The 144,179-nt window shown below is 36.3% G+C and overlaps 4 protein-coding genes and 2 long non-coding RNA genes across 9 annotated transcripts; 5 read left to right on the top strand and 1 right to left on the bottom strand.

The window, feature by feature from the left end:
* Nucleotides 1–97: 97 nt before the first annotated feature.
* Nucleotides 98–356, top strand: LOC141396492 (uncharacterized). The gene is made up of 2 exons (XR_012411172.1): nt 98–141; nt 202–356. It is a non-coding gene; the product is annotated as an uncharacterized lncRNA (long non-coding RNA).
* Nucleotides 357–19,478: 19,122 nt separating this feature from the next.
* LOC141399095 (Golgi-specific brefeldin A-resistance guanine nucleotide exchange factor 1 homolog) lies at nt 19,479–22,080 on the top strand. Its single transcript, XM_073977169.1, has 4 exons — nt 19,479–19,660; nt 19,821–20,086; nt 20,147–21,235; nt 21,295–22,080. The coding sequence occupies exon 3, from the start codon at nt 20,281–20,283 to the stop codon at nt 20,689–20,691; it is 411 nt and encodes a 136-aa protein (XP_073833270.1). The 5' UTR covers nt 19,479–19,660; nt 19,821–20,086; nt 20,147–20,280; the 3' UTR covers nt 20,692–21,235; nt 21,295–22,080.
* A 10,623-nt stretch (nt 22,081–32,703) lies between these two features.
* Nucleotides 32,704–120,761, top strand: LOC141396489 (diphthine methyltransferase). The gene is made up of 2 exons (XM_073971987.1): nt 32,704–32,864; nt 119,643–120,761. Exon 2 carries the CDS (start codon nt 119,646–119,648, stop codon nt 120,699–120,701), a length of 1,056 nt encoding a protein of 351 aa, XP_073828088.1. The 5' UTR covers nt 32,704–32,864; nt 119,643–119,645; the 3' UTR covers nt 120,702–120,761.
* LOC141396490 (uncharacterized) lies at nt 33,045–42,570 on the top strand. The gene has a single exon (XM_073971988.1). The coding sequence runs from the start codon at nt 33,635–33,637 to the stop codon at nt 34,523–34,525; it is 891 nt and encodes a 296-aa protein (XP_073828089.1). The 5' UTR covers nt 33,045–33,634; the 3' UTR covers nt 34,526–42,570.
* Nucleotides 55,210–70,974, top strand: LOC141396487 (uncharacterized). Of its 4 annotated transcripts, none has more exons than XM_073971984.1 (4): nt 55,214–57,446; nt 57,576–58,037; nt 64,129–64,525; nt 64,748–70,974. In XM_073971984.1, the coding sequence occupies exons 1-4, from the start codon at nt 56,460–56,462 to the stop codon at nt 65,911–65,913; spliced, it is 3,012 nt and encodes a 1,003-aa protein (XP_073828085.1). In that variant the 5' UTR covers nt 55,214–56,459; the 3' UTR covers nt 65,914–70,974. The 4 variants fall into 4 exon arrangements, with proteins under 4 accessions (XP_073828083.1, XP_073828085.1, XP_073828082.1 ...); XM_073971983.1 differs by having other exon boundaries at nt 55,220–57,446; nt 57,576–58,166; XM_073971982.1 differs by having other exon boundaries at nt 55,210–58,037.
* A 15,112-nt stretch (nt 120,762–135,873) lies between the features above and the next one.
* On the bottom strand, nt 135,874–136,287 carry LOC141397697 (uncharacterized). The gene is made up of 3 exons (XR_012411482.1): nt 136,183–136,287; nt 136,078–136,121; nt 135,874–135,999 (listed from the first exon to the last, which is right to left on the bottom strand). It is a non-coding gene; the product is annotated as an uncharacterized lncRNA (long non-coding RNA).
* Nucleotides 136,288–144,179: the final 7,892 nt, after the last annotated feature.

Genomic DNA, 144,179 nt, shown 5'->3' on the forward strand with positions numbered 1-144,179 from the left:
TGAATTATAAAACCGATACCGACCACTGTGCACAAATATATAGACATTTAGTACACAAGCACTCTCGACGAAAAGAAAACACTTAGTTGCAATTAGTCTAGCTCAAAACGGCATCTGAAGCTGTTGCTTTTCTCATTAAATGTAAATTTTGTGTTATAATTGTTTTTGTTTTTCAAATGTTAATTTGCGTTTTTATTGTAGTTTATCCCTGAAGATGGTTGACGATGTCAACCGAAATATTGGAATAAAAATTTGAAAACAAAAATAAACAACGTTTTTTACTGACCTTAAGCCGAAAAAACATCAAACAAAAATTAACCACCAACAGGTCAACAATAAACACCAAGAAAACACAATTTTGCTTTTTTAAGTATTTAGTGGTGAAATTGCCGCAGAACACCTAATTGTATGAACTTTTTTCAATGAAATCGCTCTAGTGTTGACCGAGACTTTATTACAATATTCGTAAAAAACAAACAGTGTTCTATTTTACAGTTCCTTTTACTTTCATGTCAAAATTTCACTGAAATTACTCTTATAGGCCATTTAGATATGACATAATTAGCCGGATTTAGCGCATTATCAGGTTTTATTTGCCAAATCCGGCCAAAATCTACCAGATTTCCCATACAAAAATAATAGCCATTTTAGATATTACTTCATTATTTGCTAAATCCAGCCAAACTCTACCAGATTTCCCATACAAAAATAAATCCTCGTATTGAGTGGATTCGTTTCAAATCTGGCATAAAATCATCCAAGGCTAATATTTACGATGTCCAAACGATAAAATAATTCATTTATTTATTTTAGATGGGCAAACTGCAATAAAAAATGGGTGACGTAGGGGATAGAAGATACCAAGCAACGGTCCTGACCGGTTTTAACATGGCAAAGCCCAGGATTTATCTTGGTCCCTCTTTCATCCCAAGTGGACACTGACCTCCCCGTGGTGCCACCTGGGAAACTGCTTTTAACACTCGTTAAAGGTATTGAGCTAACATGTGCCGCGCGTTCACCCATAAGAACGTTAAAAACTTGTTTGGGCGTCGGGTTAGTAACCCTCCTCTAGAAAAAACAGACTACTATGAAAATACGAAAGAAAAGAAAAACAAACCCCTCTAAAGTTGACGAACCCCGCAAACGTTTTAAGGACCATGATCTGCGAATCTGCACCTGGAATGTTCGCACTCTTTATAGAGAAGGTGCAGTCTTCGCATTGGCAGACCTACTTGAAAAGTACAAAGCCGATGTTAATGCCATACAGGAAATACGATGGATTGGGAAAGGCGTAACAACAACACCTAAAGGTGACGCACTGTATTATAGCTGCCATGACGTAAAGCATGAGTTTGGTTGCGGATTCGTAGTTAGTCGGATACTAGAACATGTGGTATCCAGCTTCACCCCAGTGAATGAAAGACTTGCTGCAATTCGAATAAAAGCTAAATTCTTCAACATCAGCTTTATTTGCGCTCATGCTCCCACTGAAGAAAAGGACGAACAGACCAAAGATATATTTTACGAGCGCTTAGAAGAAACATGTGACCGTTGCCCTGCCCATGACATTAAAATCATTCTAGGCGATTTTAATGCCAAAATTGGAAAGGAGAATATCTTTGGCCCAACAGTTGGGAAATTCAGTCTCCACAGTGAAACATCTGACAATGGTATGAGGCTGATGGACTTTGCAGCTGCAAAAAACTTGGTAGTTAGCAGTACCAGATTTAATCATCTCGATATTCATAAGGGCACCTGGCTGTCTTCAGATCAGAAAACAAGAAATCAAATTGATCACGTTGTGATAGATGGAAGACATTCATCGAGCGTGTTGGATGTACGATCGTTCCGAGGCGCAAACATTGATTCGGACCACTACCTTGTTGCAGCAAAGGTACGACCCGCTTAAACGTAGCAAACAAAGTACGAACAGACACAACACGAAAGATAGACATCGGTAAGCTGCAATCACAACAGATAGCCACAGCATACTCCACTCAACTAGCCCAATTGCTTAATCAAAGCACTCCTCATCCCGATAACATATCAGCGTGTAGCGCACGAGAGAGATACAGGGAGAAAAGGAGAGAGGAGAAACGTCTTTTCCGCAGGAAAAAGAGAGAGATGGAAAAGCGGGAGTGTGAAAAAATCGATATGTACAGGAGCCAGAATGAAGTCCGAAAATTCTACCAAAGAGTCAAGCATCAAACTGATGGCTTTGGTACAGGCACATCCTCCTGTAGAGACCAGCAAGGTAATTTGGTAACTGATACAGATAGTGTACTCAGGGTATGGAAAGAACATTTTCAAATCTGTTGGTATCCAATAGCAGCGAAGACGACGAAGATACCGCAGTCCCAATCCCAGAAGATGGTATTGAATGTATACGCCCAGCCAAGATGAGGTAAGGACAGCAATAAATCGGCTGAAGGATAATAAGGCAGCAGGGGCCGATGGCTTACCAGCCGAGCTGTTCAAAACCGGAGGCGACACGCTGATAAGGTGTATTCATCAGCTAGTTAGCACCATCTGGCAGGAAGAACGAGTACCCGACGATTGGAACCTGAGTATCCTGTGCCCCGTCCACAAGAAGGGAGATAAGACTGTATGCTGTAACTATAGGGGCATAAGTCTACTCCCTATTGCCTACAAGATCGTGTCAGGGATATTGTGCGAACGACTAAAGCCTATGGTCAACGAGATAATTGGATACCAATGCGGCTTTAGACCTGGCAAGTCGGAAAAGGTTATACGAGAGGCAAACGTCAAAAGAAGTGGCACAATCTACACCAATAGCGCATGTTACTTGCTTATGCTGATGATATAGACATCATGGGCCGATCAGTAAAAGAAGTAACTGATACCTTTATAAAGGTCGAAGGAGAATCTGCTAAAGTGGGTCTGGCGGTAAACGGTGAGAAGACCAAGTTGATGGCGTTGACGCGCAATGCGTCCATTGAGCTCGGACCGACTGTGGAAGTTGGTTCCTATAATATTGAGGTAGTAAAAGACTTCGTCTACCTCGGCACCTCCGTAATCACAACAAACGACATCAGTTGTGAAATAAAAAGAAGAATTGTATTGGCCAACAGATGCTACTTTGGTCTAAGTAAGCAGTTTAAAAACAAAGCCACATCTCGTCAAACAACAATAACGCTCTAAAAACACTGATACTACCCGTGCTGATGTATGGCTCCGAAGCCTGGGTACTTGCGCAAGCACACATGGCAGTGCTTGGTGTGTTTGAGAGAAAAATTCTTCGAAAGATCTACGGACCAATCTGCATTGAAGGTGAATATCGACGTCGCATGAACCACGAGCTGTATCTACTATACAACGACATCAATATTGTTAAACGTATCGAGATGCAGCGATTGCGTTGGCCATATCATAAGAATGAGCGATGATGAACCCGCTAAAAAGGCGTATATATACGGACCGTTCGGCGGTGCACGCAGAATTGGCAGACCAAGGAATAGATGGCGCAAACAAGTGGATGATGAGATGAAAAGGCGCGGTATTCCAGAGTGCGAAGCAACAAATAGAGAGGAATGGAGATATTTTCTTACTTCGGCCTATAGAACAAATGTTCTGTAATGGGCCAGCTAAGTAAGTAAGTAAACTGCAATAAAATACAGTCGAACATCGATTATCCGGGATAGAAAATAAATGTTGTTCTTTCAAATACCTCTATTATCCGTTATAAACTCCATTATCCGGGAGAAAACCTACCTTCCAATTAGTTTGATTAATCAAAGAAAATGGAAACAAAACAAAAATGGAGTAACTAAAAGGACGAAATGCATAATATGAGACAATTGGAACCAAAATAATATTTTTAAATAGTACTTACATATGTAAGTAATAATAGGGAGTAATAAATGGCTTTATTTTTTCCGAATATTTTTCTGCATATGTAAATTCTTGAATTCTTAATTTTATTTCATTTCTTTCCTTTAACAAATATAACAAAAATAGCACAGACAAATATATTTGTACAAATCTGTACAATGCTATGCTTTTCAATAAGAATATTTTCAAAAACTGCATAAAAATATTGACACCATTATCCGGTAAAATAGATTATCCGTAATGCTTCCGGTTCCGACTATAGAGGTCCAACTGTAATTCTTTATTTGCTCTTCAGTTAGCATTAGTAGCATAATGTGCCAACATTTTCAGTATTAAACAATAAATTTGTAATTTGACGTATCGTCGGTGTCATGCTTAAGTGTTCCATACGCCATTTGCCCGTTTTGAGATAATCGCATTTTAATGTTTTGCGTCACAACTGTGTGGAGCTGACTAAAGCAAATATTTATCATTTTGACTTGAAATATTAATAATAGTATATAGAAAATATTTGCAAAAATTTAGAGAAATATGTATTGGAATATAAAAGTTATAGGAATTTTTTTAAAAAAAGAATTTTTGTCGATTTGTTCCATATCCGCACTTATGACACAAATGTGAAATATTGTAAATCACATCGAACAAAGTGACAAACAAATGTTCCATTTTTGCCTTAATTAACTAAATACTTCTAAATCGATCGAATTAAAAGTTCTGGTTTTTGAAATGTGTTTTTAAAAGTATAAGTTTTTAAAATATTAATTTCATAACTGAAAGAAGTTTATGCTTTCCTGTCGAAGCGTGGATATCTCGCAAACTAGAGCAGATAGGAGAAAGCCGACTAGAAATTCAGAAAGAGCATACCGGAAAACACTAGAAACCATCTGTATCTCAGAAAGTCAAAAATGGCGTATGGAACACTTAAGCATGACACCGACGGTATGGTATTTGAGACAAATTCAATTTACAAAAAATTCTTTTGACGTTTCAAATTCGATCAGATGGGCTGATGCATCTACCTTGGTAATTGTGCTATGAACAAAAATCAGCTGATTGCCATTTAAATCCTCCAAAGGTATATCTAAATGCCATGAGATTTGTACTGGATTTATTAAATCCAGTTGAGGATTTATGGGTAGTCTAAATGAGCTATTAAGTCCACACTAAGTACATCTATAAAATGGGAAAGTTTTTAGTACAAGTTTTACCGTGTGGCATTTGCCTTAGTCCCTGTCAACGCTAGAGCGATTTGGTTAAAATTTTATGAAATTTGGCGTTCTTAGATCGATCTCCCCTCTACAGGAATTGCATGATATCAATCTACTATGAAGCTCGATCCAGGGACGCATAATTTCATGAAATTGTTTCAAAGAAACCTCTCTAGTGTGGACCAGGGCTATATGAAATTCCAGCACTCAACTGTAATGTATAGTCAGTCAGTAGCAATACAAAACTTTCGCCTTTTTACTTGCAATTGGTGTTTCGTTTCAAAAATAACAGGGAAATAAACGAAACATTCGCCGGATACTACGTACATACTAACATACCTGCATTGTTATAGAGAAATACCATAGAAAACTTAATAAATTCAACAATAATAAACACCATCGCCTTAACAGTAATGAGTGAATAAATAAAAACATATTAATGAAGCTAATAAATACATACATATGTACATATATACATAGTATATATAGCGAGCGCCAAAATAAAGTTTACACCTCTCAACATTTTTTTGATTACATTATTACATCGACATAGAGATATTACACGTATCTATATATGTATATAAAATTGAAATTTGTTTGTACGTTTGTTGGTTTGTTTGTTTGTGCCTTATAGACTCGAAAACCGCTGAACAGATCTTACTGAAATTTTTAGGGTACATTGCTACATGGCCTGGAATGAAAATAGGCTATATCATTTTTTGAAATTTCGCGTTGATCTGGAGATATAGCATCAAAACCGGAGGTATCTCCAAAAAATTTAGATTTTGTATGCAAATATCTTTAGAACTGTTACAGATACAATCTCTAAATTTTGTATGCGTGACGGAATTTGATGTAGAAATAAATTTACCAAATTATATTCAAATCGGTTCAGATTTGGATATAGCTCCCATACATATATATTTTCGGCCGACTTTCTTATTTTATGCACCAAACACGCTATATATGTCAAATTTCGCTGAAATTTTGAATTTCTCAGGGAATTTGTTCTAGAAATAAATGTGCCAAATTATATTGAGATTGGTTCAGATTTGGATATAGCTCCCATACATATATATTTTCGGCCGATTTCCTTATTTTATGCACCAAACACTCTATATATGTCCAATTTCGCTGAAATTTGGAGGGTCTGACGGAATTTGTTCTAGAAATAGATGTGCTAAATTATATCGAAATCGGTTCAGATTTGGATATAGCTCCCATATATATTTTCGGTCGATTTTCCGCATTTGATGCACCAAACACTGTATATATGTTCACTTTCGCTGAAATTTGGAATGTGTAACGGAATTTGGTCTAGACATAAATGTGCCGAATTATATCGAAATCGGTTCAGATTAGGATATAGCTCCCATATATAATTTCGGCCGATTTTCCGCATTTGATGCACCAAACACACTATATATGTCCAATTTCGCTGAAATTTGGAGGGTCTGACGGAATTTGTTCTGGAAATAAATGTGCTAAATTATATAGAGATCGGTTCAGATTTGAATATAGCTCCCATATATATTTTCGGCCGACTTCCTGTATTTTATGCACCAAGCACGCTATATATGTCAAATTTCTCTGAAATTTGGAATGTGTTACAGAACTTGGTCTAGAAATAAATGTGCCAAATTATATCGAAATCGGTTCAGATTTGGATATAGCTCCTGTATATATTTTCGGTCGCTTTCCTGTATTTTATGCACCAAACTTGCTATTTATGTCCAATTTTGGTGAAATGTGGAATGCGTAACGGGATTTGGTCTATGCATAAATGTGCCGAATTATATCGAAAACGGTTCAGATTTGGATATAGCTCCACTATATATTTTCGGCCGTTTTCCTGTAATTTATGCACCAAACTCGCTATTTATGTCCAATTCACTTTTCACTTTCGCTGAAATTTGGAATGTGTAACGGAATTTGGTCTAGACATAAATGTGCCAAATTATATCGAAATCGGTTTAGATTAGGATATAGCTCCCATATATATTTTCGGCCGATTTTCCGCATTTGATGCACCAAACACACTATATATGTCCAATTTCGCTGAAATTTGGAGGGTCTGACGGTATTTGTTCTGGAAATAAATGTGCTAAATTATATAGAGATCGGTTCAGATTTGAATATAGCTCCCATATATATTTTCGGCCGACTTCCTGTATTTTATGCACCAAGCACGCTATATATGTCCAATTTCTCTGAAATTTGGAATGTGTTACAGAACTTGGTCTAGAAATAAATGTGCCAAATCATATCGAAATCGGTTCAGATTTAGATATTGCCCCTATCTATATTTTAGGCCGATTTTCAGTATTTGATGCTCTAAACACGATATATGTGTCCAATGTCGCTGAAATTTGGTATGTCTTACGGAATTTGTTCCAAAAATAAATGTGCCAAATTATATCGAGACCGGTTCAGACTTGGACACACTACATACATACCCAGCAAAAAAGTTTGGAAGTAGTGCAATGCAGAGTTATGATTTCAATACATCTTTCGATGCAGTCTACACGGAGTTATGAAAAATGCTCTCCGCTCGATACATTTTAGAAGCACTCGCTTATAGATCCCTAGCCAAGCAAGCCAATTTTTTGATCCCTACAGTCGCAGTCTTTTTTTTCTGAACACAAAAAAGAGTGTCTAAAATTATAAGAATTTGTTTAAAACAAATTAAATACAAACTAAAGATACGAACATTGCTGTAATTCACGAGACGCAAATTATTTTTGAATTGGAGTTAGTCTTTGTGGAAAACTGATCTGGAGTCGGAGGAAAAATGAAAAACCATTTGGATGATGAAGCAATATCAGTTGCGGTGTCACAAAAAGCAGAGCAGAGGAAGTAAACTCAGTTATGATCAATATTAATGGAGAGTTTTTATAATTTGTATTAGAGTAATAAAGTTAATATTCTTGTTTACACGAATAAGCAATGTATTTTATTTATTTTGGGATATATGCAATGGCTTGCATTTTATAGCATCTTTAGACTACATTTTAATTCAATCCAAAACACTACATCAAAGGCTGTGCTTTGGATCGAAAATGGAGTGCATCCTAGTTGTGTGCCGTGGAAGCAAAATGGAGTGCATCCTAGCCGCGCGCTCTCTTGTAAAATTCATAGGTGAATTCATAAGAAAAGATGTACTCCAGCGGCAATTGTTCTAGTGATTTAACTGCATCCGCGGATGCAAACTTTTTGGTGGGTATGTCCAATTTCACTGAAATTTGGAAAGCGTGACGCAATTCATTCTAGAAATAAATGGGACAAATTATATCGAAATCGGTTTAGATTTGAATATAGCTCCCATATATATTTTCGGCTGATTTTCTGTATTTTATGCACAAAATGTAAATGTGAGACGGGATTTAATCTAAAAATAAATTTGACGAATTATATCGATAGCGGTTCATATAGGAATATAGCTACCCATATATATTTTCGGTCGATTTCATGTTTTTGTTACGTATGTTCAATTTCAATGAAATTTTGAAGACTTAGCAGTCAGTAAAAGTCATCATTATTTACAGAAGTACTTATAGTCGGGAAGGAATTGACCAAGGCTACAGCTATTAAGTATCATGTCTTTGAGAGACTTCTTAAGATTTATATTTTATTATGATATATATTAGGAATACTTATAAGCTGAAAGGCTTTCGGAGGAGTGTTACCTCCTGAAACATACAAAAATACCATAGTAGCTCCATAACAACCCTGAATAGGTATATAACGCCTTCATATCTCCTATATTTATTCGTTAAAATATTAAAAACGTTAAAATAATTATGGCATTCCATTATATTTTATCGTAGTCGGGGCAGCAAAGCGCACCGGGTTCAGCTAGTAGCATATAAATGTAACGTTTTTAAGTATTTAGTGGTGAATTAAAATCCAGAAAATATTAGGCCCTTCCAACATTTCATTAGGGAATAAATGAAGATTACCAAAATAACCCAAAATTTGACGGGTCAAAATAAAGTTTACACTTCTGCCAAACGCAAGAATTTTTAATTTCTTTAACAAAATGAAGGGATATTGTGTCTTTTGAATTACTTTTTATTATATTCGAGCTTCCAAACAATAAATCAACGAGTGTTTTGGTGTAATCCGGTGATTTTTCCCCCCATTGGACCCGTGGTACCACTTTCGTGTAATATTGGAATAAAATAGACTTCTATTAAGGTTTTTTTCGAATTTTTTTCGGCAAGTACTCTATGGATTTTTAGTCTAGAAACTTCAATAAGTGATCCTAGATACATAGGAGTCAAATATAGCAACATGTTATTCATAAATATAGGCGAACGCTTCAGCACTGCCCACATATTGCGTAGACCTTTGGTATTATGTAGTTCAATATGAGTGGAAGATATTGTTCTCATATCCCGGAACCCATAAAAACCATTTATTCCCACCCCGTTACGGTCATGTACCCCTTGAACATATAGGATATTTCCTAGATTTTAATTCACTACTAAATATTTAAAAAGTTACATTCATATCTTATATATGTATGTATAATACCTCTATATCAGTGAAATAGTGATATTAAAAAATTATTGAGAGGTGTACAGTTTATTTTGACCCTCACTGTATGCATATATTAACAAATATACCAACATGGAACATCATTCCGCACAACTCAAACGAAAAAAAATGAGCGTAATTCAAGTGTATTGTAAATGTAAATTGAACTGAATGGATATGAAAATGACGACAGTCGAAGGAGCACAGAGACAAAGAACGCAAAATAAGTGAATGAAAAACAACAATAGAATATTAAATACACACAATGAAACCATAAAAAATTGTTTATCATTATTATTAATATTTATTGCATGGTGTAATAATATAAGGTGTAAGTGACAATCATACGGCTTTGAACTTTTTTTATAAACTGAATTGTCAGAATATATTAGGATCTACCCCGAATATTCCAAAATGTAATAAATAGATGTCCAATCTGTTCTATTCAGGGCTGCACAATAAATATATGAAGTGTAGAATGTATCAAAGCAAACACCTTATATTATTACACCATGATTTATTGCAAGTTTTATTTTACAATCAATAGCTCTGTTCCTTTACGTGTAAGAATCTTCAAGTTTTAGCACTTTTTACTCGAAAGGCGTTCAATTTACCTTCTTTAACCGGGTTAACCTTCTTTATGAGGATTTATGTCGCTGAATGACGCTCTCTTTAAAATCTTTTTACTCGACAAACTTGAGCGTGTAAAAAATAGTAACATGGTTGTTGGCGTTTTTTCAATTTTTGAGTTCCCGAACTTTTTGAAAAAACTTTTCTGTGAGCACACTTCTTCTCTCTTTTACAAGTTTTACTATTAAAAAGTACGGGAACAAAGCTATTTAAAGTAAGGCAACACTTTAGCTTCGTTCCTTACTTTTCTAATGATAAAAGTGTCAAAAGAGCAAACTGTCGAAAATGAGCCCAACATACACATTTTTCCAAAATGTACGGGAACGGAAAAATGGCAGAAACGTCAACAAATCTGGAACAAATGTCAAAGCCGACATGACATGTAAGCCAATCAAAACCCGGCAAACATGTTGCACATTTTTGCTCGCCCAAATTTGTCGTGTAAAAAGTTTCTAAAGAGAAAGCTACTCAGCGCCATTTTTGTTCGAAGAGAAATGAACATTTTGCAACTTTTTTGGTGTACGGGAACGCATTTTGGGAAAAATTTGCAAAATGTGTAAAAACTTTTTAGTTCGGGAACGAAGCTTTTGCGGGTAAAAAGTTGTAAAAACTAGTAAATTCAGGCACGCAAAAGAACACGAGTAACACCCTGCTTTGTAAAAAGTTTGCCCATTCGTTTGTCGATTTCATGAACGAAAGCACAATTTGGTTTTCATAGCAATTGACGTTTGTATTCGTGTGACAAACAAATGAAAGCTTTTCATTTTCGTAATTTGTTGGTTCCCGTAACAAAATCTGAAGAAAGAATACGTCAGAAATAAACGAATGGAAAAGACCCATGGTTTTGAATGAAAACTGAATTATTTGAGTAATAAATGGCACAAAAAAACTGAAAACTGGTGGGGAATGTCATTTTATTTATTTTCACAGATGCACAGAAAAAAAGTACCGATACTTCATATTAGGTGTGTCTTTTTACGTGATAATTTGTAATAATTATTACGAAATCTTACTAAATGCTGTCTTTTTACACAAATGTTCAGTAAAAGAGAGCGAGGTGAGAAAACAATTTTGACAGTTGTTTGCTGAGAAATTGCTATAAGTTGCTGAAAGAATTTTTCCCAGCAACATTTAGCAAGATCGATCAGCTGTTTTTTAACCATCTGTTAATGGTCAGCTGCTCAATGTTTATCTTATTTTTTTGGAAAAATACTATAAATATTACGATTCAGCTATATTTATTGATTATTTTATTAATATACTAATTATTTTTTATTTATTTTGCTTAAAATTGAAGAACTTTTTCATTGCTTTGGAGTTAGTTTTTCTTACATTTTGTTTTTGTTTTGGTTATCAACTGTTATCTTGCTAAAGTTTACTAAATGCTGTATTTTTTTACTTTTTTCTCTATTTTCGTATCAAAGAGTAAAATCTCTCTTACTCTCTGAAAATAAGTTACTGAATAATTATTACTGAAAAAGTAAAAAGACACAACTATTGTGTGAATTATTTTTTGACAAATTTGTTTGCATTTTTGTGTTCTTTGTTGTTTGTCATCTGTTTATCGGGGTTGCCATCAAGCAACACATATTACGTACAGATGCAGATGCAAAATTCACAAAATAAGCATTACGGAAACCCTGAAAATTAAAAGCTTTTCCGAAATTGACGGAAGCTTCTAGATTAGGGGTGAGCACGCCTTTGTGCTAGCACACAGGCAAATTGTGAAAACGTACTCTTAGTTTTTTGTTTACCATTAACAATTAAAAGATTTTGCAATTTTTTATTTATATTCTTTAATAATTTGCTTTGTGGACGATTTTAGACAACATTAATGTTTAAAAAATATTAAAATAAGTAATGAAACATCAAGAAAAATTAAATATTAATTCTCCCTTAAATTTGCCTCTCTCTCGATTTTGCTCAGCTCTGTTCTAGATAAAGACGAATGGTTCGTAAAATTTTACAAGAACCAAATTTTGAATTTAATTTTTTTTACGAACAAGCATTTTTACAAAAACTGGCTGTAAGGAGAGCGACATTCAGCGCCATTTTTGTTTAAAGAGAAGTGAACATTTTACAAATTGTTTGTGTACGGGAACGGTTTACGGGTAAAATGTGTAAAAGTGGTAAAAAACAAATGTTGTACATACTTTTGGGTGAGATTTGGCCTCTGGAAAATCCACTTTTTAAAAACACATTTTGTAAATTATCAGCTCTCCAGCAGGCAAAGAAAGTATTGAACTATTCAGTGTGCCTACGACTGTGTATCACAATAAAGGTCATGATGACCAAACATAAACGCATACATGTCGTTGCGCTCAAAGGGTAGAAAAGACCACTTGCGTCTTTTCTTTTTTACAGGTGTCTTGCTGGTGGAACTCAGTACGCTATAAATCAATCTCCAGCAGATTATAGCCCATTTAGATATGACTTCATTAGCCGGATTTAGCACATTATCAGATTTTATTTGCTTAATCCAGCCAAAATCTACCAGATTTCCCATACAAAAATAAATCCTCCTATTGAGTGGATTTGTTTTAAATCCGGCATAAATCCTCGCATACAACTCTGTTTTTTGCAACATGTTGCTAGAAAATACAAAACTTGGCAAGCTGGCACAAGAAACAAGGTAGATGCATCGGTGAATTGCTACACCAAAAATCGTGTAAAATGTAAAACAAGGCGGAAAAATTAAATTTGTTTTGATGCACAAAGTTGATTTTAATCAACCAAGGCTAATATTTACGATGTATAAACGATAAAATAATTAGTTTATTTATTTTAGATGGGCAAACTGCGATAAAATAATTCTTTATTTGCTCTTCAGTTAGCATTAGTAGCATAATGTGCTAACATTTTCAGTATTAAACAATAAATTTGTAATTTGACGTATGTTTTTTGAGACGAATTCAATTTGCAAAAAAATTCTTTTGATGTTTCAAATTCGATCAGATGGGCTGATGCATCTACCTCGGTAATTTTGTTATGAACAAAAATCAGCTGACTGCCATTTAAATCCTCCAAAATGTATATCTAAATGCAATGAGATTTGTACTGGATCTAAATGAGCTATTAGACAAGATGCAAAGAACAGCACTACTTGTAACAACCGGAGCTTATAGAAGTACTCCATATGTCCCGGTCCACACTAGCGTTAATTTCATTAAAAATTTCATGAAATTAGGCGTTCTTAGGTCGAATTCCCCACTACAGTAATTTCATGATTTTACCCTACTATGGAACTCGATCTAGAAACGCCTAATTTCATGAAACTTTTTAATGAAATTCACGCTAGTGTGGACCGAGACTAAGAAGATCTGAGTGTAATGCTGAATTTCGGGCATATTGAACTCAACATTAAATGTCAGCCAGCGCGCAGTGATCTAATAGCTCATGTAGACTAGCCATAAATCCTCAACTTGATTTAATAAATCCAGTAGAAATCTCATTGCATTTATAGTACGTTTAGGGCCATTATTATATGTGTTCTTTTACTATTGTATGGATTTTAAAACGCAAAATAAACCAGTTTGAAAATATAATTTTAACGTTAAAAGTTAATACCAAGAAGATCCTCCATGAAATTTAATGATCACTTTTAACTTTAAGTTAACCGGAATGCTATAAATCTGTTCGGTAAATCCAAACTATAACAAAAGAAGACTTATAATAATGGGGGTTAGACTTATAAATCCACTCGATTTCAAATGTCAATTCCATAGTATATTTATTTTATTTGACGTATATTGCATGGGATTGACAGTTTAAATCATAGTATAAGTTCATAGTCTAACAGGCGTTTTAGATATACATTTGGAGGATGTAAATGGCAGTTATCTGATTTTCGTTCATAGCACAATTACCAAGGTAGATGCATTAGCTGCATTATGCTTAGTTTACATTTACGAAATCCACTCGATTCCAACTGTCAATTCCTTTGTGTATACGTCAAATGAAAACTCATCTGAAATCCATTAGATTTCATTTGACGTTTAAGCAATGGAATTGACGGTTGAAATCGAGTGGATTTCGTAAATGTAAACCAAGCATTAACCCATCTGATCGAATTTGAAACTACCATGGTACAATTTCCTAGGTAGATGCATCGTCGAATTGCTACAGCAAAACAACTTTTTTGTAAAGTAAAATTTCAACATTTGTAAACAAGGCGAAAAACAAAACATTTCGCCTACTTTTGATTTTTCATGCCGATTTCCGACAATAATTTCTTTTGACGTTTTAAATTCAATCAGCTGGGCTGATTCATCTACCTAGGTAATTGTGCCATGGAAACTACAAAATAAGTTGTTGTAAATTGAATTGGTCTAAAAAAACATACGGCAAATTACAAATTTATTGTTTAATATTGAAAATTTTAGCACATTATTCTACTAATGCTAATCAATGAGCACATAAAGAATTATTTTATCGTTTAGACATCGTAAACGTTAGTCTTGGTTGATTAAAATTAACTTTGTATATCAAAGCAAATTTATTTTTTTTCGCCTTGTTTACAAATTTTGACATTTTAAATTATTTTAGTGTAGCAATTCACCGATGCATCTACCATGTTTCTTGTGCCAGCTTGCAACTTTTTGTATTTTCTAGCAACATGTTGCAAAAAACGGAGTTGTATACGAGAATTTATGCCAGATTTAAAACAAATCCATTCAATAGGAGGATTTATTTTTGTATGGGAAATCTGGCAGATTTTGGCTGGATTTAGCAAATACAACCTGATAATGCGCTTAATCCGGCTAATGAATTCATATCTAAATGGGCTATAAGACTGCAGGAATTAAATCTTTGACGCGACAGCACCTATGGATAGGAGTATATCCTAATCAGTTTTGACTGTCTATTTTTCGGAAATATCGATAAATGTCATACTGTCCAGCTACCACAAAATATTTTGTGGTTGTCTGATGACTGACAAAAATTAGCGGCCACACTGGCAAGCAACCGATTATATGAGCAAAACTGATCGTGTGTACTTAAGGGAGTTATAGCTCATTTAGACTAGCCATAAATCCTCAACTGGATTTAATAAATCCAGTACAAATCTCATTACATTTAGATATACATTTTGGAGGATTTAAATGGCAGTCAGCTGATTTTTGTGTATAGCACAATTACCAAGGTAGATGCATCAGCCCATCTGATCAAATGTGAAACGTCAAAAGATTTTTTTGAAAATTGAATTTGTCTCAAATACATACGTCACGTTACAAATTTATTGTTTAATACTGAAAATGTTAGCACATTATGCTACTAATGCTAACTAAAGAGCAAATAAAGAATTATTTTATCGCATTTTTATTGCCCATCTAAAGTATATAAACGAATTATTTTATCGTTCAGACGTTCAGAAATATTAGTCTTGGTTGATTGAAATCAACTTTGTACATCAAAACAAATTTAATTTTTCTGCCTTGTTTACAAATTTTTACATTTTAAATTATTTTTAGTGTAGCAATTCACCGATACATCTACCTTGTTTCTTGTGCCAGCTTGCAACTTTTTGAATTTTCTAGCAACATGTTGCAAAAAGCAGAGTTGTATACGAGGATTTATGTCAGATTTAAAAAAAAATCCACTCAATACGAGGATTTATTTTTGTATGGGAAATCTGGTAGATTTTGGCTGGATTTAGCAAATAAAACCTGATAATGTGCTAAATCCGGCTAATGAAGTCATATCTAAATGGGCTATTAGAAGCAAACATTGAAATGGATCTTCGTGGCAAATCTGGCGACTATTGTGTAATCCAAGCTGAGATCAGGGGCTCTATTATTGTTCTATGAAAATTTGAAATGAAAAATTTTAATGGATCTTCCTTGAAAAGTTTTCGAGATAAAATAGGAATTATATCTATGTCGTTGTTAAATGCCCTCTTTATGCGGTCAGTCAGTTTTGAATGACAGTTTTTGACGATTTCCGACTACCCAACAACCAAAATGTACCGACAAACATGAACGGTCACACTATCAAGCAATATATATTTGAGCTAAGCTGTCATTCAAAACTGGCAATGTGCACCCAGCTTTACCTTGCTGTATTATTGCAAACTCGATAACCATAGGAAAAACTATCATCTTGTGAAAACTGTTTTATAGCGGTATTTAAGTAAGATTGGGTTAGGTTTTTTTGCTGTGGGTTGTATATTAGGGCTATAACCAAAAAATACCCCCACATAGCCGTGTTGAGCATGGAAAACTATTATGAAATACGGTGTAAATTTTTCTCTATCGCGAAAAAAGTTTCCGCACCAAATGCATTGAAATTCAGTAATGCATTTTTTAATTTTATCTGTTATAACAACATATTTGCTTTTCATTAAAATTTTTATTTTTTTGTAATCTACACGCAGAGAAAAAAATATGATTGATCCAACAATATTCGAAGAGCAAAATATGTATTGTAAAGATATTGTTAAATTCCAAATGTAGTATTGTGATTCCAACAATTGGGTTTTGTTAAATCCAAAAATAGTTTTTGTCAACTGGACAATAGTTCTCTCCTTTCCTCGACAATTTTTTATTTTCTCTCGTTATTCGATGCCGTGTTGAAAAACAATTACGGTGAGTTTTGTTTGTATGACATGATGCCTTTATCTTTGTTTTTGTGTGTATGTATACCAACAATGAGACTCTTGTTTTTATTTGTTTCATTCTTCTATCTTCATTGTGCTTTGAGGTTTGGTGTTATACCGGAGAGTTTGTTATGGTGTTTAAATATTCCTTATGTTGTGGTGGGTCTCCTGTGGCTTTTTGTTTGTCTTTGTTGTCAGCCAATGCAGCAAACCATGTATTGTGTTCATCAATGATTGCAATATTATACGCGACATTTATATCCAAGTTATGTGAAAAGTGTATATGAGAAGTATATACACTCAAATCAACAATTTCTGGGCTGGTTTTCTGGGTTGACAATACTTTTTGTAAACAAAATTAGATTATGATAGTTCCTACAATCGGTATTGTTAACGATTTTTACAATATTGCGGAAATTCGAAAGTTGTTTTTGTTTTTTATGTTTGGAACAAAAGATGATATTTTTGGATTTGGATTACAATGTTTGAACAAAACAAATACATTTTTTGAACCAAAACAGATATTTTTGTTCCAACAAAAGCGAAAAATATTTTTTCTCTGCGTGTAATTTAAAATCATTATCAAACCGTTCTGGACCAATTTGTTCTCAAATCGCGCCATTTCGGAGCATATTCGGAAATTTTTACACTATTGCAATTTTTAGTTTTTCTTTATAAACTCGTGAATTTTATGTTTATATTTTTTGTACCTATCGGACAAGAGAATATGGGGTCATTTGCAACGAATTCGCGAAAGTTACAGGCTGTTTTTGTTGACTTTGCCTGTGAGAATCGTATTTGTTTTCTATAATTATTTTTTCAGACAAAGCAAATTTAAATTTTTAAATAGAAAAAATATGAAAAGGGCTTTAGTAATCGCAGTCCTTGCGGAAACTTTTTTCACCGAATCGATTTTAGAAACTCGTTTGCGTTATCAGGACAAAATACCCCACACGGTACTGGTGTTGTACTTTTTTAGTTATTGCCCTATGTAGAAGCACTCTTTAGTTTAGCTCCACTTTGGATTAAATAAATAAATAATAAATAAAATTAATAAGAAAACGTTCAAAAAAAATTCAAGGAACTTGAAATTGGGTCGAACAATTGCATGGGGGCTATACCAAAACGTGGACTGATATAGCCCATCTTCGAACTTGACCTGCCTATGCTAAAAAGACACTCGGGTGCAAAATTTTAGCGCTCTATCTCAATTATTGCGGACGCTAGAGTGATTACAACAGACGGACAGACAGACGGATATCGTATTAGAATTTTATCCTGATCAAGAATGTATATAATTTATAGGGTCGCAAATGATTAGTTCGATGTGTTGCAAACAGAAAAACAAACTTAATATACCCTCCATACTATGGTGTAGGGTATAAAAAAGAACAAATATTCGCACGACCAGTACCATGTGGGGAATTTTGTCCTAATAATGAAAACGCGTTTCTAAGATGGAGTCGGTGAAAAAAGTTTCCGCACCGACTGTGATTACTAAAACCCTTTTGATATTTTTTCTACTTAAAATTTGAAATTTGCTTTGTTTGAATAAATATTTATAGAAAATAAATACAATTCTCACAGGCAAAGTCATTAAAAACGGTCTGTAACTTTCGCGAATTTGTTGTAAATGACACCATATTCTCTTGTCCGATAGGTACAATAAATATAAACATAAAATTCGCGAGTTTATAAAGAAAAACCAAAAGTTCCTAATATGCTCCGAAATGGCGCGAATTGAGAACAAATTGGTCCAGAACGGTTTGATAATGATTTTAAATTAGATTACAAAAAAATAAAAATTTTAATGAAAAGCTAATATGTTGTTATAACAGATAAAATTAAAAAATGCATTACTGAACTTCAATGCATTTGGTGCGGAAATTTTTTTTGCGATAGAGAAAAAATTACACCTTATTTCATAATAGTTTTTCATGCTCTACATGGCTATGTGGTGGTATTTTTGATATTTGCAAAAAAGTGCAAAAAGTTATATCCCTATTGTATATCTTATGTTGTCAGACCCACTGACAAAACTATCAGCTATATACTATATCGTATTAAACGGTAACCAAACCTAGTTTTGGACCACGTTGACGATTTTCCAAATTTTGTTGACGATTTGACGATTTCTGATCAAAAACTGTCGGCAACGCTGGTTGGAGTCCATGTCGAAAGCTGAACTAGTGATCGAAAGGCAACATAAAAAAACTTTAGGATGATGAAGCAAAATCAGATGCGCTTGGATTAATTGGAGAACGGAGAAAGTAAGCTCAAATGTGATTAAATTTAATAGAAACTAGGAGGGTTGGCGTTTTTTTGTTTGGGATGACGACTTCTATTTTGTTTTTCAAAATAGTCAGGCTTAATCCCATAGTCGTTGTTTTAATATTTTATTAAAACAACTTTAATTTATTAGTGGGGAAAAATTGGTGTTTACCAAGGGGTAAGGCAGGGAATACTATAGTTTCAGATCTCGCCACAGATCTTCATCAGTTCCCTTATTTCTTGTTTTTCAACAAGAAACTTGTTATACCCAAGTGTCAATTGCTAGCTCAAATAGATACGTGCGCAAAGAAACACTCTGATCGAGAATTTCTTTGGCACTACCCATGATACAATGATACAAGGTAATCTCATTTCAAAAAACCGTCCTTGAGCTGTCACATACAACCATGCATGAAACGATATGAAAGTTGTTTTTGTTATTGTATGTTAATGACAACAATAACAAAATCTCTTTGTGTACGTTTTCAAGAAATTGATTTTTGATTTCAATTTTATTGAAGTAGGATAAAATATTCTTTATTTTGAGAAAAAGACAAGAAAAACGGTAAGCAAAAATTAGGCCGACAACGCGGTCTATGTGGATATATAAAAATTCAGTGAAAACCCGAAAAAATAACTGTGAAAAGACAGACATAAATTTTGATTTTCTGCAATGTGAAATACCTATAACTTCAATGTTTTTATTGTTATTCGTGTTATTGCAGAGTTTAGCCAACGCAAGACCACTGGAAAATAATGGCAAATCATGAATGCTGTTTTGTTTTTCTTTTAGTATGAGGAAAAAATTTGGTTTGATGAAATTGTTTATGGATCTGAAAAGTTCTCAATCGCATTGAAGATTTGGGAATAATAGATCCAAATGTGTTCCTGGCACTATTTTTGGAGGTTATAGGTACCGAAGAGACCACGGGAGCTGTGACCAGTTTGGCATTGTCAGCCATAAACAAAGTTTTATCTTATGGTTTGATAGGTAAGCATTGAAAAATACCTCTTCTCCAAACAACTTAAATACCAATGAACATTCTTGCAGATCCCACCTGTCCAAATTTGGCTGTGACCATCGAAAATATTGCCGATGCTGTTACTCACGCCCGTTTCATTGGCACTGGCCAATCTTCAGATGTTGTTACCTTGTTTCGTGTTGTAGAAGTCTTACATACCTTAATGCGCAGCCCCGAGGGTTCCATGCTCACCAATGAGTCGGTGTGTGAAGTAATGTTGAGTTGTTTTAAAATATGCTTCGAACCTCGCCTCAATGAATTACTGCGCCGTTCCGCCGAACAGGCATTAAAAGATATGGTGCTTTTGTTGTTTATGCGTTTGCCACAGTTTGCAGATGATCGCACTGAATCGGGCATGTTGAAAAAATTCCAAATTATGGCGGCTGCCATTGGGAAGGACGAGAAGCAACGAAAACGCTCTTCCAAGATGGCGGTCAGTCAAGAAAATTTACTACGCAGCCAAGGTTATAAAGGATCCGATTTATCCAATGTCGGTGTGGAAGAACAAAGGAAAATTTCCACACAATCAGCTCCAGGTGATGAGGTGCAGCAACTAAATTCTTGCATCAATTGAAAGCACCACCACTGGCTACGACTCCGGCCACACCAGCTGGTAATATTGTTGATTTGCAGGGTAAAATAACCCAAACCCCAACATCGGCCATAAACACTGCTAGTGTTGTGGATAGCGAGGTCCAGGAAACCACTCCAACAACGAACGCAGTGACAAATGCTCCTTCGATATCGGTGGAACCAGCTTCACCACCCACAAACACCAATCTAGATGAAAATCCAGACAACAGACCCCAATCTCCGCTTTCTCAGGGTGGTAGTAGTGAATACATTAATTCTGTGGGTGTACGTTTTACCTAACAAAATTCCGTTGACGTGTCCGAAGGTATGGCACCATTGGTACCATACGGTTTGCCCTGCATTCAAGAACTGTTTCGTTTCTTTATATTGGTTCGCAATCCCTTGGACAAACAAAACACCGATACCATGATGCATATGGGTTTGAGTCTGCTGACCGTTGCCTTTGAAGTGGTAGCCGACAAATGGTGAAATATGACTCATTATTGCAATTGGTCAAGTATGATTTATGTCGCAACCTATTTGCGGTAGGTTTATAGCTTGTCAGTTACAATTTTCTTTATTAATGTGACATTTTTCTTTAAAGCTCGTGAACTCGGAACGGTTGACCATGTTTTACAAGTCTGTTTCCTCATGTTTGATCAATGAGAGGCCATTTAAAATTCCAGTTAGAAAGCTACCTCAAAAAACTATTGCCAGTGACAATCGCGTGAATCGGCTTTGGACAAATTGCTACAGCTATGGCGCATTCCAAACTTTGTAACAGAGCTTTATATCAACTATGACTGTGGTTTGTATTGTATTTGAGAGTCTAACAAATCTGTTGTCCAAGTATACCTTGTCGGCCACAAATGCCATTTATAAGACTCACATATTGGCAATGGATACATTGATATCGGTGGTGGAATAAAAATGGAAATTAATTGTGTGGCTGCCAAAAATTGTTCTGTCGAATCCATTGTCCAATGTTTGTCAATTCATCACGTTGAATTCTGATATTTTTGTAGCAGTATAGGTTTGTTGGTGCGTTAGCAGCTGCTGGGCGAAACTCTTTTCTCGCTGCCGTGGTATTTGTTGATTCCTAATGCTGAAGTTCTCTGACGACGTGCTGCTGACAAGCGTACCATTGCCAAGCTATCGTCAAGAAAAACAACGTTGAATTGGGTAAGCCACCAAAGCTACTGCCTATAATGTTACAAAAGGCCTTTGAAGCCAGAAAGAAGAATACCACAGCTGCCCCCAGAAGATGTAAACTTTTGAAATCCTTTTAACTTTGTGAGAACATTGTGTCCTTTTACATTTACAAAATGTATGATTTATTATAATATAAAAGAATATATAAACTTAAGTTTTGCAGCCGTATCGCTTACAGTATATATATATATATATATATATATCATGGGGAAAAAAATACATATAAAATGTTGTAGTCATGATTGTGTAGTCCTCGTAATCATGACTATCTAATTTGGGGGAGACATTTCGACAGTTGTCCTGCCAAACAAGCATTTTAGTTTGTCTCCGTTGCATTTTTTGAGATTTGGGTCATTTTGTCAGGAATCAAGGACTTGCCCATGTTTGAAAGGAATATTCCGATGTGCAAAAGTTGGACCAATGTCTCTCACTCTTTCAATTATTCAATTATTGTGACCACCAGCCATTTATACCGGGCACTGTAACATCTTTGAAGCTTTTGGACAAATATAAGTCTGTCTGGTTACTTTCCCAGCAAGAATTGTCCAGCAAGAACTTTCTCAGAGAGTAAGGGGTTTTTATTCTCTTTTGCTAGAAAATTTTAAAAAGTAAACAGACACCTTCCCAGCAAAAACCAGCAAGCAATCAGCTGACTTGCCAAAACAGAACAATTTGTCCGCCAACAAAGGAAGCAAACACGTTGTATTGTATTAAAAATAAAAAAGAAAATGAAACAAAAAAGTATTTTTCCACTTTACAAATTTGTTCAATACAATTAAACTATGTTATTTCCACAATAAAATTGTTTTTAATGTTCACAAACATAAATCAACAAAAAACTAAAAACAGCTGATTGATTGTTTTCAGGAAGAAGAAGAGCTTGCAAGTGCTTGCTAGAAGAAATTTGTCCAGCAAGAATTTGCAAGCTCTCAGTGAAAGAACTGTCAAAATGTCTCTCTCGAATCGCTCTCTTTTGCTGGTTTTTTGTGTTAACAGACGACTTCCAGCAACAATTGGTACAAATTGTTACAAATTTTAGGGTAATCAGACACAGCTTATGTCTGCAAGATTGCACTTGATCACGAAACACATAATTTCTGCTGCCAAGGAATTTAAAAACGATTCCCTAACAGTCCTTAAACGAAATTTTTGTGTGGAGGCACTCAAAGGACTGGATCTACATATGTCTGGAAAAAATGACGAATATTTTTTAGACAAAGTCAGTAATTCCTCTCGTGAGTTATCATACACACCATTTTATTGATTAAATTGATTAAATTTTTGAATAATATGACGGGGACCAATTTTTGAACTACATCAGGTGATCCGTCCGAGTGTTATCCTTTAGACGGACGGACAGACAGTGCAAAATCGACTCCAAATTGTCTGAAAAATTTAAGTTTAAAAAATTAGAAATTAAATTTGTTTGGAATTGGAAATATAAATAAACCTGACATTTGTGTGTTTTAACATATACATACAAAGTTTGTCAAAATCATTTTGTCAATGAAGGGACGGCATAGCGAATACAACTCTGTGAGTTGTGAGCGTAAGACTACCTTGTATCATTGTATCATGGGCACTACCTAAACTCTAGCAACTTCACTTGCAAACAAATCCAAATTTTTCCCACTGTTATGCGTTCGTCGATTCTCGATAGTTTTCCATGCTCTACACGGCTATGTGGTGGTATTTTTTTGGTTATAGCCCTAGCGCACATACATAGCTTACCCCAGACCGGCATATTGCTTTATAAGAGGTCAATAAAGTTTCTTTGTAAGCTCCCAAAGTCTGCCTGCCAGTGACTTGAGGGCCTCCTAATGTGTCTTTTGTAATAAAGGCTTCTTTGAAGTTTTTCTTTTAAAAGAATGGGCATTTTGCTGGAAAAGGTACGCCCAATTGGACAATTCACACATATCGTCGGTGTCATGCTTAAGTGTTCCATACGCCATTTGCCCGTTTTGAGATAATCGCATTTTAATGTTTTGCGTCACAACTGTGTGGAACTGACTAAAGTCCAATTTACATATGCACATTAAATGATTTCATTTTACGAAATCCTAGAAACAAATGAAGTGTATTTACATATGTTTTTTTGCGTCATTTGCTTACGCACACAATCGCACATACACACGGATACAATAACACATACACACGCACACAATAATTTTAATTCCGAAAAATAAGCATTTCGCAATACTAATGTTTACCAAATAACTTGACTTAATTCAAAATTGAAAAAAAAATAAATAATTTTTGCAAGTTTTTTAAACATTTATAGTATGCAAAGTTCATATTCGTACACACCTAAAAAATTGATAAAATCGTTATGAATTCCATATTTTATGTGCAAAATATGAAATAATTGATAGAAATTACCATAGCGAAGACAGATTTAAGAATAACAAAACAAATTTTTAATTTATTCCGTCATTTAGGTATAGATGGCGCCTGTGTGAGTGGCAAAGTTCGTATTCGTACACCTATAAGCACAATATATTTGGAGTTTTTAAGGATTTTCAAAACAAAATTCCGCAAATTTTTGTTCTTTTCTTGTTTTAGAATGCCTCTGCTATAGAAATATGTAAAAATAATGGTAATTTTATTAAAAATTTTGTTTGGGTAAAAAGTCGGACGAATATTTGAAATACTTAAGAAAAATGTGCTAGATATGATTAACTATTGCAATTTATTCCCGAATTTTGGACGAAAATAGCTAATAGCAGTCCTTCTGTAACAATATTCGAGGTCTAATATGAAAATAAATGTTGTCAGCTTTTGGAAATGCAAAGAAACGTAATCCGGGCTTAGGTAAAGTAAACACATTTTTGGTTTTTACTTGGTGAAAATCTCAAGTTTCGTTTTATATTTGACATTAAATGTATTGAAGTTTAAGAATACGGTTTCGAAAATCATTTTATTTCAAGACATTTCGGAAATTACGAGGAATAATAAATTTTTAAGAAAGAAAATTTGCCCGAAAATAATGCTTTTCTTCAAAAGGTTACCCCACGTTCTTTCCTGGACAATTCACTTCATTCTTTTGACATTTTTGTACTCATTTTGGATCCTTCGATAAAGAAATATAATTTTCAAGAAGTAAAAACCATTATTTTAGCTATTTTGGCAGCCATAACCATCGTTCATAGTAAGCGTAGAATTTCAGTCGTACGCAGACAGTATGAAAACTTGTACAGTTTCATTTTTCTTCATAATTTCTCACAGTTTTCCACATAAAATGATTTTCGAAACCGTATTCTAAAACTTCAATACATTTTATGTCAAATATAAAACGAAACTTGCGATTTTTAACAAGTAAAACTCAAAAATGTGTTTACTTTACCTAAGCCCGGATTACGTTTCTTTGCATTTCCAAACGCTGACAACATTTATTTTCATACTAGACCTCGAATATTGTTACAGAAGGACTGCTATTAGCTATTTTCGTCCAAAATTCGGGAATAAATTGCAATAGTTAATCATATCTAGCACATTTTTCTTAAGTATTTCAAATATTCGTCCGACTTTTTACTCATACAAAATTTTTAATAAAATTACCATTATTTTTACATATTTCTATAGCAGAGGCATTCTAAAAGAAGAAAAGAACAAAAATTTGCGGAATTTTGTTTTGAAAATCTTTTTTTTTTTTTTTTTTTTGGATTAAAAATAAGCTTGGTCCCTCCTTTAAACTAAGTAAAGGTTTGAGGCCCACGGAGAATAGTACAGACTTGGTCTGTATGCCTTAGAAATTTAAATTTTTATTTTGTTTTCATGAATAAATTTGGTTAGATCTTGCAAGTGCTCCCATTTGTGTTTGCTAATGTAATCCTCAACAGTGAGGATTCCATTGAATGTAGGATATTTAGTTCTGATAGAGTTAAACTTTGTGCATTCGAAAAGGATGTGTGAAACAGTATCACTTTTGTTACATACCTGACAATCCCCAGAAGGCAGGACTTTCATCTTAGCCAACGTGCTATTACTAAAACTGTGATTACTTAGTATACGATTCATAATTTTCTGATCGTCAGGAATTTTGAAAATCTTAAAAACTCCAAATATATTGTGCTTATAGGTGTATTTACACTTTTGTCATCGTTTGAGTATTTTTGTTTTTATACAACACACACAAACAAACAAAGACATCATAAAACAGTTGCATTTTTTGTTAGTTTATGACGAAAAAGCAGGGTTGCGTATAATAGTATGGTGTTTTCGTGCGTTGTTTAGAATAAATGACGCAGCTATCGTCATTTAATTTTTTATGGTAAATGACGCAAAATGTTGCCTGTTTTAGCAAATAAATGACGAAACAGCTCTAAATGACGAAAAAGTTGCCAATGTAAATTGGACATAAAGCAAATATTTATATTTTTGACTTGAAATCATGGTAGAACAAATATAAGGTAAAGTTAATACTACAACAAATACAACTCGAACAACAACCACAAAGGAATCAATCCCACGGCAGCGGGTTCTTACGTACCGGATTGACCCGAAACCAAAAGTGTTTCGGCCAGCGGCTGCCAACCCAGCATTATATGCTGCTACAACAACAACAACCACAAAGGAATTTGTTTTTGTTTGTAACGTTACCCCTAAAGCCTGGCAGGAGGCGAGGGTAGTATTTATCCCCAAACCTGGGAAGGCAAGTCACGCAATTCCTAAGTCTTATCGTCCGATAAGCCTAACATCCTTCCTGCTTAAAACCATGGAACGAATAGTCGACACCATGATTAAGAGCAAGATTCCAAACGATATGCTTAAATACAAACAACATGCATACGTTAAAGGTAGATCAGTGGAAACCGCATTACATGAGGTTGTACACCACATCGAGAGAACCTTCGACAGGAAGATGTATACACTAGCGGTATGCATTGATATCGAGGGTGCTTTCAACAACGTCAGCACCGAAACCCTTATCCAATCCTTAGATAAGTTTCAGGCGAATCTGGCCCTTAGGGACTGGATAAGCCACATGCTAAGGAATAGATGGATAAGCTGCGGGCTACTTGACGTAAAAATAAAGGAAGGAAAGTTGGTCAGGGTACGCCACTGGGGGGGATTTTATCCCCACTCCTATGGGTTACTACCATAAATAGCCTATTAAGGACTTTAACCGATGAGGGATTTGACCCAGTCTGTTATGCAGACGACGTTATAATACTTCTGAGGGGTAAGAATCCAAACTTGCTATGCAGAAGAGCTGAATCAGCCCTTAAACTAGCGTACAACTGGGCTAGACCAAGAGGTCTTAATGTAAACCCGGAAAAAACGGAAATATGTCTGTTTACTGGGAAAACAAAACTGGGACACTTTGAAGAACCAGTTTTCCTAAACAAGACGATCAATATTTCCAATAAAGTCAAATATCTGGGAGTAATTCTGGATAGGAAACTTAAATGGAAAGACCATATTCAAGAAAGAGCCAATAAAGCTCATAGATGTTGGTCAACCTGTAGAAGGGCTATAGGCGCCAAGTGGGGTCTTAATCCTAAGATGACACACTGGCTATACAAAAGCGTAGTTAGACCTATTCTAACATACGCTTCAGTAGTCTGGTGGACAGCTATGGATAAAAAGTGTAATATTAAAATACTACAGAAAGTCCAACGAATGTGCTGTCTAAGTGTAAGCGGCGCAATGAGGACAACATCAACGAGGGCATTAGAAACTATTCTATATATACACCCAATAGAAATCCAGATAAGGTATGAAGCGTCTGTCGCAGCTATTCGACTTAAAGCGATGGACGAGTGGATCACTAAGGACCACGTAACATACCATCAAAACATTCTACAGGTAACAACGGGAGAGTCAATGGATAACATTGTATCGGACCGAATACCTGAAACATTTGTAGCTGCCTCATGCGAGACATTAATTCCAGACAGAGACTCGTGGATCGGCGGAAATCTAGCACAAATGCCGACTGGAAACTGTTGTTATACAGACGGCTCAATGCTAGGTGGGAGAACGGGACTGGGTCTCTTTATTGAAGAACCAGAGACCGAAATATCTCTTCGTTTGCCGGATCACAATACGGTCCATCAAGCGGAGATCCGAGCGATCACACAGTGTCTGAACTGGCTTAATGCCAACACGAGGCCAACTACTGTAAACGTCCTTACGGACAGTAAAACTGCAATCAAAGCAATAACATCCAAGACAGTAAAATCACAAACAGTCTTGGATTGTATAAATTCGATCAACAGCTATACTCAGCATGGCACGGTGCGTATAATATGGGTACCGGGACGTGCGGGGAATAGAGGTAATGAGATAGCAAATTCTCTGGCTAAAAAGGGAAGGGAATTAGCAACCGTAAACTTGGCGAACGCTAAGCCACTAAATGCGTCTCGGCTAGAGTTAAAAAATTGGGCAAAAAATGCCCACTTATCCCTATGGAATAGAGGAATTAGGGAAAACCACAAAAATCCTATGGGGAGACCCAAATGAGGAAAAAACTAAAAACCTATTACTGCTAGGTAAAGCAGAGTTGAGTAGACTTACAGGTGTTCTTACAGGTCACCTGGGTTTACAAGCTCACCTGCAAAAAATTAATTGTGCAGACAACAGCGTATGCAGGGCATGCGGAGAGGATGATGAAACATTGGAGCATTTTCTCTGCCAATGCCCCGCTTTCGCAAACATCAGATCCCAGTTTTTAGGGAACGACACAATACCAGATCTTAATCAGGTAATTGTAGACGACGTAAAACAACTACGGGATTTTGTTAAGGGAACAGAGTTCCTTAATTAATTTATAGTAGAGTCCCCTTATTCAAAAAACTTAGACTAGAGCGCACAACAGGCCTACTTCATGGCTTATGTGTATGTCCACCAGGACATGTGGCGAGTACTCGCCCCTCTTTTCAACCTAACCTAACCTAACGTTACTGCCAGTTGTATTTGTAAACAAAACAAGGAAATGTCTATAAATTATTGGAATTTAAAAAACTAATAATTTTTCACATTTGGTTCAATATTTTGGAAAACATGAATGAAAATTCGTTACATTTTCAATTTTTATGGTTCCACATCATTCCACTAAATGCATAAATTCTCGCAGAAAGTAGAATTCTTGCAGAAAAGTTTGGGGTCGCTGGAAATTCATAGAAAAAGGAGAAGCTGTTTCAATGTTTTGTTTTAGAAATCAAAGAAGCACAAGTTTATTAGGGATTTATTTTTTTAAATTTTAACAAAATACCTCACATATTAACAAACGTTGTATCGCCTCTACAAGCGGTGATTTACTGCGCGGCTTATCGTTCGAACTTGGAGGAGGTTACATATCATTGATATGAAGAAGTCTTTCTGGGAAATGGTTTTTTCCGAATGATATATTTTTTTTTTTCTCAAAAAATATATGTCCCTAATGTACATCGAAATAGAAATAAATGTATAAAATGTCATATGAAATTTGACACTAACACTACAACCCAGTTCAGTCAGCTGGGTATTGCTGCTACCTTTTCTTGTTCTACCATGACTTGAAATAATGATAACACTGCTCAACAAAATTGAAAAAGTTGAATGTTTCAGACGAAGTTGCAGTTGTTTCTAGATGAAATCGGCGAGTTATTTTCAAATCCGGTCTCGGGTTTTCTCCATCAGCTCTTGTTTTTGAGATATAGCTCAAAATCGGTTTTTACGAGTTTTACCCAGACTTTCGTTATTTTCGGATACAAACAAATATTTTTTGTGGGGTTTTCGACATATATGTATTAAGGAGATGTTGTACGCTCGATACAAATAGTTTTTGAAATAATTATGGTGAGTATATATCAAAAAATATAGAAAATATACGACGGACCTTGTAAAAATTGTATATTTTGAGTACTTTAAGCTGTAATTACGTCATCAGGGGAAGTCATAGGATCTTCATATGGTACTCCGGATATGCTTAGGGTGTTTACTATATAATCCAGTATTCAAATGTATAATATAAAGTTCATTGCGCCCATGATTCCGCCATAACCTAAAAACCATCATGAAGACTGCCATTGAAAAGTAAATGGTTTATGTGGTAATGATATCACTGGTAAATGATTTCCCTTTAGCAGTCTTCATGGCGATTTTTAGGTTATGGCCGAATCATGGGCGCTATGAACTTTATATTATATATTTGAATACTGGACTATATAGTAGACACCCTAAGCATATCCGCATGGCGTATGGAACACTTAAGCATGACACCGACGATATAATGACCACAACAATATAGTTTTTTCCTTTACTTTTTTAATGGTAAGGGTGGTAAAAGAGAAAAGTGTCAAAATTTCTCAAAATTGCTCTCTCATGAACATTTTTACCACAAAAGTAAAGGAACGGAAAAATGGTAGGTCTGGCAGCAATGTCAAAAAAAAAACACAAAAAATCAGTTTTCTTCTTTTATTTCACAGTTTTTAATTTAGTTTTGTCAGCGTTCGACTTTTTCTTCCATTTTCTTTTTCATTGTGAAAAAATCGTCAAAAAAAAGTCGAAAAATCAGTTCTGCCATTTTTTACCTGCAGAAATTTTGCTGGTAGCCTGTGGTAGAAGAGAAAGCCATTTTCGCTCTCTCTCCACTCTCACTCTCTTAAAAATTGCTTCCAGTTTTGCCACTTTTCGGGGTTAAGGAACGCTTTGCAGGTTAAAAATGGTAACAAATGGTAAAAGTGGTAACCTCAGGTAAGTAAAGGGCTGTGTTCCTTATTTTAACTAATTTAATAGGCCGTTTACATATAACTGGGTTAACCCAGTGGGTCTGGGTTTCAAATGTCATTTCCATTGTGTATACTTCAAATAAATCCTCATAAAGGAGGTTAACCCTGCAAAAAACTATAATATAAACGCCGTATAATGCACAAATCATACGTTAGTCCCAATTTACATTAGGCGAGTTTACTTGCGGCAATTGTCAGTTTGTAGGTGAGAGAGGGTGCTGAGAGGCAAAGGGTTACCATATGCCTCACCTCTCTCTCCTACAAAATGACAATTGCCGCAAGTAAACTCGCCCAATGTAAATTGGGACTAACCACAACAACATTAGCTCTGTTCCAGAACTAAAAAGTTTTTACAATTTTTACGACTTTTACACATTTTACCCGAAAACCCGTTCCCGTACACAAAAAAGTTGTAAAATGTTCACTTCTCTTTAAACAAAAATGGCGCTGAATGACGCTCTCTTTAAAAACTTTTTACTCGACAAATTTGAGCGTGTAAAAAATAGTAACATGGATGCCGGCGTCTGATTGGCTGGTACACCGACTTTGACATTTGTTCCAGCTTTTTTGACGTTTTTTTCCATTTTTGCGTTCCCGAACTTTTTGAAAAACTTTTGTGTGACAAAAATTTTTCTCTCTTTTTCTCTTTTACAAGTTTTACTATTAAAAAGTACGGGAACAAAGCTATTATTGGTACTAGTGGACATAATTTTATTTCCTTAGTACCGGTCCACACTAGAGCGATTTCAATGAAAGTTCATGAAATTAGGGGTTATTAGATCGAGTTCTTCACTACAGCAATTTCATAAAATCACTTTAGTATGGAGCTCGATCTAAGAACGCCTAATTTAAGTCCCGGTCCATACTAGCGTGAATTTCATTTAAAAATTTCTTAAATCTTAAATCGAATTCCTCACTACAGCAATTTTATGATTTCACTCTACTATGGAAGTCGATCTAGAGACGCATAATTTCATGCAATTTTTTCAATGAAAACACTCTAGTGTGGACCGGGACTAAGGCCGCTGCAGCGTTGAGCGTTGCGTTACAAAAACCACATGAAAACTTCAAGAACAAACTTGGCATCACTTACACTTTTTTCATGTGGTTGTTGTTTTTGACGCGACGCACAACGGACCGCATGTGCCGGGGGTTTTAGTGTGGACCGAGACTTACCGATTTTTATCGGTAACTCCAAAAATGAGTTAGAAAGTCGCACTACAGATCTACCATTTTTTCATTCCTTAACTTTTCTGTAAAACTTGCCGAGAGCGAAGAATTTTCGTAGTTTCCTTCCTCTATTGCCACTTTTAAACGCATTTTGCAGTTGCATTTAAAACATGTGTTTTAGGAATTTATGTATATTTTATAAAACATTTTAGATGAAAAATCCGCTCAAATACATAAATACAACAAGATAAGACATTTTTTTGCTATCATTCTTCAGTGAATGGCTTTTGAATTTAACATAATGTTATGTTACGATATGGTGAAATAACATTTTTTTCTTTTATACATGTTTACGTATTTAACCGACATGGAATTATTCTTGAATAGATCCTTGAATTAATAAATTTCGTTTCTGATACCATTACATGAAATGTTCCTCCTTGGTTGCGATTTTGAATTAACTGCAACCTGTTAAGGGTAATGTTTCTATACATAGTTTCGTACACATTTTTTTGTTTCTTTGATCCGCTTTACCATTAAAAAGGTAATGAAACAGACCTTAAGCTGAAAACAGATACAACGTTTGATTAAAGTTTTGCGTTGGGCGTCGAGAAAAAAACAACAACAACAGGGCGACGACGATACCAAAGTCCAGTGTTTGCCGGCATATATTTCAAATGAATTTGAATTTTTCGGCATCATGCCCAACAGTGTAAAAACGGCCAAAACGACACAAAACTTTACCCAAACGTTGTATCTGTTTACAGCTTTAAGTACAATAATTTCATAGATCAGTATATCACGGTAAAATGAGATAATGTAAATGCCGTTTTATTTTTCTGCCATCTATCTATCTTTCGAATACAACTCTTCATATCTACAAATACCTCGATGGCTGGCAACTCTCTTAACAAATCAACAATCAAAAAATTTCTTGACATTTTATAGACTGAACATACCCAACGTAAATACCAAAACATACAAAACAACAAATTTGTATATTTTCTATGGAATAAAGTGACAGAGAAGTCTTTAAGCGGGAATTCTAATTAATTTCACTTGAATATTTAACAAAAAGGTAAGTTCCAATAAGAATCAAACAAATGCTGAAATAAAAAAACGTGAAATTTCTTATTTGATGTGCGTGGTGGTAGTAAACAAAACAACTGGAAAGAAATACATACATGTTACATGTGAGAGATTTGCACGCACAGTTGAATCACTGAGTAGTAGAATTTTACAACTGTCAATGGAAATGTTAACAAAAATATACAATAATATTACATTGCATAATATTTAGAGCAATTGTTTAATATTTTATTAATTGTTTTATTGGTGTTTTTATTAATTGAACATCTTGAAGCCACTACTTTATTTTCACAAACACGCCGTTGTCAATGCAACCCTGCATCTGTCGCTGGCGATTTTCATTGGAAATGACGTTTGCGCACTTTTTTCTTTGCCTTCCAATCAGATTTTGGAAATATTTTTTCCATATTGATTAGTTATGTCGCTTTTATTGTTTACTCAAAGTTTTTTTTGTTAAATTTTGTGTAAAATCTTTTGGGAGAAATTACTTTTCAAAACAAGAAAACAAACGAAAACAAGTGCTTTGAGAAAATCGCATTAAATGTGAGATGAATAATGTGCTTTGCGAGCGCGAATCCAAAGTGTAAAGTAGTAGTGAGTGTTGTATAGAGTGAGCAAGAAGAAAAAAAATAAAATAAAAGTAAAGTAACAAGACGAAGAAGACAAACGGCGACGAACTAAAAGGCAAGCAACAAAGCCTAAAAATAATAAAACACAAACAGCAGCGATTGATACAACATCGCCAAACCACCACTACAGATGTCCACAGGAGTGGGAGGTGGAGGGAGCATAACGACAGATCATCATAGCCGCCTGTATTTCCTCAACTCACCCACGGCACCACTGTCCGCACGCGACCCCTTCTTAATAAAACCCGAATACCTCAATTATGATAATCCCATGCATCATCTGTACCCAAGTAATAGGGGGCTTATAGACTACAACAATTATACGGTCACAGCAGCGGCAGCAGCAGCAAATGCAGTGGCAGCCGCCTCCTCTGCAAACAACAGCACTAACAATAACGCCAACAACAGTAATACAACATCTGCCTCCGCCTCCAATACCAATAACAATTCCACCTCCGCTGCTGCCGCCGCTGTCGCCAATCCCACTGTAGTAGCAGCTGTAGCCCTTAATCTAGAGAATACCTTCCAACATCAGGCCCTGGGCCAGCAACAACAGTTGCCACAACAGACTAACGCCCACAACGCCAACAACAGCCAGAACACCACAACCACAGCACATCCGCTGCATCATACCCTCAGCACACCCACAACACAGTCAACACGAGCCCAAAAAGCCGCCCGTCGCCGCAGTAACGAATCACCGGAGGCCCGCCAACGAAGACTGGAGCGTAACGCCGCCAGGATGCGCGAGAAACGCGCCAAGGAATCGGAAGCTGAGTATCGCTTGCGTCTGGCCAAGAATGCCGAGGCGAATCGTATACGACGTCAGAATGAAAATGAAGTACAAAGAACCTTAAGACTGATGAAAAATGCTGCTCGTCAACGATTACGACGGGCCAGTGAAACGCCCGAAGAGAGAAAAAAGCGTTTGGCCAAAGCAGCTGAGCGTATGCGTGTAGCGCGTGCCAAACAACCCAAAATACCTAAGCCGCCTCTGGAGGATCGTCTTAAGGGTTACTAAAAAAGAGCATCAAAGAGGAATACGACGACGAGAAACAAAAACGAAACAAAAAGAGCCGCCATCAAAGTCGCGCTTAGAAAGAAAAAGAGCGCCAACGCACTGAAGCCTAAAAACAACAACAACAAAAACGCCCAACAGTAATTTGAACTTTTCTGCCCCCACCATCCTCAAGCAAGCTATGCACAAAATTCAAGACCCAGGGAAATAGGCGGCACATATATTACGGTGTGACGCAAAATCAGAGAGTTAGTACGAAAGCTTAAGGAAGAAAGGAAATGAGGGGGCGGGAAAGTTTAAAGGACTGTTAGACGACAACTACGAAGACGACGACGATGACAGCCACAGGCAGGCAGCACAGCAAACATTACATATATAAATATAAATATTATTAACAAAAAAAAAAAGAGAAATGAACAACATTTAAGAAGAACATACACTCACACACCAAGACACAAAAATCAACACTCAGAGAACAAGAAACAAAACACCAGCACATTAGAAATAATAGGCACCTCCACCACCCCAAACAACCCACACTTCTACTACTACTTACTACCCATATATACTTAAGTTTGGTTTAAAGTTTAGTTTGATGTTGTGATCAAGAAGGGACGCCCTCAAGACATTTTAAACTTTATCCCATGTAGTTTTTACGAGTTTTTACTTCTCAATTAGAGATGGAGCAAAACGATGGGGATTTGATATCCATGAAATCGCTTCCTTAAAAACCTCTCTTTTTCATTTAGAGGATTACAACATAACTGTAATCTCACATATTCTCCCTCTTTTTCTAAAACGAGAAAAGGGTTGTCATTTTAGAATTTTACACAATATTTTGTAAATGATGTGTTTGTGGTTTGAAGTTAAGAGAAGGCAATGCAATTTTTGTGTGTAACTTTTCAAAACTGTAGGAATAGTTTTCGAAATGCTTCTTTTTCATTCTAATATTCTAATGGGAGTACTTAAAATGGCTAGCTATTGCATTTTGGCAACAACATATAAATGAGAGATGTGGGTGATGTGGGGGGTCCGGTCCGGTTCGTCCATTGAGTATGATGTTTATGGATGACAACAAAACGCCGATTGGAGCCAAAAAAAACAAATGCGAAGAAAATATTGTTTTATTGTCGTTTTCGTTGACGAGCTGCATCTTTCATCAACCTTAAGGTTCAGAGTTTTTTCAACATTTCAAGAGATTAACGCAAGCCGCTTTCTATCCTGTACCAAGCCAAAACAAATCTGAAAGAACACTAATAGTGACAGGAATTCCCAAAACGTAAATTTATTGTCAAAATAAGTAAAACAAAGAGATTACAACACCAACAACAAAAAAGATCAATAATAATATTAATTTTTAATGTTTACCCACAAAATTCTTTAACAAATAATTAAAAACAAAATGATTTCTTTTGATGTTCTTCTTCTTAGCTTTGAATGATGTAAAAAGGCTTCGAAAGTTTTCTATAAGTAAAATATTTTTTTTTTTTTTTTTTTTTTGGATATTATTAACATCTTTAGTAGTTAGCTGTAAGGCATCATTAGAATGAACTTGTATCTCAAAATTTGTTTTTTTTTTTTGTTACTGGGACCGCCTCCCTCTAAGGCGAAGTCAATTTGTCAGTTTTTTATTTAATTTATTCACTTCTCTAAGTCTTGTTTTCTTTAGCAACCAGTGTCCTTTATACATATATCTATATCTCAGTTTATTAATAAAGAATATTTAATTTAATAAGATAATTTGAAAAATACTTTTTTTTGTAACTTTCAAATATGCCCCACACATTGTTATTTATTCAAATCTTCAAAGCAAAAAACATTTAAATTTGAATTGTAGATGTTTTTCAAACAATTCTCGTGGATGTTTCTATTATCTATTTATGGCCCTATTTGAAAATAAATTGAATTGAAAAAACATACAAACCTTTATAGGTCTTCCACTTGTTTAAAATGTTATGAGTTTCGCCTCAATGAAGACCCTAAAATGTACCTTGCACACTTCCACATCTGGCCTAGGCCCAGTAGAAACAAAAATAGTGAACTCAAGAGAGAAAAGACCCAACAAAATCATATATCTACTTTCTAGATTCTTAGCCTTAGGCTAACATGGGTATATACACTTACACTTTAATACGATAATAATGTGTCTAATCGAAATAATGGTTTTAGACCAAAGTATGGTTGGACGAAATCCGTTTCTAACAATTTGGATCGATTTAGCCGTGTCGGTCCGTCCTTCTGTCTAGCTGGCTGGCTGGGGCGTACAAAAACCGATTTGGTCCCCGTAATTTCTTGTTCAAACTTAGAGTAGCTTTGAATATGGATTATATCGAACCACTTCGATTACTTTCCCTATATATTTTCAACATTGTTAGCACAAGTGCAGTTTAGGAACTCTTGTCGGATCGTCATACAATTTTTGCACTAGGTTGTGCTCGCGGCCTCTTTCACGACGGTAGAGTTTTTTCTGAAGCAAATCCATACTTCCTGAGTTAATGGGCCAAAAGCTCTAAATTACCCTGCCGGCACCAACTCCAAATGACTGTTGAGCTCCAAAACTTACCGATTGAGAATCCGATTTGGCCAAAACTTTATTAAATTTCTTTCAACAACAACAATGGTGTAATTTTTTCTGAAGCAAGTCCATACTTCCTGAGTTAATGGTCCAAAAGCTCTAAATTACCCTGCCGGCACCAACTCCAAATGACTGTTGAGCTCCAAAACTTACCGATTTAGTAACCGATTTGGCCGAAACTTTGTAAAATTTCTTGTAACATAGACCATATTGCAAAACATCTTCGGGTACTTCCAAAACTGTTCACTTTAGGGACATGCCTAGGATCGCTTTGACATTTTTACAGCAAGTAGTCTTCGCAGTTGTAAAAAAACCTACGGCACCACACTATGGCTATTAATGGGAGTCCTCGATTTGGTTCAATCCTTACACATCATAATCGTTCTTCCAAACATACGCCATATTCGAAGATAGACTATATCGCTCACTGTTTTCAGAACTTTGGAGTTTATATTTCGTGAAGTATGGACTTCCCAGACACAATATTAATGTTTTGTGATAAGAACTTCTTGACCTACCATGGAGATTTGAGCTTAGTCCGTAAACGTACTAATATTTCCATACCCCACAAATGAGTCGCAACAAAGCTTTATATCATTAAACCTCAGGAAGATTGGATCTCGTATGTTTATCCATGATTTGCAATCTTTTGGTTGTGATCATTGGACATCAACATAATAAGAGCTCGATTGTCTCTGTTTTTTTTTCATCATCTTCGTATCACCTGTAGTAGTCTGTTGACCCTCATCTCTTTCATTTAGAAGCCACAGATATCAGTGATCTGTAATTATTCCCAAAATTAGTTTCAGGTCGGATTTCTTCATGAAAAGTAAAGTTGTGTTTTTTCGCTTTAAGAGGATTGGGATCAGATTTCCTTTGATACCTTCAGCTGAGTTCATTAAACCAAATCTGGCTAGCCTCATTCATATATTTTTGTTATAGATGCCACATAAAGTTACACAGAGGTGGCTTAATTGAGTTGTCGATTTCAATAACGGTTGGCAATGATCCGTAAGGCGCTAGTCCCTAATCATTGGCTACCACTCCTCGATATACATACACAATCGATTATGAATATCTCGAAGGTAGTAAAAATTTCTAAATATCAAATTCAACATTGCTGAAAGTTTTTCCCATATTTGAAAAGTCATATTAAGGCTTCTATTAAAATATTGTGGACAATGTTTTGTTCTATAGAAAACGTTTGGGATAATATATTCTATAGAAAATGTTTTGGATAAAAATATTTTCTGTTAAAAAAAAACTTGTGGATAATATATTCTATAAAAATGATGTGGATAATAATTTTTTCTAAAGAAAATAGTGTGGATAATAGTGTTTCCTTAGAAAAAGTGGAAAATAATCTTTCTATAGGAAATGTTGTGGATAATAATAGCTTGAATTGAAAATGTTTCGGATTATTTTCTATAGAAAATTTTGTGCAGAATAATATTTTTTGTTAAAAGAGTTGTGTATAAAAATATTTTCTATAAAAAATGTTGTTTATAATAACATTTTTATTACAAGTATTATGGATTTGTTATCCATTAAAATTGTGGAAAATATTTTTAATAATAATACAAAAATTTGTGGATAACAATATTTAATAGAACATTTTGCGAGTAACAATTTTTTATATAGAACATGTTGCCTATAACAATGTTTTCTATAAAAAATGTTATAAATGACTACGGTTCTATAAAAAGGGTTTCCTAACGAAAATTAACCACAAATTGTGATAATGTCATTCTCAAAAAAACTTGTTCAAAAATTGTTAAAAATCTTTTTTCTTTAATACTTTTGAACAGAAGAGCAACCCTCGACAAAATATCGAATATCTATTGTTCTTTTCAAAATTAATTGCCATTATATAACAAAATGTTCTATAGGAAATGTTAAAAATATCTTCAAAATAAGGAGTTTGGGTAAGTTTTCAGACAATATTCTCTAAAAATATAGGCGAGTTGTCACTCTTAATTGATCGATTCAAAACAATGAAAAACATACAAACGTTTATAGGTCTTCCACTTGTTTAAAATGTTATGAGTTTCGCCTCATTGAAGACCCTAAAATGTACCTTGCACACTTCCACATCTGGCCTAGGCCGAGTAGAAACAAAAAATAGTGAACTCAAGAGAGAAAAGAAAAGGGTATATATATATACACTTACACTTTAATACGATAATAATGTGTCTCATCGAAAGAGGAATGTTAAAGAAGCATTTGATTCTAATGGTACACATATTTTATCTCTTTTCCCCTAAGCAATCACCAATTTAGAACATTGCCATCTCTACTTCTTGATTAAAAACAAACTAAAAATACCATAATTTTCTATTAATTTTTAACTTTTTTTTTAAGAAACACACACACAAAGAAAGGTATATATTACAAAAAACAGCATAATAATAATAGAAATAATGACACATATAAAATGAACTGTAGTTCGTAGCAGTAGTTAAAAGGCAAAAAAATATAATGAGAAAAAAATACAAAAAAATCAATTAAAAAATCAATCACCAAATTTGGTGGTAGTAAAAAGTGGACAACCAAAATAAGTCCAAAACCAACCAACCATTTAAAAATCAGAAATAGAAATTAAAAAAAAAAGAAATGAACATATTCATATATAATAATAATACAAATTAATGCAAGAAGAGAAGTAATCATGTAGTTGAGTATGGAGAAAATAAGTAAATATTTTGTAGAAGAAGTAGTAAAAACAAAAAATATATAATAATAAAAAGGAAACCATATATATACATAAATACTAATATATATACATACATAACATAATAATAGAAATAATAAATTAAAGGAAAAAATAACGCGCAAAGCTAGAACTTAAAGTAATACTTTGCCTCAAATAAGAAATCTTTATAATAACAAATCAAATATATGAAAAATAAAAATAAAATACTATTAACAACAAAGGAAGCATTAACATATTATAACAACAACAAGAAAAAAGAAAATAAATCGTTTTAAGATTAACAACAAATAAATAAAAAGTATTTTTATAACACATGCATTATACATGTATGGCTTACAATTATATTTAAACAAATAAGGAAAAATATCACAATAATAATAAACAAAAAATCAGCAACAACAAAACAAACAATATGTAGAACCTACTACAATTACAATTTGCATATGTAAATTTTTTACAAGAAAATCAACAAAAAAACGACACCAAACATTAAAACACATACATACCTACATACCCAAAGTCATTCACACTTCTTTTACACACGGCTAAAACACATTTTCAGCCATCATTACCACCAGCGCATATCCTAACGCTCCTTATACTCATTCAAATCACTTCCTTCGTATTAACAACAGCAACAACACCTTTGGGTATCAAAATTTTAAGGCATTAACCATACATTTCTCACCCCCCTTACTCCCTATTCCTTTTTACATGGAACACAAACCAAAACAAAACCTTTTTGCACAAGTTTTTCTTTAAGTTTTTTTTTTATTGTGACAAACATACATATTTTTGCAACAACAAACAAGGACTGGTTAACTTGGAGAATGAAAACAACAACAATTGGGAATCTAACAGACTATAACAAAAACAAAACTAATAATAACAATTTTTATACTTTTTTGAAAGAGTTATAAAAGAGAAGAAGAATAAGAGACAGAAGAAATTAATAACTTATATATACAGATATACATTCATACATACATATATAAGAAAAACAAATGAATGATAGATAATACATTTAGATAATAATAATATCACACTAAACAACATCCTTAGAAATATTTTTCTTCATTTGTCGTATAACTTCCAGTTTAGTTATATTTTTTCCAAGACAAGGATTAGATAAAGAAAATTGTTAATTAATTTCTCGTTAGAATCGAGTTTTATGATCAATAATGCATCTGAAAAAGGAAAATTGTTGTTAAAGCACAAAATAACAAAAAAAAAAAAGAATCGGATAAGGATGAAGGCTCAAAGCATGATTCCAATTCTGAACGGCAGGATTTGCAACGTTTTCTATAGAACATGATGTGGATAACAATGTTTTCTATAGAAAATGCATCGGACAACAAAGCTTTCTATAAAAAATATCGTGGATAAAAATGATTTCTATAGAAAATGACGTGGATAAGAATATTTTCATTAAAAAATGTTCCGGATAACAAAGTTTTCTATAGAAAAAGTTGTGTATAACAATGTTTTCTTTAGAAAATGTATCGGATAATGTTTCCTATAAAAACATCGAGGATAATAATGATTTCTATAGAAAATAACGTGGATTATAATATTTTTAATGGAAAATGTTCCGGATTACAATGTTTTCTATAGCAGCTGACGTGGATAACAATATTTTCAATCGAAAAAGTTGTGGATTACACTGTTTTCTATAGAAAATGCCTCGGATAACAGTGCTTCCTATAAAAACCATCGTGGATAACAATGATTTCTATAGAAAATAACGTGGATAACAATATTTTCATTAGAATATGTTCCGCATAACAACGTTTTCTATAGAAAAAGTTGTGTATAACAATGTCTTCTTTAGAAAATGTATCGGATAAAAATGATTTCTATAGGAAATAACGTAGATTATAATATTTTTAATAGAAAATGTTGCGGATAACAATGAAACTGACGTGAATAACTATATTTTCAACAGAAAAAGTTGTGGATCACAATGTTTTCTATTGAAAGTACCTCGGATAACGAATTTTTCTATAAATAATATCGTGGATAACAATAATTTCTATAGAAAATGGGGCAGATAATAATATTTTCAATAGATAATGTTCCGGATAACAATATTATCTACAGAAAAAGTTGTGGATAACAATGATTTGTATAGAAAACGTCTCTTATAACAAAGTTTTCTATAAAAAAGTCGTGGATAACAATATTTGCAATAAAAAAGTTGTGCACAAGAATGTTTTCTATAGAAAATGGGGTAGATAATAATATTTTCAAAAGAAAATTTTCCGGATAACAACGTTTTCTAAGGAAAAAGTTGTGAATAACAATGTTTTCTATATAAAATATATCGGATAATGAAGTTTTCTATAAAAATTTTCGTGGGTAACAATCTTTTCAATAGAAAGAGTTGTGGATAACATGTTTTCTATAGAAAACTATATTTTCTATAAAAAATGTCTCGGATAACAATGTTTTCCATTGAAAGTGGATAACAATGTTTTCCATAGAAAATATTGTGGACAACAATATTTTCAATAGGAAATATTGTGGATAACAATTTTATATAGAACGACACTGAATGAATAGGTTTTTCTTAAAAATGTTGTTGAAAGCAACGTTTCCTAAAGAAAATTAGCAACAATTTTGTTCTTTTCGTACATTTAATACTATTCCCAAATGAAACCACGTTCAGGAATTTTTACAAATCTTTCTAATCCTTTTAAACAGGAGAGCTTCCCTTACCAAAATGCTACATGAAATGGAAACTTTATTGTAATTTTTTTTTACAAAATAAGGTTCCATAATTATTTGCAGAAACTGTTTCTAAAATCGTAAAACTTCATGCAAATGCAATTTTACCAACAATCGTAGTACATACATTAGGTGCGCGGCAATATCATCACCAATGCTTTAGTATTAACACACTGATCCTCGATCATTTTTTCTATAATTTTTTTATTTATCATTATGTTTGTCATACTGCATAAGAACTTTTGATATTTTTTATTTAAGTGTTAATTTTATATAATATATTGTCTTCTTAGATAACTGCTAAAATGTAATTTGAAAAATCATTTAATTTATTTGGAAAATCTCTAGCCTTTGTCCTCCTTCATTTCACAAAGCTCCATACAAAATAAAAAAGAAACCATGATCAGCCTAAAAATTAACAACAAAAAATATATATTCTTGTAGAAAATCAAAGTAAAATAATTAAAAGAAAACAACATAAAAGTAAAACAAGCAATGCATATATACAAGCAAAAGAAAAAAAAAATAAATAAAAAACAACCACACACACATGCATATATACATTAAAAATAATTACATTATATTGTTTAGTTTTAAAACAAAATAAAAAGAAATTGATTTAATTTGTATTTTCATAATGTTTAACATTTATATTTTATTTTTTCTTTCTTTTAATTTCACTTGTATAATTTAGTTCTAGTCAAAATTAATTAAAAGAATATATGGAAATTTTTAATTAAAATAAAACAAATGCTGAAAATGTAGCAAGAGAAAATTATCATATTATAAACTTAAAATTTAAAATAAAAATTGTTTTATTTATATAATTATAATGTAATCATTAATTTCAAAAATTAAATACATATGTAATTGTATTTGAAGTAAACAAATAATTATTAATAATAATTATTATTATAAATAATAATAACTGTACACTTTCTAAACAACAACAAAAATTATGAATAAAGTTGCATTCACATTTTTAAAAAAACTTTGGTGTGTACGTATTTTATTGAAAGATTGCGCTGGGGGGAGAATCTTGGATCAGAGGGCGTAGTAATGAAAAAAATTTCAAAACTAAGTTGAAAGTTTGGCAAAGTGTAATCCAAATTTTTTTTTCATTGAAAATGCTGTTATCCACCACATTTTCTATTGAAAATTCTGTTATCCACAACATTTTCTATTGAAAATGCTGTTATCCACAACATTTTCTATTGAAAATGCTGTTATCCACAACATTTTCCATTGAAAATGCTGTTATTCACAACATTTTCCATTGAAAATGCTGTCATTCACAACATTTTCCATTGAAAATGCTGTTATCCACAACATTTTCCATAGAAAATGCTGTTATCCACAACATTTTCCATTGAAAATGCTGTTATCCACAACATTTTCCATTGAAAATGCTGTTATTCACAACATTTTCCATTGAAAATGCTTTTAAATAAATAGATGAGTATGTATTTTTTGAGCTTGAGGTCATCATTCGGGGATTTTTATTTATTTATTTATTTATTTATTTATTTTTATCAATACAGTTGAACCTCGATTATCCGGGAACCTCCATTATCCGTGATAGAAAATAAATTTTGGACTTTTTTCCATTTCTTCTATTTTTTGTTATAAACTTCATTGCCCGGGAGTAAAAACACACTTTCTAATTAATCTGATTAAGCAAACAAAAGGTAAACAAACGAAAACTGCACGCATTACACAATTTGTGTATTTATGGTATCACAAAAACCATGGGACAAAGTCAATTTAGATGAATCTGATGATGATGATATTATGTATCCTTTTAAAATTAGGTGGATTACCGTAACAAATTTAATAAAAATTGCAGATTTTCATATTATTGTACAATATTATGTCATTTTTACTTAAAAATATCCTCAAAAACTGCATAAAAGCATTGCCTCCATTATCCGGGAAAATCGATTATCCGTAATGCCTCCGGTCCCGACCATCACGGACAATCGAGGTCCGACTGTATTTCGCAATAGTATACATTGCATCTTCAGAGTATATCAAATAACAAAGCAGAATTGGAACAACAAACACCAATTTTTAATTTTGGTAATAATACCAAGGCATATGGAATCTTTGGAACGGAACAAGTCGGGCAGAATATAGTCTCGTGAAACGCTTCATTAAAAAATGCTTTTATCCACAAAATTTTCTATTGAAAATGCTGTTATCCACAACATTTTCTATTGATAATGCTGTTATCCACAACATTTTCCATTGAAAATGCAGTTATTCACAACATTTTCCATTGAAAATGGTGTTATCCACAACATTTTCCATTGAAAAGGGTGTTATACACAACATTTTCTATTGAAAATGCTGTTATCCACAACCTTTTCTATTGAAAATGCTGTTATCCACATAGCAAATGTTGTGGATATTATCTATTGAGAATGCAATTTTTCACAACAGTTCCAATTCAAAATCCTGTAATGGCTAAAAACGCGCGTAAATTTTTATTTCCAAATAATTCCCATCGAAACAATTATTTTCAAATAAAATCTTGTCATTTTAACATCCTTCAAATCAAACAAAAATTAAGTGTCAAGTAGTTTAACTACATACAGACAGGACATGTGTGTACATACAAACATACACATTGATTATAGTATGTATCATAAATCTATGCTATATGGCCTTAAAAAATATATTTGTATGTATACGACATTTCTAGTTTTTCGAAAGGACAAAGTAAATCATTTCGATTTTTCTAGCAAAAATGCCATCAGTTGTGGTGTTAGAAACAGGAAATGGTATACACATATTCACATGCATACGTGTTTATGTATGTATGAGTGTAGGGAAAATGTCCTCACATGAACACACACCCATAACATAATACAATAAACGCGCGTTTCGCATATACATATGTATGAAACATACACATCCATATCTACTGGTATATAATCCTGTAATGTGTTAACACCCCTGCCAATGTGATTCCACTCCACTCATTACTATTTATTCTACACACAACGCTCAGACACACTCACACATGACGTATTTTCTCAGAAGAGAAACTTTCGTTGGAATGAGTGTGTCTGGCAGCACTGGAAGTTAATCCTTTTTTGTGATATACACACAACCCCTTTTTTGTTTTGTTCAGCAGTCATTGCCATCCATTACTCCACATTACTGCGTCATGGCTATTACTTTGGTTGCGTGTATGTGAGTTTGTCTGGTATTTTAGCCGTTATTGATAGTGATGTCAATTTGGCGTTTTTTTCTTGTAATTGGAAATTGCTAAGTGGGCTTTAATGTTATAATTTAATGGGTTTGATTATATTATATCTACAAATAAAGAATATTGTAGACGGCTTTTATAAATATACGAGAATGGTAAATTAGGATATTAATTAAAAAAATATGTTCGCCAGAAAGAGTTTTTAGTTACAGCGAGGGCATTATCTTTCTATATGAAGTATACGGGTATGTTCTGAGACACACTTCACCTCTCACTTCACGCCTCAAACATTTTGTTCACCCTATTTACTCATAGTTTTGCGAATTTCTTGGGGCTAAGATATATTAGGGTATTTAAAAAGAAGAGTAAAGGGGTGAGTACATAATCTGCCTTGCCTGCTTACCCTGCTTGCTTCTGATAAAAGAATAAAAAAGAAAAGGGCAACCCAGTTCGAAATTTGCTCGGCCTTTATTCTTTTATTTTTATTATGTCAGAAAAGAAGCAGGAAAGCAAGGCAATCAGGCAAGGCAGCTTATGTACGCAGGCCTTAAATGCTTTCCTGCTTCATTTTTTACATAATAAAAATAAAAGAATAAAGAAAGCCGAGGAAATTTCGAACTGGGTTGCCCTTTTCTTTTTTATTCTTTTATCAGAAGTAAGCAAGGTAGCTTATGTACCCAGCCCTTAAAGGCTTCGACACATAAGAAGCATGGCATCCTTGCCATGCTGGTAAATGACTAAAGACCAAGTTCGACCTAATTCAAATGTGATTCTGAACTCTTTTTATTAGGTCGAACATGGTCTTTAGTCTTTTATCAGATATGTCTTAAGCAATGCTGCCATGCTTCTTATGTGCCGAGGCCTTAAATGGGGTGAACAAAATGCTTGAGGTGTGAAGTGTGTCTCAGAACATACCCGATAGATTAGGTTTGGTTTAAGGACGCGCAGCCGTCTAAAGCCCAAAACACATCCAACGTTTGAGCAAAGTTTTGTGTCGTTTCTGGTAGAAGAATAAAGATAAATTGAAACTTGGCAGCACTTTGTCCTTCATTCATTTATCAGAAATGGCATAAAACTTTACTCAAACGTTGGATGTGTTTAAGGCTTAATGGTGTGTGTGACTGCTTCACTCGGTGACCGTTGATCCATTGTATTCATCCTGGATAAGTTGAAGATTATGATGATAAGGTTATCATGATGATAGGGTATTAAGAGCTACACATTGATGTTGAAAACGGTGATGAGGTTAGCTATGATGAATGTTTTGTGTTGGGTGAAAGATGAAGACGAAGAGATTTCCAAAATCCGATCCAATCTTCACAATTTTTTAGGATTCGTTTTATCTCGTTTTTTTAACGAGAACAATGAAAGTTTTTTCATCGATTGGACCATAATTGCGGCCTTTAGAAAACGTTTGTGAAAATTCACCTTTGGCCCCTCGGGTTAACGTTAACCGATCTCGCCATAATATGTTATATACATATAAGGTTTTTGGATAAAATGAACATAATAGGGGTAAGGAGTTCCAAAAAATTTTTCTTTTTTTGGTCTCTAACTCATTTTTTGAGTTACCGACTATTATCGGTAAAATTAAAATGCTTATAATTTCAGTAATTACCGATGTTTTTCGGTAAGTTAGCGACGAATAAAAAGCAGTCGTAAAGTTCTACTGATAGCAACAGTGTTGCCAACTTTTATTTGAACTTTTCATTAATAATTTTGCGTTTAAATTTTACCGATTTTTGTCGGTAACTCAAAAAATGTGTTAGGAATCGCACTACTGATGTACATGGGTGAATATTGCGAAAAGGCTTGTTTTTTTGGGTCAAAACGGCGAAGTGCGAAAATTGGTTAAAATAAATATTTTTGGTTTATACTGTTTTATAAGAAAATTTTATGCATTAATTAGCGATGGACATTTTTTTGTCATTACCGTAGTTAGAAAATACGCACGGTAATGACGACACGGCAATGATGGAAACGTGAGTATTCTTGGCAAAGACGTATAGCAATAAAGACCCGAACAAATGCATTTTCCAAAAACATATGCTAATAGTTCCACATTTTGGTTACAGATGGCTACACAACTCACTGGAATTTATAACAGCAATGCCAATCGTTTTTGCTTCCCATTTCTCGCGGCAGAAAACATTAACGTCGTGTTTTGTGGCTGAAATTTATTTCTTTTCTTTTTTTATTGTTCATTTAATGAAAAAATCAAAAGCGAATGCCGTCAAACTTGAGTTTTAATGTTTTTCTTGTCAATATTCCAATGAGTAACAGTTTTCGTTTAACAGAATGTTGCTATGATCAAAGACGTAAAGCAATAAAGACCCGAACAAATGCATTTTCCAAAAACATATGCTAATAGTTCCACATTTTGGTTACAGATGGCTACACAACTCACTGGAATAGATAACAGCAATGTCAATCGTTTTTGATACCCATTTCTCGCGGCAGAAAACATTAACGTCGTGTTTTGTGGCTGAAATTTATTTCTTCACTATTTATTATTTTTTATTTAATAAAAAAACAAAAGTCAACGCCGTAAAATTTGAGTTTTAATGTTTTTCTTGTCAATATTCCAATGAGTAACAGTTTTCGTTTAACAGAATGTTGCTATGATGTCGTAGCAACAGAGGTTAACTCCCTCTACAGTTAATTTTTCACAATTGACTTTTCCTATCTTGTAATATTGACATCTTTGCTATGATATCGTAGCAACAGAGGTTAACTCCCTCTACAGTTAATTTTTCACAATTGACTTTTCCTATCTTATAATATATTAGGGCCTAAAAGCCAGCAGTTAAAAACATTTGCATTAGCTACACAAAATTGACTCACACATTTAGCCGTTTAGCATACGAACGCATATTTACTTTTTGTGCATCTTTGGTTATTTCGTATTTTACGCCTAAACTTTTTTCGTTAGGCATAATCGACAACCACGCTACATTTTTACCACTCGGCTAACCAATCGTTGAAGCCGATAGACAACGAGGGATGTTTTTGTGAGTAGTGTTGACAACGCAGTAATAAAAAATGTGACATTTAATGTCAAAATACCTCCATCATATAGTGTAACATAAAAAATACAAATTATTATGTTTAAAATTAAAAAAATATTAAAAGGCTTCACCAAAAATTCATATGTCCTTTGAATGAAAAAGTGGAATTAATAATATGGTGATTTTTAATGCATTACACTGGTAACCCTGATCTCAAAAACAATTGTTTGCTGAAAACCTGGCTAAGACGTTAAACTACATATGTTGCTTATTCTCTTTTCGAATATGTGTTGATCATGTGTGCTGCAAAATATGAGTATGCGTGTATGATGCTTTTTTATTATAGCAACAATATCGAATAGCATTAGCTTCGCTAGCAATATTTTTGTGAAATGTGCTGCTACATGTTGCCGTTGTTCATTGTTGCTAAACATACATATTTCGAAGAAATTTTAGCAGGCAAAGCTGCAAATGTTCGATGCTTTTGCTTATATGGAGTTTGCATTTTAAACCCAGTTATCTACGTCTTCACATAGCATAAAGCATGGTAAGCGACCGCCTTTAATTTAAATTACAATTCACCGTACGAATGCTCTCTTCCTTAGTAAGATAGTATGCACGCAAGGAACAAAACAAAAACAAATCAAACCATTTGCTCTCTCTTGCACGCTCGTTCTTTGCGTTCGGATCGTATGTGTGTGAATTGCAGAAAATCTTCGTAACCAGCGACAAATGGCTGTTCGGCTCTGGTCTACAAAAGTTGTCAGCGAGAGTGAATTTACGCTCACGAAAGACCCATTGCCTTATTCTGGCCTAAAGTAGTCAATGTCACTGTCATCCAATTTTGAAGTTGGAGATCTCACTCTGCTCTCACTCTCACTCATCCCTAACTTGTCGAGTGATAGGAGATAGATTGTTCTGCGTCGAGAGACCACATGCCACATTGCTTTAGATATTCATCTACGATGTACTTTCTCGATATAGATGTGTACATCGTACAGAACTTTCCTGCCAGCAGGTATAGCACGAGAATTTATGGTCCGGGACTTGCGAGTCGCTTGACTATCGACATATATAGTCAACGGCCCTGTTAGGTTGCTATCAAGTCTTTTTCTATTTCTGCTGCTTTCCTGATAACTAGAATCTCTGCCTGAAAGACGTTGCAGCTATCAATAAACATTGTCCCACAACATCCCATACGGGACAAGGGAGACTTCTCTCATATCAATGAGTGCACCCCGATTCATATTTAGCTCAATGATATGGGACCTACTGTTTATCGCCGAGTCCGAATAGAGTGTCTTAAGACACCACTTGTGGAGAAGTTTTTCAAGGCTGAAATACTCAAGAAATGTCGCCAACATTACTGAGGGGTATTTTGCCACCGTTGTAAAAATGTTTGATGTTGCCTGGCCGGAGAATCGAACCCCCGTCCTTCTGCGCGCAGCTATCATTAATCTAAAATTAATGTTTAATCCATCCACCTCCAACTTGGAACCATCTGTGTATATTGCCAAACTGCCCATAGGAGAATTGCCTTCAGTCCATTTGTCCCTACTAGAAAATTTTAGGAACAAACCTGAATCCCTGGAAACTGTGACAGTAAAAAAGAAAAGGGGGACGATGAGGTAGACGAGACCAAAAAAAGGGGGAAATTTGGCTAACCCAATTAAAGACAGTAGTGGGGGTGTACATCGCGACGAAAACAACACTTGACGTTAATTTCAAGGTGATTGTCTATTAAGTATAAGAATTTAGCATGTCCGAAGTGAGAGGTTCGCCAAGATCCTGACTCTCGGAGCCTAAAAGCCGTCCTCCCAGGACGTCCTAAGAAGTGCTTTTGAAAGGTAACGCTTTATTCCAAATCGCTTGCCACCAAATAAGTCCACCATAGGTTAAGATGGGCAGGACAACGGTTTCATACAGCCAGTATATGACTTGTGAGCCTGGCGGAATAACAAGGTGTTCAGTTGCTCAAAATCAGTCTAAACATCAAAATTTGTTCACAATAACGCTGTACTATGAATTGCTTGTTTCGTTTTGTATTCACAATAATTAATTTCTACAACTAGAATGATAATCATCTGTTTTTGGGGTGGTACCTGTATAATTGTGAATTGCTAGTTTACGTTTTGTATTCACAATAATGAATTTTGACAACTAGAATGGTAATCACCTGGGACCATGATGAAATTATAAGGTGGCGTAAAACGGCCAGCTGATTGGTTTCAATATGTCAAATATTTTGTTATTGTGAATAAATTGTATGAAAACGTAAACAAACATTTTGACATATTGAAGAGTTTTCGGCCAAAATAGAGTTGTTGTTGTGCTACTTACGTGACCTGTTAAATAGATCTTGCCTGGGGCTCAATTCTGTTTCTATGAAAAAGTGAAATGAAAACTTTTATAAAGGAATAAACTGTCAAATGAAAAAAATTATAAAGGAAATATTTTTCATTTCAAATTTTCATAGAACAAGAAAAAAACCCCTGGTTTTGGTGTGGTACATGTCAAGGCACATTTATGTAAGGTAGATGCATGAATTACAAAATAAAAAATAAAATGTCCCAAAAAAGGCATTTTTCATTTTGCAACACTGTTTTCCAAAAAATCAAAACAATTACGCTTGCTATTTTCACAATAAAATTGTTTTCAATTTGCACAAACGCAAATCACCAAACAAAAACAGATGCTTTATTGTTTTCAGGAAGAAGAAGAGTTGCAAGTGGCTGCATGAAGAAATTTTGTCCAGCAACAACTTGCAAACTCTCAGTAATAGAACTGTCAAAATGTCTCTCTCGAATCGCTCTTTTTTGCTGGATTTTTGTGTTAACAGACGACTTCCAGCAACAATTTGTACAAATTTAGGGTAACCAGACAGGCCTAATGTGCCTTGCATGTATTAGGCCATGTTTATATTATAGCCTTTTGTAGGTTTAACCTTCTTTATGAAGATTTATTTGAAATATAAGCAATGGAATTGACATTTGAAACTCAGTGGGTTGGTTAAATCCGGATAATTGTGCCATGTTTGTGAGTAAATAACACCTTAGCTGTGTTCCAGAACTAAAAAGTTTTTACAATGTTTACGACTTTTACACATTTTACCCGAAAACCCGTTCCCGTACACAAAAAAGTTGTAAAATGTTCACATCTCTTTGAACAAAAATGACGCTGAATGGCACTGTCTTTAAAAACTTTTTACTCGACAAATTTGAGCGTGTAAAAAATAGTAACAGGGTTGCCGGATTCTGATTGGCTGATACGCCGACTTTGACATTTGTTCCAGTTTTTTTTGACGTATTTTCCATTTTTCCGTTCCCGAACTATTTCAAAAAAACTTTTGTGTGAGACAATTTTTTACAGTTCTCTCTTTTACGAGTTTTACTATTAAAAAGTACGGGAACGAAGCTCTTTTTTACATTAGAGCATACTGCCGAGTTACACCATGTTTACATTGTAGCTTTTTTACGGGTTAATGTTATATCTTTTTTCTTCTTTATAAAGGTTTATTTGACGTATACGCAATGAAACTGACATTTGAAACCCAGTGGGTTTATTAAATCTGGTTATACATATGTAAAAAAAAACAATTTATGAGGATTTATTTAATGTATACGAAATAGAATTGATAATTGTATATTCTATAATGTTCTATAATAGTATATTCTTTCGACGTATACGCAATGGAATCAAAACCAGTTATATATATACGTACCATCAGTTAACGTTAGCTCTGTTCCTTTACGAGCAAGAATCTTCAAGTTTTGCCACTTTTTACTCGAAAAGCGTTCCTTTACTTCTGACACCATCCAATTCATATTGGAGCATTTTACAACTTTTTCTACTTTCTACTTTAAATCTGGTTAGATGTAACAAAACAATTTATGAGAATTTATTTAATGTATACGAAATAGAATTGATATTTGAAATACAGTGCGCTGATAAATCCTGTTATATGTAAGCGCACTATAATAGTATATTCTTTCGACGTATACGCAATGGAATCAAAACCAGTTATATATAAACGTACCATCAGTTAACGTTAGCTCTGTTCCTTTACGTGCAAGAATCTTCAAGTTTTGACACTTTTTACTCGAAAAGCGTTCCTTTACTTCTGACACCATACAATTCATATTGGAGCATTTTACAACTTTTTCTACTTTTGCCGGTTTTACAATTTCCAAAAGTAAAGGAGCAGACCAGTTGTTTAAATGGAATTGACAATTGAAACAAATGCAAACATGCTTTTATATTTTATGGAATTGGCTAAAGGGAGATTTTTTCTAAATCCCGTTTGATGTAAACATTACCTCAACATTATTAAAACACTTGTTTTAAACTTAATAGGCCATTCATTTCACAGACACATTAAAATTGAGAACTTAAGCTCAGGGTTTAAAAGCCAGCATCTAAAAAAATTAGCATTAGCTGTACACTTCAACTTCTACACAATATTCACACACACGACTAAATAAGCAACCGAATTTGCTAAATAAGCATATTTATTTTTGTACATGTTTGCTTATTTCGTTTTTTACGCCTAATCTTTTTTTCGTTAGGCATAATCGACAACCACGCTACATATTTAGCAGTCGGCTGACCATTCGTCGCAGCGAATTAGCCACACAGGGTGTTTTTAGTGATTAGGGTTGCCAACGCAGTAATAAAAAAGGTGTCATTTAATGTCAAAATGCCCCCATAATATGGTAGAACCTAAAGAATACTAATTATTATTGTTTAAAAAAAAAAAATATATATATATATATTTTGAACGGCTTCACCAAAAATTCACATGTCCTTTGAATGAAAAAGTGGAATTAATTATTTCGTGATTTTTAATGCATTACACTGGTAACCCTGATCTCAAAAACAATTGCTTGCTGAAAACATGGTAAGCCGTTGAAACTTTGTTGCTTATTCTCTTCTCTGATATGTGTTGATCATGTGTGCTGCAAAATATGAGTATGCGTGTATGATGCTTTTTTATTATAGCAACAATATCAAATAGCATCAGCATCGCTAGCAATATTTTTGTGAAATTTGTCGCTACGTGTTGCCGTTGTTCTTTGTTGCTAAAGGGTTGTTTACACCATCTATCAATGTCGTATGAGATGCCAAATTTTCTACCTGCGAATGTTGTACACATAGTGTAACCACTATGAAAATTTTCATCTATCAAAATGATTTGGCAACTCATATGTAAATTTTTCATTTAGGGAGCGCTCTATTTGATACGGCATTCTCGTATGTAAACATAAATTTATCAGTTGTTTTCTGACATTCTCAAACAAAAAATGAAAAACAAAATCTTTTAAAAAAGAAAATAGAAAGGTATGTATATTTAAATATTCAGTAAAGTAAATAAATGGCGTTTATAATGTTATTTTCAGATCGATTGGTCGAAAGAAGCAGTCTTTGAAATGATTGTTTGCTGGCAAAAACATGAATGCCTCTATAACTCCAAACACCAATTCTACCAATTCAGTTTCCTTTAACCAAAATTAAAATTTGCGCAAAATTGCAACTCAACAATAAATGTAAATAATGACAAAAACAGCTGTTTTTATATTTTTAGGTTATGTCATACGAAAATAACTCTTGCAGGTATGAACGCACAAATTGAAAGTTGTATGGATGACGTCAATTTTGACAAACATAGAGAATGTCGAATGGGTGAAAGAAATATGACATTGATAGATGGTGTAAACAGCCCTTAAACATACATATTTCGGAGAAATTTTAGCAGGCAAAGCTGCAAATATTCGGTACTTTTGCTAATATGGCGTTAGCATTTTAAACCCTGCTTAAGCTTTGTTCATTTACTTCATTAAATGGTTAATAATAATAATAATGGTTAATAATACCTATAGTGGAATTCTGTGACTCATTTTTTGGGTTAGATTTGGTGTAAACATAGCCTTAGGCCATGTTTATGTTATAGCTTTTTGCAGGGTTAACCTTCTTTATGAGAATTTATTTGAAATATAAGCAATGGAATTGACATTTGAAACCCAGTGGGTTAGTTAAATCCGGTTATATATAAACGTACCATTATGCTTGGTTTACATTTTTGAAATCCACTCGATTTCAACTGTCAATTCCATTGCTTAAACTTCAAATGAAATCCAATGGATTTCAGATGAGATTTCAATTAACGTATACACAAAGGAATTGACAGTTGATATCCACTCGATTTCGTAAATGTAACATTACACACTACATCCAACCAACAGGTGTTCAGTGAATTCGTGTTTTATTTTGTGGCAAATACTTTTATAAAACGAATCACGTTTGATAAGAAAAAACTTCTCATAAAAAAGTACCAAAAAATATTCATTGAATGAATTCTCGAACAAAATATCGTTCATTCATTCAAATTGGACTAACATATTTCTTTCGGTGTCAGATTACTCTTTCCAATATACGTACCGCTTTCCAATAAGAATTTATTTACATTTTTTTCAACGACGGACAACTTCGTATTGGTGATTGTGCGGAAAAAATATTTTTTATTAGTGGAAAAAGCAAAATAACGACTCAAGTTTTTTACTAAAAACGCGTATAAAGTGATCAACTATAAGAACACCAAATAAAAATCAAGAAAATATTCAAGTAATTGCTAAAAAAGGGCAAATAAAAAGCAAAGTTAAAAGTAATACACCACCACCATCAATAATAGAAGGAACTACTTTATTACTGTGAAGCAGCAATCAAGAAGAAGAAGCAAACGTTAGCAGACCAAACAAAAATAAGCCCCCCAAAACTAGAAAATAATTCGCAATATTTACATTTCATTATTAAATGTGACAAATAGTGTCTTGTCAAAAGTGTACTTGCAAAAGATCCATATTTTCCTAAAAGAAAACTGCAATATTATACCAGCAATATCATGTGAAAATCGAAAAAAAATCGATTGGAAATTCGCCTATACATACATACCCAAAAAGTAGAGTGAGAGAACTAGCGCGCCAATAAGAGACAATAGAAAAAAGAGAACGAGTCTGTCTCTCCCTTCCAATGCCATGTAGATATGTAGATGACATTGGAATACAACGCACACACAACAGGCACACGCGTAATTTGTTCGTATTGCAAACGAGAATGAAGAAGAAGCAGCTTCAGTTGTCAACACTCACTGTGAAATGATAACAAATTCTGACCAGAAAGCGCAATTTATTCATTGATGGATGTTTTGTCTTGTTGATGGTGCTCTTGTTGTTGTAAAATTAACAAAGTGACATCAGTCGTTGTGAATGGATAGCTGGAAATAAAAACATTTTAAGGAAAATACGAAAATAAAACAGTGAAAAAGAAGTAGTAATAAATACATTGATGAAAGTAAATTGGAAACTACTAATTTATGCAATGAAAATTCCTATTAGCCTAAAGTTAAAGTGTTGAATTTCAATGTGGAATAAAAGAAAACATATTGTGCTACCACCATCAACTATTTCAACAATAGCAGCAAGAATCAGTCGGACATTTTGGTCTACATAACGCTAGCGTCATTTTGTTGCCGATTGTTGTTCTTATACTTTTGTAATATTGCATTACAACGCGCAACAGGGCGCAAAATAAAAGTCATTTAAAACACACACATTGTCGTCCACTCCAGGGCGACTAAACAAACGACTGCAACAATTGTTCCTTTTTTGTAAATCTGTCCTTGATTGGCGGTGCTTTTGTACAAAGCAATGGAAGCTGGCCCTAATGGGATAAAAGTTGAACCCACACTTGAACAACAACATCTGCAACAGCAGCATCAGCAACAACAACAGCAGCATCATCATCATCAGCAGTATGCTACTAATTTGTTAGCTCTCAATGGCTCGAATGCACGCTTACTCATTGATCATCCGCTGTTGGTACCTTTGTCGCATCACGAGCAACAATTGCAACAGCAACTGCAGTTACAACAGCAGCATCAGCATCAACAACAGTTGCAGCAACATCATTTGCAACAACAACAGCTGCAACAGCACTTAGCTTCCCAGCAGCAACAACAGCAACAGCAGCAGCAACAACAGCAGCAGCAACAAGCCGATCAACAACAGCTACAGCAGTTACAACAACATCAACAATTACAACAATTAACAGCCGTTTATCCACAGCCTTTATCGCTAAAGCAACAACCCCTTCCTACACCAATTGTTACCAATAATGCCGTTACCAGTGGTGCCCCTGTGGGTGCTGGCCCAGGTGGTGTTGTAAATACCACTGCCCTCGGTCCAGCCTCAGTAACTTCATCAACCTCATCAGCTGTTAGACATCGTTGGAATGAAAGTCCAGAAGCTAGAGCTCGACGCCTAGCACGTAATGCTGAACGTATGCGGGAACGACGTAATCGAGAAACCGAAGAAGAATATCGCAAGCGGCTGGCCCGCAATGCCGAAGCCAATCGCCTGCGTAGACAAAACGAATCAGAAATGGAGCGGGCCATGCGTCTAGTACGTAACGCCGCCAGACAGCGTCTGCGTCGCGCCATGGAATCTCCAGACCAGCGGTCCAAACGACTGATCAAACTAGCCGAACGTATGCGTATGTATCGAGCCAATGAGACACCCGAACAGAGAAAAATACGTTTGGCCGAAATGGCATCGCGGGCCCGCCAACGTATCGCCAATGAATCACCAGAGTCTCGTAAGGAACGACTGAAAAAACTCAATGAATATGCACGAAAGGTCAGAGAAAAGAAAAAAATTTTAAAATCTGGCGCGGCGCAGACTCCGAATTCGACACAGAATTCGAATACGACGACGCAAAGCGCTACAAATAATTGTAATAATGACTCTTTAAATCTAAACCATCAGGCACCAGCAGGATCTGCATCGACATCATCGGGTACAACCACAACTCCAGGCAGTGGTGGCGGAGGAGGAACAAATGGAAGCGGTAATTCTGTAACGCCAACCGGCAGCGATGAGATATCACGTCAAGCAAATGCTGGAACCACCAATGGAGGAGGAGATCAACAACATCAATTAACTGCATCATATCAACAGGCTGCCGCCTTGGCTGCTAATCCCATTGAATACTATCAAAACATGTTCATCAATCCGACAACGTTACGCACAGGTAGTGCCATCTTGAAGCAAGAACCACAAACAACAACCCAACAATCTACTACTACTAGCCTACAACAAAATCGCTTTGGCACACCACACCAACAGCAAACGGGGGGTGGAGGAGCAGTAGGTGCTGCCAGTCTTCTGGTCGATTCGGAGGCATCAAATCTCTTTTCACAGCATCTATACGATGAGGCATCACAAAAGGTATCCCTTAAACTGCCACAAACAGCAGCTAATGTTCCTCATTTCAGCACAATCGCTAGTTCATTAGATTTATATCAACAACAGAATAAGTATGCTACTACTAAGAAGCAACAGCAGGAGCTTCAACAGGTGGGTATGGTGTCGAACTGAACATGTTGTGTTTTAGTTTCTTCACATTTACACACCAAAGCTTAGTTAGAATGAAAAGGGAAATAGATAAAGAAGATTGAGAAAAGGGGAAACATTTGAATGTAAAGGAAATGAAAATTCCCCCTTTACACTTCTCTATGAAACTGTACTTAACGTATTGTGTGAAGTTGCCTTGCAATTGGCCAATTTTTTTTTCTTTTTGAATATAAATTTTATTGTGGTCATTGTTCGTTCAAAGATAGGTAGGTTCAATGGTGGAGGTGTGCAAAAGTGACCAGAGTAGGCTAAAGGTAAGAGTGAAAAGGATAACAAACGTATAGAAAATATTAATTAAACCAAAGATTTATAGATTCGAAAGATGTTTAAGGTTAGTTTTTTGAATATGCGAGATATTTTAAGGAATACATATTTGAAGAAGATTTTACCGTGTTTGCACTTGCTCAGATACTGTTTGGACCGTTTCGGTCGGTGGAATTGTATTATTTGTCCTGTAATTGAGATAAACATCTACTCGATTTTGCTTTTGAAATGTAATTCAAAACATTTAAATTGTAATTAGAGAATTACTTTTTTTGAAATTGAAAAATTTTGAAAAATATTTTGAATTACAAATGGAATAAATTAAATTTGAAATTGAAAAATTCAAATTTGAATTACAAAGGAAATAATTTAAACTAATAAAGTAAAAAAGTTAGAGATGAAATAATTAAAATTTACAGTGGAATGTAATGAATTATAATTGAAATGTTTTAAATTGCAAATGAAACGCTCGAATTACAAATGATACGTCACAAACTACAAATGAAATATTTCGAATAACATAATTTGTTTTACACAGGTGTGTAAAGATTGAGAGAGAAAGGACAAAATAATGTTATAAATTGTTTCCTACAGACTTTTAAAAGGTGGTATAGAATGAATCAAAAGTGGGGATCTGAGGGCATCTGGTAAGGATCGCAACCGAGATACCATGTAGAGCAATATATTCTGGCATGGTAATGCAAGCGAGAGCCATTTCCTGCATTATACACTAAATCGTTGGAACCATTCTTGGGCCAAATGGCAAGATTCCCATTTATGAAAATGAATCTATTGCCTGATTTCGACTTGAGCATGGCAACATCGCGTTTTCAAGCATGGCATCAATCTTTCAGAGTAATTATTGTTTCATTTTCAGAGTATTTTCGCAAATGTTAAACTTCTGTACAAAGGACGTTGTACTTTGATGGCAACATCGCGTTTTCAAGCATGGCATCAATCTTTCAGAGTAATTATTGTTTCATTTTCAGAGTATTTTCGCAAATGTTAAACTTCTGTACAAAGGACGTTGTACTTTGATCTTTGGCATGTCGCACGGACTCAGTGATAAAATGAGATCCAATATTTTTATTTAGCTTAACTGGAACTGGCCCTCTTTGGAAACCGGCCCTTTTGTTAGTGCTGCTGAATTGGAGAATCTGTAGGTTTTATGGACCGATATGCCAATTTCATCTCCTCAAAGAAAGCAGTATCCCAGTTAAAATTTTTTCCGAGGGCACTGATTTCCTACTTTTTTTCCCGAGATTTTCTAATTTTTTTTTAGAAATTTGCCGATTTCTCTTAGAAAATGGACCGATTTTCTGAAAGTTGTTTTACGAATTTCTGCACAGTTTCTGAAGAATCTTCGTTCCGAATTCGTTCTCCTCAAACTTCTACTAACTTCGAAATTTTCCAGAAGATTTACCGAATCCGCACCGACTTTTTTTTAATCTGAAATTTCCCACCAATTTTTTTGAATTCGAACAGATTTTTTTCAGAAAATTTGAATTTTCCAGAATTTTTTTCGCAATTTGGACTGATTTATTCAGGAAATCTAAATTTTTCTCCGAATTTTCCAAGAATTTTCTTCTGAATTAGGACCGAAATCGCCTGGAAACTCCAACATTTTTTACAGTGTTTTATTTAACTTGCTTTTGTGTCCGTTTAGTTCAAATCTAGTAACTAATTTTAAACACAGTTGCAGTTAACCAATCGAACTGAAACTTTGCACACTTATAATATTTGGATGACAATACATGAATTTGAAACCAAAATCAATATGGGTCCATTTTTTCTTATAGCCCCCATATAGGGTATCATCCGATTTAAAGTATTTTAAGGATTCTATCTCCATTTTTAGGCCGAATTGTCTGTAATTTGGCATTTGGGGTTCCCAATGGTACAGAAACTTAACATAAGTGTTGGACATAGGCTTGGTATAGCCTCCATATAGCGGTACCACCCGATTTCAGGTATTTTAATGATTTTATCTTCATTTTCAACCCGAATTAAGTTACAGTGTTTTATTTTTAAATGCACTTAAAACAAGAAAATAATTTTTCATGATGGAATTTCTCAAATAAAACGCTTGCATTTGAATTAAAAATTGTGACAATATTAAACGGCAAGCGTTTTATTTGAGAGATTCCATAATGAAAAATTATTTTCTAGTTCTCAGTGCATTTATAAATAAAACACTGTTACTTAATTTTTCAAATTGTTTTTTATTTAGAATTTTCTTAGGAACACTTTCCGAATTCGGCGACCACGTCCATATAACTTAACTAACTTATAACTTAGGCATCAGAGACCGAAATCGGAATAAAATGATAGGTATGCCATTCCCCCGTTTTTATGTTATCTTAGCTTAAATTTGATTGACTATTATGACATTTTCAAAGACCGAAAAAAGGTGAGCTGGTACACCTTGAAGTTGAAGTCTTACCATCCGCTTTCCGATAGAGGTTGATATGCCAATAAAGCCGCTGCCTTAGTTGAACGTTATAGACTATTTGATGAATTTTACCCCAAATTACTAGGAGTGATTTTCCTGACATAACTTGTCCTGCCGATCACATGTTGGCATAATAATCGGAGGGTTTTATAGTTGGGCTTGTGAATATAGTATCCAAATAAACGGGTTTCCTGCATTAACCCGTTTAATCTAGTTCTAACCGAGTTTTAAAATTGCTATTAATTCTCCCGTGACCCTTCGGGAAAGTGTATGGGAATAGTCATACAGAGTCAGATCTACATACATCACCTAATAAGATTGCAGTATACACTTCTATGTTGGACCACGAGAGCGATGTCCATAAAAGTAAGGCAGAATCAGAAAATCCTTCGAGGGTCTCTGGTCACTAATGGCAATATTGTTAGACAATATTGGTACAAATAATATTTATAAATCTAGTTACAGCTGAACATTGCCCTACTTCACGAAATTGTCGATTTTACCGAAACAAGGATTCGTTTATTGATATACAGTTGCGTTCAAAATAATAGGAGCGCCCATACAAAAAAAGACAATTGTCAAAAAATATGGTTAAACTTACCCATTTTGGTTTATTTTGAATTTGTTTAACATTGTTGACATCCCAGCAGTTAATTCATCAGCAGAAATGTAACAATCTGTTTTAAATTATTTACTGTTTACACCAACATTATAAATCGTATTTAAAGTTTTTGTTCAAAAAAATAGGAGTGTGGAAGAAAAAGGGCGATAAAAATAGTTTTAGTTGAGTTTAGGATTAAAATTGCCAATATTTTAGTTAACAGTAGTAAATCCAATAGATTTTATGAGATTTGATTGCTGTTTGAAAACAAAAGTCCTTTGGAGTTAGCCCAAAAACAGGCGATTGTCCTTGCAGAATTTTTTTCCATAAATTGAGCACTTATTGGGCAACCCAATGGATTTTGTAGACAAAAGCTTTAACGATTAGATTTTTTTGATGCTATCGATGTTATCTCTAACAATATATAATGATTGGTATTCAATAAATGTGTGTATTTTGATCCTTGAGCCAAGTTTAAGGCAGTTTACATTAGCCCTTAAGGTAAGGATCGGCCAAAAAAACGTATCTATAAGGAATTTGTTACCCAACCAAATAATATTTGGAAGTCCTTAGGATGCTAACCTTGTGTATACAATCAATTTCGCTTCTATTCAAAAAATGTTTAAAACGTGAACGGTTGAAATGTACTTTGAACCACTTAGTGATAGGCAGGCTGGAATTGCACTATGGTTGGTATACGCCGTAATATATTTTTCAATATAAACTTACGTTTTTCATTCAAAAATACTTCATTTAGGTTAGTTTCATTAGAAAACTGTTTATTATACGATGCAAAACCTAATAAAAATAATCTTAGGCCAACTTCAAAAGTTTGTCTTTAAAGTTTCCTTCTCAACAAAGCGTTTTGAACAATATCTCATATGTGCCAATCATCCAATTATTCAAAAATGAACCATATATTGAATTCTGCGTGCAGTTAAGATACTAAGGACCTTAAAACATCACTTGATCGAGAAATTAATGCCTTATAGATTCGCTTTTTTAACCGATCCTTACGTAAAGAGTTAATGGAAACCGGCTTTAACTCGGCTCAAGGATCAAAATACACGAATTTCCGGGATACCGCTCATTATATATTGTTCGAGATAACAGCCAGAGCATCAAAAAACTCTAATCACTAAAGTTCTGTCTATAAAATCCATTGAGTTACCCAATAAGTGCTCAATTTATGGAAGAAATCGCTGCAAGGACAATCACCTGGTTTTAGGCTACCCCCAAAGGACTTTTGTTTTCAAACAGCCATCAAATCTCATAAAATATATTGAATTCACTACTGTCAACTAAAATATAGACAATTTTGATCTTAAACTCAACTAAACATTTTTTATTGTCCTTTTTTTCCGCACTCCTATTTTTTTGAACAACAAATTTAAAGGAGATTTATAATGTTGGTGTAAACAGTAAATAATTTAAAACATATTGCCGCATTTCTGCTGATCAATTATCTGTTGGGATGTCAACAATGTTAAACAAATTCAAAATAAACCAAAATGGGTAAGTTTAACCATGTTTATTCGACCATTCCCTTGGTGTGAATGAGCACTCCTATTACTTTGAACACAGCTGTAAATAGGGTTAAATGGTTTTGGTTATGGACACCACCCTACTTCGACTGTGCCTTTTACAAAGAACATAGCCGCTTTACAATCTGTTTTGTGTTAATATAGTAACAGCTTGGCTATGTTCAGCTGGTTGTGGTTTGTTTGAACCCCACAGTCTTTGGTGTAGGCCACGTTTTAACAACCTCAGTTTTTAATCTCTGTACCTCTTTCGTTTTAATTTAAATATTAAGTATACTCAAATTATGACTTTAAATCGAATTGCGTCCGCGAAAGCGTTAAGGATTCCCGGTTTCCCCAGAATATTTCGTATAGTATATCAATACATTTTATAATAATCTTTGTTTTAAACTTTTTGACAGACGGGCTTAGTATCCATTCAAGATATTGCTTGAATTTGCTTTTTCCATATATACCAGTCCTCATCAGCCATCTTGGACATGATTCCGTTCTATACCTTTGGTAAACTCCAATGAATTAATGTAGAATCACAGATTTATTAGAATTACAAACACCTTTACAAGAGGTATTGATATAACAACCATGAATGTCGTCCCTATGATCTGCAGAATAAAAGTTCTCTCAGACGACAATGTCTACAACAATTCCTTACAATATCTCAAAATATTCAATAACTAGAGTTATGATCTCAAAATAAACGTTGCAATATAAAGTTAGGTAGATACATGTTCAGTTTTGGTATAGAAATTTTGAGAAAATCTTGCCAAACACATACACATACCCACCGCCTGTGTCATAATTATAGATATCGATCTGATGCCATATTACCCAATATTGATATCAGTCCTTATTTTATTATTAGCTTTTATTGTTATTGTTATCTTTTTCGTGTTGTTTCTATAAGACGTTTTTTTGGTTCATTTTTTATTCAAAACAAAATATTATTCTATATATCATTCCTTTTAAATATGTACCGTACCCCCACCCCAAAATCCAAATAGCACCACTTAATACTTAAGCAAGAGTTACATGCGTGCATTATTTTAGACAAACAACAACAACTCACCAAGCAGTAATATCAACAACAGCGGGTCTGTTGGTGGAGTCTCCAATAATGCTGAGAAAAACGAGGGACAAAAACTGAAGACAACACATCCACAAATTCAAAATCCTCCCACACCACTCTACAATCAATTCCCCTATTTGGCCACATTTCCAGCAGCAGCTGCAGTTGCAACAGCCAATACCACTGTTGCAGTGACAACACCGCCGAATACACCAACACAAACAGCCGCTTACTATCCCATGTATCATAATGGCTTTCAGCTGGGTATAGCGCCTAATACCGTACCGCCACCATTCACCCCCGTACATTTTACAACATCAACGAATAGCGTGGGGGGATCGAACACCACCAACACAGGATCATCGCCAACTAATTCGGGTACGCGTAAAATGTTGAAGGAGAGCGGCGGCCGCTCCTCTTCGCCATAGAACTCTAGCCATTGTTTGTTATTGTTACTAACGTGAATTCTTTTTGTTTTTGCTTTGTTTCTTCTTTGTTTTTCTTCTTTTTTTCTTCTGTGTCATTTGTGTTCCTTCATCTGTTGTCTTTTTTGTCACAAAATTCTGGGTAATTCGGTTGGTTGTGGTAACAACAACGCAGCAGCAAATCAACAACAACAACAGCAGCAGCAAAACGTTTTACAGGATTTTCCAAAAGCGGTCCGCGGTCGTCCTAGAAAGCTGATATTTAACAACAACAATAGTAAAGATTCACTGAATACGTCGCAGGACGATGTACTGCAACAGCATCAACAGAAAATGAGTGCACTGCTGGAGCAAGAGATCAATCAAATGTTGGCATCCCCGAATTTGGGACAGCGACGCGGACGTGGTCAATCATATCAGCAGTTGGCACAGTTGCAACAACAACAACAGCAGCAGCAACAACAACCACAGCAAATACAATTGCAGCAACAACAGTTACAGCAACATCAGGATCAACAACAACAACAGCAGCAACAGCCAGAACAACAGCAACAACATTCCCAACTTTCTCCCACGCCACGTAAACTGAAATACGAAAACGATGATGAAAAACGTAAACGTTTGGAAAAAATGGCAGCCCATCAGCGAGCTTTAAGGGCTAATGAAACACCCGAACAGCGGGCGGTACGTTTGCAAAAGCTTAGTGAACGTGCTCGTCAGAAACGTGCCGAAATACGTGCCACCGAAACACCCGAGGAACGAAAGGTACGCCTTGCCAAACAGGCAGAATATGCACGAATGCGTCGTTTACGAACCCACACTCCCCACTATAATCGAGTTAAGTCTGAAAATGATGCTGCCGGTGGTGGTAATGGGAGTGGTGGTGTAACATCACCATCCACAGACCTCTATAATTCAGCCGGTGGTGCCTCAACAAATGGCTATGATACCAAAAACAATCTAAATGCTGATCTTCATAGCGGTGGCAGTTTAAGTGGCGGCAGCTTATCGCAGGAGAGCAGTCCATCAAATAGTCAGGATCATCAACTACAACAACAGCAACAACAACAGCAGCAACAACAGCAGCAGCAACAGCAACAACAACAACATCAAATATTATTGCAACAACGTATGCTCCAAACACCAAATCTACTCAACCACATCAATAATAATAACAACAACAATAATAACACTAATAACAATAATAATTTTTTAAAACAACAACAGCAAGGCAAGGACTTTAACAATCAAACAAATCCAACACAGCAACAACAACAGCCAGAAAATAACAATGATATGTTGAAAATTCTCGAACCAATAATTGTAATGAAAACCAAGTAAGAAAAACAAAACAAAAGAAAACGAATGATGAGAGAGAATTGGAAAAGAGAATGAATAATGGTGGCCATATAAAAAATTCAAAATTTTGTAAAAAATTTAGTCTTTGTGAGATTGAAACGAATATCTTGCTATGGCAACGGTACAGAATATTTGTAAAATTGCGTTTTAACCCCACTTTTTCGATATGATCGATACTGTTTTAAACATCTTTGAAGCCATTTCTAAGCCTCCGCTATACGATTTAATCGAGATGTACCTCTAATACACAGACACATAAATTGATGTGAATCATGAAGATTTTGAGTTTGGAATGAATTTGTCTCTAATACTTATTGGTGGCTATGTTTCAAATCTCATATGAGTTTAAACAACATCAAGTTTCCATTCAGCAAGTGCATACAACATCATAAATTTTCGGCTTTGAAGGGATACACACTTATAATTTTTAAGGTTATGTTTCAAAATTAAATTGAATATTCTAAAAAAAAATATTTCGACTAAGATGGCTGGCCATCTTTTTTTTTGCTTCATTTAATTATCGTTAAAAAATTGGTAAATTCTTTTCATAATTAGTATTCATTCATTTTTTGGAGTTGAGCTGAATGATTGATAGATTTAAACATTAATGGTCTGTTTCTCTAAGACGATTCAAATTCGTTCGAATTATTACCAAACTCCTTTTGTTGAAGAAAATGTTTGTATGATTGAAAAAAAAATGAATCAAATATTAAAAAAAACGGAAGTTTGGTAGTAGTTCAGACAAATTTGTTTTCGAATAGTCATAGTGGAGCAGACCATGAAAAAGAAAGTCAGTGAAATTCAATACCAAACTCTTTTGCTACTCTTCAATGTTGGTTAAGCAGCTCAGCAAGTGTATTAGTTGTGGATGTTGAATAATAATATTTTGTACTATTTAATTCCGAATCATACTGGAAATATTTTTTTGAACATTCATCCCAAATCCTCGAAGAAATATATTTCCTTTAATTTGCCCCTAATATTGCAAAATTTGTTGTCAACTTTCTTTTTAAAGTCCTCTTCGTAAAATTAAATACTGTAACTTGATTCTCCAAAACCTTTTTTGAGTTACCGATAAAAATCGTTAAAATAAAATGCTTATAAATTCGGTAATTAACATCATTTTTCGGTAAGTTAGCCACCAAAAGAAAGTAGACTTGGGGAATGTTTCACTATGTCGAAAGAAAATTATTGCGAAACGAAAAACACCTAAACTTTGGTTTTCATGGCAATATTGACTTTGTGTTTGCTTCAAAACAACTACAAAATTTGGGCATAATTATTTAGTATGATAAGCTATTTTTTTTATATTGGGCTGGGGAGCCACTATTATATTTTGAGCATGCGCAATGTTTTTAATTATAATTATTGAATTTAATTATCGATGAATTGTTTGTATTTTTAACTAGCTATTTATATTTTTCTATTGTAATATAGTATCATCGGCCTTAGTAGGCTTATATATATTACATCGAAAAAAAAAAAATTTAAAATCATATACCTAGGAGTTAGTTGTTTTTCTTTCGTTTTCATTTGCGTTCGACATAGTGAAACGGGCTGTTAAAGTTCTACCGACAGCAAGAGTGTTGTTAACTTTTGTTTGAAATTTTCATTCATAATTTTGCGTTTTAATTTTACCGATATTTGTCGATAACTCAAAAAATGAGTTAGAGATGGTGACCATATTGTCAAGTTATTTGCCAAAGAATCAGTTCGTTTCAGTCTTAACATTGTCTTTGAAAAATGATGAAACATACATAGATCACCATAACCAAAACACATATACCATAAAATAATGATTATAGATCCATAGACAAACATTTATATATATATAAATATTTATGCAAAATTGTAGGCAGCAATCAATCACTAGACTATGTGGCCACTAATTTATATATTTTGAAAACTGATGATATACATTTTTTTACTCACACATTGAATAACTTTTCTTGTAAAATAAATATGTTTCGTTGTTATTTTTTGTTTATCAAAAAGATATGCTAAAAATATTCTTATAATTTAGAAGATCATGGGACCTTTGTTCAAGTGTTCCACTCTCACAGTTTGAGACATGGTTTAAATAACTTGGGTTGGCTGATTTGCAACAATAACCTTTTTAACCTTCATTGGAAAATGGTTTTCTGATTTTAATTATTTCCCCTTCCTTGTGGTCGACTTCCCTTGTGGTCCTTGATTTTTTTCTTGGCAGCCAATAGAGTACATTATTTCTTCTTCTTGCTTTGTGATCGCTTTTGTCTTCAATTCTGCGAAAATTTTGATGTAAAATGGTTGGATAGAGTTTTCTTCACTCTTTTCAGCATCATCAGCCGTAGCCTTAATAGCATATTACATAGAACGCTTCTTTTTATCAACCTTTTCCAATGTCCCTGTCTCTGCTCGTTAAGTTAGTTAGCTCGTCCTCGCTAAAGGGGGTATTCAATGGGTGTTAAAGCTGTGTTTTTGTTTGTTTACGTGTAGCGTGAATATAGTCCCCTACTCCGATCCTGTCGGCCACTGAATGGTTCTTATAGATTTGAAGGTTCAGGCTCAGACATACTATCAGTCAGATCATGAATATCAACTCCCCGTGAGTTTTCTCACTCTCACCATTAAGATGCAACGGCAGAGTGGCGAGGGGGTTTACATTCATGATTGGGCTGTATGCGAAATATTGTTTTGTGTACCGTATCCTGCTAAGTTGATTCTCGTCACGGTGATATCCAATGTGAACCTGTGGTTTTTCGAATTTGGTCTAAGACTTTTCGAATTTCTAGTTTTATACCCCCGTCTTTAGACTAACGAGGGTATACGAACTTTTATTCGGGCGAAATAATGTTTTTAGACCCCAGAGTATGTTTGGACGAAATCCGTTTCAGACAATTTGGAGTGGATTTAACCATGTCCGCCCATCAGTATTTTTGTCTGGCTGGCTGGAGCTCACGGGTAGCTCCCCCACAAAATTGTAAAACTTTTCGCTAAGAAGATGCGCCCGAAAACTCTAGAAGGTAGTAACCGATTTGGCCCATACTTTGCACATTTTAATATTTTTACGAGGCATTGATCGGTTGCAATATGCATTATATATATCAACTCCTTCGTGTACCTCCCACACAACATTTCGGAAACTTGTATTTATTCGCTATGTCCATTTCGAAAATACAAGTTTTTTTCAGGGGCAAGTCCATACTTCATGGGAAAATGACCTAAAAAACTCTTATGTCACCATGTGTAGTGGCTGGAACGCACAATATCTCTCCAACGGATGAACCGATTTGGCCCAAAATTTGGCCTTCGTAATATTTTTTCGAAATTTAGTTTAACTTTGAAAATGGTCCACATCGATATTTTCTTTAGTATACACACACCCTGTAAAAGGTGAACATTTTTGTTTAAGTGTAGTTTAGGATCTGTTCGAAAATCGTTTGGAAAATTGTACCGATGTTATTTCTTGTGGTCCTGTTTACAGTGATATGTTTTTCGTGGGCAAGTCCATGCTTCTTGACATAGTAGTCCAAAAGCTCTAAGATATACGGTGACCATCTGAAAAGAGTGGAAGGTGCGCTATCGAAAAAAAGAACGACTTCCACAATAAGACCCACTTCCAAAAACGACTTTGTCGATTCATACCTTCAGGTACCTCCCACGCAACACTTTTGAGCTGCAATCTTAATATATTTTTGTCCGCAAGTTCATACGTCCAAAAAGGTCTACAAAATTTGAAAACCTCATAAATATATGGTTGGCTGCGTAGCCGGTATTGCATTCTATATTTTCTCTTGATGAAAGTTTTAACTCACAAGAGCTGAGGGTATATCTTTGTCGGCAAGGCCGACTGATACTTTTTACTATGTTGATCCATACCATCAGGTACCTCCTCCGCAACTCTGTTGCGGCCAGTTCATACGTCCAAAAAGGTCCACAAAAACCCTCTAAATATATAATTATTGGGGAAAAGGGCTTTGGTTGCGTAACTGGTATTCGAATCTATATTGTCCATAAATGGAAGTTTCAATTTACACTGGATGATGAGGGTATATCTTTGTCGGCTAGGCCGACTGATACTTTTTTACTTGTTCTTTTCATAATTGCTTCCTGTAATTGTTCGTCTTGTATTAAAACTCCCATTGGAATTTGATCCTGGAAATCATGCAGATTTAATTAAATCTGAAAAATAACTATCGTAACCATATTTATTACAAGAAGGTTAAATACATACAACAAACAAACCTACATGCGTATGTATAAGTATAATGTAGTTGAACAAAGTAAAAGTAGTGGTATATTATTAAACTTAGAAACAAACTTCTATATATAAATCAATATATATGAAAATGTGATGAGACGAGAGCATACATACAACATAAATATCTAACAGCAATAAAATAAACATTTGTAAATCCGAAAAATTAATATTGAAAAATTCTAATATAACAATAATGAAAGTAACAAAAGCCCATTTAACTATGTATGTAAAACATGCATACAACTCCCACACCAACCAACCAACACACACATCTATATATAATAATATATAACTAATACAATATGCAATAAATAAAATAATGTATTTATAGAAAGGAGAAAACAAACACACATTAAAGTTTAACAAACAACCAGAATCAAGCAACAAATAAAACAATAGCATTAACAAAAAAATCTATTTTATAGATCAGAATAAGAATAGAGTCCCATAACAGACTATTTGTGCAGTAGTTGAAACTCCTCACATCTATAGCTTTTATGTTTTGAAATGTTGTTTTTTATTTACTTTTTTTATTAATTCATAAGTTTAATCATATTTTATAAAATTGTTTTTTTTTATTTAACTTTATGTAGAAATAAAAAAAGATGTATACAGACATATATACAAATAGGAAACAAACAACATCAATTTACTATATACATACATATATACACCTAAATATTATATACATATTATCCTAAGATTGTAAAACTATAATAACATAAGTCTAATATTAATTACTGTGTAATAAAAATAATAACAACAAATAAATTTAAAACGCAAACTTTAAATACAAAAAAGCCCCGTCATATATACTTTTATGAGCAAAATAAAAAATATGCAATAACAAAATTGCAAACAAAAAAAATGAACAAGTAACCATAACTATTATATATGAATGCTATATACATATATATATATATTTATATATACAATAACATATATAAAACACAATAATATTCATATACATACATATAATATTATTACTTGTATACATGAGCAAAAGAGGAATAAACACAAAGAAAAACAACAATATGTATGATTGATTATTATGATGATAAAACTAAAAAACAAAAATTAGAACATAATAAAGTCAATAATTTTTTAAAGTAGAAAAATTTGTGTGCCTTATGTTCTTTATAAAAGCCCAACTTAAGTTATGACGTTCTGAACAAAAATACAGGATGATGTTTTACTGCCATATAAGCAAAATTTTCAGACTTCCGATAGGTACAAACACATTGCGATTTTCAGATTTCGTCAAAATATTTCAAATGCACACTCATGCGTTGTTCTTACCCTGCGAATGCATCAGAAATAAAAGTGATGTATGTTTGCTCTTTGACTGCGTTAAAAATGCACAACTGCGACGTTTTGAAATACATAGCTTCGAAGTTGTTAAGTATTACGGGGTTATGAAACAAAGTACTCCATACATTTGCAAAACAACCGACGTTTCGAAAGTCAACCAGAGATGCAGGCGATGGACTAGCTTTCCTAATCCATGATTTCCTATCCTACAGACCACTTCCGTAACCAAACCACCACACCCTTATATCGAAATCCAGGGGCCTAATTATGTGATTCGATATCGAGTTTTTTCGAACCGAGTACTCAAAGTTGGGATGAAAAAATTCGTTATCGGGTAAAATTATTGAGTTTTTGGACATAAATTTGCGAGTAATTACTCGTAGCTAAATTGCCTATCAGAAACAAACAAAATAAAAGACTTCTTATTGTTTAAAATGAGGAGGGTTGGCGTTTTTTATTTGGGATGACGACTTCTATTTTGTTTTTCAAAATAGTCAGGCTTAATCCCATAGTCGTTGTTTTAATATTTTATTAAAACAACTTTAATTTATTAGTGGGAAAAAATTGGCGATGTTTACCAAGGGATAAGGCAGGGAAGACTATAGTTTCAGATCTCGCCACAGATCTTCATCAGTTCCCTTGTTTCATGTTTTTCAACAAGAAACTTTTTATACCCAAGTGTCAATTGCTCGATCAAATAGATACGTGCGCAAAGAAACACTCTGATCGAGAATTTCTTTGGCACTACCTAAACTCGAGCAACTTCACTTGCAAACAAAACCAAATCTTTCGCACTGTGTTATGTTCTTACGGAGGTGGTCGATTGAATGAAAGACGATGTTTAAACATAACAATCAATTCATTTATTGAATAAAACTTTAAGTTGTTTTATGAGTTGAAATAAAGTATTAATTATGAGGAACAATGAAATATGACGAAATATGTACAGATGAGATGTCTATTAATTGGTGGTTGCAAAGTAACTGACTGACTGTGTACTGACAATGAGTAGAGAGAGATAATAACTTAAAACTACTGATGCATGCAACACTGCTATGATGCTGCCAGATTGTTGCATTTTATGTGGTAGTACTAGGGTTACCCTAATATCTCCCCTTTTAAGTTTGAACCTGGGTTCTGGATATTACTTCAACTGGTTGTCTTCTGCGGATGATTCAGGTTGATATGCTGTAGAATCTGTATACGGCAATTTAATGTTGAATTCTCGAAGTAATATGTCCAAAGGTGATAATTTGTTTGATGAAGCAGAGGTATCGCCTGTTTTTGTTTGAAGTTGATCTGCATGTACCTTGATGCGACTTCCGTGTTTGAAATTATACTGACTTTCCTTTTTCTGATTTCTGGCCATGACTGATGAACATAGATTTTTATGAACGTTGAATACGTTGTGAGTTTTTCTTCTTGAAGATGCTTTTGCGGTCGCTCCTTCCTCTTCCCTTTTTTTGAGTGCTGTTTTGACTTGTCTATTTGGGCTGGGATGAAAGTAAGCATTGAGTACTTGATAAACATTGTTCAATGACTTAGTTCCTGTGAACTTGATCTGATGACACCATTTCGCTATTGGAATATCCCATAGATTAAATTTCTCAATCCAATCTATGCCTAGGACATTTAATGATTCCAAATTTGAAATGTAACAATCCACAATTTTTGATTTTCCTGCAACTGACACTTCTATTGGAAAAAGTTTTGCAAAAAATGTGAGTTTATTGCCACCTGCATCTTCGGCGGTGTCTGTGGTTTCAAATGCATCCGGCTTTCCGATTCTTTTCCACGTTGATTTGGAAATTATGGTAATGTCTGATGCCGTGTCCAACTGTAGTTTCACTTGCTTTGAATTAATACTCACTGCAGCATATTTTCTTGCCTGCTTGATTTTGACTGGATCTGTTGTAGATACTGTTTTTGTGCTGAATTTTGTTTTGTTGTTGTTAAAATTCTGATGACTCACATTGTTCTGTTCTGAGTTTTGATCATGATTGGTTTTGCTTTGTTGATGTTTGTCGTTGTTGTGTTTTGATTTGCTCTGCCTGTGCATGCTGTTGCAAAATCCTTCTTTGTGACCAATCTGTTGACACTTGGTACAAATGTGCTTGGAGTAGGGGCAATGTATTGCATAATGCATATCTCCACAATACCAACATGCTGTTTTTGGTATCTTTTGTTTTTGTTGAGGCTTACCAATTTTGTTGCACTGTTTTTGGCTTCCCTCAATTAGTGCTGTGTCACTTTTCAAATCCAAAATGCTTTGTGTTTCATCAACTAGCTTTTCTAAGTTGACTACTTCCTTACTTTCATTAAGATGCCTTAATAAACGGATTCTGATGTCACTGTCTTGTGATGATTTAAGACCAAGTATGAAAATTAAACACTTGAACTGGTCTGTAGATAAGTCATCCTGTTTAAAAAGTTCACACTGAAGATTGACACGACTGGCGTATTCTTTAAAATCTTCATTTTCCATCTTTGTAATTTGGAGACACTTATAACGTAGACTTACTTGTGTTTCTGTTCGGCCAAATAACTTTGTAAGATGTTTGATTGTGTCTGCCAATGAAAGTTCTTGGGGTTGTTTTGGTAGAACAAAATTCTTGAAACGCTCATGAATGTGGTTGGACATTTTTCTCCACAAAAGTCCTACTTTGTCTGCATCGTCCAGTGCACTTGCTTCCCTTTCGAAGATGTGTTTGAAACGATTGTACCACGATTCAAATAATAAACCACTGTCAGGCTCATAGTGAAAATCCATCATGGAATTAGCTAAAGATTCCATGAGGTGGGCTTTTGCCACTGATGATTCACCTGGAATTGATGATGAAACTGTATTTGCACCTTGTTGTCCAGCAATGATTTGTGTGAGTTTTTTTAGTAATTCCTGTTGTTGCGCAAATTGTTCCTGTTGGTGCGCAAATTGTTCCTGCTGCTTAGCTATTTGCTATTGCTGCTGTGCAAGTAATTTTACAATATTCGCTTGTTCCGACATGTCTAGATTTTTCTAGTGTCTGTGTTTTCAGCCGTTACAATTTTGTTAGAGACGCTGCCGTCGTATGTCTGTATGTGTGCGCTGCAAAAATGATGAAATTTCCCACGTTGCTATGGTGTGTGTGTTGAGCTGAAAGAAAATTGTTGTATATGTGAGACTGCAAACTGTTGTGAGTGTGAGTGTTGATCGCTGAAGATTTCTTGAAAATTCTTGTTAGAATGTTCCTGATGAACTTGCGCCTGTGCGTTTTGATGTTTTCCTTGAAAATCTTCCTGCCACAACTTTTATTGTGTGCGATGTCTTGATGTTATTACGCAGCCTTGTTGAAAGTTCTGATGAAATTGTGAAATTCCTTTTGTTACTGAGTGCTGTTTTCAATTCACAATCCTCGTCGCCAAATTGTTAGCGAGAATGATTCATCTTTGTTCCAAAATCCTCGTCGCCAAATTGTTATGTTCTTACGGAGGTGGTCGATTGAATGAAAGACGATGTTTAAACATAACAATCAATTCATTTATTGAATAAAACTTTAAGTTGTTTTATGAGTTGAAATAAAGTATTAATTATGAGGAACAATGAAATATGACGAAATATGTACAGATGAGATGTCTATTAATTGGTGGTTGCAAAGTAACTGACTGACTGTGTACTGACAATGAGTAGAGAGAGATAATAACTTAAAACTACTGATGCATGCAACACTGCTATGATGCTGCCAGATTGTTGCATTTTATGTGGTAGTACTAGGGTTACCCTAATATCTCCCCTTTTAAGTTTGAACCTGGGTTCTGGATATTACTTCAACTGGTTGTCTTCTGCGGATGATTCAGGTTGATATGCTGTAGAATCTGTATACGGCAATTTAATGTTGAATTCTCGAAGTAATATGTCCAAAGGTGATAATTTGTTTGATGAAGCAGAGGTATCGCCTGTTTTTGTTTGAAGTTGATCTGCATGTACCTTGATGCGACTTCCGTGTTTGAAATTATACTGACTTTCCTTTTTCTGATTTCTGGCCATGACTGATGAACATAGATTTTTATGAACGTTGAATACGTTGTGAGTTTTTCTTCTTGAAGATGCTTTTGCGGTCGCTCCTTCCTCTTCCCTTTTTTTGAGTGCTGTTTTGACTTGTCTATTTGGGCTGGGATGAAAGTAAGCATTGAGTACTTGATAAACATTGTTCAATGACTTAGTTCCTGTGAACTTGATCTGATGACACCATTTCGCTATTGGAATATCCCATAGATTAAATTTCTCAATCCAATCTATGCCTAGGACATTTAATGATTCCAAATTTGAAATGTAACAATCCACAATTTTTGATTTTCCTGCAACTGACACTTCTATTGGAAAAAGTTTTGCAAAAAATGTGAGTTTATTGCCACCTGCATCTTCGGCGGTGTCTGTGGTTTCAAATGCATCCGGCTTTCCGATTCTTTTCCACGTTGATTTGGAAATTATGGTAATGTCTGATGCCGTGTCCAACTGTAGTTTCACTTGCTTTGAATTAATACTCACTGCAGCATATTTTCTTGCCTGCTTGATTTTGACTGGATCTGTTGTAGATACTGTTTTTGTGCTGAATTTTGTTTTGTTGTTGTTAAAATTCTGATGACTCACATTGTTCTGTTCTGAGTTTTGATCATGATTGGTTTTGCTTTGTTGATGTTTGTCGTTGTTGTGTTTTGATTTGCTCTGCCTGTGCATGCTGTTGCAAAATCCTTCTTTGTGACCAATCTGTTGACACTTGGTACAAATGTGCTTGGAGTAGGGGCAATGTTTTGCATAATGCATATCTCCACAATACCAACATGCTGTTTTTGGTATCTTTTGTTTTTGTTGAGGCTTACCAATTTTGTTGCACTGTTTTTGGCTTCCCTCAATTAGTGCTGTGTCACTTTTCAAATCCAAAATGCTTTGTGTTTCATCAACTAGCTTTTCTAAGTTGACTACTTCCTTACTTTCATTAAGATGCCTTAATAAACGGATTCTGATGTCACTGTCTTGTGATGATTTAAGACCAAGTATGAAAATTAAACACTTGAACTGGTCTGTAGATAAGTCATCCTGTTTAAAAAGTTCACACTGAAGATTGACACGACTGGCGTATTCTTTAAAATCTTCATTTTCCATCTTTGTAATTTGGAGACACTTATAACGTAGACTTACTTGTGTTTCTGTTCGGCCAAATAACTTTGTAAGATGTTTGATTGTGTCTGCCAATGAAAGTTCTTGGGGTTGTTTTGGTAGAACAAAATTCTTGAAACGCTCATGAATGTGGTTGGACATTTTTCTCCACAAAAGTCCTACTTTGTCTGCATCGTCCAGTGCACTTGCTTCCCTTTCGAAGATGTGTTTGAAACGATTGTACCACGATTCAAATAATAAACCACTGTCAGGCTCATAGTGAAAATCCATCATGGAATTAGCTAAAGATTCCATGAGGTGGGCTTTTGCCACTGATGATTCACCTGGAATTGATGATGAAACTGTATTTGCACCTTGTTGTCCAGCAATGATTTGTGTGAGTTTTTTTAGTAATTCCTGTTGTTGCGCAAATTGTTCCTGTTGGTGCGCAAATTGTTCCTGCTGCTTAGCTATTTGCTATTGCTGCTGTGCAAGTAATTTTACAATATTCGCTTGTTCCGACATGTCTAGATTTTTCTAGTGTCTGTGTTTTCAGCCGTTACAATTTTGTTAGAGACGCTGCCGTCGTATGTCTGTATGTGTGCGCTGCAAAAATGATGAAATTTCCCACGTTGCTATGGTGTGTGTGTTGAGCTGAAAGAAAATTGTTGTATATGTGAGACTGCAAACTGTTGTGAGTGTGAGTGTTGATCGCTGAAGATTTCTTGAAAATTCTTGTTAGAATGTTCCTGATGAACTTGCGCCTGTGCGTTTTGATGTTTTCCTTGAAAATCTTCCTGCCACAACTTTTATTGTGTGCGATGTCTTGATGTTATTACGCAGCCTTGTTGAAAGTTCTGATGAAATTGTGAAATTCCTTTTGTTACTGAGTGCTGTTTTCAATTCACAATCCTCGTCGCCAAATTGTTAGCGAGAATGATTCATCTTTGTTCCAAAATCCTCGTCGCCAAATTGTTATGTTCTTACGGAGGTGGTCGATTGAATGAAAGACGATGTTTAAACATAACAATCAATTCATTTATTGAATAAAACTTAAAGTTGTTTTATGAGTTGAAATAAAGTATTAATTATGAGGAACAATGAAATATGACGAAATATGTACAGATGAGATGTCTATTAATTGGTGGTTGCAAAGTAACTGACTGACTGTGTACTGACAATGAGTAGAGAGAGATAATAACTTAAAACTACTGATGCATGCAACACTGCTATGATGCTGCCAGATTGTTGCATTTTATGTGGTAGTACTAGGGTTACCCTAATACACTGATATGCGTTCGTCGATCCTCAACGAAAAAAACACATAACTAATTTGTTGGTATTGCATACTACAGCAATAAACAACATTTCGACGGTGCCCGGTCTCACAATTAGGAGGGTTGGCGTTTTTTATTTGAGATGACGACTTCAATTTTGTTTCCCTGCCTTACCCCTTGGTAAACATCGCCATTTTTTTTTTGTACTAATAAATTAAAGTTGTTTTAATAAAATATTAAAACAACGACTATGGGATTAAGCCTGACTATTTTGAAAAACAAAATAGAAGTCGTCATCAAAAATAAGAAACGCCAACCCTCCTAATTGTGAGACCGGGCGCCGTCGAAATGTTGTTTATTGCTGTAGTATGCAATACCAACAAATAAGTTATGTGTTTTTTCGTTGAGAATCGACGAACGCATAGCAGTGGGAAAGATTTGGTTTTGTTTGCAAGTGAAGTTGCTCGAGGTAAGGTAGTGCCAAAGAAATTCTCGATCAGAGTGTTTCTTTGCGCACGTGTGTATCTATTTGAGCGAGCAATTGAGACTTGGGTATAGGTTAGGTTTAAGGATGCGCAGCCCTCTATTTTAATAGGTGGTTGCTTCACTCGGAGACCGTTGGTCCATTGTGTTCATCCTGTATAGGCTATTTTGAGATGCTGCAAATGATGATTTAAAGATGATGGTGTATTGCTTAGATGTTTGAAGATGAAGGAGATGATAGAGTGTTGATGCAGCTTGATGAAATGAGGATGATGAATAGTGGTGAAGAGATGATGGTGAGTGTAGGAGGCGTATCTGGAAAAGTGAAAAAGAATTTTTTTTATTAAGTGTTGCTAGTGATCTTTGCCAAGCCATGCTAGATGTCTGGCAAAGTTGAGTAGGACGATGGGATCTATGTTAGACAGGAAGGTCAGAGTGTCTATCTCATATCTGCCTAGTGTACGGTGTCTCCTTGTTTGCAACATGGGGTACCTACAAAGCAGATGTTCGACAGTCTCTATCTCCTCCGCATCTTCACATAGTCTGTAGTAGTCAATGCCACTGTCGTCCCATTTTGAAGTTAGGGATCGCCGCGATTTTCATCCCTAATGGAAGCCGAGAAACCACAGGCCAGATTGCCCATGACTTTAGAGCCTTGAGGGCCGCTTGACTATCGACATATATAGTCACCGTTCCTGTAAGACTGCCTTCACGCCCTTTAACCAATTTAGTTGCTTTCCTGATAGCAAGAATCTCCGCCTGAAAAACACTACAATTGTCGTCCAGCTTATGAGTTTTTAATTAGTGGATTTTCGCAGTAGACGCCAGCGCCAGTACCTTCTTCCATCTTGGAGTCGTCTGTATAAATCGCCAGACCGTTCACAGGAGATATGCACTCAGCCCATGCGTCTCTGCTTGGGAATATAACGGTTAAGGAGTCAAACTTGAATGAGGTGGCATATAATCGCTTACGCAACCATTGTCACCTAACTCAAGTCGACTATCAGTTAGTTTTAGGACATTCGAGTGTCCCAAGTGTGAACCACGCTAACACCCTGACTCCCGGAGTCTAAGAGCAGTCCTCGCCGCCTGAAAATGGATTAGGATATCCAATGGTTGGAGATCCAAGATGACGTTTACAGCGGCTTGAGGAGTGCTCTTAATCGATCCGGTAATCAGCAGTGACGCGGTTCTTTGTACACTTGATAATTTGGAAAGTAGCGCTTTGTTTCCAAGAGCTTGCCACCAGACCAGTCCACCATAGGTAAGTATGGACAGGACCACTGTTACATACAGCCAGTGTATGATCTGTGGTCTCAGTCCCCAGCTTTTCCCAATGATGGGACTCACTCCTACTTTGGTGGCATTTACGCATTAAACCTTAGAAATTGACATAAATGACTATATCCTAACTGGGTTCGTTATGGTCATTCATGATACAGCTATTTATGTCAATTGCTAGGGTTAATTCCGTAAATGCCACCAAAGTAGGAGTGAGTCCCATCATTGTAGTTTTTTTTTGGAGCACACCAAATTGTGCATGTGAGAGCCCATATGACACCTATATTTTCACTGAACCATAGCGGTAGACCTCTAATGTATTTTCGCATGTAATATAAGTAACCAATCGCTTATCCTAGCTACGGAATTTAAGTTGAAAGTATTAAAAATACGCAATTTTGGCAGGTCCGATCTGGTTTTTTTTTATATTTTTCAAATATATATTCACCACAAATGTTTTTAAAGCTGTTTAAATTGAACGCACAACATCTTCTGTATGAATTTATAACGAAAAACCATCAATAAGATATTTATATTTTTCAATCACAACGACAATCTGTATGAAAATATATATCGAAAACAAGTGCTGCTAATTATGGTTACAGATTTCTTTTATGTTATGGTTACAGATTTCTTTTATCCAGAGACTCATAATGAAATTTCATTTGGAACATTTCTTTCTTTAACAATATTCCCAAAAAGTAAAGGATTTTGCTAGATTTTGATCCAGTATGGAATTATGTAAAATTAACAGTCCAAAATTAAAACATATAATTTTTTTATCCTAATATATACAAATTTGTAATCTAATTTTTTTAAGGAAATAGTGTACATAGATTTATGGTTTATTTTGAAACTCATTTGTGTAGAATTTTTCATCCTTTGACACTTTTCACCTATAACCAAGTTTTATATTACTTCCATGTATCAACTAGAAAAAAGAAGGAACAAATTTTCATCAAAAAAATTGGGAAATATTTTCATGTTTTTTAGCAAAATTGATACTGATATTTTAATGCTATAGAATGTAAATAGACATTTCATTTCTTTGGTGACCTATGGTGAAATTTGACGAAGAATATTTTTGTCTCTGGCATCATCTCTCTAAAATTATGTTTTGTGGGACAATTTTGAATAAACTCAGATGAAGTCCAACTTTAACCCTAAAACGTGTTTTTCATTTTTAGAGATTCCTGGCGATTAGACAAGAGTTACAGATTTAGTGTATTCTGAGACCTATAGTAAAATTTTGTGGCGAACAATTTTGTAGAATATTCGGATTTGATACGATCAAATTTTTAATGAGTTTTTGAAAGATTTTCGAAAAATGGACAAAAAATATACCCCTTTGTTGAACCGCATGAGGGTTAACATTTTTAACAAAAATATTTCCCACACCCTCCTTAGTAAAGTTGCCAAAGACACTATATACCTGAAATGGAAGGATTCCAAGATATCTAAACTCGAATATTTCGAAAAATTTTAAAAATGGGCGGAACTTGCCCCGTCTATTTTGGTTACTTTCCGACGTAAACTTTGAAAACGCCGATATACGTGTCTCATATTTTTAGCTCTACTTTCATAATGTACTCGGTTTTTCCCATCATTTTGAAAAAAAAAATTGAATTTTGTTGCACAGTGTTATCAGCACAACGACATCATCGGCGTAGGCGACTACCTTGATCTTCAGCCGATCGAAGCACACAAGTATCTCATTTATTACCAGAAGCCATAGCAGAGGTGAGAGAACTCCTCCCTGCGGAGTGCGCCTCTGTTTACAGATTTCCTCACGGAACTCTCTCCTATGCATGAGCTGATGATTCTACTTTTCAGCATCTCATCAATCCATTCCACAAGGATGGAGGAAACACCTGCGTTGCTGAGAGCATTGTGGATTGATTCAAGCTTCACGTTATTGAAAGCCCCCTCTATATCAAGGAAGGCCGCCAGCGTGAAGCCTGAATTTTCCATATGCTTCTCAACATGCCCGACCACCGCCTGCAGGGCAGTCTCCACTGATTTGCCCTTAGTGTAGGCATGTTGTGATTTGCTGATGTTATATGGGTTTAATTGTGTTCTAATTTCAAGATCCAGTAACCATTCTAATGTTTTCAAAAGAAAGAAAGAAAGACTAATTTTGGCAAAGTACGACTTGGCTTCCCCGCTTTGGTGATGCAAGTCACCATAACCTCCTTTCACAGACCAGGTATGTACGATAACAATAAACAAGCCTTGACAATTTATACCAGGATTGATAGCGCCGGCCCAGCCACCTTCTGTAGCATTGCCGGTATTATACCATCCGGTCCCGGTGATTTATAAGGCTGGAAACTGTTGATCGCTCACCGAATTCTTGTGTGATTAGTTATTCTGTCAATCAGCTGTTCATCCTCGACGGTTCGGACTCGACTGAGATTTGCTCTTGGCAAGGCTCCGTCAAAGTCAACACAACCGGGAAAATGAACCCCTGACATCAGATCCAAGGTCTATAGACCGGAGTTAGTCCAGGAACCATCGCTCCGTTTAATACTACCAATGGGTTTTGGGTCCTTAGATAGTATCTTACGGAACCTGACAGCTTCACTAACTCCTTCTATCGACTCACTGAAACTAACCCAAGAATTTCGTTTAGGTTTCTTGATTTCATTCTTAAACTTATTGAAATTGAACTTGTAGGCAACCCAATCCGTACCGAGTTTAGTCTTACTGGCTTTATTGTCGTGTGATCCGAAAAGGAGCACTTTTCTGATACTTTCCAGTTCTCTACATCGGAGTCGTCAATGTTGGTCAGGGTTATGTCAATGACTTCCCCCCTTAATCTATTTTGAAACGTGGGAGTGTTACCCCTATTACAAATTCTTAAATAATTATACCCTATACCACAATGTGGAAAAGGGTATTATAAGTTTGTTTTGGTAAAAATTCATGTAACACCGCGAAATATTCGTCGGAGACCCCCAATGTGGTATACCAATCTTCATATCTCGACGAGATAAAGCGATTTTGAGATGTGTGTCTGTCCGTCCGTCCGTCTGTCCATTATAAATTGTAAACACGCTCCAGGCCGCAATTATGGACCGATCGTCACGAAATTTTGTATGGAGGTCGGGTTCAGATCAGAATAGATCCCTATTCTTATTGGTGATGATCGTGAAATATTTAGCGGGTGAAATGGACCAAAAACATAATATTTATCCAATTTTCTAGCGGCTCTGTAGGTCTCAATAATAGTCCGATCAACGCGTAATTTTAAATAAGGTAAGAGTATATCACAAAGGAGAAGCTTGCAATTTGAGATGGCGATCGGATAATATTTAGAGGGTTAAATGGACCAAAACTTTTGTTTGAAAATTATGAAAAATTTTAATATACAGCTTATATCTTAATTCCTGGAAGTGACATTCCGGACAAGTGAGACATACTTGAAAGTGGAACGCTTGACCTTTCAATTGATACCAATTTTGTTGGTGTGCATGATCAGATAACAGAGTTACAGCCTAATATATTGCGTTATTTGTTTGTAGTGTAATAATAAACTAGCTAGAAGTCGCAATTACACATCAATAGTCACGAAATTTTGCACCGGGTAAGAGTATAGGTCGAAAAAGATGCCTACAATTTTGAATGATGATCTGATATTCTTTAGCGGGTGAAATGGACCGTTACTTTTGTATAAAATATACAAATTTTATTTTTGGTCGATATTTTAATTCCTTGAGGACATGTATATTTCGCAAAGTAGCCTACATATGGGAAAAACTACTGACCTTTCCTCTGATGTAAATTGCAATAAAGTGTTTGCTAGATAACGGGCCTACTGCCTAATATATAATGGGTTCTGTGTATAGAACCACATTTTTATCCCATGCTACATATTGTCTCTCCAAAAGTTTATGTAACACCACGAAATATTCGTCCTAGACCCCTTATTTGGTATGCCAAAATTCATATCTCGACGAGATAAAGCGATTTAGCGATGTGTGTCCGTCCATTAAAAATTGTAAACACGCTTAAGGCCGCAATTATGGATCGATTGTAACGAATTTTTTAAGGAGGTTGGGTTCGGGCCAGTATAGAAATGATTAGTTTTTAGTGATGATCGTGAAATGTTCAGGGGATGAAATGGACCAAAAACAAAATTTTAACCAATTTTGTAGCGGCTCTGTAGGTCAAAATAATAACCCGCAAAGTTTGAGTTTATGATGAAGATAGGGCGTACAAACCAACGTGAAGATCAGATAATACTTAGCGGGTTAAATGGACTGACATTTTGTGTGAAATTGGTAAAAATTTCAATAACGTAGCGGTTAAACAACGGAAGTAGTAGTACTACATAAGTGGGTTTCATTACATTTTAGTTTGTGTGAACTAAATTTTCTTTGTCTTTGTCATGCTAGATAACTTTTTGGTTTTGGTCATAAGTATTATACATTACATCTCTGATATTTGATAATTAAATTTTCACAATCATTGAAAAGAAGTTCCGTGGAGAGCGATTGTCCAGGGATAGTGGTATAGGGTATCCCATGGTCGGCTCCGTCCGACTATAGACTTTTCTTACTTGTTTTTTAAAATAAAATTGAAAATGTACTCACCTCTGCCATTTGTGTCACTGCTTCCCCAGTAAAAGTGGTGGGCATTGGCATCACATCCAAGGACGACCCTGCCTATGCTCCCTAGTTCATCCACTAGATCCTTAGTGACCTTGCCTGGTGGTTCGGGGTCTTCATAAGGCAGGTAAATCGAAGACAAAACGTAAGGGTTTGCACCGACCTTCTTCGATCTGTACCGTGGTTATATCACCTCTACTGTAATTGGACAGAAGGATTAGGTTAAGATTCATTTTAGCAACTATACATGTCCTCACCTTGTCCCCATTCGAGGCCGTGAAAACAGTATAGTTCTTACCACTAAGCCCACTCACCTTATTTTTATATAAATAAAGTTCCTGGACTAGGGCTATATCGATGTCTTGAGTCGAGAGGTTTTTCAGTAGTTCAGCAGCAGCAGCTTTGCAATGATGCAGGTTTATCTGCACAAAGCTAAGCTTTTGCCGCTTCCTACCTACTGGTGCTTTGGTGGGATTCGGAAACATAATCGTCCTAATCCAAAGTTCAGCACCCCTCCTCGACTCTTTAGATATTCCTCCCCTGACCTGTCAGTGGCGAATTTTATGACCAGTCCGTCGTTCTTCCTAAAGGAACCGATAATCCTCCAATTTCCCATATGAAGACCGACGTTCTGCTTCTCAACCAACTTCAGTATTCGTCCTAACTCCATTGAAGGAGGAGGGACCCACACTGAGGTCATCATCCCACATGGTATCTCAGATAAAGGTACAACCGCCAAATGGCTACCTACCCAAAGAGAGCCAATGTCATTAACTGTTTTGACAAGTAAATCTGCCGATTCCTTGTTCTCATAGCTAATTACCTTGACTCCCTTGTAAAGAGCAGACTGGTCTAGCCGCACATTTGCCTGTTCTACCACGTCCGAGAGGAGGATGTCCCGAAGACGACCCTCAACTAGCAACCAATGACAGTCACTGATACGCCCATTGGGGTCAGCCCTGTCTATGATTGCCAGCCAGATCTCACCCGGGACAATCCGTAGAGCAGCGATTTTATCCTGCTTCGGGTTTGACAAGCAAGGAGTCTGCAGAGCTGTAGGCTTCGCGTTGTCCTTGCTCACCTTCGTGGACGAGCAGGGAATCTCCAGACCGCTAGGTCCGGAACTTTCCTTCCTCGTGTTCACAGACGAGCTTGGATTCTGCAAAACACTAGTTTCCGCGTTGTCCCTACTCGCCTTTGTGGGCGAGCAGGAAGTCTGCAGAGCACTAGGTTTCGCCTTATCCTCACTCGCCTTTACAGATGACCATGGAGTCTGCAGAGCATTTAGTTCCGCGGTATCCTTACTCGCCTTTTTAGACGTACAAGGCTTCAGAGAGGAAGCACTTGATGAAGAGGCTTTAACCTCTTCAATAGTGATCCCCTCACTAGCCTTCCTCGTCACCGAAGCGAAGACTTCTTCGCTGAAAGAGGTTGTTTCTCGGAAGTCCTCATCCTCTTCACAACTACTGGTTGTGATTTTGGATCGGTCGACCGAGGTCCATTTTCCTTGGAGGAAGCCAATGCCGTCACTTACCCCTCACTTTTTCTCCCGCTCGTGTTACCACTTGTGTCGGATGGTATCTTCTGTTTCATCAGCCGACTCACCTCTATCACCCTTTGTTTGGGTTTAGAAGTTGAGCCAGCTACAGAATCAGTCGATACCTTCCCAGAGGATTTGGACCCCTTCTTCTTCCTTTGTGGCTTCTTCTCAACTTTCTTTGCGACGTTGCCGCATTGGAAGAAGGGATGTCCTTATCAGAGCTGAAGTCTCCTCCCATCGTCACCTCTTTGGAGGTTTCGATGGGGGTTACTCCCTCTCTTGACGTAGGGATTTCACTGACACGCACTTCCCTTTGTGGTACGTGAGGATATTCTCTTTCAAATTTCCTCACGAACTTGAGGTTAGACCGTATCATTTGAAATTCCCTTACGCTGATGGTATTGGGGTCCTTATTGGCATACCGATTGCAATAATTAGTTGCCCTTCGGTATGATTTCCTGTCTCTTGTTTCCTTGGCTTTTGGAGAAGTGGAGGTCTGTGGATTCAGCAAATCGTCCATCTTTTCGACAGGTTCTTTGCTCGCGCCACTCTCCTCCTCTACTGCTTTTTGCCTAGAAGCAGAGGTTTGTCGGAATTGTCCGACACCAAAGCATCACCGGATGGGGGGTCATTAGCTAGACTAGAGGTAGGGACATGGATCACTGTCGCGTCCATATCTTCCTCCTCCTCAGTCAGCGATAATTTTTCCTAAATTTCTTCCGGGATACTTTCCTCCTTGAGTGTCAAGACGACGCTTTCCTCAATTAAATTGAGGAGTAAAAGGCTCTGTCTGTTCAAACTGTCGTTAATATGGTCCAGTTCCGGAGCGCCGTCCCCGCCCGTATTTCCAGTCCGATTTGTAGCAGAGTTAGAGCTGCTGGCCGTAACGTTAGGGGAATCGTTGTCAATGTCCATATTCGTAATTGTCAGGGATAATGAGGAGATTGCACTTGCGAGTGTAAGAACTGAGGTTGCCAAGGCATCCACACCTACATCAGTCGAAGGTTCATTTTGAGGTTTTTGTTTTTTTTGTTTAAATTTCGAATGTCCATGAGATATTGGGTTGTGGAGGAGCTGAGGTCTACCGCGGCATAGCCTCCTTACCACGGCAAGGGCATGACAATTACTCGTTGAGACGCCCAGGTATCAACGAGGCTCCGTTCAAATACAGTTGGTACCCTAACTGCAAACCTTGAGAACACCGATGGGCACCTGGTCGCTTAACACCCCGGTGTTAGGGGATCTCAGCAATTTTTTATTTGGTAGGGGATCAAATATGTGTCACACATTCCAGAGATACACTGTGGGTGTTCAGTGCACTGTATTGGTTTGTGACAGTAGAGGTGGATAACCTTTGGTCGGTCACAAACACCAAATCAACACTATAAGAAGCTGAGTGGAACATTGTGACGTCTAGCCCCCGCAAGATCGTTATCCCCGGCGGGGGACACTTGGGTATAAAAAGTTTCTAGTTGAAAAACAAGAAACAAGGGAACTGATGAAGATCTGTGGCGAGATCTGAAACTATAGTCTTCCCTGCCTTACCCCTTGGTAAACATCGCCAATTTTTCCCACTAATAAATTAAAGTTGTTTTAATAAAATATTAAAACAACGACTATGGTATTAAGCCTGACTATTTTGAAAAACAAAATTGTTTAAAATGTAAAAATTGTTTGTTGTCGGTTTATAGAAGAAAAATATATGTATGTATATATCATATCTCCAAAAAAGTCAAAATTAGTTTTTTGATTGAATCTAATACATAAGACTAAAATACATGCTCTTGCAAAATTTCAAGCTTCTACGTTAAAAATAACGATCATATTCAAGAAAAGGTATTTCGGAAAATGAGATAACATTGCAGATTTTGTTGTAATGACGAATCCCAAATCCAAGCGTCTCTGTGGTTTTGGTTTCATTACTTACTCCCATTCGTATATAAGATTAATATTCCATGAAACAGTTTTTCATTTCATTTTTTGCTTCTCCTGTAATATTATTATTTTGTTAGTTACAACTTTTGGTATTTATGGTGACGATATGTTCTGTTCCAGAACCTGCAAGAAGCTGCTATTTTTACTACGATAACATTTTTTCCTTTATGTTATCTTGCAGTTCTGAAACAGACCAATTATTAGTAAATAAATGTCTGCACTTTTTACACAAAATAACAAGAGAAATCGGGGAAAAAACCCTTTGCAGTCGTGGAAAAAAAAGAAAAAAGTGGCTTTAAGTGGGTTAAATGTTGTTCACCTGTAAAATAAAGGCTATTAATTGGTCTGTTCCAGTACTGCAAGAATCTACTATTTTTTACTATTTTTTCCGATAACATAAAGGAAAAAATGTTATCGTAGTAAAAAATAGTAGCTTCTTGCAGGTACTGGAACAGAGCAAATATTAAATAACTTTTCAAGAATGCTTAGTCTATATTTACAATAGGCAATTTTCCTTGCGGCAATTGTAAGCTTGATGGAGAGAGAGGGGAGGCATATGGTAACCATTTGCCTCTCAACACTCTCTCTCACCCACAAACTGACAGTTGCCGCAAGGAAAATTGCCTATTGTAAATATAGACTAAGCATTCTTGAAAAGTTATTTAATATTAATAGGCTTTATTTTACAGGTGAACAACATTTAACCCACTGGTCGTTTAAACGCCTCAAAAAATGGTTGCAAAAATTTACGCAAAACTCGGGTATTTTCGCATATTTTTGTTTGGCTTTTTGTATTTTGTTATAGTTGCTCTGTTCCAGAAACTGCAAGAAGCTGCTATTTTTTACTGCGATAACACTTCTTCCTTTATGTTATCGAAAAAAATAGTAAAAATTAGTAGCAGTACGGGAACAGACCAAGTATTGTCTGTTATCTATCATTCCACGCTTTTATTCGGTCCATGCATTTCCTAAAACGCAAGCAATTCAGAAAAATTTACATTTTTGTAATTTTCGACTTTCGATGAAAAATTGAAATATGCGTTAAAAATTTAATCATAAATGCTACATTCATATAATGTGATTTGTTAGGAATATAGTATGAGTATTTTCTTCATCAAAAACCAAGGGTTTGTCATGTAAGAATACACAGATATTACCCTTCCAAGGCGTTTTTAAATCTTTAAATTCGCTCTTATATATTTTGAGAGAGAATTATGAAGGTAGATGTATTAGCAATCTGTTACAACTAGTCAACCTTCATAATGATGGGCTGACTTCCGTATCGTCAATTGCTTTGTGTTGTTTAAACTTCGTCAAAATATTTCAGTTGCACACTCATACATTGTTCCTCGAAAATGCAACTAATGCTGTGTTCCAGAACCTGCAAGAAGTTACTATTTTTTACTACGATAGCATTTTTTCCTTTATGTTATCGGAAAAAATAGTAAAAATTATTAGATTCTTGCAGTTCTGGAACGGACCATTAATGTATCAGAAATAAAAATGATACATGTTTGCGTTTTACCTGCGTTAAAAATGTGTATTTTTGACGTTTTGAAACACGTAGCCTTGCAGTTGTTAAATACAACGGAGTTAAGAAACATAATACTTCGCAGATTTTCAGTCATTTGTAAAACAACTGACGGTATGGAAGTCAGCCATTCTTCAAGATCACATAAGCTTTGTTCCTTTACGTTAAAGTTTCTTCAAGTTTTAGCACTTTTACCATTTTTAACTCCGAAAGCGTTCCTTAACCCCAAGAAGTAGTAAAACTTGAAGCAAAATTTAAGAGAGAGCATGCCAAAATGGCTTTCTCTTTTACTACTTTCTGCTCGACAAATTTCGTGGTGTAAAAAGTGGAAAATCTGTCAAACTGCTGACTTGACATTTATTTGACAATTAGGGCAAAAGAAAACAACGCGCATTGTCAACGCGGTTCAACAGGATGACAGAAACTGGATTTTCACAAGCCTCCTCACCTGCCTCGGCACCTACAGGCGTATACTCATAGAGGCATGCCAAAAATGCATACCAACTGGTCGAATAAATAAGATAAGACCAAACTTCCTGACCAAAGAGACACCAGAATAGAAGATAAAAATAAAGAGATAAACACGTTGGTAGCTAATATCAAAAGAGATATATGGCAAAAACACCTACAACCGGATCTTGGTACCAAAAGACTTTGGAAAGTGATCCAAATCTTCTGAAACCACAGGCGTACTGAGAGCATAAAGATAACCTTCGGCCATACAACACCAAAAACCCTATCCAAGACAGCATTGGCATTCTTCAGGCAATTCGGCGAGCAACCAACAACACCAGATCGTGATAGTAGAAGACTACGCCGGGATCTCCGTGTCCTCAGATCAATCATAAACCAAGCCATCGTCACAACGGATAATGTGCTTACAAGTATAAAAGACGCCAAGAGCTCCACAGCAAAGCAATTGTTTGGAGATACAGGTGTTTAAACATATAGGGAAACATGGTGCAAACTATCTTGCCAACACCTGTATCTCAGCACCTTTAAAATTCCCGACAAGTGGAAGGTCGGAAAAATAGTCGCGGTACCCTTCGACATAGTAAACCATACCACTCTCCTGAGAGGCGTTATGGAAACCCTAACCAGGAGGCGTACTATCCCCGCTACTCTCCAATTTCTATATATCAAAGTCCCCCAATCCACCTGATAACATGCACTTAATATCGTACGCTGACGACTGCACAGTAATGTCTATTGACAGAAACATCAAAGACTTACCTCCATTATTATAAGTCTTCTTTTGTTATAGTTTGGATTTTTCGATCAGATTTATAGGGTTCCGGCTACCTTAAAGGTAAAAGTGATCATTAAATTTAAAGCAGAATCTTCTTGATATTACTTTTAATTAGAGTTGGGTAATCTAGTTCCTAATTCCTTGTACTAGTTCCAAAACGTATGAGTAACATCATGCAATATAACGTGTGCTGTTAAGTATACGCAGTTTCTTCAAAAAAAAATGTGGGCCATTGGAACTGCGAAGTGAACTAGATAGTTCCATATAGTTCCTTTGGCACAACTCTACTTTTAATGTGAAAATTATATTTGTAATGCCTCCAAATTGATTTATTTTGCGTTTTCAAATCCTTCCAATAGTAAAAGAAAACATATAATAATGGTCCATAGAGTCAAATATAAATAGCTACCTCCCTACCCTTAATGCCTTCTCCGAAGATCGAAACCTGCAGCTATCTGCCACTAAGTCATCAGCTACCATCTTGACATCGTGGACAAAGAGGTCAAGGCACAAACAGACATTCATATCCGCGAACAGTTCATCCCGCTGACCAAAATATTGGGCGTCACTTTCGGCAACCTATACGTCGTTTGTAAACACGCTGAGGTGGTGCCTGGGAACGTAGGGAAACGGAACAAAATAATCAAAGCGTTTACTGGTAGCACCTGGGGGGAAGAAAAGGAGACCACCCTGCCCACATACAAAGCAATAGCAATATTAATAGTTACCTTTCCCTCCTGAATCATGAGATAACAGACCCGTGCCAAAATGTGGCGTGCAAATCCAACAGACCTGACGCTGGAGTCAGTCGTAACGACCCGATTTCTAGGACTGGATGTGGTGGAAGACCAAAAGAGAAATAAAGTGCTGGCCATCTCAAGCACGTCTTGGGGTAAAGACAAAGAGGTGCTGCTGACTACGTATAAAGCAATCAGTAAACAATTTTTGCCGAGATCGTACCGAATTCGGACGAAATCTCTGCACAAATTTCCATTTCTGATTCCGTATTCGCACGCAAAACATGTACTTTTTGTATGAAGCGGGTCGCAGAATTCGGAACGTTTTGTCAAGGGAAATTCGAAAAAAAAAACATTCGAGTTTCCACACGAATTTGTTTAAAATTCGAAATAAATTTTGTGAAAAATTCTGAGGGGAAGCTTGATTTTTCGTAACATTTTCGGACAACGCTCTGAAGAAATATTCGAAAACCTTCAGAAAATAGAATTCTTTTCGAAGATTTGTTTCATTCTAAAAAAATTCCGAATGTTTTATCCGAAAATGGGAAGTTATTCTGATGTCTGATTAAATATTCTGAATATTTTCTCTCAAAATTCTCAATTCTCAACAGAGAACTTACTTACTTAGTTGGCCCATTACAGAACATTTGTTCCATAGACCGAACTAAGAAAAGATCTCCATTCCTCTATGTTTTTCGCTTGACTTTTTGGAATACCGCGCCTTTCCATTTCTTCATCCACTTGTTTGCTCCATCGAAGCTTTGGCCTGCCGATTCTGCGTGCACAGCCATGGGGCATGTATTCATACGCCTTTTTAGCGGGTTCATCATCGCTCATTCTCATGATATGGCATAGCCAACGCAATCGTTGCATCTCGATACGTTTAACTATATTCATGTCTTTGTATAGCTTATATAGCTCGTGGTTCATACGACGTCGATATTCACCGTCAACGCAAATCGGCCCGTAGATCTTTCGAAGAATTTTCCTCTCAAACACACCAAGCACTGCCTTATCTGCTTGCGCAAGTACCCATGCTTCGGAGCCATACATTAACACGGGTAGTATCAGCGTTTTGTATAGTGTTATTTTTGTTTGACGATATGTGGCCTTGTTTTTAAATTGCTTACTTAGACCATAGTAGCATCTGTTGGCCAATACAATTCTTCTTCTTATTTCACAACTGATGTTGTTTGTTGTGTTTATGGCAGTGCCGAGGTAGACGAAGTCTTTAACTACCTCAAAATTGTAGGTACCAACTTCCACAGTTGGTCCGAGCTCTATGGGCGCTTTGCGCGTCGACACCATCAATTTGGTCTTTTCGCCGTTTACCGTCAGACCCACTTTCGCAGATTCTGCTTCGACCTTCCTAAAGGTATCAGTTACTTCCTTTACTTATCGTCCCATGATGTCTATGTCATCAGCATAGGCAAGTAACATGTGGCTATTGGTGTAAATTGTGCCATTTCTTTTGATCTTTGCATCTCGTATTACCTTTTCCAGCAAAATGTTGAATAGGTCTCACGAAAGGCTGTCTCCTTGTCTGAAACCTCTTTTCGTACAAAATTCTTCGGAGTGGTTCTTTCCAATTTTAACTGAGGACCTAGTATCAGTTAAAGTCATCTTACAAAGCCGGATGAGCTTTGAGGGGATACCAAATTCAGACATTGCGTGGAATACCTTTGATCGGAGGGGACTGTCGAATGCTGCTTTATAATCGACAAAAAGGTGGAATATGTCGATCTGCATCTCTTGGGTCTTCTCTAGGATTTGCCGCAGGGTAAATATCTGGTCAATGGTGGACTTGCCAGGTCTAAAGCCACATTGGTATGGTCCAATTATTTCGTTGACCATTGGCTTTAGTCGTTCGCACAATATCCCTGACACTATCTTATAGTTTGAGCATACAGTCTTATCTCCTTTCTTGTGGACGGGACATAGGATGCTCAGGTTCCAATCGTCGGGTACGCGTTCTTCCTACCAGATGGTGCTTACTAGCTGATGCATACACCTTATCAGCGCGTCGCCTCCTGTTTTAAACAGCTCGGCTGGTAAGCCATCGGCTCCTGCTGCTTTATTATTCTTCAGCCGGTTGATTGCTGTTTTTACCTCATCTTGGCCGGGCGGTATACATTCTATACCATCTTCTGGGATTGGATCTGTGGTATCATCGTCTTCGCTACTATTGGATACCAGCAGATTGGAGAAATGTTCCTTCCATATCCTGAGCACGCTATCTGTATCTGTTACCAGATTACCTTGCTGGTCTCTACAGGAGGATGTGCCTGTACCAAAGCCATCTGTTTGATGTTTCACTCTTTGGTAGAATTTTCGGACTTCATTCTGGCTCCTGTACATCTCGATTTTTTCACACTCCCGCTTTTCCATTTCTCTCTTTTTCTTGCGGAAAAGACGTTTCTCTTCTTCGAATTGCAGCAAGTCTTTCATTCACTGGGGTGAAGCTGGATACCAGATGTTTTAGTCTGCGACTAACTACGAATCCGCAACCAAACTCATGCTTTACGTCATGGCAGCTATAATACAGTGCGTCACCTTTAGGTGTTGTTGTGACGCCTTTCCCAATCCATCGTATTTCCTGTATGGCAGTAATATCGGCCTTGTACTTTTCAAGTACGTCTGCCAATGCGAAGACTGCACCTTCTCTGTAAAGAGTGCGAACATTCCAGGTGCAGATTCGCAGATCATGGTCCTTAAAACGTTTGCGGGGTTCGTCAACTTTAGAGGGGTTTGTTTTTCTTTTCTTTCGTTTTTTCATAGTAGGATGTTTTTTTCTAGGGGAGGGTTACTAACCCGACGCCCAAACCCAAGTTTTTAACGTTCTTATGGGTGAACGCGCGGCACATGTTAGCTCACTACCTTTAACGGTTGTTAAAGGCAGTTCCCCAGGTGACACCACGGGGAGGTCAGTGTCCACTTGAGATGAAAGAGGACCAAGATAAATCCTGGGCTTTGCCATGTTAAAGCCGGTCAAGACCGTTGCTTGGTATCATTCATCCCCTACGTCACCCAAGAAGCAGAGAACAGTGTATATTATTTGTCATTTGTAAAGCAATTGACAATACGGAAGTCGGCCATAATTTTTGTTTTAATATAATAACATTTCTTATAATTTCGACGCCTCCAAACAATAGTATGCTAAGTCGACTTAGCATGTTTTCAAGTTCTTTACATTTTTATATTTAACGTCCTTTAACTTAAATTCTGTCAAATTTTGGTAATGATCGGACAATCCGAACAGAAGTTATAAACAAATATTTACTTAGCATAGTACTGAAAGTCAAAGAAATTTCCAAACTTTTAGAGCTTGTCCTGCAAAACTCACTGTTCAGAATTTGCAAACTATGTGTCGAACGTCCTTTAACTTAAATTCTGTCAAATTTTGGTAATGATCGGTCAATCCGAACAGAAGTTATAAACAAATATTGACTTAGCATAGTACTGAAGTTCAAAAAAATTTCCAAACTTTGAGAGCTTCTACTGCAAAACTCCTCCCCATCTTCATATCTTCGCAGTAACTACTTATGTATCAACAGATTTTTATGTCTGCTAAAAACAGAAAATTTTGAGTTACTACCCTCCTGTTTCACCCAAAAAATTAGTCTATTTAGTCACTAATATTGCGATTTGACGTACAGTCAGAGTCAAAAGAAAGTTTACACCTCACAAAAAGTTGTTAATAGCATAATTACACCGGTATAATCTATATATATAAAAAAGGATGATGTTAGTTACTACGCTTATAACTCAAGAACGGCTGAACAGATTTTGACAATTCGCACCAATTCGGAATGGTCTCATGGCAGAAAAGGATAAAACCTAAAAAAATCGCGAAAATTTCCGAAAAATTTGCAAAAATATTTTTTCAATAAAGTCAATTTTTCCACAAATTTCTATCGAGCTTCGCGTTTGGAGTAAATCTTGGCACTTATTTGGACAGTTTTTGGCGAAAATTGTATTTGCACCTACTGTGAGGGTCCATTCTACGCATTTTTCAATTTTTGAAAGTTGTATAGAATTTTTTATTCACAATCAAATCGATTTACATTTATTTTCAAGCGTCTTTTTAGGAAATTAACAGCGAAAAGATTGTAACAGGGCTTAGTTTAGAGTTTGTAAAGATTAATGGTGGGTTCGGTCAGATACCGATTGAAAAGACTAAGATGATAATGCCAAAAGTGGTTTCCACAGTTTTGAGGAAAAAGGTACAAATCCACAAAATTGGTGGGTTAATTGAAACATCAAGAGCTCCGAGGTGATTTCATTGGAAGTAAAGTTGTGGCATATATGTATACTTTTAAACCGTAGGTAAAAACATCTTCGAAAGATAAACTTCCGATGTATGCGGTATAATATTTAAGCTGTACCAGATATATTTTGATACTGTTAAGATTCTGTCATGATACAAAAAAGGCAATTACAAACGGCAAACGTATACAAACATACATATGTACATTGGTACTGTTGGTACACTGCACGCAGATAAAACATGTTGTTGGAACAATCATATTTTAAGAACAAAATAGTGTATTTTAAAATTCTTGAAATATATATTGTTGGCGCAACAATATGTTTTGTGTCATTATGTTCCCTAATAAAAAATATATGGTTGAAACAACAATATATATTTTCAGATTTTTAAAATACACTATTTTGTTCTTAGAATATGATTGTTCCAACAATATCTCTTCTCTGTGTGTGTATGTATGTCATTCGAAAAAAGGATGATATTCAAAATTGGAAAAAACAAGAAATCGGAGGTACTGGAGTTTTTTTGGTCGAATTATCTGACAAATATTCTTTATCGGCGACATAAGTAGGTAAATACTTATTAATCGTTAATAAGTTTGTGATATTAATTTGACTATGTTATTTACGTCGAAATTAAATATAGGGTGACCAAGTAATCGACAACAGTCACGTGTTAGTGTGACAAGACTTCAAGCATCCGAAACACACAAAGAACGGCAACTAATAGAATAGCTCTGTCCATGTTACCAGAGCCATTGCATCTAATACCGAATTTGCAGTGCAAGTAAAATTCGGGAGATCACATTAAATAGAGAAGTCAGAAAAAATAAGTAAAAAAGCGTTAAGTTCGGCCCGGCTGAACTTCACCATAAAATATTCTGAACTAAAACGGAATAATTATATTCTTTCCTGTCCACAATTTTAGACGAAGATATTTTGAGACCTCTGATACCTAAATAAGTTAAAAAACATAAACAAATTATTCAATCTGTAAGGAACCTTATATGGGGCTATATCAAAGAGAAAATCGGGAGGTACAGTTATATAGGGGGTTATACCTAAACATGGACCTATGTTGACATTTTTTGGTGGAGATATTTTGTGATTACTAGAAACCTCAACGGTCAAATTACAGGTAGTTCGATCAAAAATTTTAACTAAAATACTCAAAATACCAAAAATCGGGAGGTACCGCTATATGGGGGCTATGCCAAAACATGGACCTTGACTGTTTTTAGTAGATATACTTTGAGAACCACTGGGAACCCCAAACCTGAAATTACAGATAGTTCGGCCGAGAAATATAATTAAAATCCAGAAAATACAGAAAATCGGGAAGTACCATTATATAGGGGCTCTACCAAAACATGGACCTATGTTGACAGTTTTTGGTGGAGATGTTTTGTGATTACTAGGAACCTCAACTGTCAAATTACAGGTAGTTCGGTTAAAAAATTTAGCTAATATCCTCAAAATACCGATAATCGGGGGGTACCGTTATATGGAGGCTATACCAAAACATGGACCTATGTTTACGGTTTTTGGTGGAGATGTTTTGTGACCACTGGGAACCCCAAACGTGAAATTACAGGTAGTTCGGTCAAAAAATGTAGTTAACCCAGATAAAGCCACTGGTCGTTTAAACGCCACAAAAAATGGTTGCAAAAATTGACGTAAAACTCTGGTTTTTTCAAATATTTTTGTGGGGTTTTTTGCATTTTGTTATAGTATTGCCTGTTATCTGTAATTTCACGCTGACAGCGCTTCATTTGACCTACGCATTTCCACGCATTTGGCCAAAAACCCAAGCTATCCAAAAAAATCGACTTTTTTGTAATTTTCGACTTTTGATGAAAAATTTAAATATGCGATAAAAATTTAATGAAAAAAGTTAGAATCATATAAAGTCAGGGATTTGTTATGAATATAGTAAGAGTATTTTCTCAATCAAAAACCAAGGGATTGGCATGTAAGGATACACCAATATTACCCTCCAAAGTTTTTGGAACTTTTAAAAGAAAGCCTTGCAGGAAAACTATACGTTTTAGAGAAAAAAGTTATTTTTTAAAAAATGCTTAAAAAATCTCAAAAATATAATTTTCATAAAAAATTTTAAGTTTTCTCGCGAAAAAAATTCTCGGCGCTAAGTGGGTTAAAATCCTCAAAATACAGAAAATCGGGAGATAGCGTTATATAGGGGCTATACCAAAAAGTGTTCCGATATATCCCATCTTCGAACTTGCCCTGCCTATGGAAAAAAAGACGCTCGAGTGAAAAAATATAGCGCTCTAGCTCAATTATTGCGAACGCTAGAGTGATTACAAATGATTAGTTCGATGTGTTACAAACAAAAAACAAACTAAATATACCCTCCATACTATGGTGGAGGGTATAAAAACAGACGAAGGTGGTTACCTGATAACGATCGGATCAAAATGGGTAAATAGGTTTAAACGGGTTAATTGATTAAAACGCAAATTTAAATAAGCACTATATTCAGCATTAAATTCAAATTCATATTCAATTGCTTTAGTGAAATATCGTGTTCAGTGGTGGAAACAAGAATTGTAGAAAACCATCGATTATGGAACGAGTAGGGCGTTATGATATTATTTTGCTTCAACTGCGCTACCAAATGTTTTTATTTACATCGCAAAACGTGTTATTTGCTTAAAAAATATATCTTAGTCCCGATTTAGAGTTACATAATTTTTTTCGCGGCTATTGTCAGTTTATAGGAGAGAGAGTCGAGGAAAATAGAAACACTTTGCCTCTCAGTACCTTCTCTCTTCGTCAAACTGACAATTGCCGAAAGTACAATTGTCTAATGTGTATCTGCTTCAAAGATCGTCCTAAACAGTTCAAAACAAATATTTGCCATTGAACAAGGTGATAGCAATAATAGTATTATAGGTTTGAACCAAAGCCATAAAGTTCTGTACCTAACAAACTGCGAGACGAAGTTCGCCGGGTCCCCTAGTAGAAGATAAAAATAAAGAGATAAACACGTTGGTAGCTAATATCAAAAGAGATATATGGCAAAAACACCTACAACCGGATCTTGGTACCAAAAGACTTTGGAAAGTGATCCAAATCTTCTGAAACCACAGGCGTACTGAGAGCATAAAGATAACCTTCGGCCATACAACACCAAAAACCCTATCCAAGACAGCATTGGCATTCTTCAGGCAATTCGGCGAGCAACCAACAACACCAGATCGTGATAGTAGAAGACTACGCCGGGATCTCCGTGTCCTCAGATCAATCATAAACCAAGCCATCGTCACAACGGATAATGTGCTTACAAGTATAAAAGACGCCAAGAGCTCCACAGCAAAGCAATTGTTTGGAGATACAGGTGTTTAAACATATAGGGAAACATGGTGCAAACTATCTTGCCAACACCTGTGTCTCAGCACCTTTAAAATTCCCGACAAGTGGAAGGTCGGAAAAATAGTCGCGGTACCCTTCGACATAGTAAACCATACCACTCTCCTGAGAGGCGTTATGGAAACCCTAACCAGGAGGCGTACTATCCCCGCTACTCTCCAATTTCTATATATCAAAGTCCCCCAATCCACCTGATAACATGCACTTAATATCGTACGCTGACGACTGCACAGTAATGTCTATTGACAGAAACATCAAAGACTTACCTCCATTATTATAAGTCTTCTTTTGTTATAGTTTGGATTTTTCGATCAGATTTATAGGGTTCCGGCTACCTTAAAGGTAAAAGTGATCATTAAATTTAAAGCAGAATCTTCTTGATATTACTTTTAATTAGAGTTGGGTAATCTAGTTCCTAATTCCTTGTACTAGTTCCAAAACGTATGAGTAACATCATGCAATATAACGTGTGCTGTTAAGTATACGCAGTTTCTTCAAAAAAAAATGTGGGCCATTGGAACTGCGAAGTGAACTAGATAGTTCCATATAGTTCCTTTGGCACAACTCTACTTTTAATGTGAAAATTATATTTGTAATGCCTCCAAATTGATTTATTTTGCGTTTTCAAATCCTTCCAATAGTAAAAGAAAACATATAATAATGGTCCATAGAGTCAAATATAAATAGCTACCTCCCTACCCTTAATGCCTTCTCCGAAGATCGAAACCTGCAGCTATCTGCCACTAAGTCATCAGCTACCATCTTGACATCGTGGACAAAGAGGTCAAGGCACAAACAGACATTCATATCCGCGAACAGTTCATCCCGCTGACCAAAATATTGGGCGTCACTTTCGGCAACCTATACGTCGTTTGTAAACACGCTGAGGTGGTGCCTGGGAACGTAGGGAAACGGAACAAAATAATCAAAGCGTTTACTGGTAGCACCTGGGGGGAAGAAAAGGAGACCACCCTGCCCACATACAAAGCAATAGCAATATTAATAGTTACCTTTCCCTCCTGAATCATGAGATAACAGACCCGTGCCAAAATGTGGCGTGCAAATCCAACAGACCTGACGCTGGAGTCAGTCGTAACGACCCGATTTCTAGGACTGGATGTGGTGGAAGACCAAAAGAGAAATAAAGTGCTGGCCATCTCAAGCACGTCTTGGGGTAAAGACAAAGAGGTGCTGCTGACTACGTATAAAGCAATCAGTAAACAATTTTTGCCGAGATCGTACCGAATTCGGACGAAATCTCTGCACAAATTTCCATTTCTGATTCCGTATTCGCACGCAAAACATGTACTTTTTGTATGAAGCGGGTCGCAGAATTCGGAACGTTTTGTCAAGGGAAATTCGAAAAAAAAAACATTCGAGTTTCCACACGAATTTGTTTAAAATTCGAAATAAATTTTGTGAAAAATTCTGAGGGGAAGCTTGATTTTTCGTAACATTTTCGGACAACGCTCTGAAGAAATATTCGAAAACCTTCAGAAAATAGAATTCTTTTCGAAGATTTGTTTCAAGATTCTGAAAATTTTCGGGACAAATTCTAAAAAAATTCCGAATGTTTTATCCGAAAATGGGAAGTTATTCTGATGTCTGATTAAATATTCTGAATATTTTCTCTCAAAATTCTCAATTCTCAACAGAGAACTTACTTACTTAGTTGGCCCATTACAGAACATTTGTTCCATAGACCGAACTAAGAAAAGATCTCCATTCCTCTATGTTTTTCGCTTGACTTTTTGGAATACCGCGCCTTTCCATTTCTTCATCCACTTGTTTGCTCCATCGAAGCTTTGGCCTGCCGATTCTGCGTGCACAGCCATGGGGCATGTATTCATACGCCTTTTTAGCGGGTTCATCATCGCTCATTCTCATGATATGGCATAGCCAACGCAATCGTTGCATCTCGATACGTTTAACTATATTCATGTCTTTGTATAGCTTATATAGCTCGTGGTTCATACGACGTCGATATTCACCGTCAACGCAAATCGGCCCGTAGATCTTTCGAAGAATTTTCCTCTCAAACACACCAAGCACTGCCTTATCTGCTTGCGCAAGTACCCATGCTTCGGAGCCATACATTAACACGGGTAGTATCAGCGTTTTGTATAGTGTTATTTTTGTTTGACGATATGTGGCCTTGTTTTTAAATTGCTTACTTAGACCATAGTAGCATCTGTTGGCCAATACAATTCTTCTTCTTATTTCACAACTGATGTTGTTTGTTGTGTTTATGGCAGTGCCGAGGTAGACGAAGTCTTTAACTACCTCAAAATTGTAGGTACCAACTTCCACAGTTGGTCCGAGCTCTATGGGCGCTTTGCGCGTCGACACCATCAATTTGGTCTTTTCGCCGTTTACCGTCAGACCCACTTTCGCAGATTCTGCTTCGACCTTCCTAAAGGTATCAGTTACTTCCTTTACTTATCGTCCCATGATGTCTATGTCATCAGCATAGGCAAGTAACATGTGGCTATTGGTGTAAATTGTGCCATTTCTTTTGATCTTTGCATCTCGTATTACCTTTTCCAGCAAAATGTTGAATAGGTCTCACGAAAGGCTGTCTCCTTGTCTGAAACCTCTTTTCGTACAAAATTCTTCGGAGTGGTTCTTTCCAATTTTAACTGAGGACCTAGTATCAGTTAAAGTCATCTTACAAAGCCGGATGAGCTTTGAGGGGATACCAAATTCAGACATTGCGTGGAATACCTTTGATCGGAGGGGACTGTCGAATGCTGCTTTATAATCGACAAAAAGGTGGAATATGTCGATCTGCATCTCTTGGGTCTTCTCTAGGATTTGCCGCAGGGTAAATATCTGGTCAATGGTGGACTTGCCAGGTCTAAAGCCACATTGGTATGGTCCAATTATTTCGTTGACCATTGGCTTTAGTCGTTCGCACAATATCCCTGACACTATCTTATAGGCAATAGGGAGAAGACTTATGCCTCTATAGTTTGAGCATACAGTCTTATCTCCTTTCTTGTGGACGGGACATAGGATGCTCAGGTTCCAATCGTCGGGTACGCGTTCTTCCTACCAGATGGTGCTTACTAGCTGATGCATACACCTTATCAGCGCGTCGCCTCCGGTTTTAAACAGCTCGGCTGGTAAGCCATCGGCTCCTGCTGCTTTATTATTCTTCAGCCGGTTGATTGCTGTTTTTACCTCATCTTGGCCGGGCGGTATACATTCTATACCATCTTCTGGGATTGGATCTGTGGTATCATCGTCTTCGCTACTATTGGATACCAGCAGATTGGAGAAATGTTCCTTCCATATCCTGAGCACGCTATCTGTATCTGTTACCAGATTACCTTGCTGGTCTCTACAGGAGGATGTGCCTGTACCAAAGCCATCTGTTTGATGTTTCACTCTTTGGTAGAATTTTCGGACTTCATTCTGGCTCCTGTACATCTCGATTTTTTCACACTCCCGCTTTTCCATTTCTCTCTTTTTCTTGCGGAAAAGACGTTTCTCTTCTTCGAATTGCAGCAAGTCTTTCATTCACTGGGGTGAAGCTGGATACCAGATGTTTTAGTCTGCGACTAACTACGAATCCGCAACCAAACTCATGCTTTACGTCATGGCAGCTATAATACAGTGCGTCACCTTTAGGTGTTGTTGTGACGCCTTTCCCAATCCATCGTATTTCCTGTATGGCAGTAATATCGGCCTTGTACTTTTCAAGTACGTCTGCCAATGCGAAGACTGCACCTTCTCTGTAAAGAGTGCGAACATTCCAGGTGCAGATTCGCAGATCATGGTCCTTAAAACGTTTGCGGGGTTCGTCAACTTTAGAGGGGTTTGTTTTTCTTTTCTTTCGTTTTTTCATAGTAGGATGTTTTTTTCTAGGGGAGGGTTACTAACCCGACGCCCAAACCCAAGTTTTTAACGTTCTTATGGGTGAACGCGCGGCACATGTTAGCTCACTACCTTTAACGGTTGTTAAAGGCAGTTCCCCAGGTGACACCACGGGGAGGTCAGTGTCCACTTGAGATGAAAGAGGACCAAGATAAATCCTGGGCTTTGCCATGTTAAAGCCGGTCAAGACCGTTGCTTGGTATCATTCATCCCCTACGTCACCCAAGAAGCAGAGAACAGTGTATATTATTTGTCATTTGTAAAGCAATTGACAATACGGAAGTCGGCCATAATTTTTGTTTTAATATAATAACATTTCTTATAATTTCGACGCCTCCAAACAATAGTATGCTAAGTCGACTTAGCATGTTTTCAAGTTCTTTACATTTTTATATTTAACGTCCTTTAACTTAAATTCTGTCAAATTTTGGTAATGATCGGACAATCCGAACAGAAGTTATAAACAAATATTTACTTAGCATAGTACTGAAAGTCAAAGAAATTTCCAAACTTTTAGAGCTTGTCCTGCAAAACTCACTGTTCAGAATTTGCAAACTATGTGTCGAACGTCCTTTAACTTAAATTCTGTCAAATTTTGGTAATGATCGGTCAATCCGAACAGAAGTTATAAACAAATATTGACTTAGCATAGTACTGAAGTTCAAAAAAATTTCCAAACTTTGAGAGCTTCTACTGCAAAACTCCTCCCCATCTTCATATCTTCGCAGTAACTACTTATGTATCAACAGATTTTTATGTCTGCTGAAAACAGAAAATTTTGAGTTACTACCCTCCTGTTTCACCCAAAAAATTAGTCTATTTAGTCACTAATATTGCGATTTGACGTACAGTCAGAGTCAAAAGAAAGTTTACACCTCACAAAAAGTTGTTAATAGCATAATTACACCGGTATAATCTATATATATAAAAAAGGATGATGTTAGTTACTACGCTTATAACTCAAGAACGGCTGAACAGATTTTGACAATTCGCACCAATTCGGAATGGTCTCATGGCAGAAAAGGATAAAACCTAAAAAAATCGCGAAAATTTCCGAAAAATTTGCAAAAATATTTTTTCAATAAAGTCAATTTTTCCACAAATTTCTATCGAGCTTCGCGTTTGGAGTAAATCTTGGCACTTATTTGGACAGTTTTTGGCGAAAATTGTATTTGCACCTACTGTGAGGGTCCATTCTACGCATTTTTCAATTTTTGAAAGTTGTATAGAATTTTTTATTCACAATCAAATCGATTTACATTTATTTTCAAGCGTCTTTTTAGGAAATTAACAGCGAAAAGATTGTAACAGGGCTTAGTTTAGAGTTTGTAAAGATTAATGGTGGGTTCGGTCAGATACCGATTGAAAAGACTAAGATGATAATGCCAAAAGTGGTTTCCACAGTTTTGAGGAAAAAGGTACAAATCCACAAAATTGGTGGGTTAATTGAAACATCAAGAGCTCCGAGGTGATTTCATTGGAAGTAAAGTTGTGGCATATATGTATACTTTTAAACCGTAGGTAAAAACATCTTCGAAAGATAAACTTCCGATGTATGCGGTATAATATTTAAGCTGTACCAGATATATTTTGATACTGTTAAGATTCTGTCATGATACAAAAAAGGCAATTACAAACGGCAAACGTATACAAACATACATATGTACATTGGTACTGTTGGTACACTGCACGCAGATAAAACATGTTGTTGGAACAATCATATTTTAAGAACAAAATAGTGTATTTTAAAATTCTTGAAATATATATTGTTGGCGCAACAATATGTTTTGTGTCATTATGTTCCCTAATAAAAAATATATGGTTGAAACAACAATATATATTTTCAGATTTTTAAAATACACTATTTTGTTCTTAGAATATGATTGTTCCAACAATATCTCTTCTCTGTGTGTGTATGTATGTCATTCGAAAAAAGGATGATATTCAAAATTGGAAAAAACAAGAAATCGGAGGTACTGGAGTTTTTTTGGTCGAATTATCTGACAAATATTCTTTATCGGCGACATAAGTAGGTAAATACTTATTAATCGTTAATAAGTTTGTGATATTAATTTGACTATGTTATTTACGTCGAAATTAAATATAGGGTGACCAAGTAATCGACAACAGTCACGTGTTAGTGTGACAAGACTTCAAGCATCCGAAACACACAAAGAACGGCAACTAATAGAATAGCTCTGTCCATGTTACCAGAGCCATTGCATCTAATACCGAATTTGCAGTGCAAGTAAAATTCGGGAGATCACATTAAATAGAGAAGTCAGAAAAAATAAGTAAAAAAGCGTTAAGTTCGGCCCGGCTGAACTTCACCATAAAATATTCTGAACTAAAACGGAATAATTATATTCTTTCCTGTCCACAATTTTAGACGAAGATATTTTGAGACCTCTGATACCTAAATAAGTTAAAAAACATAAACAAATTATTCAATCTGTAAGGAACCTTATATGGGGCTATATCAAAGAGAAAATCGGGAGGTACAGTTATATAGGGGGTTATACCTAAACATGGACCTATGTTGACATTTTTTGGTGGAGATATTTTGTGATTACTAGAAACCTCAACGGTCAAATTACAGGTAGTTCGATCAAAAATTTTAACTAAAATACTCAAAATACCAAAAATCGGGAGGTACCGCTATATGGGGGCTATGCCAAAACATGGACCTTGACTGTTTTTAGTAGATATACTTTGAGAACCACTGGGAACCCCAAACCTGAAATTACAGATAGTTCGGCCGAGAAATATAATTAAAATCCAGAAAATACAGAAAATCGGGAAGTACCATTATATAGGGGCTCTACCAAAACATGGACCTATGTTGACAGTTTTTGGTGGAGATGTTTTGTGATTACTAGGAACCTCAACTGTCAAATTACAGGTAGTTCGGTTAAAAAATTTAGCTAATATCCTCAAAATACCGATAATCGGGGGGTACCGTTATATGGAGGCTATACCAAAACATGGACCTATGTTTACGGTTTTTGGTGGAGATGTTTTGTGACCACTGGGAACCCCAAACGTGAAATTACAGGTAGTTCGGTCAAAAAATGTAGTTAACCCAGATAAAGCCACTGGTCGTTTAAACGCCACAAAAAATGGTTGCAAAAATTGACGTAAAACTCTGGTTTTTTCAAATATTTTTGTGGGGTTTTTTGCATTTTGTTATAGTATTGCCTGTTATCTGTAATTTCACGCTGACAGCGCTTCATTTGACCTACGCATTTCCACGCATTTGGCCAAAAACCCAAGCTATCCAAAAAAATCGACTTTTTTGTAATTTTCGACTTTTGATGAAAAATTTAAATATGCGATAAAAATTTAATGAAAAAAGTTAGAATCATATAAAGTCAGGGATTTGTTATGAATATAGTAAGAGTATTTTCTCAATCAAAAACCAAGGGATTGGCATGTAAGGATACACCAATATTACCCTCCAAAGTTTTTGGAACTTTTAAAAGAAAGCCTTGCAGGAAAACTATACGTTTTAGAGAAAAAAGTTATTTTTTAAAAAATGCTTAAAAAATCTCAAAAATATAATTTTCATAAAAAATTTTAAGTTTTCTCGCGAAAAAAATTCTCGGCGCTAAGTGGGTTAAAATCCTCAAAATACAGAAAATCGGGAGATAGCGTTATATAGGGGCTATACCAAAAAGTGTTCCGATATATCCCATCTTCGAACTTGCCCTGCCTATGGAAAAAAAGACGCTCGAGTGAAAAAATATAGCGCTCTAGCTCAATTATTGCGAACGCTAGAGTGATTACAAATGATTAGTTCGATGTGTTACAAACAAAAAACAAACTAAATATACCCTCCATACTATGGTGGAGGGTATAAAAACAGACGAAGGTGGTTACCTGATAACGATCGGATCAAAATGGGTAAATAGGTTTAAACGGGTTAATTGATTAAAACGCAAATTTAAATAAGCACTATATTCAGCATTAAATTCAAATTCATATTCAATTGCTTTAGTGAAATATCGTGTTCAGTGGTGGAAACAAGAATTGTAGAAAACCATCGATTATGGAACGAGTAGGGCGTTATGATATTATTTTGCTTCAACTGCGCTACCAAATGTTTTTATTTACATCGCAAAACGTGTTATTTGCTTAAAAAATATATCTTAGTCCCGATTTAGAGTTACATAATTTTTTTCGCGGCTATTGTCAGTTTATAGGAGAGAGAGTCGAGGAAAATAGAAACACTTTGCCTATCAGTACCTTCTCTCTTCGTCAAACTGACAATTGCCGAAAGTACAATTGTCTAATGTGTATCTGCTTCAAAGATCGTCCTAAACAGTTCAAAACAAATATTTGCCATTGAACAAGGTGATAGCAATAATAGTATTATAGGTTTGAACCAAAGCCATAAAGTTCTGTACCTAACAAACTGCGAGACGAAGTTCGCCGGGTCCCCTAGTGATATAATAAATATAAAACACAAATACAATTTTTTTAAGTGTTTAGTGTTGAATTAAAATCCAGAAAATATTAGGCCTTGTATAAGCTTAATTATGAAATAAATGAAGATAGATAAAATAACCCCCAATATTAAGAGTCAAAAGAAAGTTTACACTATTGCCAAAAGTAAGACATTTTTTAATTCTTTAGCTTGACATGCCTTTATTTTGGCTTTTTAGCTTGTTTTTATTCTATTCGAGTGTCTAAATAATAAATCCACCAGTATTTTGGTGAAATCCGGTGATAATACCCCATTGGATCCGAATTACAGCTTTCGGGCAATTTTGGCACAAAATGGGGCTTTATTTAACATTCTTTTGGATTTTTTCGGAAAGTACTCAATGGATTTGAGTTCTAGAGACCACAATGAGTGATCCTAGATGCATGGGGGTAAAACATAGCAATACGTTATCCATAAATATGGGCGAAGCCTTCATATCCCTGCCACACATGTCAGATCCCCCTTTGATATAATCCCCATTTCAGATCACAAGGATCTGTGATCTCGTGTCAATATGAGTATATGATATTTTTCTTGTATCCTTGAACCCATACAAACTGTTTCTTTGAAGCCCGCTTCTATCAGGCACCCGATGAACACTTATAGGACACTCCATCAAGTTTGATTTTGTATACAATATTTTCACTGTTAAAAGCTTCGTTCATATTTTTCGACTGACTGTATACGCCGTTTCAACTTAAAGGTGAAAGTGAGAAAACTCACGGAGAATTTACAGTGACTGTCACTGAAAATTATGCAACATGAAATAATAAATGTAAACGTTGATAACTTGGAAACTTGTTGAGATTTTTTAATAAATCAAAAAACAATTTTGTAGGCCGTTGTCTTTAAGAAGGCATACAAAAATATTCCGTTTACAGTACCTTTATACTAAAATTTTACCGCAAACAAATAATGGACATTTTTAAATTGAGCATTGAAAATGATGCACCACAGTAATCGATTAATAACTTCGAAATTTTTCGCTTTTTATGCCATTTTAGTAATCAGAATGGTGGAATAATTGGTTCCCTATCGTTTTCAGTAGTTTTATCATTGATTCCGATAGAAAAAATTATGATCCTGACGTAATTTTGGCATGATTGTAATTAATGGGAAGCTGCAGCAATTTCCATTTGTGTTCGTAAGAGCGTCTTCTTTCTTCGTGCAAATTTTGATGCGAAAGTTTACAGGTTTTGGGTTTTAATCAAAAGGTGGCTTTTATTGTGGTATTTCTTAATGAGAGTTTTACAATTCGTAGTATTTGGCTTTGGCCAAGTTTCACAAGGGATTCGCCTTCTTTCCACTCTGACCAGGTCAAGTTTACCCAATGGCTTCTACTGGTCTTCACGTTGAGCCTACTGGGGTGATCTGGTAAATTTCACCCGAAAGCTCAGAACACCTCAAGGAATGGAACACGTGTAACCCAAGGATTGCGAACGCCTCAAGGGCTGGAACTCAAGGATTGCGAACACCTCAACGGTTCGGATTTGCGAAACTCCGCTAGTACTTTGATGATTTCGGGCACCTCCTACAGAGAGGAATTATTTTTAGCACCACTCTGACTCGCCTTGTTTTATTGGAAGTGAGTCCACATGTTTAGCTCCGTTCTATTAAAATTCGCGCACTTGTAACTTCTCCTGTCCTTCGACACTGACTGATTCCCTTTCTAATTATTTCAGACCTTTTTTATTACCCACTGTTTAATTTAATCCATGATCTTTGTTGTTACACGCAAAAAAAAAGACCTCACTAACATAAGTTCCAAACATATTTTGCAGCAAACATATATATGTTTGCAACAGTCCCAAACATAATATATGTTTGGGTCTGCAAACAAATATATATTTGGGTGGAAACAAATATATGTTTGGGTGCAAACATATATATGTTTGGGTGCAAAGATATTTATGTTTGGGTGCAAAGATATTTATGTTTGGGTGCAAAAAAATACAAACCCAAAAGGCACAAAAAAAACCAACACATGCACCAGTGGGCGCTTACTGAGAGCAAGGGAGCGTAAAATTCAATGTAAAACACTTTAATATGTGTGTTCACTTGCTCTCAGTAAGAACTCACTGGCTATCTCTATAGTATACACACAAATGTTGTGGGTTTTTATTGAAAGGCAAAAGAACAACAAACACAGAAATACATAACACACTTTAATAAAAGAAAAACTGATTGAAATAATTTGTAAATAGTCACACTTTTAAAAAGGCAAAATATATAGAAACGTAGTTGAACGCTTCTCCTTAGTTGTGAAATAAAACAAATTGTCCTCATAGTTGAAATCATCAGCGGGGAATCGGCATCTAGAATCAAATGATTATGTAATGTAATAAATAAATATGTATATGCCATATTTCAAATATACATAAGTATGTATGTAATTACCAATATTAAATGCGAGTTCTTCCTTGTCCAATAAAATATTTCCATTCACCTTATTGATTCAATAATAAAATTTCCAATTATAAAATGTATTGGGCATTTAATTTACTAAAAAGCACAATTTCTTTAAGAAAACAAAAAAACACTGATTTATTCACTCACTTTACCGTCTTGACTCTACAAAGGCAACTAAAACACTGAAGAAAGAAAAAAATATAATTCATATAATTTCTTCTTTTCTTCTTCTCTCGCTATGTTGGTTAACAACAACAAAACAAGAAACACACGAGTTTGACGCATACATGCCACCAAAGCCCCCTTCTTCGCTTCTACGTACACACACAACTCTTCATTATAAAACAGCATTCCACAGCCGCGAGAGCAATGTTATTACTCTCGTTGACAAACATCCTCTCTCCACCCATGAAAAAAATTTTCTAACATAAAAAATATGTTTTACCCAAACATATCAAATTGAGATATGTTACTAAATGTTGCAAACATATATTTGTTTGGACCCAAACATATTATGTTTGGATCCAAACATATATTTGTTTGGATCCAAACATATTTCTAACATAAATTTTTCTGCGTGTAGAGATAACCATTGTCAGTTATTGGTGATAGGTGTCACCTATCACTATGTTTCCTACCAATCCGTCAACGTTGGTTGTTGTTGTAACAGATTATCTGCAACCATGATGTAATACATAAGGTGGAACTGTAAGACCAACTGATTTCACACTATCAGTCAAATTATGTGAGATGCGAGGAGAATGTGAACAATTTGGGCACTGGCCCAGTGTGCCTGGAACAATTCTGGTACAATAAGAGTTCAGGAGTTGCTCCACCCAGATCGCTGTCTGATATTGCTGATGAATGTTAGTTAAGAACATTGTTAGGGCAGTATGACGGCCTCTTGGATTGCCGGGAGCTCTTGGATGTCCGGACGCTCGACATCAAAATAGAACCGATTACAACCCGTAAAGCCCTGATTTGTATTTCCTGTAAATTGGGTGTCACACATGAATGATGTACATACGGGGCAGCATAGCTTAGAATTGAACGACTTAATGTCTTGTACGTGGTTCCTGTCAGCGCTTTCAGGATCTTGCTTTTGGTTGGGACTTTGGTTCTTATGTATGCGGCATGTTTCGTGAATTTTAGTGAATTGTCGAACACAAACCCAGGTTCTTCAGGTGTTGGACGGTCGGCATTGTTCTTCCATCGACTTTAATGTCTAGTTCCGTTTTTAACTCACGCGTTCAGGATGTGAGTAAGGTAATAGTAGATTTCGTCGGTGATATGAGATGTCTTTCTTGTGTGAATGGTGAGATGGTGACTAGGTAGTCATCGTCTGTCTAACACTAATTTCATCAATATCTACACCAGATGACAAGATTGTGCAGTCATCTGTGTAGAGAACAGGCTTTGAGGTGGTACAGGAAGCTTAGCAAGGTAAAGATTGATCAATTTGCGGTATTTTGACATCCTACCTCGGAATTCCCGAGGGTGTTTGTCAGTTCTCCTACCGGGCGCGTCCCCACCGGCGGATAGGGGGAGGTGGATGGTCGGGCTACTCTATCATTTACGAAGGAAATCACTTGTGACATGACCCGTCTAGGGTGGAGTGGCACGACCACCTACCTCTGGGACCTCTGAGGTTCCCGAGGACAAAAAACTGACTACGGGGGTGTTCCCCTAAAACAAAAAACAAACATGGAGGACAAAGAAGGAATTAAAGTTACGGTGCAGGGCCTAAATAACCCAGTACCGGCGGGGAATAGTGATCTGCCTGCGAGTCACACCTCGTCGTCATCAAGCGATCGTGAGCAAACATCTCCCACAGATGTGGGTGCCTTGGCATCTGTGGTCGACGGTACTGCTACAAGCACGCAACCGAAAGGTAAAAAAGATGAGGAGAAAGGGAAGCGAAGGGAGAGTTTAATCTGGACCCAGCCATCCGAGGATGGGAGCGACCCTGACTCCGAATCAGACAGCAGTTGCAAAATCAACACCACCGTTGTGGAGAAGCCCGTTAACGAGGAGGTCCACAAGATGGTAGAAGAGGTAAGCGAAAGCATATCTCCAGAGGAAGAAAATACCGCCAAACCAAGTAAGAAGAAAATGAGCTTCCCACCATCAAATGCCCCAAGCAATTCCTCTCAAAACCCACGCGAAGGAGACTGCCCAAAGAACCCTTCGACGGAGGGCGAAAAGGATTGCTCGGGCACGAAGAAGGTGAGCGCGACCGCGGAATCCTCTGGAAGTACCAAGGGCTCTGATAAGAAGCCCAGGGCCTTCCAGAAGAGGGAGATGGGCGCAGAGACTGGTTCGGAGCCGCCATCTACTTACGCCAAGGTGGCCAGGAAGAACTACAGGGACGAGAGGTGCTATGCAGTGATCGATACCAGTAGAGGGTCCGGCAGATTACCTAAAGAACATCAGCAGGCCATCGAAAATATGGTCAGCGATAAAATACTTGAACACATTCTAAAGAGTGGGCCAATAAAAATAGTCAGCAGCGAGCTCAAAGGGGACCTCTTAGTATACCACTTGGGACCGCACGCGAACCCGGCCGCTCTCGAGGAAGTCATCAACAGTATGACAACTCCTTGGGAAGGCGGCAAATTGAAGCTGGTGAGGAAGGACGAGATACCTCATCTGACTAAAGCGACGGTTTACGTCAAAGGGTATGGCTGCAAGTTCGAGACAGAACGCATGCTCGAGGTCTTTGGCAAGCAAAATGAGACCTTGGAAGTGAAGAGGTGGGAAGTCTTCCACAGGGAGGAGAAAGAGGATGGCACTCTCCTTGTGGTTGGAATTGACGACCTCTCACTATCCAGTCTTACAAAGACAAAGGGCAAGGCGTACTACATCTGTAATGCAGTCACCTTTAAAGTTGGAAGGGCACGAGTCGGGGAAGAAGAAGAGGATGCCCACCAAACCAGCAAGGAGGACAAACCACCGAGCAATACCGAAGAGGGGGTCGAAGCCATCAGCGACTCCCAAGAAGCACGCTTACTGGATGACTCATGATTGAGGTCATCCAGATAAACCTCCATCGGAGCGAAACGGAAACTCAAGCCCTGGTGGATAAAATAAACAAAGGTAATATACACATCGGTTTAATCCAGGAACCTTGGACCGTAAAGAACAAGGTTTCCGGACTAAACCACATTAATTACCAACTCTTTTACGCTAATACAGGAAACCGACCGAGGACCTGTATTATATGCCATAAAAACTTATGCTTTCTTTTCTCCCCAGAGTTGTCAACCTCGGACGCCACAGTGTTGAAGCAAGGGAATGGTAATATATACTTAGCATCAATCTACCTGCCGTTCGACTAGCCGACATTACCACCTTCGTCGGAGCTACAGCAACTGGTGAGGAAAATCAAGCAAACAGGTAACGAAGTACTAGTAGGTAACGATGCTAACTCTCACCACATTTCGTGGGGTAGTACTAATACAAACAAGAGGGGTCAAGCCCTTCTAGAATTTTTGAATACTAACGACCTGATAACCCTTAACATAGGAAATACACCAACCTTTGTTAACAGAGTTAGGGAGGAAGTATTATATGTAACAATATGTTCAGAAAATCTAATAAACGAGGTACATGAGTGGAGGGTTTCAAAGGAACATTCCTTCTCTGACCATAGGTATATTAGGTTTAAAATATCAAGGCCACCGCCGAATCCGATAACTTTCCGAAATAAATCCAAAACTAATTGGGCTAAATTCGGAAAACAAGTTAAAGATAGACTAGGGCAAGAAGTTGAAGTTTGCCTAAGTAAAGAAGATATTGATAGAAATGTCAATAAACTGACAGAGGCTCTAGTAAGGCCTTTCGAAGAAAGTTGTCCACTTCGAGAGAGGAAATCTGCCTACGAAAAACCCTGGATGACAGGGGAAATTCGTAACAAAGGCAAAGAGGTCCGAAGACTTTACAATAGGGCAAAACGTAAAAAAGCAGCTGTATTCTGGGACAACTACCAAACAAAACTAAAAGAATACAACAAAATGACAAGAAACGCCAAACGGAACTCCTGGAAGCTTTTTTGTGAACAGGTAGATAGCGTGAATGACGTCTCTAAAATTAAAAAGTTTCTATCTAAAACTCACTCACAACCCGAGCTTATGGTTGATGAGACGGGTAAAAAGATGGAAACAACCGAGGAAACTCTAAGCCTTCTGATGAGAACGCACTTCCCGTCGAGTACTACGGCACACACAGTGTCACCGATGGAGATAGCTTATGCATCAGAAGAAGCACCAAAAATCAACAACTTGATGATTAAAGAATCAATAATGAGCTTCTCACCATACAAAGCAGCGGGACCAGACCAGATTTTCCCAGCCTTACTTCAAAGGGAAGTGGACTATATTTCGTCCAATCTGGTCGAGATTTTCAATGCTTGCTTAAACTTTGCGTATACTCCATTGGCCTGGCAAGAGGCAAGGGTAGTATTCATTCCCAAGCCCGGCAAGTCAAGTTATGCAATACCAAAATCTTATCGTCCGATAAGTTTAACTTCATTCTTACTCAAAACAATGGAACGGACGGTCGACACCATGATAAAGAGTAACATCCCTAACGATATGCTCAAGTACAAACAACATGCATACGTAAAAGGTAGATCAGTGGAAACCGCATTACATGAGGTAGTACACCACATAGAGAGAACCTTCGAGATGACGTTGTATACTCTCGCAGTTTGCATCGACATCGAAGGAGCGTTCAACAACGTCAGCACCGAAACGCTAATCCACTCCTTAGACGCGCTACAAGACGTAACAAAAAGAGACAAAGTTGGTCAGGGGACGCCACAGGGAGGAATACTATCACCTTTCCTATGGGTTACCACCATAAATAGTCTACTAAGGATCTTAACCGACGAAGGATTTGAACCCATCTGCTATGCAGATGACGTTATAATACTTCTTAGGGGAAAGAATCCAAATATACTCTGTAGAAGAGCCGAAACGGCTCTAAAAATAGCATACAACTGGGCCAGACCAAGAGGTCTAAATGTCAACCCGGAAAAAACAGAATTATGTCTATTCACTAGGAAAACGAAAAATAGGAGCTTACGAAGAACCCGTTTTCCTAGATAAGATGATAAACATTTCTCCAACAATAAAGTACCTGGGAGTAATTCTAGACAGGAAACTTAAATGGAGAGACCATATTCAGGAAAGGGCTAATAAAGCCCACAGATGTTGGTCAACCTGCAGAAGAGCTATAGGCTCAAAATGGGGTTTCAATCCTAGGATGACACACTGGTTATACAGAAGCGTAATTAGACCGATTCTAACTTACGCTTCTGTGGTATGGTGGACAGCTACGGACAAGAAATGCAACGTAAAAGTACTGCAAAAAGTCCAAAGAACGTGCTGCTTAAGTATTAGCGGGGCAATGAGGACTACACCAACTAGGGCTTTAGAGACAATTTTATTTGTCCACCCAATAGAAATTCGGGTGAGGTATGAGGCAGCCATCGCAGCTATAAGACTTAAGTCGATGAGCGAGTGGATCGTAAGAGACCACCAAACATACCACCAAAGCATATTATAGGTTACAACGGGTGAGTCAATAGATCATATTGTATCAGACCGTATACCTGAAACAATTGAATCCGCCTTGTGTGAAATTTTAATACCAGACAGAGACATGTGGATCGATGGAACCCTGGAACGGATGCCAACTGGAAGCTGTGGTTTCACAGATGGGGCCGTTCTAGGGGGGAGAACAGGTCTGGGTCTATATATCGAAGACCAGGAAACTAGAATCTCCCTTCGACTGCCGGATCATAATACGATCCTACAGGCCGAAATCCGAGCGATCACAGAGTGTCTGAACTGGTTTTAAAGCTAACACAAGGCCAATCACTGTAAACATCCTAACGGACAATAAAGCAGCAATTAAAGCAATAACAAGCAAGACGGTGAAATCAAAAACTGTCCTGCAGTGTAAAAAATCAATCAACGACTACTCCCACCATGGTTCTGTTAACATTATATGGGTACCAGGTCATAAAGGGATTAGGGGTAACGAGATAGCCAACTCCTTGGCAAGGCAAGCCAGAGAGCAAGCTACGATAAGCCTAGATAATGCTAAGCCTTTAAAAGCGGCGCGTCTAGAGTTAAAAGCATGGGCAGAAAACGCCCATACATCCCTCTGGAATACTGAAGAGAAAGGGAAAAATACAAAAATTTTCTGGGGAAACCCAGACGAGGATAAAACAAAGGAACTCCTTCAAATGAGTAAAAAAGACATTAGTAGACTGACAGGCATCCTTACAGGACAACTAGGGCTACAAGCACACCTGCACAAAATCGGTTGTGCAGAAAGCAGCGAATGCAGAGCATGCGGAGAGGACGACGAAACGTTGGAACACTATCTCTGTTATTGCCCAGCCTTCGCGACGCTAAGAAACCAATTTTTAGGAAATAACACTATAGCAGAACTCCACCAAATTAGGGCAAGCGAGTTCAAAAACTTAAGAGATTATGTCAATGGCACAGAATTTCTTAACTCATAAATTTATTTTCTTTTTAATAAATTAAGCAATAAAAATTTATTCCCCTTAGGCTTCCGAAATTAGAGCGCACAACAGGCCTATACTGGCTTAAGTGTATGCCCAATACGGGCATGTGGCGATTCTTATATTCGCCCCTCTTTTCAACCTAACCTAACCTACCTCGGAATTCCACATATTCCCGGCATCCATTAAGATAGTTACCAAAGCAGCGCTTACGGATATATCACACCATATGCTTTTTTACATGTATGTTGTCACTTTGGGTATACTAATATACAGACCAGCTGATTTCATACATGTGAAAAAGCATAAGGTGTGATACAGCCATTAGTAACATAGAACAATGTAGAATCCTTAATGTCACCCATCAGAATCGTGTGATCTACCGTGTCAAATGCCTTTGTCTAATCCATAGCGACGATCACAGTCCGCGCTGGAGCTCGATTTTGGTTGAGACAATTCGCAATATGTTTTGTGATCTCGTTCAAAGCCTTCTTTGTGCTATGAACGTTCCGAAATCCATGCTGACGACTTGCTAGTTTGATGTGTGCGGTCTTGGATGGTAGCAATAGCGCTTCCAAAACTTGGTGATAATAGGGTGATATGAATCTTTGGAAGCGGGATTTCCCCTGCAGCTTTCCAAATCTCTAGTAAAGGGTGTTTTTTTAAGCCCGATAGAACTTGAAATTGTAAAAAATAACACAAAAAATTAAATTGTAATCAATTTTTTTTTTTATTCGAAAGATCAATACGTGACATTAACATTTGAAAATGATTTCGGGCATATGGGCACCGCGGCTGTTCTTGACGAAGTTCATTCTGGACGTCCAATTTTTAGCCACTTTTTCGAGCACTGCTGGCCGTATGTCACGAATAACACGAACAATGCTGGCCTCCAAGGCATCAATTGTTGCTGGTTTATCAGCATAAACCAGTGACTTCACGTAGCCCCACAGGAAATAATCGAGAGGTGTCAAATCGCACGACCTTGGAGGCCAATTGACAGGTCCACTTCTCGAAATCAACTTATCGCCAAATTTTGATTTCAATAAGTCGATGGTTGCGTTCGCCGTATGGCACGTAGCGCCATCCTGTTGAAACCACATCTCCTCCGGACTAATTTTTGAAGAAATAATGTCCGATGATGCCACCAGCGTGAAAACCGCACCATACGGTGCATTTTTCTGGATGTAATGGAGTCTGTAGGGTCTCTTGTGGATTGGTCTCACTCTATATGCGGCAATTTTGCTTATTAACAAACCCGTTAAGCCAAAAATGCGCCTCATCGCTGAACACAATTTTGCGATAAAACAACGGGTCATTCGCCAACTGCTCTAGAGCCCAATTGTTTTATAAGGAGGCGATACAGTCAGTGCATTGTCTCAATTTGAACTTCTATATCTCAAAAACGGTAAAACCTACGAAAATATCATATAGGTCAATCTTGTGAAGAATTTTCACAGCTACAACATTTTCTTTATGCCCATTTACATAGGACTCACGGTTTCCAAGCAAAATCGTTAAAATCTAAACAACCCCTAAAAATGTGAACTTAAATCGCGATTTATTTGAAAATCCCTCCGGCGATATTTTTTGTTTCTTGATATTTCTCATCTATGAACATTGTAGTTTCAGAATCTGCAAAAACTTCCCAGGTGTAAGCACCTTTCATTTAAAATTAGTTAAGGCGCACCGTGATGTTTGCAAGTTCGTTTAGGCATTGTGACAGGCTTGAATATTTTTCCATCGCGTTGCACTTCGCGGACCATACTGGCGCCGCATAGCTTACACAGACCGACTTATCGCGTTATTTGTGATCAACAAGGTTTCTCTATCAGCACCGCAAGTGCTGATGACCCCTAGAATTTTGCGATCGTTTGAAGTAGAAATTCTGCTACCATCGACCATGACATTCAACTCTGTTCTAACCTCTGCCGTCCATGTGATGAACAGAGTGGTCGTAGGTTTAGTGGTGGATATTTGCATGACCCTCACGTGGAAAATGGCTGTTGTCGTTCTGTGATGCTTATAGAAACCATGCTGATGATCGGCAACTCGATAGCTATTTCTGACGCTGGGGAGGACTAAAGCTTCAAGGGCATGCCGACGAAATCGGTATGTCCGATTCACCTATGCTGCCTGGCTTCAGTAGCGGGACCACCCTGCCCATTTTACAGATTTCGGCAACGATGTGGGTGGCTAGCGACAGGTTGAGAACTTTAGAAGGATATTGTATTCCCTGCGCATCCAGCTGTTTCAGCATTACCATGGAGATTACAGTTTCTGATGGCATCCGCAACATCAGCCATTGTAAATTCTGGTGGTTCATCCTCGGTAGGAAGAGATCTGATGCGACGTTGTACTCTTTTCTTCGCCCTGTCACTCCGGGGGTGCTCGACAAACTGTCGATTAAAATAACTTGCGCACCCTTTCGGATCTGTCAGCGTAACGTCACCAAACGTGACTGACGTCCTATCCTCCTTCTTTCCAGGATTCGAGAGTTGCAACTCTTCAGATGAGTTAACCCTTATTCCGTATATGCTCACCGACCTCCCTGTTAACTTCCAGTGTCAGATTCCTGACTCTAGGGTCACTGAGGTTGGCATCACGCTCATTTTCTAATCCCGTCGCCTTTGCTGGGAAGTTTGGCCTCACATCGCTATTCGACCAGCAGCTATAGGGCGAGCAGCAGTGATGATGTCTCGAAACGTCCTTTATGCTACCCGAACATCAGAAGGTTTTGGGCAGATCTCTGAAGCGGTGATTAGTGAACTCTCTGAAACTATTAGCTTTGTTTTGTGGTTGCTGGACAGTTTGACTGTTATCGATATTTGCGAAAAATCGACAGTCAAAACTGATCATGTGTTCCCCGCATTACCGACCAAAATCCATAACATTAAAACGCAAAATTATGAATGAAAATTTCAAATAAAAGTTCACAACACTGTTGCTATCGGTAGACTTTGCGAATATTTTTTATTGGTCGCTAACTTATCGTTAATATCGTTAATTATCCAAATTATAAGAATTTTAATTTTACCGATTTTTGTCGGTAACTCAAAAAGGTAAACGAATAAAGAACAGACAAACCAAATCCGAAGTATGTTGCCCTTTTTCTCTTACTCTTCTACCTGAAATGACTCAAGCAAAAAAGCCAGTCGCTTATGTACCGAGGCCTTATAGAACTTGACTTTTTGTCGCCTGTCGAATAAGATCTTGATGCGCCGGCTCTGATGCCAATCTGTTGATATATTTTACCAGCGGAGAGGTATCAATTGGTTGGTATGGAATGAACAGTTTCACCTTGTGAAATTGTTGGTGATGCCGTTGATAGGTTGCACTGAGTCAGTCTGCAACAAAACGTAACCAACTACAAATTTCTAAATCTTTTCGTTTTATTCTATATTTTCAGATAATGTTGAACATAGAACTTCTTCACGATATTGATACGGAATATTCTGCAGATTCTGTGGAATGGTGTCCTCACATCAATTATCGAAACATTTTTGCCTGTGGCACATATCAACTTGAGGAAAACAAGGAAGGAGAAGAAGAGAAACCATGCCAACGTAAAGGACGTATATACCTCTTTGAATTTGACAAGCTAACCAAATCGCTGCAGGAACTACAACGCATAGAAACGGCTGCCATATTGGATATGAAATGGTTAAGCTGCAACAGTGGCTGTGAAGTCCCGACATTGGCAACGGCTACTGCTTTGGGTAAAATAGAAATATTTCAATTGGAGAATTGCAAATTAAAGCTAATCGAATCGGTGGCTCTTAAATCGGATGATGACAACAATTTGGCCTTGTCCCTCGATTGGAATCAATCTAATGAAAGTAGCTTACAGCAGATTTTGGCTTCTGACTCTAAGGGCAATATCAGCCTACTATCCAGATCGAATGAGCGAAATATGGAAATCTTAAAATCTTGGCATGCTCATAATTTTGAGGCGTGGATATGTGCTTTCGATAAATGGGACAAGAATCGTATCTATAGTGGTGGAGATGATATGCTGTTAAATGTTTATGACCTGCGAAGCGAGTCACGAATTATGCTCAATAAATCCCATACAGCCGGTGTCACCTGTCTACTAAGTCATCCCAAACGTGAGCATATTTTATTAACCGGGAGTTATGATGAAAATCTACGTATATTCGACACAAGGGCGATGAAAGGACCATTAAATGAAATTAATCTGCAAGGCGGCATATGGCGTATAAAACCGGATCCGAGAGATTATAACTTAATGCTGTGTGCATGCATGTACCACAACTTTAGCATCGTTGATATGGGTGATGGGAATGCATCACCACCACCAAGTTTGGTTGGAGAATTTGTCGAACATAAAAGTATTTGTTATGGAGCCGATTGGGGTTTGAATTTTGAGGAAGGCGATGATGTTCTATACATGGCCACATGTTCCTTCTATGATCATAAGCTATGTGTTGCCAGTGTGAGTGGTTGATTGTGCGTTTGTTTTTTTTGTTATATACTGATGATAAATAAATTGATGTGAACAATGTAATGATTATTTTAAAATATTGCATCATGGTTTAGTTTTCGGCTAAGGTAAGTCGAGGGTTTTCTTAAGGACTCACAAGTAAGTATGTATATGTGGATTGGATTTAGAATATTATTTAAGTGTTCGATATTATGAAGTAAATGAAGCCGATAACACATCCAACGTTTCTGTAAAGTTGGACGCCATTTCTGATAAAAGAATAAAGAAAATTCGATCTATGTTGCCCTTGCTCTTTTATTCTTTTATCAGAAATGTCGCCCAACTTTACTGAAGCGTTGTATGTATTTTCGGCTTGAGAATTATTGTTCCTTAAACAATAACGAAATTTGTATAAGACAGCGACGGGTTTTTTTCCGAATTTTTCTCTTATCTGCCAGTCGCAGAGCATGTGTCTTTAGGCCTCCAATGTGCGATAGTGCATGCGGAAAATCAGCGTTTGGTTGCAAAGAGAATTTTGGTTCTAAAGCCGTAACGACATCTAAAGTTTCAGTAAAGTACCCTTGCTGTTTTATACTTTTTACCAGAAACGTTGAAACATTGGATGTGTTTTCGGCTTAAGAATCACCTTACCATGTCTGACATGTTGGAATCGCCTCCTAACCGGTAAAAAATCCCACGGCTGCGGGTTCTTCAATGCCGGATAGAACCGGAACCACACAACATCCATGTTCCGGCCAGTGTGCACATACACATGTTTTCCTTCGTACCGTCTTCCTGTCTTCCCGGAATGCCTGGACCGATATGGATGTGCTCAGTTTGCCACATCCACATCTTTCCCCAAACCCAATCTTCGGTGAGATGCAATAGATGTCGGGAGTGTGTGCATCTAAGCGATGTTCTAGACTTGTCCATGCGAGGGACTACGACAGGGACTATGTTGTTGCTGGAACGCAACCCCCCGTGAGTCATCGTCGTCGTCAGAATACGCGACTCTTCCGCAGTTCTCCTAACACGCAGCATTTAACAACGGCGGGTTCTTCGATACCGGATTGACCTGGAACCAAACAACACCCGTGCAGCATATCCTGGAATGCCTGCTCCAGATTCTTTTGGTCCGCGCCGGGACGGAAGAAAACACAGGACTAATTTATTTGTGCTCGGTTTGTCACATATGCATCTTCACCCAAACCCATTCTTCGGTGAGATGCAATAGAGGTTGGGAGTGGGTGCATCTCAGGGACTGTTCTAGACACATGCGAGGGACTACGACAGGGAGGGACTATGTATTGAAAAGTTAAATAATGCCGACAAATCGTTCTGTTCGATTTAAAGTTTATTATTAGAATGAAATGAAAATTAGACATACAATTTTCATATAAAGTCAAATAGAATTCAAAAACTATAATGATGAAATTTAACAAGTGAATGTACTCAAAGTTGGTTTCAATACTCCTCCTCATTCACTTTAAATTACATTTATCTCGCATTTTCATATATTTGGGCGCTGTAAGTGGTTTTGTTAATATATCAGCAACCATGTCCTCCGTTGGACAGTATGTGCATGTTATTATTCCTTTCTTGATTAAGTCCTTTATAAATTTGTATTTTGTATCCATATGTTTAGTTCGAAAAGAAAATTTGTCATCATTTACTAATCGCAAACAGCTTTGATTGTCATTGTAAATTAAGGTTGGTTCATCAATAGGATGATATACTTCTTCCAATAATTGCCTCAACCACTTTGCTTCTTTAGCAGCTTCTGACAATGAAATATATTCAGCTTCGCATGTTGACGATGCCACAATTGATTGTTTCTGGCAAGACCATCCGATTGTACCGCCGTTATAAAAATAAATTCTACCACTATTTGACTTCCTATCAGTTCTTTCTTCAGCCCAGTTTGCATCAGCATATCCGACTAGGCCTTGGTCATTTCGGTACTATTGATTGCTTCTTCATATGACTTCGGTTCTTTAATTTCATTCATTGTACATATTTCCTCAATAAGTCTTTTTGGCGCAGAACCTTTATTTGTCCTTTTTGATGTTCAAGAACTCTTTGTTGCTGGGAAATATCTGAGTTGTTGCTTTCTTCAACTGGAACATTGTTTGAATTTTCTTCAGATAAATTATTACCGTTATCACTTGGAATATTGATTGCATTTGACTGTACCGGATTTTCCTCTGTAATCTCCGTCTCAATCAATTATTCCACAATCCTTGGATGTAAGTCGATGGTCAGACTAGCACGATTTCAACATGGCGACGTCAAGTTTATAGGCGAAGGGTATGAAGTAGTGAAACCCGTGTACATGGTTTTCTATGTTTGTGGTGTTGCCTCTTCTTGTTATTCGTTGCAAGTTTTTTCCTTCCATTTTCTTTCATTTTTATTTTCTCAAGCAAACGTTAACAACAAACAAACATAAAAAGATATAATAAAAACATTTGATTAATGAAAGAGTCAACATTTAACTATTAATATTAATTTAATTATTGATGTTAATTATTTTGTGTTGTTTTTTAGTTCATTTATGTTTGTTTGGTTTTTATTGGTATGAGAAACATAACAAACGCGAAGGGTAAAATAAAGAGGAGACGCAAAAATCTGAAATTTCACGTTAACGTGTGTGGACACCAACGAAACTTGAAAAGAAACTTTAACGAAATTGGTTTCAAGAAACCTTGCTAGTCTGACCATCGACTAAGGAAATTGAAACATCACTATCATCATTCTTTATAAAATCTGTAAATATCACATCACGACTAATAATGACTTTCTTTGTATTTTCATCATAGCAGCGAAAAGCCTTGGACTTCTCATCATAACCAAGGAAAATCATGTCAGTTGCTTTTCTGTCTAGCTTAAGACGCTTTTCAGCAGGAATATGAACAAAACATTTGGTTCCAAAAATATGAATATTATCCACACTTGGTTTTGTACCGTACCATAGTTCGTATGGCGTGGCGTTAGTTGATCTTGATAAAACTCTATTTTGTATAAAATTTGCTGTTGCAACTGCTTCTCCCCAAAATGTGTGTGGTAAATTCGCCTCTGTTAACATACACCTTGCCATTTCTATCAAGGTCCTGTTCTTTCGTTCTGCCTTTCCATTCTGTTGTGGGGAATATGGGGCAGTTAATTGGATTTCAATACCTTCTAACTTAAAAAAATCTTCGAATGCTTTTCCAGTGTACTCTCCACCTCTATCAGATCGAATTTTCTTTGGAATCTGACCAAATATAGTGCGACACAACGTTACAAAATCTTTAAATGTCTGTAAAACTTCCGACTTTTGTGATATTAATCTTATTACAGTAAACCCAGAGAAATCATCTATAAATGTTACCACGAATCTTTTTCCAGATGGTGTAGTGGTTTGCATTGGTCCGCATACGTCACTATGGATCAATTCCAATGGGGCTAAAGATTTCGTTGTTGATTGCTTTGGAAATGGCAATCGAGTCATTTTACCATTAACACAGGTTTTACAAATTTCCTTTATTCCACAATCCACTATATTTAATTTCTCAACCATTTTTTCTTTAGACATTTTTCTAATTGCTTCTGGATCACGATGTCCAAGCTTTCGATGCCATTGGTGGATGCAGTTTTCGTTGTGTTGCAATACCGCATTGACAAAATCGGGTTGTTGCAAAATATACATTTCACCGTCGATATCTGCCATTCCGAAATTTTTATTTCCAAAATTTATACAGCAATTTTTATCTTTAAATGATGCGGTGTAGCCTGATTTTGTTAGTTGCCTTACTGAGAGAATATTACCAACCAAACAAGGTGCATATAGTACCTCTCTCAACTTTATTGTGTGTTGATTACCAAAAGCATCGCTTGTAATAATCTCGCCTTCACCAATACCTTCAATAGCAACAGTTTGGCCATTTGCTAATTCGATCGAGCTTTTGTAATTCTCATTAAGATTCCTGAAAAATTGTCTTTCACTGACTGCATGACGAGTTGTTCCTGAATCCACAAGCCAGCAAAACTTCTTATTCTTGCCAAATATGAATAAAAAATCTTCTCTCTTGTTTAATTCGCTTCCCTTTTCCTCGATGGAGTTAACTTTATGTGTATTCTTACCAGAGTTTTGCTTACTTTTCCAATTTTTATACTTGATGCAATTCCTCTTTTGATGTCCTGCCTTCTTGCAAAAATAACACGTACTGTTGTTTCCAGCTAATGCTTTCAAAACTAAATCGTTTCCTTCGTGTGTGTGTTGCTTTCTTTCATATTCTGCAATAACTCGTTGTTGAACTAATGCGAATGTAACATTTCTTCCTTTCGAGATTCTAGAGATGTAATTAACATATCATATCCTTCCGGAAGACTGCTTAAAAGCATGGCAGCGCTCCATTTATCAGACAGGCTTTCTTCACCGACGTCCCGTAGTTTGGTAAATAAATCATTCATTGAATTTATGTGGCTAATTGCGTTTCCTCCTTCTTGAAGTTTCAAGCTACATATACTTACTTACTTAGTTGGCCCATTACAGAACATTTGTTCTATAGACCGAACTAAGAAAAGATCTCCATTCCTCTCTGTTTTTCGCTTGACTTTTTGGAATACCGCGCCTTTCCATTTCTTCATCCACTTGTTTGCTCCATCGAAGCTTAGGCCTGCCGATTCTGCGTGCACCGCCATGTGGCATGTATTCATACGCCTTTTTAGCGGGTTCATCATCGCTCATTCTCATGATATGGCCTAGCCAACGCAATCGTTGCATCTCGATACGTTTAACTATATGCATGTCTTTGTATAGCTTATATAGCTCGTGGTTCATACGACGTCGATATTCACCGTCAACGCAAATCGGCCCGTAGATCTTTCGAAGAATTTTCCTCTCAAACACACCAAGCACTGCCTTATCTGCTTGCGCAAGTACCCATGCTTCGGAGCCATACATTAGCACGGGTAGTATCAGCGTTTTGTATAGTGTTATTTTTGTTTGACGAGATGTGGCTTTGTTTTTAAATTGCTTACTTAATCCATAGTAGCATCTGTTGGCCAATACAATTCTTCTTCTTATTTCACAACTGATGTTGTTTGTTGTGTTTATGGCAGTGCCGAGGTAGACGAAGTCTTTAACTACCTCAAAATTGTAGGTACCAACTTCTACGGTTGGTCCGAGCTCTATGGACGCTTTGCGCGTCGACACCATCAATTTGGTCTTTTCGCCGTTTACCGCCAGACCCACTTTCGCAGATTCTGCTTCGACCTTCCTCAAGGTATCAGTTACTTCCTTTACTGATCGTCCCATGATGTCTATGTCATCAGCATAGGCAAGTAACATGTGGCTATTGGTGTAAATTGTGCCATTTCTTTTGACATTTGCATCTCGTATTACCTTTTCCAGCAAAATGTTGAACAGGTCACACGAAAGGCTGTCTCCTTGTCTGAAACCTCTTTTGGTACAAAATTCTTCGGAGAGGTTCTTTCCAATTTTAACTGAGGACCTAGTATCAGTTAAAGTCATCTTACAAAGCCGGATGAGCTTTGCGGGGATACCAAATTCAGACATTGCGTGAAATACCTTTGATCGGAGGGGACTGTCGAATGCTGCTTTATAATCGACAAAAAGGTGAAATATGTCGATCTGCATCTCTTGGGTCTTCTCTAGGATTTGCCGCAGGGTAAATATCTGGTCAATGGTGGACTTGCCAGGTCTAAAGCCACATTGGTATGGTCCAATTATTTCGTTGACCATTGGCTTTAGTCGTTCGCACAATATCCCTGACACTATCTTATAGGCAATAGGGAGAAGACTTATGCCCCTATAGTTTGAGCATACAGTCTTATCTCCTTTCTTGTGGACGGGACATAGGATGCTCAGGTTCCAATCATCGGGTACGCGTTCTTCCTGCCAGATGGTGCTAACTAGCTGATGCATACACCTTATCAGCGCGTCGCCTCCGGTTTTAAACAGCTCGGCTGGTAAGCCATCGGCTCCTGCTGCTTTATTATTCTTCAGCCGGTTGATTGCTGTTTTTACCTCATCTTGGCCGGGCGGTATACATTCTATACCATCTTCTGGGATTGGATCTGTGGTATCATCGTCTTCGCTACTATTGGATACCAGCAGATTGGAGAAATGTTCCTTCCATATCCTGAGCACGCTATCTGTATCTGTTACCAGATTACCTTGCTGGTCTCTACAGGAGGATGTGCCTGTACCAAAGCCATCTGTTTGATGTTTCACTCTTTGGTAGAATTTTCGGACTTCATTCTGTCTCCTGTACATCTCGATTTTTTCACACTCCCGCTTATCCATTTCTCTCTTTTTCTTGCGGAAAAGCCGTTTCTCTTCTCTCCTTTTCTCCCGATATCTCTCTCGTGCGCTACGCGTTGCTACTGATTGTAAAGTAGCTCTATATGCCGCATTTTTCTCTTCGGTAGCAGCACGACACTCCTGGTCATACCATGAATTCCTTTGTGGAGGTCTCTGGAATCCAAGTGTGGATTTTGCGGCTGTTTGCATGGAGTGGGCAATATGCTGCCATTGTGTTGTTATGTTATCGGGACAAGGAGTGCTCGCGTTAAGCAATTGGGCTAGTTGAGTGGAATATGCTGTGGCTATCTGTTGTGTTTGCAGCTTATCGATGTCCAACTTCCGCGTTGAGTCTGTTCGTGCTTTATTTGCAACGTTTAGACGGGTACGTACCTTTACTGCAACAAGGTAGTGGTCCGAATCAATGTTTGCGCCTCGGAACGATCGTACATCCAACACGCTGGATGAATGTCTTCCATCTATTACAACATGATCAATTTGATTACTTGTTCTTTGATCTGGAGACAGCCAGGTGCCCTTATGAATATCGAGATGATTAAATCTGGTACTGCTAACTACCATGTTTTTTGCAGCTGCAAAGTCTATCAGCCTCATACCATTGTCAGATGTTTCACTATGGAGACTGAATTTCCCGACTGTTGGGCCAAAGATATTCTCCTTTCCAATTTTGGCATTAAAATCGCCTAGAATGATTTTAATGTCATGGGCAGGGCAACGGTCATATGTTTCTTCTAAGCGCTCGTAAAATATATCTTTGGTCTGTTCGTCCTTTTCTTCAGTGGGAGCATGAGCACAAATAAAGCTGATGTTGAAGAATTTAGCTTTTATTCGAATTGCAGCAAGTCTTTCATTCACTGGGGTGAAGCTGGATACCAGATGTTTTAGTCTCCGACTAACTACGAATCCGCAACCAAATTCATGCTTTACGTCATGGCAGCTATAATACAGTGCGTCACCTTTAGGTGTTGTTGTGACGCCTTTCCCAATCCATCGTATTTCCTGTATGGCAGTAATATCGGCCTTGTACTTTTCAAGTACGTCTGCCAATGCGAAGACTGCACCTTCTCTATAAAGAGTGCGAACATTCCAGGTGCAGATTCGCAGATCATGGTCCTTAAAACGTTTGCGGGGTTCGTCAACTTTAGAGGGGTTTGAAAAAATATCTAGAAAAAATATCCTACTATGAAAAAACGAAAGAAAAGAAAAACAAACCCCTCTTCAAGCTACATATAGATCTCATTAAAAATACCTTGTTCGTGAGCGTGTTTTTCTCATGATAGTCTTTAAGAGCATTCCAGGTAGCTTTAGCCGTCTTCGCACTTCGGATGTGCCCCAACTGGTCGTCCATAACGAGCAATCCAATTGTTCCTCTTGCTTCATCGTCCTTTGAATCCCAAGCGTCATTTTCCGACTGATTTGCAATTTCATTATTAGTACTTCTTTTCGGTTCAGGACGAGTTCCTTCGATTACGTGTTCCCATAAATTGTTCTTTCGTAATAACAGCTCCATCTTGAATTTCCAATTCGCGTAATTTTCATTTCAAATTTTGGCTTTGTATCCGACATCTTCCAAATTTCTCGTTTCTTTGTATTCCTTATTCCGTACGAATTGTACTAAATTTCCTTTGATTCTCCTTGAATTTCTTTATTTCTTGAAAATAGCTTTAATCCTTTTATTTTTTTATTGTATCCTTATTTCCTTATTGTATCCTTATGAAGGCCCATAACCTATTGAAAAGTTAAATAATGCCGACAAATCGTTATGTTCGATTTAAAGTTTATTATTAGAATTAAATAAAAATTAGACATACAATTTTCATATAAAGTCAAATAGAATTCAGAAACTATAATGATGAAATTTAACAAGTGAATGTACTCAAAGTTGGTTTCAATACTATGTTGCTGCGTGAACACAGTCTGATAGTTACATCGTACTGAGGAAGGATCGCATCAAAAATGGAGGTGGGGGACTCGCATTCCTATTGCACCAGTCTGTTCATTACAGACCTATGCCGTTTGAGTCTGGCTCTATTGACCCGCACATGAAAACTAAATTAGCCCGATTTTGGAAGGTCATAACCGTCTGGTATTTGGGTACTTTTATGCTCATCATGAGTTGTGGTATTCGGTCCTCGGAAACGACCAGAGGGATATAGTGCTGGTTACTAGGCGTTGACACACAGACAGTATTGGCAAGACAATAGCAAAGTTGCAAACCATTTTCACCAATACATTCATAACACTGTGATACAAAAGTTGACAAAAAGTTTTTGCAGGTGTTCTGATGCATAAATTCGGTTTTGTGGGAGTCCATAGAAGACGAAAAAACCTTTGGTTTCTTTGGGTCACTTCGGTTTTTGGTTTTATAACGGTAAGTGTAGCGAAAAATAGGCATTCTTGGATTTTCAACTTTAAAGGAACATTACTTCTTTTCTCCATAACCGATTTGCACACCCTATTTTTCACTACAAAGGGGAGAATTATGTCTTTCGAATAAGCCATAGATTTTTAAAATCGGTTAACAAATGGCTAAGTAATAGTGGTTTATATGTGACAAAACCCATTAAAAAACAGTGACATGTTTTTCCTTGTGCTCTAGGCTGCGTAAACGATATCTAACAGTACAATTATTTACTGTTAGCAAGTAGGAAATTTAGTTGGCTTTCCAAAATGGGAAAAACCAACGCAATCGGTTGAAAAATGAATGTGCTATGGCATTTTTTGTGTTTCAACTTTTTGGTTTTTTTCATATTTTCCTTTATAAAAGATTGGTACCTTGTGCGTAATTGTTAAGCAAGATAATCACAATTAGAATCATACATGCTAAGGTTCCAATCTTTTATAAAGGAAAATATGAAAAAAATCGGTTGTGGAAAAAAGAAGTAATGTCTGTTTAAAGTTGAAAATCCAAGAAAGCCCATTTTACACTACATTTACCGTTATAAAATCAAAAACCGAAGTGACCCAAAGAAACGAAAGGTATTTTCGTCTTCCATGAAATCCCACAAAATTTATGCATCAGAACACCTGCAAATTTTCACTGTAGCACAGTGTAATTTTCTCTGTACATATTTAAAAATTTATAAATGTATTTGTTAAAAAGGTTTGTATTTTTGCTATTGTCTTGCCAATTCAGAGAGTTTACTAACCACTGCCTCGGAGATCTGGCCAACTTTTCTGATGTTCGGCTAGCAGGCAGGACTGTTCACTGCTGCAGCTGCTTTTCATATAACTGCAGATGCGACGGGATTAGCAAATGAGCCTCATTGTGCCAACCCCAGTGACCCCAGAGTCAGGGATTTGACGCCTCCACACACATTAGTTAAGGGCTTAACCAGAACAAGCGAGGAATATGCAAATATCCGACACTAAATCTTCGGCCACCACATGGACGGCAGAAGTGAGAACTGAGTTGAATGCCATGGTCGATAATAGCAGAATTCCGACCACAAACTGCACCGAAAATCTAGGCGACACATTCGACAGCACGTTCATCTAGTCCGTGCATGCCACAGCTATCTACGACAAGCTTAGATGTAGGAACAAGGTCCTTATGTCCCTAGCCACCAGCACTTGTGGTGCAGATAAGGAAACCTTGTTGACCACATATAACGCAATAAGTCGGTCTGTGGTAAGCTATGCAGTGCCACTGTGGTCCGCGAATATAATTACAACGCGATGGAAAATATTCAAATCTGTCAAAATGGCGTCCTAAGTACTGCAACAGGGTGCCTCTCCATGTTGCTGTACAGCAACACAATGGCATGCTTTCATTACAGTACTTGCTCGGGCGTTACTGTGAGAGCCGTCCTAATCACCATCTTCGCAGAAGATCCCAATCTATCGCAGCTGAGGAGCGTCAGCTGGCACGACCGACCAGAGTAGTTTTAGGATGGTGCAGCCGTCTGAATTCCTATAGGACAATGATATATGACACCGTGCAAAACATCTGCCCAACATGCGGCTTAGGCCCGCACAGCACAATGCACCCTTTCAACTGCCCTGCAAAACCTACACAACACACTTCAGTAGATTTCTGATTACATCCAATCCATCCAGATTAAGCAGAAGAAAGAACGTACAACGATATCATATACTGTTACACCAACAGCAAAAAGCCCTGAAGCCGAAAATACTATCAACGTCTGAGTAAAGTAAAGTTTTGCGTCATTTCTTTTAGAAGAATAACTAGGCGTTTACACCAGACAATTTGTCTTCAAATACAACTCTGATTTACTAACACATACTTACAATTGTCGGCTGTCTCCCAGCTGTTCACAAACAGTCGGGTTAATAAATGTTTAACACATGGTTTAATTAAAAAGGTTAGCTAAAGCAATCTGTCAATTTACGGCCTGTTTATGTATGTATGTCGATAAGAAAATGAATGCGAAAGAAAAACTACTAAATTTGAGTGTGTTTTTCAAATTTGATTTTTGTTTTGAAGCAAAAGCAAAGGAAATATTTTTCAAAAACTAAAGTTTGGGTGTGTTTCATGCGCGCACATTTTCGTTTCGAAATACATAAACTGGGGGTTAAATTTTTTGTTTCGAGTGTTCATAAACCTTCGAAATTATATACACATTCTTGGTCTGTTCCAGTACTGCAAGAATCTACTAATTTTTACTATTTTTCCGATAACATAAAGGAAAAAATGTTATCGTATAAAAAAATTGTAGCTTCTTGCAGGTTCTGGAACAGGCAATCTGTGTATGTGTGTATGCTGTTTGAAAAACATGTCAAACAATTTTAAAATCAATTGAATTCAATGATTTTTAAAATTGTTTTTAGAACATTTGCATGGAAGAAATTCTTCAGCTTTGCATTGAAACAATCATTTCATCATATCCATAATTCGATTATGTGGAGAAACTTTGACACTTCATTATAAAATGCTGAAAAAATGTATTGTAAACAAACCCACTTGTTGCTTTTGTGTTTAGTAATTTTGACGTTTTATAGCTATATTACATTACGTGTATTTCATGTGTATTTTGTCTTTGCTCTTTATTTATACCATGCACAAAGACATAAATACAACTAATGGGTACTTTACACGATATGTTTTTTACATATGAGTTGTCACTTTGCATATAAATTTTGTATGGGAGAAGTGACAACTCATATGCAAAAAACATATCGTGTAAAGTACCCATAAGACTATACAAAATGCATGCAACAAAAAAATGTTTACGAAACTTTGTATAGAAACCAAAGACATAAATACAACAAGATAAGACATTTTTTTGCTATCATTCTTCAGTGAATGGCTTTTGAATTTAACATAATGTTATATTACGATATGGTGATATAAAATTTTTTTCTTTTATACATTTTTACGTATTTAACTAAATTTACCGATCCAATTGACATAGAATTATTCTTGAATAGATCCTTGAATTCATAAATTTCGTTTCTGATACCATTTCATGAAATGTTCCTCCTTGGTTGCGATTTTGAATTAACTGCAACCTGTTAAGGGTAATGTTTCTATACAAAGTTTCGTAAACATTTTTTTGTTGCATGCATTTTGTCTAGTCTTATTGGTATTTATGTCTTTGTAGAAACATTACCCTTAACAGGTTGTAGTTAATTCAAAATCGCAACCAAGGAGGAACATTTCATGTAATGGTATCAGAAACGAAATTTATGAATTCAAGGATCTATTCACGAATAATTCTATGTCAATTGGACCGGTAAATTCGGTTAAATACGTAAAAATGTATAAAAGAAAAAAATGTTATATCACCATATCGTAATATAACATTATGTTAAATTCAAAATTCATTCACTGAAGAATGATAGCAAAAAAATGTCATCTTGTTGTATTTATGCAAAGTAGAGCTGGCAAACCATCGATATTCCCAACATTAGATATTTTCGATATAATGTTTTAAAATATCGATTGCTATCGATATTATCGTTAAGTTGTCACCGCCATTAATTTGGAGATGAAAATGGCGGAAATGTCAATGATTTTCTTAAAAAGCAGCAAAATTTCTATTTATTTCAATGGATTTCAGGTTAGGGATTTTTATTCCGATAATATCGATAGGCAAAACTATCTATCGATATTGAATTTTTAAATAATAATCGATATTATCGATAGTGACATCGATTTTTTGCCAGCTCTAATGCAAAGACATAAATACAACTAAAGGTAAGGTCACATTAGGCAAATATTTGCTCCAGCGACCGGCATTGTGCACTTACTGAGATCAAGTGAGTGTTAATAATACATTGAATTTATGCTGACTTGCTCTCAGTAAGCGCACACTGCCGGTCGCTGGAGCAAATATTTGCCTAATGTAACTCTACCTTAAGACTAGACAAAATGCATGCAACAAAAAAATTTCTACGAAACTTTGTATAGAAACATTACCATTAACAGGTTGCAGTTAATTCAAAATCGCAACCAAGGAGGAACATTTCATGTAATGGTATCAGAAACGAAATTTATGAATTCAAGGATCTATTCAAAAATAATTCTATGTCAATTGGATCGGTAACACCGAGTTTAGACATTCAAACTGGAAAGAAAATTTTTCTTCTCAATTTCTTTTAAAATTTCCTTGTTGTTTGTGTAAATTTTATAATTTTTCTTATTCTTCTTCACACTCATTTTCTCATTGCGCCGTTCAAAAACAAATCCAAGGCAAAATTGTAATGAAAAGTAAAAATGGACGTGTGTGATAAACAATTAATTATTAAAGGAACCCTTGAATTGCATTTTAATTTTTAATGTTTCCACTTATTTCGAATTTTTATTGCTTAAAAATAGTTTTTTCTCCAAATGATTTTTTTTCAATTGTCTCCGCTGTTGTTTGTTTCTCGACAGAGAAAATAAAATGAAAGAAAATGCAAAAACAAATCTGCAGCCAACTTCAGGTTGTATACGAAGAAAAACGAAACAAAACAGAATTTGCCAGTACAGAGGTGTGTGTACCCCCTCTTATTCCTCTCTACTCCTTAAACTCAATTTTCTTTCCCATCAACTTGCCCTGTATAAACAGGGACTAAATTCGGTTAAATACGTAAAAATGTATAAAAGAAAAAAATGTTATATCACCATATCGTAATATAACATTATGTTAAATTCAAAAGCCATTCACTGAAGAATGATAGCAAAAAAATGTCTTATCTTCTTGTATTATATGCTCTATTCCAGAACCTGCAAGAACCTACTACTTTTTACTACGATAAAAATTTTTCCTTTATGTTATCGAAAAAAATAGTAAAAAGTAGTATATTCTTGCAGTACTGGAAAGGACCATATGTCTTTGATTTATGTCTTTGCCATGCACTTTTGTGTCAAGTGAGATAATAGGTGTGTTCGTTTACTCAACAATTTGTACAAGTCCCGTAACTTCTTGTAATCGACTAAGGTCTTTTGCATTGTATTGTAGAGTAAACGAACAACATCCAGTAACAATTTGTACAAATTTTGAGTAAACGAACACACATAAAGGCCTGGGTACATAAGCTGCCTCGCCTGCTTACCTTGCTTTCCTGCTCCATTTCTGACTTAACAAAAATAAAAGAATAAAGAAGGCCGAGCAAATTTCGAACTGGGTTGCCCTTTTCTTTTTTATTCTTTTATCAGAAGCAAGCAAGGAAAGCAGGCAAGGCAGCTTATGTACCCAGGCCTTAATAATTGAAATCTGTTGAAAATAAAAGAACATGAACAATCACAGACTTCATTTCTGACATAACAAAATAAAAGAATAAACATAGATGTAAATACATATTCTAAGATGGGAAAAGTCAATTGTGAAAAATTAACTGTAGGTGGAGTTAAACTCTGTTGTTACGATATCATAACAACATTCTGTTAACCCAAGGATTACACATGCAAGTAACTTGCAGACAGTTGTGTATACATATTTGGTCTGTTCCAGTACTGCAAGAATCTACTAATTTTTACTATTTTTCCCGATAACATAAAGGAAAAAATGTTATCGTAGTAAAAAATAGTAGCTTCTTGCAGGTTCTGGAACAGAGCAATTATAGTCGAAACTTCAATTTTTTCGAACTGACACTTACATGCGTAAACTTTCGGAAAAAATTGAAGTTACTGTCAAAGCACCTGCATTGATTACTGACAAGGAAATTTTGTCGGCAGTGGGGTTGTTAGTTGGTGTGGCAGTGAATATGTGTGAGTGTATTGGTATTTTTTCGAACTGTCACTTGCATGTGTAAACGGGGGTTAACGAAAACTGTTAAGCGGGCCATACACTATCAAATTGGGTTCTCCATCCGATGAACTCCTTCTGTACGTGTGTGCTTGATAAGTGTGTAGCAAAGCATTCAATCAACCTTCAATCTGCAACCGAAATCTTCAAATTTTCCTCTAAAAACCGAATAAACTTAATTTTTTTTATTTCTTTCCAAACACAATTGGTATGTTCCAGAACTGCAAGAATCTACAAATTTTTACTATTTTTTCCGATAACATAAAGGAAAAAATGCTATTGCAGTAAAAAATAGTAGCTTCTTGCAGGTTCTGGAACAGAGCAAATGTTTTCTTTTTTCAAAATTTCTTTTTGACAATTTTGAAAATAAACCATATTCATCGGATTGACAATGCTATATCCCTGAAGACACCTTGCAGACAGCAATCATCGACGAAATTTTCACACAAATGTCCCAGTATTCGTGTAAGACAACTTGAGCGACAGGGTAAGCGAAGTTGTCACTGAAGACAACTTTGATGACTAAACTCCCTAATTTTCATTGATGACAACTTCGATGACTAAATACCCCATATTTCGTTGACGACTGTTCCACAGACACTGTCTTGCTATTAGTCATTGATGACCCAACTAAAGACAATTTAATTTATGTTGTCGTGTGTCTATTTATAAAATTTAATATGTTTACAAATTTTATTTTAAATGAATAAAACTTAGCTCCCATATTTCCGCCAGTTACAATTTTCTTCGAATTTTGGCACACCGTACTTCTTACCCCAGCCGACTGAAGGGCGATCTACATATCCTTATTTATGGATTCTGCAAGAAGAAACTATGATAAATCAATTCTGTAAATTGCCACCAGTATTTTCTAAAATCTTACCGAGCTTCATATTGGGATTTTCAAACCTCTGATTTGACTTCAACCTAAATACACGAATTTAAACAATTATTTTAAATGCAATTTAATCTACATATTCTAACTTACCCTTTCCTAGTTAATGCGCAATAAATAAAAAGAGTTAAGTTCGTGACGCGGTTTACGAATTTTATATTATTACATTTATTACAAATAGAAAATTTTCTATTTGCATAAACATGTGTACAATAATTTCAAAGCACGCTTTTTAAGGATTTTTCGGATTTTTTGCCAAGACACACTGCAAGATATGGTCATGCAACTTGTCGTGGAAATTTCGTCAACGCATCGTCAATGAAAATGTCATCGAAGAGTCGATTTTCTACTGGGATGGGGCTCTTTATTCATTGGAATATTGACAAGAAACAAATTTATAGCCTGTTTCTGTATGTCGAAAGAAGAATGTGTGCGAATGAAACATTTGTTCAAGGAAACCTAGTCCGAAATTGGCTCGGCCTTCTTTATTCTTTTATTTTTATTATGTTTCTGATTTCTTACGCGATTTTGAACTAATGGACAAGAAATGTGTGTGGAATTAAGAAGGAAACACAACCATCTTCCTTCTGCATCTATATAAAATGTTTAGTTCATTAATTTTCATCCATATTTTTCCTTTTTTCTAAAAATGTTTTTGTTTTCAACAAATTTTTCAATTTTGAATTTAGACATGTCATAATTAATTTTTTCGATAAGTTCTCTCATTTGTTAGGGATGGGACATACTTATTCATCGTTCAGAGAGTATTTCTAATCGAACAACGTAGAAAAATCGTCGTTCGTTCATAAAATTTTGTGTGGGGAAATAAGTAATTTATTCGTAGTTATGGGTCGAACAACGAATAGAGAACGAACGACGTACCGTGGAAACGGGCTATTATGTGTCGAGGCCTTATCGGTTTCTTATGAATCATGGCACAATTACCAAGGTAGTGGCAAAGATATATAACATAACAAGATGGGACATTTCCATTGCTACTATACATCGGCAGATGGCGCTGTGGGTCTAACATAATGTTAATTTACAATATGGTGACATGAATTCATATTACACTCGTTTTTGTTGCCGTCGTGTTCTGTTAGTTGTCTGTTATACACAAGTACCCTCCATAGCTTAATAGTAAAATTGAACTGCATTATGCACTATGTCAAATCTTTACCTTTGTATGTACTACGCCCAATCTTTACCATTTTAAGTCTTTGGTACACTGTTAGGTAGAAATGCTCGGCCTCATACACAAAAGTGTAAAAAATACATGAGTATCTCGCAATTTGCCCTCCATTGCTTTGGTAGTGGTATCACACCATCTCACTGTGGTTTAGCTCGTATGAGAGAGAGAGCGACAAAAATATTTCTAATCAAGATATCGATCTGAAAATTTTACCATAAACTCGTAGTGACTAGAAAATAATTTTCCCCAAAAATCGTCAGGATTGTTCCACTTTTAGGTATAGACCCCCATAACGGTAGTTCCAGGTTTTTTATTAATTTCAAGATTTTGTCTATATTTTCAATGTGAATTCGCTGTAATTTGACATTTTGTGTTCATTGGTGGTATTAAACATCTTGTGTAGGTCCATGGTCGATAGAGGTCCATGTTTTGGTATACCCCCCATATAGACGTACTTCCCGTTTTTTTATAATTTCACGATTTTAGCCATATTTTCCAACTGAATGTGCTGCAATTTTGATATTTCGAGTTTATAATCTGTATCAAACATTCTTGCGGAAATTCATCAATATATGCCCACATATTGGTATAGTCCTATATCATGTTAACTCCCGACATTTGGTATATTTAAGTATTTGGCCTAAATTTTCCACAAAAAAGTTTGTAAGAATCATGACTTTTTTGAATTGTATTCTTGACAAGGATTAACTGGTAACAAGTATCAACAATATGAGACACAGAATATTCTTACTAGAAGGGTTAAAATATGGACCAAGGGCGTACCAGATTATATTAGATGTAAACAATGTCCTATAGGTCTCAAACAGGGAACATCTGGAAACTACGATGTTTTATGAGATTTTTTAGTGGAGAGGATGGGTTGGCATCTATTACAATAAATACTAGCCACAGGATATCTCGATTAGCAGAGTTCCCAAATCGACTAAAAATGTACCAGGATATATAAACAGTAAACAAGACCACACAGGTGGTCCTGCTTGCCAATTTAACCATTTTTTTACTTCCAACGACAGATAATTCTTGAAGTGGCCATGCCATTCAATCATGGGACATGGGACATCGATGGACCCCAAAAGATGCTATTCATTTCTGGATCCAAACCATGTCATTTACACCAATGCTTTGACATGTTATTTTCACCAATGCTTTGGCATGTCATTTCCACCAATGCTTTGGCATGTCATTTTCACCATTATCATTACGACGAGAGTTTTAACAACGTTGGTTGTGATTTCGAGTCTCCGACAACATCAAGCCTATTGTAAATAATTAATCTTATGTGATTAGAAAAATGTGTATAAATAAAAAAACACTAAATTCATCTCTATTGGATCGATGGAATGGGTTCAAATGCTGATGAAAAGATCGGATCTTTCACGAGTTTCTTTGCATGGGTTCAAATACTGATGAAGAAATCGGATCTTTCACAACTTCGTTTAAACCAATGCAAAAGATGCCATGAAATCATTTTGCTGGGTATGTTTCAAAAATAATGGTGTCTTTTATAGCAAGCCAATTTGCATGATGCTTATCATTTTTTTGTTCTCTTGTTCTGTATCCAGATTTTTGAAATTCATTTGCAGAGATAGTGTATACGATCTGACAACTTAGAGAAATCATATCCCGCAACATCCACCTGAAGGTTTGCTATAATTTCTTCGAATACCGTCCCTCCCATGCTGGCATTTACAAAGTTTTTGAACACCATATTTCAAAAACATACAAAAGTAAAAACACACATTCATACTGTAATGCATGGTACAATGATAGTCCCAATTTACATTGGGCGAGTTTACTTGCGGCAATTGTCATTTTGTAGGAGAGAGAGGTGAGGCATATGGTAACCCTTTGCCTCTCAGCACCCTCTCTCACCTACAAACTGACAATTGCCGCAAGTAAACTCGCCTAATGTAAATTGGGACTTAAGCTGGAAACACATACAACGTTCGGGTAAAGTTTTGTGTCGTTTTGGCCGTTTTACACTGTTGGGCATGATGCCGAAAAATTCAAATTCATTTGAAATATATGCCAACAAACAGATAAACGCTGGACTTTGGTATCGTTGTCGTCCTGTTGTTGTTGTTTTTTTTCTCGACGCCCAACGCAAAACATTAATCAAACGTTGTATCTGTTTTCAGCTTTACAAGAGTTTCGTTCCAGAACTAAAAAGTTTTTACACATTTAACACATTTTGCACATTTTTCCCCAAAATGCGTTCCCGTACACCAAAAAAGTTGCAAAATATTTACTTCTCTTTGAACAAACATGGCGATGAATAGCTTTCACTTTAGAAACTTTTTACACGACAAATTTGGGAGAGCAAAAATGTGCAACATGTTTACCGGCTTCTGATTGGTTCATTCGCCGACTTTGACATTTGTTCCAGTTTTTTTTTTTTTGACGTTTCTGCCATTTTTCCGTTCCCGTACATTTTGGAAAAATGTGTATGTGGAACTCATTTTCGACAGTTTGCTCTTTTGACACTTTTACCAATAAGTAATTTTTTAAACTTAAATTTTCAGACAATTTGGAGTCGATTTTGCACGTCCGTCTAAAGGATAACTCTAGAACGGATCAACTGATGTAGTTCAAAAATAGGTCCTCGTCATTTTTTTTTTAAAAATATAATCAATTTGGAGAAATGTGGGGTCCACTTCTTCCGATACATGCTCCATAAAAGTTCACAGATTTTCGCTAAAATGGTGCGTATGATAACTCACGAGAGGAATTACTGATTTTGTCTAAAAAATATTCGTCATTTTTTTCCAGACATAGATCCAGTCCTTCGAGTGCCTCCACACAAAAATTTCGTTTAAGGGCTGTTAGGGATCGTTTTTAAATTCTTTGGCAACAGGGCTATACCGTGAAATGATGTGTTTCGTGATCAAGTGCAAGCTTCCAGACATACAGTGGCGGCCAGCTAATTAGGGACAATAAATTTAGTTTAATAGATTACTCGATTTCATTTAAAATGTGAAGATTTTAATGAAATAAATTTTCTATATAAGGTACTGCTAGAAGCACTATCGAGTAATGTCAAAACGTACTGAGATTCCCCATATGTGGGGGAAGTACAACCCACTTTTCTAAAAATTTTCCATATGTCTGTGTTTAGACACACGGGAAAGTAAATTCGGTTTTTAGGCAATAGGGGGTAGGAAAGAGTATTGAGGAGCTCTTTCCTCTCCGCTCTCTCCCAAAAACTCAATTTACTTTCCCGAGAAATTTGTGTGTCTAAACACAGACTATTAGCCTGGCCAGCTAATTAGGGACATTAGTAGTAAAATCAACTTTAATGTTAACTGATGAACATTTTTGTACATAAATTGATTGTATTAGTTAGTTTATAGTGTATTCATCTGATTTCATGCTTTACACACATCGCAAGGCCGAAGCATTACTATAATCCATAATAATGTGCTTTAGGCCTTATTTTCCGTTAATGCAGCAAAAAAAAAATGATATTTATTTGGCTCTTAATAACAGAAATTTTATTTTTAGTATCCCCAGGCAACACTGCAATTACCGTTCCATACTGGATGTAGATTTCTCCTTAAATTACTTATTAACCAGTTTGGATGAGTCATTAGGCTTAAAATCCTATCTGAAGGAAGAGTTATGAGGCATTTTTAAGGCAACTGAAAATGCCAAACTCTGGATTTTCCTAGAAAAGCTGGGATGGTTAGTTGTTGCAGATTGTGGGAAAACTTTCTTTGGATTAGAAAGGATTTCCACTCGAACTCGCATGAAAAAGAAGAGAAAAATAAAAACACAAGATTTTTCAGCGAAAGGAAGTGAACAATATTGGATTTTATTGAAGCAAATTAGAAAGTTTTGGAACAAGTATTCTTACCACGAACAATGCGTTTCATGATACAATGATACAAGGTAATCTCATTTGTAAAAACCGTCCTTGAGCTGCCAAATACAACCATGCATTCTAAACAATATGAAAGTTGTTGTTATTGTATGTCAATGACAACAATAACAAAATATATTGTTTGTTTACATTCTTTATTCTTTTGAAATATTGTGTATATTAAATATTTTTTAAGTAATTATGGAAAAAATGGTAATAAAAAATTGTAAGCGTTGTGCAAAAAATAAACAGGCATCGCGGCCTATGTGGATATATTGCAGTTGTGTGGAAATATTCTAAAATATGCAAAAGGAAATCGGAATTCTTCCATCTGAATAATATGTAAATATCAGCCCTACATCTACTGCCACACAGTCCACCAGCGTACTGGAGACCACCTCCCATCCATCGCTGCAGAAGAACGCCAGCTGCCAATGCAAACGCGAGTGGTTTTAGCCTAGTTAAGATCCGTACAATGCAGAAGCCTTAATTCGTATTGGGGATACAACGGGTCCATACTGTAGAATTTTTAGTTCACATACAGATGAATCAGAACATGGTAACTGATATAACACTCAACAACCGACCTGGTAAGTCAATTTACCACTTTCAAGCTGAATACGAAATGAGAAAAGACAAATAATATTTGTATGCGCTTTTTAATTTCATAGTTGGAAATCTGCAGATCTCGGAAGAAGGATGCAATGTTCCTCACTCCACGATGACGAGCACCGGTTTATCTCGCCTTCTCAAATCTGAAGAAATCCGAAACGCACTCCTTGACTCCGCAAGAAAGTCTTCCGTCATTGTCGTCGTCTCAATCCATTGTCCAAAATTCGTCAACTTATCAAGTTATATCCTTAAGTCGCGGTTCGCCGCTGCTCCCTCGCTTTGGCTGCAGAAAAACGTACCATTGCTGTAGTTAAGGTCAAGAAGTGGAAAAAATTAAAAAGCTGACGATACTGATTTTTATCTTTCTAGGCCGTTACAAAGTGGATCCACCCATTGGCCAAAAATAAAAAAAATAATGTCAAAGTTTTGGTACAACATCTGCCATAACTGACAACTGACGCGCACTTCTTAAGAATGACTCCAAAATCAGAACATTTGTTGTGAGAACACCCAATATTATAAGTGCCTGTAAATATATTCTAAATATCGCGAAACTTATACGTATTGAAAAATATTTTAGTGGATTTTGAAGGAGGGGGTAAGAGCTTAATTTTCTTTAAAAAACAGTGTTTAAAAGTGTTGTGGAATTCCAGATATCTGTACGTTTTCTTAGTCTACCCGTGTCCACCTCGGGATTAATTTTCCAATGTAGGTCATGGGTTTAAGATTATTCAGTATTAATATCAGCTGCCATCTAGTGCCAGACTATAAATGGTGGGTCGCTGACTAAAACTGCCTTAGAATAGGGTTTCAATGGATATATTAGCGTATAATACCGATATCTGACCATGTACATTAACATAATTGACATCAACGTCAAGGCGAAGAAATCTTCTTCCAAATTTGTTTTATATGGGCGGTGTGTGCTTTCCTGGAAGAACGCTATAAGATCTATATTAAAATTTTTTGCAATTTTCAGATAAAAATGTCTATTTTTTTAATCCGCTAAATTGGTTGGACTTTATGTTGTTTTGGAGATTGTTTTGTTTCTCCATGCTTATTTCTGCATCATAAGATAGTCGGGACATTTACTCGTATTCATGCAATTTTGTATTAACTGCATAAAACGATTCTTACCGTAAGCCGCCTCCAGAGGGAAGGGGGGGGGGGGAGAATGTTACGCTCATGCTTTCTTAAAACAATCTTCGCAACAGCAAAAAGCTTTAAACGACGAATTAGCTTGATATTTACACTGGAAATATTTTTGGCCACTTTCTCCATACAAGTGGATCCACTTTGCGTTAGTATTAAAAAGTTACGAAGAAATTTTGTAATATAGTTTTTTTATTAGATATTTTTCTGTAACTATAAAAAACAATAAAAGAAGAAGTAGACATAAATGTAGAAATAAGAGGTCTAAATAAATAGCATTTTATGTATTTGTGGGGTAGGTATCATATAGTATAGTATAGCAACACATTCCGATTGCCTGACATCGATGCTATAATTCGAAAATGAGTTATCTAAAAACTTAATTTAGGTTTACACAATTTTTTATGCTGATATGTCCTCGTCCTTTAGATGTATTGAATCTTCATGAATTTTTGATAGATTATTTGAAGGTATTGAACCATGATTTGGCACACATGTGGAGTTCTTAATAATGTTGATTTTAGTGTCAAACATTACTCATTTCCAGAGCATCTTTTGTTTTGCATAGAAGATGTTGGGGAAGCAGAAGGTGATTGAGTTTCATGGAATGACGCCAAAGGTTTTTGATTTAGTCTTTCCTTGATCAGGGGTTTCGATATCGCAAACACTTTTAGAATTATGAGTCATGGATGTATTGCTTTCTGTGGCAATTCGTAGTTGACCTGTCACAGGCTTGTCTAGTTTCTTAGCAAGTGAACCCTTTGAGGTATTGCGTGGCGACTGGGTGGAAAATTCAAAGAAATTATCCTGGTTATTGGATGCCGCATCGCATCCACCATGCTTTTGTCTTTCATAGACAAACAATTTGGGCAACAATTTTTATTTTGTTATTGTTTCACTTTTATCTTCTTCAAATCTAATGGGCTGTGGGGAAGCCATTAACATTCCAATCCACCACTGGCGACTTCAGATTTATTGGGCTTCATTTTTTTTTTAATTTTTTTCTGAAGATCTGAATTTTTAGGTGGGGGAGGAGTTGGTGTTATTGAAACCTCTATTGTTATTGTGTTGTTCCATGCAGCGATGTTTCCACAATTGTTTAAGTAATTGTTTGGGAAACTTCGCCTCCTTTTCATTTGGAACTGGCGGCACCAACAATTCGTTGAGGTTCTGGTTTAATTTTGGACGTGTTAACACAGGTCTCATAGCATCAAAGAAACCACCACTGTCACAACCCGCAAGCAAATCTCCCGA

This window comes from Musca autumnalis, unplaced genomic scaffold (assembly GCF_047663935.1).
Source record: "Musca autumnalis isolate F117 unplaced genomic scaffold, ASM4766393v1 scaffold_3, whole genome shotgun sequence".
NCBI classification, from domain to species: Eukaryota; Metazoa; Arthropoda; class Insecta; order Diptera; family Muscidae; genus Musca; species Musca autumnalis.

What these genes read in the sequence shown, in the direction of transcription:
- LOC141396489 (XM_073971987.1), top strand. Translation starts at nt 119,646, where the DNA reads ATGTTGAACATAGAACTTCTTCACGATATTGATACGGAATATTCTGCA.
- LOC141396490 (XM_073971988.1), top strand. Translation starts at nt 33,635, where the DNA reads ATGTCCACAGGAGTGGGAGGTGGAGGGAGCATAACGACAGATCATCAT.
- LOC141399095 (XM_073977169.1), top strand. Translation starts at nt 20,281, where the DNA reads ATGCGCAGCCCCGAGGGTTCCATGCTCACCAATGAGTCGGTGTGTGAA.
- LOC141396487 (XM_073971981.1), top strand. Translation starts at nt 56,460, where the DNA reads ATGGAAGCTGGCCCTAATGGGATAAAAGTTGAACCCACACTTGAACAA. An exon ending in AACAGCAGGAGCTTCAACAG is followed by an intron (nt 58,167 to 64,128) that starts GTGGGTATGGTG and finishes GCATTATTTTAG; the next exon opens with ACAAACAACAACAACTCACC. An exon ending in ATCATCGCCAACTAATTCGG is followed by an intron (nt 64,526 to 64,747) that starts GTACGCGTAAAA and finishes ACAACAACGCAG; the next exon opens with CAGCAAATCAACAACAACAA.